The following is a 136618-nucleotide window of genomic DNA, read 5'->3' as shown; positions in this document are numbered from 1 at the left end:
ACTCCATTTATAATTTTTGTTAGGAGTTCCACACTGAGCATTAGAGTGAGGTGTGTCTTATAAAGAGGGTGTTTATATTGGATTTGATATAGTTAAGAGATTCAGCTTACATATAATAGTCTCCTCTAAGAAGAAGCATAAAATAGAATGAGTTCAGTGGGATTTGCCTATGTATAAAATATAGTATAAAAATTTAATCTTATAGACTAGTATCAAGCACAGAGGCATTCATCTCTTGCAAAATATCCACTGCATAAAAGGAAAGAAGAAAATTGGGCCAAATGTGTAGCTGTTATTTTCAGCAATAACCCTAAGGCCTCCAGCATGTCCTACATTTGCTATTCTGACTAAAGGTTACTCGTCTGAATCAAGGCAGTGGGATAGAGTCCATAGTTCAAATGAATTGGAATATGTTCCTCATCAGAAAAAAAAATGCCCACTGTATTTGTGGTGCTTTCAGTAATTCAAACAGCATTTGGATCAGGCCTGAAGTAAATTTTGAAATATTACAATACAGAAAGATTAATAATAGAAATTTCAGATACATCCTTCTGCTATACGGAAGGTGGCTAGTGCCTATCACAAAGCCTTAAGTAATAACCTTAGGTTCAGAATTTAGATGTCTTCAGTAACTATGCTGTATAAATAAACAATAGCTGGATTACAAGAAGGATCTTTGGTTTAGGACTGTGAGCAGCCCAATTTAAAAATGTCCAACAAGTCTGTTATTAAAGGAAGGCTGTCCTGGATGGTCAGCTAACTGAGAAAATTCCAGGCAAGTGGGAAAGGGTGGGGAATGAACTTTTCTGTGTCTGATATAGACAGATTTCTCTTCAGTTGCACCTTCAGTGTGGTACTGAGGTTTTAGTTTCCCCGATGCCCATAGAAAAAATAAAGCCCCTTGAACTGGGACTTTATAAATACTGCAGAAATAAGGAAAAAGAAAGCACACTAAAAAGAATTCTTAAGTAGTAAGGACCATATGATGTACCCTGAAGGCCAGTGGGGATTAAAGCAATGGTTTCATTAGCTTTGGAGTAAGAACAGTTCAGGGAGGACTGTAGAGTGGAAAAATAAATATACATCTGCACTTAAACTCTAGTCTAAAAAGAGGAACATATGGTAACCTCTGGGTGCCAGCTTTTCTTAATGAAGGTTGCAAAGCCTGTTACATTTGATATAAAGTCTGAATGAAGACATATAAATATTACACAGCTTCTTAGAACTGATGGTATCACACTCCGGGGTTGTTACTTTGAGTTCATTTGCTGCCAATAGGGCCATGATTCAAAATACCATCAAAGGCTGAAAGTTTCCAAAACTGCATCTGTATATGTAATTGTTAAGGAATCTTTAGAAGTACGTATTAGGAATGAAAGGGCTTAATGGGAGGAATAGGCAACTTTGAAAGCAGTTGACACTGCTTCTGTCAGCTTGAAAAAAAAAAGAAATACAGTCCTGCAAAGCAAATGAGTGCTGTTTAGTGGCAGATATGAGGGCATTACTAGTAGGAAAACAGGAATTAATAGAATATCACTAAAAACAGAAGCACTGAAAGGGCAAACAGTAGTATTTTTTTTCCTTTTTTTTTTTTTTTCCTGAGTATAAAGGCAATAATCTACTTAATAATAAGAAATAAGTGGCAAGTGATGTCGTCATACAGTATTCTTGTCAAATGGTCAGCATTTGGGGTTCGTGGTTTTAGAGACAGATTTATTGCCCAAGATGAGGGGAAAGTTCTACAAAATACAGTCCATAAAAAAATGTTTTTGTGCATGATCTCACTCATTATGACTTTTACTATACAGCAGAATGAGAAGTGATCATATTAGAGATACTTGAAACATGAAATGTGACCAAATGTTGCTTAAATATAATAGATAAAACATGAATTGCATTTCAGGAAAGAAAAGTAGTTACCCTGGAAATACTTTAAATGTTTGCATGTGTAATGGTTCTCCAAGACCCAGCACACTAATGATGGGCCATTGCGCTGAGCTGAAAAGGAAATCCATTCCCATACACTACCCCTATCCAAGTCCATTAAGAAATAATGGTTGTAAGATGAAAGTCTTGTTAGGGTTTCAGTGAAAATGTTTGGCACACCAGGATGAAAAGTCAACAATCTGCTTTTAACGAGAGACACTGGAAAAACTTTGGTTAACATACCACTGAAAATATTAATTCTCCTTAATGGCAGGATGCAACACAGCTTTTTATAGTTTTTGATCCGTGTCATAAATTTGGCCATGACAAAGGGATACTCCAGCTTTAGCTCACTGGCAGGAACATTAGCTGTTTCCCAACACTAAAAGGTTAGTCCCTTGGATTCTCTGTAATGCACCAAAGGGCCAAATTCTTTGCGTGGAAATAAAATGACATAGGCCAAAAAGTGAGAGGAAAAAAGAAGCATAGTCAGTGTGCAAATGTGTAGACAATGTAATTTAACAAATCAATGCAAAAAAAAAAAATTTTTATCTGTCTCATTGCTATGGGGTCTAAATACAACAGCATCAGAAACATTTATTTTAAGATGAAATGTGGAAATATAATGATGGTATAAATATAGATGTTCCATTTCTATCTCTTTCAGGTGGGAATGTCTAGTTGTGTGTGCTTTTTCTATGTGCAATTGTATATTATCATGTAGTACAGAAGAGAAAGTGATTCTTTTATCAGTTCAGTGCAATGAAATTTAGAATCCCTTCTGAATCAGAATCTCTTCTCTGAAACAATGCTCCATCTGTTCAGTGTATGAACAAAGTTACCTCTTCAGTAAAGCTGATATAAAAACTTGGTAATTTATTACTTCAATAGCAAAGGCACCTACTAGCTAATACCACCTTTGCGCCTGGTACAATACGATCTATTTCCTTTACAATAAATAAAGGTGGACAATAGAAATTACACACCAGAAAAAGAATTCTTGTTCAGGCCAGCTTGCAAATAGAGCCTTGTTCCATATACAGTAAATCTTAAAATCTTACAAGTTTGGCAAACCGTGACTGATTTATGCAGAAAATAAATTTCTCCTCTAATGGCTTTGTCTATAGTAAAAATAACTCACCTTTATGTATAATATTGACTTTGAAATCTCAAAACACTTTATAGAAATATCCTATCCTGAGCCCTATTTTATAGATAAAGAAACGTAGGCAATCTAAGTTATCTAGCAGCTAAGTGGTTAGAATTAAACTGGAGATTCCATGGATCCCTGTACAGTGCTCTAATAACTTCTCCATAGGTTTAAGTGTGAGCTAAAATGTGCTGCTTGATATATTTTTTTTTTTACTCATTTCCATATCCTTCCATATCCTTTTACTCAATTCCATATCCTTCAGTCATTCCTCATCGTCAAACAAAATGATCACCTTCATTGATAAAAGTCTTCAATCTGCTGAAAGGCAACACACATATTTCAGAAACTAAAACTCGACAGAAACTTTTTAGTAGTCAGTAGATTCTGTCCACCACAGGTCTCCAACAGGAACATTATGTAAGATTCAGTGTAGTGAGGCACTGGAACAGGTTGCCAAGAGAAATTGTGGATGCTCCATCCCTGAAGGTGTTCAAGGCCAGGATGGATGGGGCCCTGAGCAACCTGATCTAGTGGGTGGCATCCCTGGCTATGGCAGGGGGGTTGGAATTAGATGATCTTTAAGGTCCCTTCCAAACCGAGCCATTCTATGATTCTATGATTCCCGTAACTGTCAGTGGAAACCATAGGAACAATCCATGGAAAAGATTATACAGTCCTGGTATTTTCAAATCTGTGAGTAACTGCCATGAAACCAAAGGGCATGAATATTAGTGTCATTGATTTACCCATTCTTTCATTTTTTTTTTTTTTTCTAATTCTGACCTGGGGCGTGGAGCACCATCTAAGTGAGACATTTGTGAAGAGACTGTCATCTCTATGCATTAAAACTGCAGGGAATAAAACAAGCTATTGTTTTGTACTTGGTCCTGGAGTCTAATCTTTATTCTACCCACTACTTTTTAAAAAAGGCTAATTAATCATACTATGCTGGGAGGCTTCTTTGTGATTCTATCCTTAGGGTCAAAATACTCCCTTAATTCTTAAAGGAGCATTGGCTGTTAAAGAGAAAAACTCTGTAATGTACTTAAGTGAGATTAATTACATCTTAGGTCACAGAACTTGTCTGTCACTGTAGTCTTTCCTCTCCCTATTTGAACTAAGACACAAAATTTTTTGGCATTTTCTGTTCATGTTCATTTTTTCACAATTATTTTACTTACTTTCTTCTCCAGAACTAGTATAATGTTGGAAAGATGAGTGTGGAGAAAAAAAAAATCAAGATTTTTCTATTAAATAAAGGAAAAAAAAGGACTTTGGTACTATTTTAATGACTTGGTTTTATTAGATACTGTATTTTATCTTTTTTTCCTTTCAAATCCTACTTTTTGATTCAAACATGATTTTTTAAAGCAATAAATTTGGTTTGGATGGCATTCTTTAAACTTTTCTCTGTGCTTTTAAAAAAGGGGTATGATTGGGAGAGAAAGGAAGAGGGAGGAAAAATTTGAAAGACCGAGATGGAAGTGGGATCATTAAGCTACTCACTAGCTAAGGCATTTATTCATGAAAATGTTACCCTGTGCTTTGAACAGAGTGGGGAACTTAGACTTGGTAGTCTAGTGGACTCCTTCCTGACTTCCAGTTGATATTTTCTGAGAGGTCTATACTGCTGATACTAATAAGAGGAAGGGAAGTGTTCCAAGGATTGGGAACATCATGCAGTAATTGCTAAAAGAGGTTGAAAAATGAATAGAAACCTAAAGAGATACCTTTTGGCACATGCTGTTATTTATATGCATCTTTCCAGGTATCAGCACTTCCAATCTTCTGTCTTCCTGTGACTCCCTGTGATTGCTGTCAAAAAGTTATAAATTATGAGTCTCTCTCACACTTAAATTGTGACAATTTTTTTCCTTTGGCTTTTTAAACTGTTAAAGAAACAAAGGAAATTAGATGACAAAAAATGAATTAAAATAACTTCAGTATTTCCACTGTGAAATCTGTCTCTTTTTGCCAAGTAATTCACTTCATTTTGAAGAGTATTTGATTCTGCACAGGGATTACAAACCTGTATGATGCCTAACAGTAGCCTGGAAAAAAAAAAAAAGTTCCAATGGACAGAAAAAGATTTAAAGCTGGTTTATTTTATTAGTTAATCCTTACTTTCTCATAAGTCTCTAGAACAAAGATAGCTAAGGAAGCACAAGTATTTTCAGCACCTGTTTTTGTCTCAGAGTAGTGTCAGGCTCATTGGTCTGTATCCTTGGGATAGAAAGAAAGGGATACAACTGAGATTTCAGGTACTCTTTGAAGAATGAAAGCAGGTCCTGGAAAATTACAGCTGTCTAAAGGGATTTGGAAATTAGCCTCACTGGATGGAGCCTGGATGGAACTTACCTTGGCAGCTTCAGCTCCCCAGGTCTGAAGCTAATGCAGAAGTTTCACAAAGTGGCAGCTTTTTATTTTATTTTTATTTTCTTTTACTTTTAGCTTAAGCAGCTAAATGGTCTCCCACTGGGGACTGAGATCAGCTTGCATACTTTGGACCTGTCTGGGCATTGTAAACAAGGACAGAGTTGGCCGAAGAGCTGGCAGGCCATCACTGGTTTCACAATGAAAGAATTTAGACCCTACTGTTTCAATTTCCTTTCAATAACTGTTGAAATATTGCCTCCTGTTCATGGACATAGACTAGCTGATTTTGTTAACCTTTGCCATGTCCAGTTTCTCCAGCTGATGAGAAGAAAAATGGGGTCTGCCCCCTGGCTGACTTGAAGCTGGAGATGAGGTTGCACATCAGTGTGGGTTCAGAAGCTTTCTGGTTAATTGTACAGGGACTCTGTCAGAGTGTGTTTTAGAGCAAGGATGTTGTATCACCCATCCAATGGAGGGAAGCAACTTCTTTTCCCAGCCAGAATCTGTTCTTTTGGCTACTACAGAAGGGGTTAGTACTCTGTTTCTTTTCTTGGATCTCCATAAGCATCTGGCAGGGATGCCTACCTTTTCAATCCTTTCACTAAATTTTTTATTTACATAGGGCACCAAGCTGGGTCCACCCACCCACAGGCAGAGGGTCCATCCTGGCCTTGGCTCATCTGTGTCTTCAAGGAGATGTCTGATTCCCAGAGATAGGACTGCCCTGCTCCCCCCAGCCTGATTTCACCCAGCCGTAGTCCTGCCACAAGCCTTCAGGTGTGCTCTGTCTCTGTCCTAACCACCAGCCCCAGCCCTGATCATCCTTGGGGAGCCCCTGTGGGAGCTCCCAGCCTCTAGAACCCACAAGTGTGATCTGAAAGAGGATGTTAATGAGATGAAGTGGCCAGGGTCCAGAAAGATCTTTCTCTTCTGTCATAATAACCCATCCCCTGCTGTGGTCTTTTTCTGATGTGTAAGAGTAAGACGACAAAAAGAAAATGAAAAAAGAAGGAAATTATGCTGTATAAAGCAGAGAAGAAATAATTCTTCCTGATTATTATGTGAGAGACTGAAACCTTGCAGTGTTAAATGTGTAACATAACATGGAGGTGCAATATCTATGGGTGTATCTAAGGTGAGGGGACGTAGGATATATAGATCCACCCGTTCTGACATCTGAAAGAAATGCAGTTCCATTTGGCTCAGCATCCCCTCACTACTCCTTCATCCTTGTTCCAACATATTTATCTGTGGAAGAAGAGGCCAAGAGAAATTTTCTTTAAGGCTCTATGAAAGTGAAATTTTATTACAGAGATTCAGTTTCACCTTAGAAAGTTTATGTCACAGTACCTGGCTTTGCATATGTTTAGTCACTGTCCTTGACAAACATGTTCAGGGATTCAATTTCACTAAATTAGTGTCCAGAAAATATCTTGCAATGTCCTTGTCAACAGGGTTGAAAAGCTTCTTGTTATCAGAATTTCTCTGTGTGTGTGCCTGTAGTTTGTGCTCGAGCTTCTGTCTGCTAAGCTGCTCTCCTAAAGCCCTAATTGAAAAATCTTGTTTTCCAGGCCCCATAACATTTCTGTGACCCTCCTTTGAACTGCAATATTTGATATCCTCCCCAAAGCATAGACACAAGTAAGGTCGAGTACTTGTCTTATGAATACTGTGCATAACAGCAGCTGGAGATAACTTCCTTGTCATTGCTTAATATTCCTAGTTTTACACATCCAAAGAAACTTTTTTTGTTTGTTTGTCATTGTGTTGACATTAATCTCTTCAGAATCATATACCAGAAAATATGTTTTGTGGTAACAAAAATTCCCAACAATATCAATAAAGTACAAACTTCATCCTTAGTATATAAACATCAGGCAAGTCTGCAGTTTTCCAGGTTTATAGTCCCATGTTCCACCTGGGGGATGTTAGAGCTTCTGTTGCTACAGCCGATCTCATTATCTATACTTTGAAATCTATTCAAAATAGATTGAAGTGAGAAGTTCCAGAAAAGCTATTCCAGACCTTCCAAAGGTGCAGTCTGCTCATAGGAGTACATTGTGTTTCAATCACTGCCCCAGGGCTGGGAGGAAAGTGGGTCCTTCACATGCAGGGCTTCAGCAAAATGATAACACATTGGGTGATGTAAACCAGAAAGGTAACTTGATATGTTTAGAGTTTCTTTGACTTTTTTTTTTTATTATTATTATTAATTAGTTGCTTGCTTGCTTTTTTCCCTCTCCAAGGGGAAAGGAGGGATGGAACCCAGTAGATGCAAGAAAAACATAAGACTAAAAGCTAGAAAAATAATCAATATCAAGACCTGATAGTGCAAGTTTGGATGAGATGCCAGGTCAACCACTCTCATGCTTAAGCACAGAGAAAGTAGAAATGGGCATTGATTCCATCTTTGCCAAAAATCTGTTATGAGCCTGAGGAAATAGGCAATATACTCCTTACATCCTCTGTATGTAAAAGGCAGGTGATACATTGTCTGATAAATACCTGGAGAACCACCAATAGGACATTTAAAGGAACCGTTTTACACAATTTGGCTATTATATTCCAAACAGCCAAATTGTAATCCTTTATTTTCAGGACACCTTTCCAATTTATTGCAGAAAAGAATATATTTGTAATCTGGGCCTCAAGCAAGCCTTAAAAGCCCTCCAGCAATTTTATAACCTTTTAGAGCAAGACTCCTTTATGGTATCACAGCACCTATTTTGCCTTTGTTTTGATATATTATGTTTTTTTTTTTTTTTTTTTTTATTCTCACCTAATGCATTTGTGAGACTGAAAAGCACATTTTTGAATGGTGTGCTGTAGGACATAGGCGTGGAATTATTCTTCATATTCATGTAGAACTGGGCAGCTCTGCAGCTTCGACTCCAAATGTCCAGGGATGAGTAACAGCTCTTAGGAAAACTGTGCATTCACTACATTGCTTCATGTTCAGTAATAAGATGATGCAAATGTATGTACTGATACATACTGTGCATTTCAAAAAAGTGGTCTGAATCAGTCCTTGCAGTTCTAGAATTTTCTCAAAACTGTTGCATGAATCAGTTCCCTTTACTGAATATCTTGTTACTTTGCAAGACAAACTATGCTGTATAACATACATACATTTTGCACAATTTGCTGAAGTTAGAGTTCCCAGATCTTCCAATATGGGGCAGCAGTTGCCAAATCCTGGCAGAAGAGAGTTACTTATTTCCATCTGTGAAAATATAGTCATCTTTTTCTATGTAGGCAGAGAGAAGTTACTAAAACAAGCCAACAAGCCACTGGGAATGTGGAGGAGATGGACTTTGTTTTATTTTTATTTTTTTTATTTTTAATGTTTAATTTGGTGACAGAGCAGAAGTAATGTGGTCTAGGAATGTTTCCATTTCTTACATTCTTTATTATGATGCAACCTACACGTTGATCTTTCATGTGATGTAGTTTCTGGTCAGAACTGTGATTCGTCCTTTAATTACTGGAGGTGTTTTTAACTCCTATGTGTTTTTTTTTTTTTATCTAATTCAATGTTCAATACCACTTTTGAATTTCTTCCCAATAGAAATTGATGCTTTGCTCACTAGATGCCACTACTATGTTTTAAAAGACTTGTGGAATGTATAATCTTGCTTTACTCACTCATTGTAGAACTATGTTACACCCTTGGATCATATTTTGTCCCACACTTGGAGGTACAACAGATATATGTGAGGCTTCTGTGTCTGAAAATATTTTTATTCTTCAGTATAGAAGTTCAGCAGCATTTGCTCATACTTACTGACAAAGAAAACCTAATAAAATAAACAAAAATGATGATGATTTTGGCTGTTTTTCATGCTTTTGACTAGATTCTCTCACTAAGCAAATAGACTGTTAGCTCCAAATTTCTCCTGCTTCCTCCCATCCTTTGAGAGTTTTTTCACATACGCCCTTGTCTTTTTTGATTTGTTCCTTCTCTGATTTGTTTTCTGTGATCAGTTCTATCCCTCAACACTGAGTTCTACTCTATTCTGAGATACCTTGCCTCCTTTGATTTCAGGAAACGGACTCTCTTATGCTTAATATTCATACATTGTCTATCAGAATAAAACATAAATAACCATAATGATAATGATGACTGAGTATCTGCTTTTGAACAAATCATTTTAAATTTTGTTGTTGTTGTTGTTGTTGCTTTGTTTCATTTTGTTTAAATCTGCAAAACACATTGCCACTTTTTCCACATACTCATCTTCTGCACCTATCAAGCTGCAGCTGTTATGTAATCACTGTCCATTTGGTCAGCCAACAGTAGAAATGTTTTTATTGAGACCTACACTGAACTCAGCATAATAGCAAACAGGTGGTCAAATTAGAAGAAAAACAATTTTTTTTAAAATCATTGAGTGAAACAAAGGCATACATTTTTATAAAGCTAGTCAGGTGCTTAAATGTTGATCGAAGGATGATCAAGAATCAGCTTATATGGGCATGTACTTTAGGAAGAGAACTGTTGAAGTGGTCCAAATCTGGTGGGAAAAGGCTCAGTTGCTGATGAGAGTTGAAGGGAAAACTCAACAGATAATTCAGTAAATATTGTTTGGTCATTTTCTGCTTTCAATATACCAGTGGAAACAATGTGATTTTTTTTTTTTAAATGTATGCAAATGCATTTAGCTGATAAAATAAAATCCAAGCTGTGGTGAGCTGTCTGAATTTGGACACTCATATTGCATAATAATATTGCTTATTGTTGACTGGCAGAATAGCATGGTTTTGCTCCTATCTTCTGACTGGATGAGTGTCATTGCTAAATCAGAATATGAGCATGAATGATCTCACTTTCACTGGAGAATTTTAAAATACCTTTTTCATCTGGTTGAGCAAGTTTTAAACTTTTTTTTCCCTGAGTGTTCAATGTGAATGAAATAATCATTAGAAAAGAAAAGAAATGTGCGAAATAAGCATCATTATCATAAATATTATTTAAATATCACAGATAAGCACATTGAAGAAGCACATTTATGCCCATAGCATATCCAAGATCAAACATTAAGATAAAAAAGCAAAACTGAAAAGAAAATGCCAGCTCACTAATAATTTCTAATGACCATAAATAATCAAAATATATCACTATAAATGTAGAAATAATAATCAGAGATGATCATTTTGGCATACATATAAAATTATTACCACGATGATTTATTTAAATCTACTAAAATGAAAAATACTGCATCATCCTAAGGAGACAAACTGGAAGAACCCACATTTATTTAGGTATGACACAATATAAAGAAGCTGCCATAAAACCAATCCTTCACAAAGTTTCACTGATGTTTGTTTACACAAGAAACATCATGAAAAGTGCTTAAACCCAGTGCCTTGGCTGCAGCAAATGAACCTACCCTATAGTAAGGCTGCAAAATTGAGTTATTACTAACAGTTATAAATACAGTAACTATTCAAATGTTAACATTAAACATGTTTAACAAAGGCAGAGGAACCAGGAAGCTCAGTTAAAGTTGCAGATCTGTTCTGAAATCTCAGCATGGTTCCTTTTATTTTTCTCAACAGCATGGGTTCAGGATGGAGTTGTTAGGCTTACGTTAGAATTTCCTGGCTCTTTTTGGTTTGTGTTAAACCTCAGTATATTTAAACATACTTTCACAAGGAATTCCACTGGTCAATTCTTTTCCCTTTTTCCTATTTCCCCAAGGTTGTTTTATGTATATGCAGTGATTTTGCAGATGACATACAACAATTTGAAACAAACTCTTTCCAAGTTATCAATTGAAAACTGAAATAACCCAGTTTAACTAGCTCTTTTTCTATTGCTGTTCTGTTGCTTAATCCTTAAATCATACCACTTTTTGGGAAAAAAAAATACATATATTTCTTTGTTTATTTGTTTTTTAATGTTCCTAGGGAAATCCAGCTCCAGGCTCACTATTGCAGATAAGAAATGATAGCTGGCTTCCTCTCTTTTTTGCTATCTGCATATTATTGTGCCACAGTATACCTCACCTTCAGCAGCAGCATACAGCTGCTGTTTCTTTTTCCTCTTAGATCCACTATGATGAATGAAGCTAGCTGAAAAAATGTAAACAAACCTTACTATCACAGAAATTGCTTTTTAAAATTCAACTAAAATGTCTTCTTAAATATAAGAGGGTGAATATGAGAAGTCAATAATAAAATGTTAAGGTAGTAATGTTGAACTCAAACCAAAAATTTCACCCTCCTGTTTGCCAGATAAGGCAATATATTTGATTTATTTTTTTTCTTTATTTGATTTGATTCTCTTATTTATTTATTTTTGTTTTCCCCACTCAGCAGGATGAGCTGTAATGATGTTTACTGGAAGCTAGAGTTCCACACTCTCTTTGTGCCAGTCCAGACCATCCTCCCATGATGTGCTAGGGTCTTTGCTTAGGGCTGAGCTGCCTTGGAGAATTCTTGGAGTAGTTTATGAAATGAAATGCCAAAGTACAGGAGGTTGACGCTGAAGTGAGAAGTCTCAAACTTCCTATTTCCTGAATAATGTTTCTGTTTTCATTCTGATTCAGAATTAATGTCAAAATACTAGAATTGAGTTTTCCCACATATTCTCACTGAAATGAGAGTACGCTGTCCTTATATGTGTATGTATTTTCCAGGCCCTACTTTAAATTACATGCATGAAATTCTTTTCATGAAGTAGCCAACAGGTGTTGCTCTCTCCATCCTGGTGAAATACTCCTTAGGACTCCCTGTTGCTGTGAGAATCGTTGCCTTTCAAATATTTTATTTCAGGAGACCATATTTCTCTGTCTTTGCATTCTGGTTCCAGCATTTGTGCAGTTTGTTCCAATGTTTTCAGACATCTCTCCTAACTCTAAGAAAGAAAAACTTACTAAAAGAGAGAAGGCAGCTGTAGCTTTCAGGAAGATGATGACTATTTTTGAGACTACTGATAAAGTTGTAAGATTTTAAAGTGATTCCATTCCAAGGCTCTGAGAAGTCATGTTACATCTTTTACAGTGCATTGTAGACTGGAGAGACAAGAAGACTCACACAGGCAGATGACTTAGAATGTCACATGGAGCTGTATTTTGAATACCTATGGAAACATTCAATGAAAAAACAAACAAACAAACAAAAAAACAGAACAAAACAAAAAAAACTCACAGGACTGCCGAACAGGTATACATTGCCTGAACTTCCTCATCCATGTCAGATTGTCATTTGTGTTCTCTTGATGTTCAGAATTATTGTGGGAAAATGAATTATTTTCAGTGGTGAATTTAGTGACAATCTCTCTGCTTCAGTCAATGGTACAGGCTTGTAGCCACTTCCTATAAGTGGTTTTGAAAAACGTAATCTTAATTTTCTTTTCATAAACAACAGGAAAAATGAAAATTGACCTATATTTAGCTGCTTCTTCACTCTTAGGTTGTTCATTAATCCTATTTTACTGTTATATTAACCATGAAATCTAAATCTATGAATTATTTAATGTGCCAACATTGTTTAACTTGTTCTCAAGAGAAATTTAATAGTATATAATTTTAAAATTAGAAATGAGTTCACTATTTCAAGTTTCAGCACCAATTGCTATTTGAGAAGTGTAATCAAATTTGATGTTTATATTTACTTGATAAAAGATCATATTTAAAAAAACATTCCTTTGTGGAGTTCTGTCTTCTGCCATCTGTCATTCTGGTGAGTGTGTGCAACATGGGGATATGTGCTTTACAAATAGAAATTGCCCATCAGATAGATGGATAAGGTTATGCCCAATTCCTGTTAAAGGGAGCTAAAAATGCAGATCATTTAGATGTTTTCAGATATTTCAGCTGAAGTGGGTATGTGGTCTAACTTTATTGCTGTGGGAAAGCCACAGGCAACATTCTCAGTTGTGTAAACTGATCCAATAACTTCAGCTTTGCTGCTTTATGTTAACTGATGATCTGACCCAATGTTTAAGGGTTATTAAACATATATGACATACAAAAAAAGAAAAAAAGAAAAAAGAAAAAAAAAAAAGAAACGTTGATTGACTGTTTCTTACAAAGCTCAAAGAGAGACAGGGCATTTAAGACTTGTTTACTTATTCAATATTTTAAATGATATTTGAATGCAATAGAGCTACTCTAATCTACAGCAGCAAAACATCTGACACTATCATTCTAAATGCTGTTAAGACCATTTGGCTGCTTCTGTTTGCTATAAGCTATTACAAGAGCAATTGGACAGTTGGAAAATTTAAATGGCAACAAGCTTACTATAGATAAAAATAAATATTTTTCAGGGCACATAATTAACCACTGGGGGCTATCCAGAGATTAGGGTTACAAAATCACTTTGTCCACCCTAAAAATATAAAGCAGTCCTGAATTCTGTTTCATTTCCTGAGCTGACCGCAAGTTGCTGCATGCTAGGTAGATGGTTTCTTTTAGGCATAGTGTTGCTTTGTTTTCATTATGGATGAGCATGAAGGTGGCTGGAGGAAGAAGATTCTGTTTTTCTTTGAAGCATTTGACACTTTTCCCTGTTGGAGGAAATGATCCTGGCTCAAAGGACTCATCAATCTGACCAGAATTAACAATTTCCAAACTATTAAGTCAATGAAGGGATTTGCTAGGTATCAATTCCTCAGCATTTTAGGCAGTTTAAAAAGAACTCTGTTCTGGCTTCTTTCCAAATTTTATATTGTGCCTGGAATTTCAGCCTCCAGCCTTTCACTTCAGTTCACTGGAGTTTACCCAGTGATCATTTGATGTTGATGTTTTGCTTTGACACGGTGCTAACATGATGTGCTGAGGATGGAGAAAATATCAAAGAGCACAAAAAACTCTTTTGCTGTTTAAAAATATTTGAAACCAAATCTAAACTTTGCTGATAGCTGAATCCTTTCTTTTTGTGATTTTTGGATCAGATAGGCTTTTTATCCAAACTATTTATCCTAATCAGCAGTTGGAGGAGAGGAATGTTAAATAAACTATTTTATTCTGATTCTTTCTCTGGATGTTTACCAGGCTGTTGACAAAGGCCAGAGAATGTTTAATGACTCGGTGGGGAGACTTGAAACAGAAGTGGGGATCACACTAGATGCTCCTTATTTGCTTTCTTTCACAGTGCAACAAAAGGGAAATGATGACAGACCACCTCTTGATACCCAGTTTGATTAAGAAAATTTATCATGTTCCTTGTCATGAGTTCAAGTCTCCCACATTGAATAATATAAACATTCTCAAACAAAGCCAGAAATAGGCAGATAAGACTCAGATGTCTCTACCAGAGATTCTTATGCAGTCTAGAAACGTGAACATGACCTCAAAATAACTCTCATGTAGAACTGGAGACGATTTAAAACTACTTGAAATCCTTCTCTCTGTGCCTTCAACTCAGGGCTCCCTCTTTGGTGAAAGGAAAAGTGGTGTCCTCCATTTCTGAACTCTGCACATTCCTTGAGCTGACAGTAATCAGACACATAATCGGGAACTCATTATTTCCTGGAACTTTGAATTTATTTTCATTCTGTCAGTTCTCATATAGAAAATTATCCCCCAAATTAGAACAGCATTCTGGCAGTCACATTAGAGAATATTACAAAGGAGATAAAAGTGGCATACAGCAAAAATATATTTCAAGAGTGTGTCATCAGATTTATCTCACCAAAACAAGAAAATTATTTCTTGTCATACAGAACTACATATAAACAAAAAATGTACATATTTGTTATTTAAAGAATTTGTTCTGTTTGTTGTTTTGCACACTTCTGAACTGTGCTGCAGCATGGCAGAAAAAAACCAACAACATTTCTTTAGAAGCTTACTCCTGGAAATAATGCATTTTAGTAATGTATTCTGAATACGTTATGACGAGCAAGAGAAACCTTTAAGAAACAAAGCTCAGAACTTATACTTTCACACTGAATATTGAATGCCATGTTTGTAAGAATGTTTCAAGGAAGGAAATCTGAGATGATGGATAGTGTTGTTTTTTTGTGCCATCCAAACTTAGATTGCTGTAGGAACACTGTAGAATGAAGGTACTTTCTATCTTAAATAATGGCAATCTCTGCAAGTGTGACACATCCACTAAGTGGAATCCTTCCAGCTGAACCTAAAGCTTTTTAGAACTTCAGTACTACCAAAGTGTTCTTTGAATTTTGGACAACCAGGAAGCAGAGAAAGGATTAAATTCAGTAAACAATGTACTGAGGCAAATAGTTTTCCCAGGCCTAGAATCAGGGCTTAGTGCCCTAGCCCTTCATCTCTGGAGACCTGATTCTCATTCCAGGGTAGGTAATAAATAACATGTTTGTTTGGTCAAGTGGTCATCTTCTGTTTGCCAACTTTTAAGATTCTTATTTTATATTGTAGACTGGCTTTTCACAGGTTGATTATCTTCTGTTTAGAGTAAACTCCCAAGCAGAATTTTCAGCACTCTCTGGTAGCTAAATAGTCTTTATAGGTGGGTGGTAGAAAAATAACCTTTATTTTTATGCAATACATATGGTAGACATGTGGCTGAAAACAGAAAATGACAGGGGATTTAAAACACCATCAGAGAAAATCAAAGGGATAAAATCAAATGAAGCAGATGGGTTTATAATGTTAGTAAGAGTTGATATGAATCTTAAGATAGAAATTATATAAAAACTTTACTTACTAGATCTCTTCTAGTCTAGATGTAGGGTTTTTTTTACAATAAATATCTAGTCCCTGAAAATTCCAGATGCATTGAAAAAATAAAAAAAGAAAGCAATGCTTGTGTGCATAAATAAATTCTGAAGAATGTATCATAGCTTAAATCTAGGTGATATGATTTTCCCAGTAAAATGACTGGGAAAAATGTACCTTCATGCAAAAGTATGTAAGAATATTTGCAAGGGTATTTCCCTAAATAATATTGGATAGCTTTGTTTGGAAACTTAAATCTGTAACTATTCAGAACTTTGACCTAGAGGTGAGAGGTCAAACAATAAATATGGTTAAATGGGGAGTATTTCTGGTCTGTAGATATTTCACCTTGAGATACTCTTCTTGTATGGGTACCTTTGTATGTATATACTTTCAGTCCTAGTTTTTTTATTGCCTTCCTTAATTCAGTATCTGAGCACTCTCAGTAAGATGCTGAGCTATATCATGGAGTATTTGTTTTTCAAATGTTATTCCCATAGGGAAAAGTATGTTCAGATTATTTTAGTAGCACTTTTTCTGACTTGTTATTCTCTTTTGGTACATAAAGTTATACAAGGGCAGCTCAAAGAAGTGTGCTTTGATCTTGGAATAAAAGGTGATGAGATTTCTAAAGCTTGTTACTTGGCAAGTGGATCCATTCCATAGTTTTGAAAGGTCTCTGAGAAAATCTTATTGTTTGCTAAGAAAAACACCTTGTCTTTACTGTAGAGAGATTCACTGTTCCAGAGGAAGGCAGTTATTAAGTATATTCTTCTTCCCAGGCTTGAAGCAGTTTTATAGATGGTCTGAGACAATGGTATTTGAGAAGAGAAGATCTGATATTGCTGCAGTGACCAGTGATCATGAGTTTCATCATGGTGACTTCACTTTCTGTACCTGAAACTTATCATAAGCTGATGCTCCAAACAAGACAGCATTTTCATTGTGCATTTAAATTGAAGACCTATTGGTAAAAGATTGGGATATAATAGGATGTGGGATGGAATTGGACTGGATAAGTGTCATGAAAATACTAGTGAGGACAGCAAAAAGATTACCTACAGCAATTTTCAATTTTAGCCCTCCCATTTTACATTGTAATCTTCCAATATGACCTGGCTGAAGTCACCAATACCTGTACTAGGGAATTTCTTTAGCAATTCTCAGATAATTGTTAAAGGAGTGTAAAATTCAACTCTAAGATTGAACGGTATTCTCTTCTTTGAAGCGTTGTTAGGATGTTTGAAAATGAATGAATTTTTGCCTTTCTTCTGGGCCTGTCTTAGTCATCCATATTCCACTTTTTCAATCTAGGTTATCTGGGCTCTTACCACGTTACCAAGCATCAGTAAATAGACTATATTGGAAAATCTCATTCCTGAAGAAGTAGGTTGTTTTCTGGTAATAGATCTTTCATGAGACAGCAGTGGCTTCAGCTTTCATCTCTTTGCCCTTTGTAGGACAGAATATAAATGTTTGGAGTCTGTTTTCTTATTTCTGTATTTACATCTGTTGACAGCTCTTTGCAGTTTTAACTATATTATATGGAAGAGAGTACGTTATCATGATGAATTCAGTGGGAAGAGTATCCATCTTGTTTATTCAACATCATTGGAAGTGAAAACCTATTTGGCATTGCAAAAACGGGTCCAAGGAATGAGTTAAGGTGGAATTTGTATTTTTGCAAGAAGCGGAAATATAATGATACAGCAGAAGTGGAGGTAACTTTATGGTTGTCTCAGCAAATTCTCATCAAATCAAAGATAGATTTGAGGTCCTTATATACTAATACTGTAATGTTAGCTCTTGTTCCAAGAAGAATTTAGGAAGGTTTCCTTTAAATAAATATTACACACAGTTTGGAGAAAAAAACATTGAAAAGTGTTGATCTTATTGCAATATCACAGTAATTAGGCCAGAACCTGTGGAAAATCTGCAGTTATGAAAATAAGCTAGGTCTAAACTGATCAGTATGGTTAGATATAAGACATAGATTTGTATATGTTATATGAAAAATTTGGAAACATGGCAAGTGAATTGGGGGTGTGCATTGGAAATACAATACAAGGGGAACAGAAAACCAGGAAATTACATTGTAGAAGATTTTTCCAATTAAAAAATCATCAGTCCAGTGTACTGTATAGCAGTAAACAAGTATGCAAGATTTTTCACCAGGTAGCAATGCTGAATAAGAGAGAAATTACTTGTGCTGAGAAAAACATTTAAGGTTATTTCATTTAGTTATTCCACTGGAGGTATGAATTTCTGATAGCATTGATAGCATTATGATGACAGTTTGAATAAGTGTATGCTCCCAGATCCTGTTGACATGCACTGTAAAGACATAAGGCAAACATTTAAATCAGAGATGGAAGTTGTATGGGAACAATTTTCAATTGTATGACTCCTTGCAGATTTGATAGTAATGTTGCTTATTTTCCATCTGTGCATACTGCTAGAAGATCTGATACACAACTGTGGCATCAATGTGGCCTGGCACAACCAATTACTTTTGGAACTTAAGAAATGTGTGTTCATGCTGTCATTTTATCTTAATTTTGGGGGATGTATTAATGAATCTAAGAAGCATAAACATGGAGTGAAGCAAAATGGTTTTGATCAGTAACAAAAAGTCTACCTCCATCACTGAAAACGTGTGGTAGCAATCATCAGAAAACTTTGGGAACTGGGAAGCCCACTGTGGTTCTCGGTAATTGTCACACTCCTGCCAAAGTTAACAGGATTTGAATATACTTAACTTTGCACCTTGGAAAGTTTTTTGCACTACTGTCTGCTCATAGGATGCTTTATATATATATTTGTAACTGGGGACATTAGGTTCAAAGGGCATTACAGTGATATTGGCAATCACTATAAATCTCATCAGATGTTCACTGCTTATAAACACAATACACTCTTTCTATCCCTCTCTTTGATCTTATAACTAGCATAAAAAAAAGGGTGGGGGGAGGAAATGACACTTAGAAACTTTTGTTTAAGCCTTTTAATTTAGCTTTTTAATGCCCTCAGATTGCATACTGCTGTATCTATTTAGCAGATCAAGAAATTGTGGGACAGAGAGGTTAAATGACTTATCCAAGTTGCAATAAAGACTCAGTGACAGAACTGGAAATAGAAGCCAAATGTCTTATTTCTCATATCACTGTTCCAAGTCATCAGATTCAAGATTTAAAATTGGACAAAACTCAGGAGGTTGGCTGCTGAGGAAACTGGTAAGTTGAGTTGAGAGATTGTTATGCTTGCAAGTAAATTTGTTTGGAATTCAGGTGCCAAGATAAAAAAATGAGATAAAAATTATAATGCAATTCATACTTTTGCATGATTATTTTCAGTGGAAAGTGCAAAAACCAAATCAAACTTGTCAGGGAAGAATGCAAGTTTCAATGAAATTTTTCTCAGGAGAGGCTTTGCAGGTTAAACATGGAATTTCTAGTAAGAGAAACCTTAGCCAGAGACCCTGGATGTGATGGTGGCCAAATGGCTGGGGTTCTGAGGGTAACCCCAGTGTGGGCAGATGCTCAGGCTGTGATGCGTCAGATTCAGGATGGTGATTTGAGCCTAGTTGCTTTGCATAGTCCTGGGACACTTATTCTGGTGCCACTCTCTTGCTGTTTGCTTGGAAAATTATTTAAAGATTGTCTTTTCATCTGAACAATGCACAGGGAAAAGAATTATTATTATTATTTATTATTATTATTTTATTTTTTTTTCTATGAATGTGTCCTTTCTCACCCAACTTCTAATATAGATCCTGTAATAGTCTGTTAGTAAAATGTTTGAAGTTCAAAGCCAGCCGCGATCAAAATCATCATTATATAGCCTATACAAAATATCTGATCCATCAAGACCAGGTGTTTACAACATAAAAATCATTACAGTAAATACAACATGTTTCTATTAGTTTTTGACAGTTTTTCTAAAGTAGCCAAAGCTTGAATGGACTTTAAGCCTTAATATCCTGCTTGATTGCAGACATTATTTTTTCTGTTGAGGCCAGAAGTACGTTGCAGCAGAAGGCAGGGGCTAAGCACAGTTGTGATGTGTAGAGGAGAAAAGGAGTTGAGTTCTGCAAACCATATGACTGTATGTGACCCAGAGTTTGTGGTGTGCTAAATGATGCTAACTGGAGGGGAAAAGGAAAAAGGCACTATAGCCCTCCTGAATTTACACTGCAGTCCACCTCTATGAAGAAGCTTGCTTTGTGAGTTTGACAAGGACTTCTAGCCTTCAATACTCTTTATTATGTTTATTTAAATAAATGAAATTATGAAAAAATGAAATTGATTGGATACTGCGTCCATTAAACCGACTTTGCAGTTAACATATTGGGATGCTTGGACTGGAGCCAACTCTGTATTTTACTTTCTGATTTTTGGAGCATTATGTCATGATGAAACCAGAGAAAGTGTGTAATAGATCCATCCCCCTGTTATCTGTGATCTTACTAGTTCCACAGCTTGCAAATCCTCCAAATTAGGTTCACATATCAGCACTTCAGTGGTCTTCAGCAACGTCAGCTTGACACAACATAACAAGCTTTCTGATACTGAAATGAACAGTTGCCCTCTTAGCAGCAGTGGTATAAACTGCATTTCACTTTCTTTAATGGCTGAGTAACTTTTGTTCAAGTATTATAGGAATTTATTTCAAACCCTCCTCCACTCCTTTTTCCTTCTTGTGTGTGAATTAAAGTTTCTCGGTGAATGGTCTCTTTCTCTGCAGAAAGCTTGAGCCAGATGAAGTCTGATATCAAGTGCAGAAGTCCTACTGATCTGTGTATAAATGAACATTGCAAATTTAGCTCTTCAAAAGTTAGAAAACAATCATTTGTTTTTATAGATAACATCAGCTTGGGCTAGTTGTGCATGAGAACTGCAATTAGTATGTTTAATGTCGTAATTGTAGACACACTTTTAGTAGGCACACTGAGCACAGGATGAACAATCCGCTTCCTGCAGCCCTTTGCCTCATTTACTGGACACCTTCTAAGCTGTGCAGTGAGTGAGGCAAGGGACTGACAGACAATGGGCTCATTCACTGCAGAACACTGATTCATTTCTGCATCACCTTCTCTCCATGCACTGAATGAAACAGGGGGGTCTGTGGAAAAAATACTAAACATTTGTGTAATTAAAGATTGTATCTTAATGTACAAGCATAAGAGAACTGTAATACAATTGAAAAGACATACTTGATTTGCAGATTTAACTGTTGCATACTTGATTTTGAAATTGCCAGCATTAGTTTTTTATTGTATTTTTTTTGATGTTGTTAGATATGTGTACACGTTTTAAAACATCTGTTATTTACATTTATATAGAATTGACGGTAATTTTAACTTGTGAGGTGATTAAATTTGGACAGGGTTTTGCACATCAGTAAGTGTGGATTTATCAAAATACAAAATTTTAACAGGAAAGCTTTTTTTTTTTTTTTTTTTTTTTTGTGTGTGTGAAAATTCCTTAGGAGATGGAAATATTTCAGGTAAATTGGTGTTTAATTTCTGTCTCAGCCTAAGCTTAACAAAGACATATAGAAATTGTTTGGATCTTTCATGCTCTCTTCTTCCCAATAGAAAAGATGCTTTGCATCTGGACTATGTTTTCCATGCAGCCTGGCAGTCAGTCCCTAAGGATCCCTGTTAGCAGAGAGAATAGATCCTTTTATTTCAGTTTGGATTTGACAGATCAGATAAAATACATTGATTCAGGGATATTGAAATAATTCAGCTGAAAAAGATGAAAAAGAATAAAGAGAAATTTTAAACTTCTGCTGCAGTTAATTATAAAAGTAAGTATCAGAATTTCCCCTGGGATGGAAAGTTCATATTTGATCAGCTCTGTCACTTCCAGATTAGGCAAAGCAGATGGTTATATTGCAAATTCTGATTAAGACAAACCATCTTATTTTTATCATTTTCAAAAAAATATTATTATTTATTATTTATATTCTATTTCAGGCTCTGTGTGTGGTCTGGACTGGGCCTCAGTAGAGCAGAGACTTCAAGACTTGTGCCAAGCTGTGCAATGTTATGGTGGTCTGATGATATGAGTTGCTGTTATTTTCTATTTTAATAACAACTGTTCACTTTTAACATTATAAACCTGGCAGTTTTTGGTGTTTTTAATTGAACAACCCATGAAGTGTGAATGATAGGTGGAGCCAGCACAAAGGATGATCCAGAATTAATTACTAATATTAATAATAGGACTGGCATTTATTTTGCCTCCAGAAAATCTCTTCTCTGTGCTAGCCAATAGACTCAGAATTTGCACATGTATGCCTCCATCACCACCACAAGCCTTAATACTTTGTATAGTCTGTTTCCCTTTAAATGCTGCTTCAGGCTTGATTTCACATGTCTTTCCATAGCTCATACTATTTTTGTAGCAGAGCCAACAGCCTGACAGCACTTTTGAAAAAGAATGAATGGGGTTAAAGTACCCAAGTACTGATATGCTGTTTTTATGGTTGTTCCCCATAGTTTTGACTGCTGAGCAGTCAACTATTGGCAATTCATAGAGAACAAATGATTGAAATTTAGATTGTAATTTTCTTGTGAACTGTAACACAATTCTCTTAGTCTAACAGTGAAATGCTTCTTTTAAGAAAGTCCCTCCCTGTAATGGAAGTCCTCTCCATCAAGAAGGTTAGTCCAGTCTTTGCTATAGCATTCATACCTGCCCTTGATGGTGTAATTTACAGAGGTTGCACTTGTTTCAAACATATATATATAGCCCATACTTTTGTGTGCCTACTGGCACAGCAGCTGCAGCTCCCTACGTTAACATGTGTGAGAAGAGACTTGGGAACCTCGGCAAGGACAGGCCAGTGGGCTCTCATTATCCAGCCATCTGGAGCCCAGACCATCGCAGAAATGATATGTGCAGTAAAGACTGCCACACAAATAAGTGTTATGAATTCAGCTCATTTTATTTTGAATTATAGAGCTTTGAGTTCACTCTGTTCCTTCATCTACAGTAAACAAACACATGTGTACGTGTGCACATACATTACTCCCTTTGTATTCTGTACCAACCTGATGACCCACTTGCATCCTGCTGGGCGTCTATGAACTTGCTCCTGTGAATGTCCATCATTCAGCTTCCATGTGCTTCACCTTTGTGAGGTTATTATTTACACTCTAATCTCATACCAGCTCTTCTGTCTCGCTGACTGGCTTCAGTGACATTTACAATGTTCCAGGAAGATGATTTTTCTCTTTATCTCTGTGAAATGAGTGCCATGACTGTGTGTGGGGGAAGAAACCTGCCAGCTCAAGTATGGGAAGTAATTATACATCATACATCCTGTAGCTTTTATATTTATATTTTATATTAACAATTGCTGTGAAATGAGAAGCCAAGCCTTTGAACAAAGAAATAAATAACAAGCTGGGACAAGTATGGCGAGGCAAATGTTCATGTGGAACAAATATTTCTATAAACTGATTCAAGAGCACAGGAGAATTTTTAAGGGACTCATTTGCAGGACATAAATGCTGACCTTATGTAGTCTCTATGTGTAGGAATCTTCCTCATAGTTATAGTATAAAATAAAGACAAAAGTCTGGGAAATAAAGGTATATAGAAAGTTGACTCCTGAAACCTTGTCCTACCTTAGTCTCTGAACCACTAGGATGAGGGATCATCTGGGAATAGTCATGCTGTCTGACAGTGGACACTCAACTGAAGCATCCACCCTGGAAGACCTGCCCTTCCAAACTCCTTATATGTACTCAGTGGAGGATGCAGACTCGTCTAGTGATCACTAGTGATTTGCCTGAGGATTGCCTGCCCTTCTCTACTTAATGTGGAAATATCAGGGAGGAAGACAGGATCCTAAGTCAGTAGGCTAAGGTATGTAGTGTGAAACGCCTGTATGCTCCCACGCTGTCTTCTGTCAGTTCTAATTTTTTCTTTCACAAGTTTAAATTATCTGAGAAAACAAAAAACACAAAAGTGTTTTGTGCGTTATTTTTGTTTGTTTGTTTGTTTTGTTTTCTGTTTGCCTGTGTTTCTTTTTTTCTTATTTCTTTATTTTTTTTTTCAGCTTGGAAAGCACAGGCATATATGCATTGCAAGTATTTTGGATGAGTCCTTCTAGTATAATACCTGTCTGAAATTGAAGGAGTGGATGACATGAACCTATACATTTCTCTGGTCAGAATTTGTTACATGTACTTCTATGTGTCTGGGTCACCATATGAAAGCAATCCATTGCTCCAAGAATGTTGAGTTTATTTAATTATATTAATTATTTACAAGTTCATACATCATGGGACTCTGCATCTTAAAACAGTAACTGGATTTGTTACTGGATTTCTGTGCCCTGGCTTCTTGCTTTTTCTCTAAAATAAACACCTTCTGGCTTCTTGCAACAACATTTTTTTCCTTTTCAGGCTTTTTACTCACTTATAACTCCTGTTCTTTCTTAAACTGGCTCTCATACTTCCTTTTGACTTCAGCATAGTGTTTTCCCAGTTAACCACATTTCCTCAGTAGCTCTTTGGCCCCCTTTTCCAGTTAGGTTGAATATAAATAGGTACAGATTTCCATTCCAATCTTTTCTCTCTACAATCGTTGCTTCTGGTGTCACATTATATTAAGGTCAGATGCTCTTTGAACTGGTATTGTCTCCTCACTTGTTAGGTACCTGGCATGTTTTCTGACGCTAGAAAAATAATAAGGTCAGTTTGCAGAAATTCCTTTCAAACATTACTGGGTATCCTGTCTAGTAGGAGAGTTGAACCTCATTCTCTGTGTTTAGATAGCCATCCAAATCCTTTTCAGCTCGGCCCTCTTGTGCATTGTTCTGGGAATTTTCTTCCTGTGGACAGCTCAGCAGATTCACGTGGACCATCTCCAGGTCAGTCCCTAGGTCTTGCTGCTTTACAGCTCCTAGTTAACAAAGATTATGAAAAAAAGGGTCATTGTTGCCTCTGTTCCCTCTTGCTCAATTTGGAGGATGTTCTGGCAGGCAGAAAGCTTCAGTGAATCCCGGTGATCTGGCACTGGGTCTGGGCTCTGCTTACTTCCTCACTGAGGCTTATAGGCCAGGAAAATGTTGTAATGCAGTTTCTTCTATCCAGTTAGTCCTTGGAGATTCCTCCTCTTCAGATTCAACTGCAGACATTCATATATTATTTTCTCTGCTGTTTTTTAGCTCAGCAGATTTCTTGTAACTTCCTGCCTGACGGGTCCATCTCCTCCTCTTCACTCCTTATATGAGCATGAGGTCATGGTAAGGTTGTTTACTCATAAGTCTGCTTTCAGAAACCCTTGTCCTTTCAACTTGTAACCTTTTAAACCCTTGCAGGACTTTAAACATTTTCAGCTCAGTTGATTCTTTTCTTCTGAGTTTTCAGTTTATGTGATTAATCTTTATTTTTCAATGTGTGTACTTGAGTGCTACAGGATTCTTATGCAAACATGAAAGACAAGAAATAAATATATTGTACAAGAGGCAACTGAATATGAATGGGAAAAGAATAACTTCTGTTTTAGTCTAACAAAGAAAGGAAAGTAAAAAGGAGATGTGGTCAGGACAGGATTGCTTCAAAGAACAGGTATAAACCTGTTCTTCAGGAGTCTAGTTTCACAGCTAGGATTGATCGATATATCCCAAAGGACAGTGTTGTAATGTGTGTAGTGTCACACTAAATTGTGTGACACACTAAACTAATTGTGTGTAGTGTCACACTAAAATTTGACTCTTGATCTCTCTTCTCACATCTGTACATTTGTGGTCACAGTTGACTGTATAAAAAACAAACAAACAAAATAAACCCTCCTATATTCACAAATTAGATCTTGAGCTTAAAAAATTTGTTTCTCTCTCTTCTGTGTTCAAGAAGGTCTGGATTCTTAGTGTGAAATACAAAAAAACCCTGTTTTGTGACAGTAACTTAGAAAATTAATTTTGGGCATTGTTACATCAGTAGGAAAATATTCTTTTATTTTAATTGGAAAATAATATTATCTAAAAGTTTTACCAAAGGCTGAAGAGCAGAAAGATAGTACATGCAGTGACTGTCAAAATTATGGCTATTTACCTTTGGGTATTTAAGAAGTAAGTGCATGTGGATGGCTGACCCCTTTGGTACCAGGAGAGAGGAACCAGAACACTGCAACCTAGTCTATCAAGTTATGTTCCCAGATCAAAGGTAGCTAACAGCTGCTGGAAGGAAATAGGATAAGGAAAACTGCAGACCTTTGGAGTGATATAAATCAAAGCAATAAAATTAAAAAAAAAAAAATCTTGATAGGAATCCTGAAACAGCTGATATTGGAAAACCTGGGAAGTTGTCAGTTTGTGTGAATTTAAAACCTAATTACCCTAGAAGGCAATAAAGATAGGCATATGGGGGCTTGCATTCAGTGTGAAACGTAGGTGTGTTCAAAAAACATTTGAAAGTTAGGAATCAATTAATAAGGCATCCTGTCCAGGATAGAAGAAAGTTGATTTTATTATTCACACAGGAGGCTCACTGAGAGGGAGTTAGAATGATTTAAGTGAGAGATGTATGTTCTTCCTGAAACTGAGACATTATCTGAGAGTCAAGCTAATACAAATGTGTTTAGAAAAGGAAAATTGGAAGGAAATTGGCTTTGCAAAATTATTCTCAGCTACTTGTGCAAAATTAGGTGGAGAAGTTAATTTTGAGCAATAAAAGAGTAACTCACTATCTCCACCCTTTCAGTCTGCTACAGGCTTGGAGAATAGGATGCTAGGCTGATAATTATGTTGTTTTCAAAGCTGAAGTCTGTTTGAATGGAAATATGTATCAAATAGTTTCCTACACACAGAAAATGTCTCTTATTTTTAAAAATATTGAAAATTTTCAGCAAATAGTTTGAGCTTTATAGTTCCACCATCTTACTGACAAACCCATAACTAGAAAAAAAAAAAAAAAAAAGTCCCACTAAGCATCAAAAATGCTTAGGCACCATTTCAGTAATATCTTGTTAGCATTGCTACATTCCATAAAGCAGATCCTCACTGGAATTGTTCTTCTTTTCTTTTCAGATATATACTGGAGAGTGATACAGAGAAACCTGTTTTTTTCACCTGCACTCTTTTCATGAACAACATAGTAGGATTCGTGCTGTAACCCTTCCCAGCCAGAAAGTCTACTGTGTAGACTGCTCAGAAATGTAACGGTCTGTTTGGAGTGTGTGTGCATAGTACTCTTCCTTCACTTTACTTGATCTAGTCACACTACTTAATCCCTTTGCACGCTTTGGCTTGTGCAAAACAAAACAAACAAACAAAAAAGCAGAAATTATTTTGTACATTATCAGCACCTGACAGTATAGATAAGACTGAGTTCTGGAAATTTAAGCCAAAACTCCAGTTTATGGCACTGGGGCTCCAAACCATAGCCAGCACTGAACAGCACCCTCCCATCTGGTGCAATGTAAGGAAGAAAAAAGATTTTGAGTGGTAGGGATGATAATTCTTAAGAGATATAATTCTTAAATGATATGGTGTTGCAGGTAAGATTTTAGTAATGAGAGAGTTTTGCCAAGAGGGAGCTCCCTGTTTATCATCTGTTGGAGATGATATCTCACTGTTGGAGATGATAAACTCCCTTCTGAACTTAAAGAGGTAGTGACTAGGGAGAATTTCTCCACCTTTCCTTTGATGATAGTGGTTGGTGAATGTGATTTCTGAAACTTGAGAAGTCTTTTGGGGACTTATGTGGTGGAGAGGAAAAAACGAATGTTTTGTCACTGGAGGACTTTCTAAAGTTCTAGGGCTTGATCTACCTACTAATAAGAAACTAATAAGAACTTTGTATGAATTTAACAGTATTAGTTTTTATTCTCATATATAGTCAGTTAATATGCTTTTTTTTTCTTTCTTTTTATGACTTCATTGGACCACTCTTATTTCTTGTATCCTTTTAGTTTTGAACGTTCTGAATTCTTTTAGTTTTCATCATGTATTGCAAGTATGAAATGAATATCAATTAATTACATTGCACCCACACTCTATGAACTGTCATTTGTTTCTTGAGTTTTCTAAATTATATAGTTTAACACAGAACTACTGTGAAACTGCTTTTCTATTTATAGGTGAAGTTAGCAGAGGCCTGTCTACTATAATCACTGCATTTGCATTTATAGATCATGTAGATGTGAACTAGAAAAATCTACTTTACAACAAAACTGTGGCTATTGGTATAAAAGAGATAACTATATACTGCAAGCATGCTGACCACACACACGATGGTTAAAGCAGAAGAGGTTCATCTCTTCCAGAGCCTTAAACATAACTCTGCGTAGGAATTCTGACGTGACATGAATTGTTTTACTAATTCATAATAAACCTAATGTTTTACTTAACTATTATCAAATTGTGGCCTAGAATAAATGTACAAATTAAAAAATAGGAAAGGACTCTCAATTCCCATGTTTTCAGCTCTTACTTTAATCAACGAGTTTCAGGATATCAGGTCTTTCAGATTTGTTATATGGCATTCATTCTTTCCCACAGGACTCTGAATAAATACTAATTAAAATTAAGCTAAAATGTTCAGCTTTTTAAGTATTTTTTTTTCAAAGATACTTTTCTTCTGGAAAACAAATGTGAATACAGACTTATTTCCTGTCTAACTTACTTTCCCATGCCTGTGTGTTTTCTTCTTTTTTGTCCATTTTTGTATTAAGGAAAGAAATAGTTTTGTAGAAAGCTGAACCCACAAAATCCACTGGGTATTGTTCTATGCTAGAGATTGCTAAGCACAGTATTCTAACAATGGGCCAAATACTATACTAATTTCTCTGGAATAACTTTTGGAATTTGGGAATGGTGCTCATTGAAGGAGGACATCAGAATGCCCAGCATGCTTTCTTGAGCTGATTTGTCTGTCTTGATACACAAGGTTTCTCTATACCACTGGTCTTTCAACAAGCAAGATAACGTGGTAAGATCTGATGTCTTGGCACTACACAAACAAGCTAATTCCTTAGCCCCTTGTGCTAGTAACCAAATAGCTGGCCAAAATACAAAATTGTTATCCTGAAAACAAAAAATGATTTTTTTCTGATTATGCTCTATTTTGGCTCACACTTAAATCTTTAAAATGATTGCTAACATATCTCAAACACACGCTTCAGACTTTCTGCTCCTTATGTGATGTGTATTAACAGGAATTAAAGATTATTTGTAGTGAACCAAGTGCCAGAGAGTCAAAGATGGAAATATAATGGGAGGAGAAAATTTGGGACTAGTATGAGTATTTATATGACAGTAGTGTCTACAGAGCTTGTCAGTTCAGGGACTTCATTAAATGGAAAGAAGACCGAAGGGACTAGTTTCAACTGAATGACAGAGACAAAACAAATGATATGATACCATATTGTACTGTAGGGGGTAGGTCTAATTTTAAGAATGGGCTTAAACTTCTGGCTGACACTGTAACCACACCTTTGTTAAAATATAGATTCTTCTCTGCATGGCTGTGGACACAGAGAGTAATAGGGACTATGGAAAGCACTTAAGTTTCTCACAGAATACTTTTGTGTATCTCAGCATAACTTTTCCTTGAAGCCCATGCCAGAGTTCTCACTTTGCAATTTCTTGGAAAGTACTACATGGAGTCAGTTAGGGGTTATAGCATTTATAACCCTGAATGTATTTATTAGTAACAATTTCCAGTTGCTGACAAAGGCAAAGCACCACACAGTTGCTCCATAAACAAATATTTATGTATAATACATGGAAAGTGTAAACAGCTTTTACAGTGTTTCTTAAATAATTTCTCAATACGATCAAGAAGTTAACCTACAAGTGTTTCTTCCTGAACAGACTAGTACAATCTGTTGTTATTACCATGCACACTCACAGAATTACTTTTTCTTGTAACATTGACTTATAATGTAAAGAATCAGTATCGCATTTGGATTTCAGTGCTTTAACAAAAGTATATGAGGACATTCTTTCCTGAGTAACCTCCATCTCAGAATGATTTCAGTCTGTGTGGCCTGGAATACAGAGGTGCAACTTGGATTTTTTTAAAGCTGGCAAAGAAATCTGCAGTGCGTCTCAGGTCTTTCCAAAACGCTTCTCTTGTCAGCAAACAAAGGTTTGGCAGACCCTTAGAACAAGATGTATTCAGCCCTTTTTCATGGCTTGGTTGCATCAACTTGTGTGGGGGCAAATTAAAAGTCATGTATTGCCAAACCCGAGCACTCAAAGACTGTGAATTGGGCTCCAGAATTTCGGGGAACTGCCTTAAAATTCAAGAACTTTTAAAAAATATATTGAAGAGAAAAGTATTTTCATGTTCTCTCTGATGGTTGAGCATTTTGAGTCAAAATTTAAAAATTTTCTCTGCAGCCAATGCAAACCTATTTTAAAGAGGAAAGTTGCATTTAAATTCATGTGTCTCTGCAAGATTCCAGAAGCTGGGCTTTTATGAACACCCTCAAATAGCATTGGACTTGCAGTAAAATTATAATAACTGCTGACATCGAAAGTGTACAATCTGCAGCAACAGCGTTACTGATTTTGGGATGAGAGCTGACGGCAGCATCATTCTTTCTCTATCATTCATTTTATCCTCTAGCCAAGACCTCTGAGCTTCCAGTAACACGTGTTTATGACCAAAATTGAGCAGAAAGCAGCAATCCCATTTCACAGAGTATTTTGAGATTTCTGAATTTATTTTTATTCACACAAAACTAAATTTAGACATCCCCTTTGAACTAGATGTGCTGGTCTTCAATTTTACTTGAAGTCTATACTCAGAGGAAGCACTCTGAAAAATGGTGCTGGTATCATGGTGTTATCCAAACACTTACAATAGCTTTGGGCAAAGTAGTCAAAAAAGCTTCACTGCACTCGAGTTTCCAAAAAATGCAGTGTTTTCTCAAAATGGAAGCTTTCAGAGATGAATAAGATTTGCTTGGTTGTCTTTTGGTAGAACAGAAGAGAGAAAAACATTTGTGGTCTGGGTTGGGAAGGAGAGATGGTTCCAACTCAGGTTGGTTTTCTTTATTTGTTTGTTTGTTTGTTTTTCCATATGGAAGAAGAACTATTTATGTCAGAACAAGAATTGGAACCTCTGATGCCCAAGGCTTTGTAACAACCACCAAGCAAGAGACAGTTGGATTCCCCCAGCATAAATCTGCCACACTCACACAATTTTTACAAGTATTGTTTTCATTCCAGTATGGAAAAGGCTTTCATGTTTAATTAAAAATAAAATAAATAAATAAAATAAAATAAAATAAAATAAAATAAAATAAAATAAAATAAAATGAAGTTGGTCTGAAATCATTAGGAGTCTGGAAGGTCTGGAAGACTTAGGAAGCCCCATCTCCTAGGTAATTCTGACTGCCCTGAACCCTAGGGGAGAGGGAGTGAGGATCTTCCAGCTCTGTTTTTTGGCTCCCTGATTTGGCTGGTGATGCATCTGCTGGGTTGTATGTAAAAACAGTTGAACAGGAGACCAGGGCCTACTCCAGAATCTGCATGGTATCTGGCACGATATTGAGAGATGGAGAATTATAACTACATTGATATAGAGCTCTCTGTCTGTATGCATACATACATACATGTGTGTATATATATATATATATATATATATAAACTTTAACTGTTCAATTTTGACAAATCCCAACTGAAGAAAAAAAAAATCCTTCTGAAGTTTTCTCACTTTGTGGCTGACCAGTCTTCTGCCTAACTTAGTTTGAATCACAGACTGTAAGAAATGCTAAATAGCCTGCTTGCATTGGTAACTTATTCCAGAAAGACTGTAAAATGTGTATGTGTTACTAGTCTACACTCTTCTAGATGAACTATTCACTTCTGCTCTCTGCAAGCATGCAGTCATATGGTTCAAACAAAACAAGTTTTTTTCCCTCCTTTTATAGTAATAACAAAATGTTGACATTTGACACATAAGTTGTACTAGTAACAAGGAAGCTGAATGTGTGTGTTTTTGAAAAGCACCAGTTTTGCTTTTCCCTCTCTTTGGGAACCTCCCTGAAAATTTGACTTAGTTCCAATTTCTTCAACAATTGGCCAACACATAATTCCCAAATTTCCCCTTCTATTTCTCCCCACTGAGCCATATTCTACTCCCCCTGACGTGTCTTCTATCTTTTCTGGGAATCTTTATACAGACCATAATAATCTCAGTATTTTCAAGCTGAAGATCAATAGTAGCCTTTCACCTGCCAGTCTGCGATCCTCAGTTCTTTTTTTCTTTTTTTTTCTTCTTAACACCAATGTTAGTCAACCTTCCTCTTTCTCAGTCTGCAGCTGAGTTTTTATTTACATGCATCCCACACATCCAGATCCCTGTGTATTGTTTCTCTCTGCTCAGTCTTCGGCCTGCATCCCTTTTCCTTCAGGCCTCACTGCCAAGATTTAGGTTCATACTGTGCTTATCTTATATCCTAACTGTTTACCCCTCCACACCATGCCATGAAATCATTACATATAGTCCTGAGAAATCCTTCCTATACTTTTCCTGACCACTCAAGAGGAGCAGAAATCAGTATGAAGATGTGAAATTCAAGCTCTTCTTTTCCATATTCTGCATTTTTCTCATTCAGCTATCTTTCTCTTTACTGTATCCCAAAATCCCTTCTAAGCAATTTTACAGAGGTTGCCCTTTTAGATATTTCATTCACATTTTAAAGTCTTTTCATCACAAAATATCCAATTATACTGCTGTAAAGTATTTAGTGATTTTTCTGCTTATCTTATATCATTGGTCTGTTTAAACAGTGCTGCTAAATTCTTGCAGAGATAAGATTTTTATTATATTTTGGCACAGCCAATAATATGCATAGAGAGCTCTGTTTATATAGAACTCCAGTGTTTAATTCTCAGTTATCAAGCTGCATCCCTCTCTGCATCCAACAGAGACTCTCTGTAGCAAACACTTATACCAATAGCCAAAAGCCTTTCTCCGTTCTTTCTTTTTGAATACCCTGAAAGGAATATGTGAATTAGCTATATCACGCACACTTTTAAAAACTGGAATGACATTGTTCTTTAGCAATTACACTATCCGGTAAAATGACATATGAGACCATGTCATTTCAACTCCCCAAAGCAATAATGGTTTACGCCTGCTCAACTGTTATGCTTCGTGGCCTTAATTCCTAGGCAGAATTTCTGGAATCTGCTTTCTGAGATTAGCAGTGCCCTCTCCCCTGATTTAAAAAAAATAAAATAATAATTGCAAAGGCACATGTACCAGCTTCCAGTTTATAAGAGTTCATTATTTGAAATCCCCTGAGCTCCTCCAATTAGAAAACAACTTTTTGACTTAATATCCTTCAATTGTTAAAAACTTGCGTCACTGAGAGATCACAGTGAAACGTAAAGGTCCCAGCACATTGGCACTTGATTGTGAGGGGATGTGATTGTTCCACATTTAGACTGGAAAGGGTTAGGAACTCCGCTTCCCAATGTGCTTAATGAATGAAAGGAAAATTGGACCCTTGAGCCAGAGGCAATGACCTAACTGAGTGAAAAATGTTTGCAGGTTAACAAGGGCAACTGTTCCTTGCAATAATTCCCACTGGAGGTGAATGACAAAAAAGGCCAATAAACCTCAGAATTTGGATTATTTATTAACCTGTTTTCTTCCTAGAAGAAAAGACCTTACTGTAGATCTTGGGAGACAGAAGTGAAAAAACTGTCCTTTTACCGAGCACAAATTAATGACCAGTGTGCATGTGCACTGCTTAAAAAGACTAAGATGTCCAATATTTTGAATTGTGCTGTCTGTGATCAGCCAGATCTTTAAAAAAGCATCTTCACTGGGACTGAAACAAGTACAGGATAAATAAAATTCTAATTAAATTACTCTAATTTAAGCCATATTAAAACAAAATGTAACTGGAAATGACATATAAGTATTGTTGACACTGAATCAGAGAAACACATTTTATATCTTGTCTTTACAAGTATCGTTGTCTAACATGTTGACACAGTAAATCTATAGCTTTCCTACAAATACGCAGAAAGTAGGTGGGACAGTCAACTGTGCTAGTGCAGACTGTAGTGTTTCTTGTTGGAAGTCACGGAATTCACTTCTCCTCCCAAAGAGCAGACTTGGTTTCCAGTCTAAATCATTTGTCATAAAGTAATGGAAAGAATCCTGTTGTCTTCACTGAGATCAGGTCTGGAGACTAACAAAGAGGCAATGGAAAAAAAAAAAAAAAAAAAAAGGAGGGTAAACACAGAACAATTCAAGAAAGGCCTTAAGGCTAGCGATGACCAGTAGAGCAGCTGTCAAACTACCTTTACAAAAACTCTAAGTGATTACTTTTCAGGAAACAATGTAGACTAGTCAGGAGAGACTTGAAGGGTATGATCCAAAGTTGAGCTGTTTCACTGGGCTTTGTATTGTATTAGTCCCTAACAGAATATACAAATAACGTATTGCTTCCTGTATTTGAAGTGCCAAAAATGAGACAGTTGCAAGCATTCTGCAAACCATATGTCTGAGTCAGTCTGAGACTCAGCAAAAGGAAGGAATATGCATTTGCATACTGCAACTGTCTCTGCAACTTAGATATAATACGCATAATACACAGATATATTTTCAGTAGTGGGAACAGGGATTTTCACGTTAATGCAACCATGTGTTCTTCAAAATGTTCTTTCCTTACCTGTGTACCTGCAAATGAAAAGGTGAATACTGTATTTATCTCTTGCTTTTCTCTCTGAATAACAGAACATCCTTCCTGTTCAGACCTGTTCCTGAAAATGTATAATTAAATCTGTATGATCTGTATGATTGCAAATCTCATTGACTTCAAATGTCTAGACATTTCATTTTTGATTATTAATTCTTAGCAAAAGAAAGTATTTGAGAGAAGCAGAGCTCTGCTTTCTATCCCAGTGACTTTTAAATAACACAGGTCATGGTACTTTTGTAAGAAGACAGTTGAGTTCTTACCTGCTTTCTTGTATGAATACAGAGAGAAAATATATTTTAAGTATGAATTTTATTTCTATTAAATCCAATTAGTTTAAAATACATTGTGTTCCAGCACTAACAGTGCTTAAATTATTTATTTTACATATTATTTGGCCTACTTCATTATCCTTAACTTGATTTTTAAGTTGAACTTGCCTTTTGTGCAGCAGCTATCAGTGAGGAACTAGTAGTGTGTACACTGACTTTTGCTTGATTGGTATTCTGTATGCACTTTTTTGCCCCCTTAACTAAACCACTAAGCACCTAAATTCTTAATAGACTCTTAAGAATTAAAAAAGGTTGCAGAGTATTTGGTATAGACTGTGGGAGTTAAAAATGCACAATTCAAACTGTTGAAAATGGTTTTGTAAATAACTGAGCATGTAATAGGAGAGGTAAGTATGGTAGTAATAGGGAACAATGGGTGATTTAGACCTGGGCAGAAATTCATGTGTGAAAGCTCAAATTTAAGCATGTCTGTAAGACTAAGCTATAGACACACAGTGCAGTCCCTGCAAAATGTCAGATATGTTGAGTGGGTATCTGTGGCTGAGTTGAACCCAGCATGACTGATGAGTCCACGGCTCATGTTGACATCTTCTTGTAGACATCTGTTCTGTTCTGCAGGGTTTCATCTATAGGGAATGAATTGCTTGCAGGAAGGCATCATTAGTTTTGCTGTGTTTTTCTTGTCACAGAGAAGAGAAGGCAACAGTCATCGATAATCTTGGATGGCTATTCCCAAGTACTGTACAAGCATAGTATAGAAATTGTTGTTTATATTTCAGTCATCAGAAATGTCTCTGTATACTTTAGGCAGATAAGACTCGAGCTTTCACTGCTGAGTTCAACACCTGAGCTAAATTGAGAGTCTGTTCAACAGTGTAATAAGATCTGCTGACTTCAGGAGTCAGAGGCCAGCTTGAAATATAAAGAAGACATATTTGAGAGTAGCTACCTAAGAGCACCTGGCAGTGTGGCTCATGGTGATTCATGTTTCTCAGGTCCAGTCTTCACCTTAATCTCTAGCCCTACTGAACTAGTAGGGATTAAACCCTTTTCTCACAGCTTGAGGTCTGGTTCAACTATAGGAAAGTCTTCCCACCATGGAATTGTGGATACTGAATTTCTTCTTTTAAGATCTGTAGAGACATCTTTCTAATTTAGATGGCCTGAATATTGCAGTTGAGGAACCCTTATTCTATCCCCTTTGTGCAGAGCTGGTGCTCCTAAGTTGTGTACCTAAAGCTTTTATCTTGTGTATGTCTGGACAAGCCAGATGCACTTCTAATTGCAGGAGGAAATTAAGTGAAAACTTGTGCATTGTTGCTGAGCATTAGCTGTTTTGGGATAATGCCCTCAATAATGTGCTTTAACTTTTGGCTTTTGTTTGGTCCTGAAGATGTCAGGTGGTTGGGCTAGATGATCTTTGAATGTTTCTTCCAACTGATCTACTCTACTCTACTCTACTCTACTCTACTCTACTCTACTCTATTCTACCCTACTCTACTCTACTCACTCTACTCTACTCTACTCTACTCTACTCTACTCTACTCTACTCTACTCTGTTCTACAGTTCTGTTCTGTTCTGTTCTGTCCTGTTCTAGTTTTCTCTTTTATCTCTTTATTGAATATTATAGGAAACTACCAAAGTCTGCATGCTGAATACATATATATATGTATATATATTTAAAAGAGGGAAAAAACAAAATAATTACGAGAAAATAAAAAATAATAAAAAGAGAGGAGGGAAACTGGTGGGTAATATTTAGATTAATAGAAAAATACTTCTTTGGGAAAGTAACCAAATTACTAACTATAAAAGGGTGGGAAGAAAAACTTTTGGTACCATGAAAAAGTCATGAGTGAGTAGGAGGTCAGAACTACAGTGACTTGTAATTCTGCCCAGTTTGTATTAAACCTAGATATGAACTCTTGAACTTGATTTTCCACTACCTTTCTAGTTTTGGATATTAGTAAGGCAGTATTCGTCATGAAATATCACTTTCCTTCTGAGTTATATGGGATATTGGTGACTCAGCTTTATTGTTCAGAAACTTGAAAAGCTTGCTGTTCTCAGTTATCATTCATAGTTCTTTATACTTATAGACTTCTGTTTGTAATTTAGGTTCCTCTAAGACATACATATATTGTTTTGGGGTTTTAAAAATATAATTTTCTTATTAAAATCCTTTAATAGGATTAGACATTTTTCTCAAATTCTAAACAGGATAAAATTAAGCTGCAGTTAAAAAGTCAAACAATTTAATAAAGATTTTGGACACAAAATATTTGTTTAATTTCAGAGTATAAGCTCTGTTTTAGTCTTTAGCTCAGTTTCTGTAGGTAACTATGCTACTGCTTTTGGATGTTCTGCAGAAGAAAAAAAAATGGGCACACATTGTAGTTTCAAAACATAATCCATGCATAGTAATGTTTTTGTTTTTTTTTTTCCCAACAAAAAATAAATCTTATTTCTTTATTGGATACTTTTCCTAGGCAAAGAGTTTGTAACCTGAATAGTTCATGAAAGTTCACTAACACAAAATTCCATAAAGGTGTTATAATGTCTTTAAAAGTGTACTTATACACCAGTTATTTCATACAATATTTGTAAACCTAAAAAATGTTACTTTATGTTCTTGCATTCATTTCATCATTGGCTATGATCTTGTCTCATAAATAAGCAAGGTTGGGTCTTGTCAGTTCTTGGATAGGAGGTCTCCAAGGAAAACCCAGATGGTGCAGGCACTGATAATGATTCAGCGGAAAGACGACCACCTACTGTGCTAGTACTCATTTTTCTTTTGGATTGAGAGCATTGTGTTTGGAAGAATGTTGCTGGCTTTTTTTTTCTTTATTTTTCTTTTTTTTTTTTTCTGAGGTTAAAAATTAAGAACCTTACCAAGAAAAAGTATTTCAAGTACAATCACACCTTACATAAAAGTACAGAATTGTTTCAAATATTGCCATCTGAAATCAGAAAACTATTGAGTTCACTGAAAATGTATTTTTCCTTTTTTCCTCTTTTTTTTTTCTTCCACTATTTTCTCATTCTGTGCCTAATCATCCCTTGTCCCCATGAACTATTCACTGATGGCTAAAAAAAAAAAAAAAAAGAGATTTTTTATCCGGTATTTTCTCTAAACTTTTGTAAAAAATCTCTACACTAAAAAAGCACATGGTTACAACAGACACTGGGAATTCCCTCAGCTGGGAATTTGTAAATTGGTTCTTATCTAATTATTCCCTTTTACAGCATAGTATGGATAAAATGTTAAAATAAATTCTGTTATGTATTATTTCATTGAAAAATGTCATCATGTCTTCTGTCTCTATTCCTCTCTGTGGGATAGAATACCTGGTTACACATACTTCTTTGGCAGATCACAGATAGGTGCAGTCACCATGCGGTGCTACCTGAAAACGTTGGGCCAGGTGCACTGTGGCAAGTGAAGCATTATTTGCTGTCTGATCTCAGTAGTGTGTATATTCTCTTTACTGCCTCTTGAGGTGGTAAATTACTGTTACAATGAAGCATGGCATTTTTTTTCCCCTTTAAAAATTCTTTGTAAAAACAAAATCATTTGCTGATGGCCTGGTCTCAGCTGGGATAATTTTCTTCACTGTAGCTGATATGGTGACATGTTTAGGATGAAAATAATATTGATAACACACTGTTTTAGTTTTTACTGAGCAGTGCGTGCACTGAGTCAAGGACGTTTCGGCTTTTTATACTGCCCCGCCAGCATGTAGGGTGGGGATGCACAAGAAGCTGGGAGGGGACACAGCCAGGACAACTGACCCAAACTGATTAAAGGGATGTCCCATACCATATGGCGTAATGCTGAACAATAAAACCAGGGGTACTTTTCCATGGGGACTACTGTTTCCTGGGGACAGGATGGGCATTGTTTGGCTGGTGGTGAACAATTACAATGTGCATCAGAATGTGTATGCACATTTTTCTTTCTTTCATGCATTCATTCATTCATTCATTTACTTACTTACTTTTCTTTCCTATTAGACCATTCTGATCTCAACCCACTAGTTTTACTTATTTTCCGATTCCCTCCCAATTCCCAGTATCAGTGAATGGCTGTGCGGTGCTTAGCTGCATGCCAGACTAAACCACTAGAACAGAACAAAAACATTTTTCAAAAATCAAGAATTCATGAAAATCAAGAAGAATTTGAGCCCAAAGATCGGATAAAAAGCAGTTAAAGTAAACAGTTAAACAGTTCTGATACTGTTCTGTCCACATGAAACTTCTCATTAGACAAGTTCAGGGCAGCAAATACAGATAATTTTGTACAGCATGTTTGTTGAATGTTGCCTTTCACCCTAGACAGGACTGCAATTTAAGAATGAGCAAAGAGATGTGCATGCAAATAAAAATCTAGACTTCCTCGCAGCTAAATTCTGAATGATATCATTGTGAAGTTTGTATGAAGATTAGAACTACTTTCAATACCTAGAAGCTTTCAGTTTTAGAAAAAAACCTCTTTGGCATTAACAACTGACCAATTTACTCATTTTGTGACAGCATGTTCCCCCTTTGGTCTGGCCATTGTCTTGCTCAAATACTGCCTGCTATGCCTTAAGCCTTGCTCCTGAAGATAGAGCCAGTGTCCTGGCTACACTCAAAGCCTTCTTCACACAGATAGTGACCACAGTATCAGCTCAAACTGGATGCTGGAGAAACTGAGACAAACATCTTAGAAGCTGAGGACCAATGAAGCATGCACCCAAAAAAACCAACAGTATTAGTCCATCATCTTACCCCATAAACAGTGAGCAGGCCAAGAGCTCTTTCAGCTCCTCTGCATAGCAGTTGGCTGCATGACAGTATATTCCCTTGAGAAGGGATGCCTCTCAAGGTCAAGCCTGCTGCAGAGATCCCTTACTCCTTGTGACAGATTTCTTGCCACAACAGATCTTCACTAAGATCCTCGGCTTGCTAAACTTTGTAAGCTTCACTAAGATTATATATTACATTGATTGTGCACATATGATCCTCAAACCTTTAGACCTAAACCATTGACCAAGTCTGGGACTAGGACTCAGCCATACCTAGTCTTCTTACCTCTTTGGTTCAAGGAGTTTAGAAAGCAAGCGGGTCCACTCCAAACCTCGTGACTCAATGGGAAGGTCTCCCCAACACATCTGACTTACGCTGTCCTCTATGCAGTAAATAATCAAGTGTACCATGCCATCTTGAACCTTGTTAAGTTGTTGTCTTATTTACAAGTAAGCTTTGTTTGATCACTACAGTATATCAATACATATATCGCTCATATGAGTGAATTATATAATTTCACGCATGGCATCTATAAATAAAGTTTTTTGCCTTTTTTTTTCGTTTTGGTTGGTTGGTTGTTTTTTGTATTTTTTTTCGCTGGGACAGGGTTTGCCTTTTAGTCATGGACACCAGTTGCTGCCAATGTTCTGTGTCAGAGACTGTGCGCTGGAGTAAAATCTCACATACTATTTCAAATATACAATCTATAGTGGGTTCATTGAACTTGGTCTTAATTCATAAAATCATAGAATGGTTTAGGTTAGAAGGGACCTTGAAGATTTTCTATGTTCAATCTGCCTGCCATAGGCAGGGACACCTTCCACAAGTCCAGGTTTCCTAAAGCCCCATCCAACCTGGTGTTGAATGCTTACAGAGATGGGGCAGCCACAACTTCTCTGGGCAACCTGTCCCTGTGCCTCTCCACCTTCATAGTAAAGATCTTTTTCCTAACATCTAATCTAATCTACCCTCTTTCAGATTAAAGCCATTACTCCTTTTCCTATTACTACATGCCCTTGTAAAAAGTCCCTCTTCATCTTTCTTGTAGCCCCCCTTTATGTACTGGAAGGCTACAATGAGGTCTCCCTGGAGCCTTCTCTCCAGGCTGGACAACCTCAGCTCTCTCAGCCTGTCTTCATAGGAGAGGTGCTACAGGCCTCTGATCATCCTTGTGGCACTCCTATGGACTTGCTCCAACAGGTTCATGCCTTCTTATGCTGGAGTCCTCAGAGCTGAATGCAGTACTCAAGGTGGGGTCTCATGAGAGTGGAGTAGAGGGAGACAATTGCCTCCCTGATCTGTCTGGCCATGCTTCCTTTGATGCAGCCCAGGGTACAGTTGGCTGTAAGCACACACTGCTGGCTTATGTTGAGTCTCTTATCAACCAACACCCCCAAGTCCTTCTCCTCAGGGCTATTCTCAATCCATTCTCTGACCAGCCTCTATTGTGTAGGGATTGCCCTGACCTAGGTGTAAGACTTAACCTTGTTGAACCTCATGAGGTTATCTTCATAAACACAAAACAGCTTTTAATTAAAATAATATTTTAAGGAAAGTCACAAACAAATTACATGGCCTGAAGGTACAAACAAGAAATCAGGACGAAGTATGGGATAACTATGAAAAATAGTAATGTGAAAGTCTCTACTCATCTTAGGATTTCTCATAGACTGGGGGAGAGGAAAGAGGAGGAAAAGGGGAATAATTACTTTAATGACTTTTGCTCATAGTTTCTCAAAGTTAGAGGTAGAAATTCAGAAAATATATTTTCATCTTTGTGCAGGTGTTATGAAAACTTTGCTGTTTGATCTGAAGGATGGTATCATCTTTAGGTTTCCAAGAATTCATGTTCAAAACTAACGTGGGTTCACAGAAAGCAAAATCAGAAATCTTATTTATATTTCTAATGCTTCACTTTTAGTAGCAATGTTTACACAGATGTTAGGAATATTCTTGTTACACTGTTGAATAGTGTAAACAATATTTACAGCATTAGACTTGAGTAAATGTACCTCTATTTTCATTGTATGCCCTCTGAAAATGTATCAGGGAAAGTACTGGCTTAGACTTGACACAAGGCCTATTTTTGGTGGAGACAATAGAGTAGAGTGTATTTAGGAATAATACTGGGTTTCTGCTCACCATCAATAACAGTGGTCACAGCCATTGTTAAGGCTATAACAAATAAGACTACTGTTTATCTTCCACAACAACTTTTTAGGATGCCAGAGATACCTCAGAGTCAGGCAGGGAAAGGGCTAAGATGAAGGAATGGAGCATTAAGGGAAGAGGTGTTTTTTTTTTTTTTTCAGAGGATGTTTTCTTCCAGGGTCTTGAATTCCTGGTTGTCATAATTTCTTCTTCGACAGCAAATGAAACCCTAACACAAAAACTCCTCTGGCTGTTAGCTCCTCCAATAACTACCAATGTCTTGAGTCTACAAAGGATCTCAGTGTTCCAACCCTGGTGTTAATTATGTGCATATTAATCTAATATCTACTGATAGAATTTCATTTTTCTTCTGATTTTCTAGCCTGCATTTTAAAGAGAAAATCATATATACACAAGCAATTTAGGAGAATATTAATGTGGTCTTGAAATTTTTAAAATTTTGGTTATGCCAGAACTGTGTCTGCAGACAATTTATGGTAATACCTAGCAATTTCAAAGATTTCCTTTGGTAGCAGGGGAGGAAAAGGTCCTTTGATGATGATGTCTATTTTTTTTCCTTCCTTTTCAGAATACAATGCTTTGATATTTCTTGTAATCTTGTTTCTTATTTTGAAATAAATAAAATAATAAATAAAAATAATAAATAATATTAAGTACTACATTAAAAAGTACAAACAGTTGAAATCACAAAGCCAGATTAGCTTCAGAAAGCTTATTTTTTAACAGATTTGTGGGGTTTGTTCAACATTTCTTAACTGCAGAATTTCCTGTGGAGTGCACAGAGATAACCTGAATCCTTTTGGCATCTCTATGAAATGTTTTGCTTGCATTTTTATTTCCTATTTTAGCAGGAAAAAAAAATCAGCATCCAGGGTGAACTCATTAAGTGTTGAATCAGAATTTTGTAGCAATGGGAATTCTTCTCGCTTCTTGCAGAGCCCGGAGGGTGTGCTCAGGGACTGCAGAAAGTGGAAAGATGATCTTGCATGTACAGCAGCTCCGTGATGCCCTGATGATCTGGGTTCTCTTTGTACCTCTGCTTCCTGCAGGTGGTGCCAGGTGACTCTATTAAAACTGGCTTCTCAGAGGCAGTCAGAAACTTTGCATCATTTGCTTTCTGTGTGTCTGGTGGCAGAGACTATGGAGGACCAAGTTGCAGAACTACTCGACACCCAAAATTGTACCTAAACGGAATGGGGAACAGTCACTTTACATGCAATAGCGTAGTTGCTGTGATAAAATCAAAAATAATAAAAAATCATGCTGACATGACTGAAATTTGTCTGCCAGTTCTAGCTGATGTTTACAATTGTTACTTCTGAATAGGAATATGGCTTATGATTTCCCCTTAACTTGTAGGGATATTATTGTAATTTGTGCCTGACTGAAATATTAACAAATTACTGTTATTATGAATTCTGAGAGAATCAACATAGATTCCTTATTCAGAATAAACCTAAGTTGTGTTCCAAAAATGTGACATGAAGTCACACCATGAATTACATAGATAAAACCCTAAGAAAATACAGCACGGGACCACCTAGTGAAAGAGAGTATTTGTCATGTATATAATTAAGGGGACTGAATTAATATTGCTCAGGCAGCAATATTAGAAGTATGTATTTTCAATACTGTGAGACTTCAGTGTGTTTTAACTGTAAGGATGTATTCAAGTTCATGATTGCATGTGTACAGTATGTTGAATAGGATGTTTCATTAAAATATTTTTGGTTCATACAATGCTTTATTTATATCTCTTTGAAGCTGAATGCAACTGGAATAAACTTTGTGTCTTGCGCACATTTTCCCCTTTTCGATGCTAGTTTTTATATTTATCATCAAACTATGAGGGTATTTAAGGACTGTTAAAGGCAGTCTCCAAGTGAATAGTTCTTATTCCACAATCCTAATAAACTGGGAGTAATCCATACTTGCAGTCTCCTAAACTGGAATTCACTGTGCAAATTTATTACTTTAAGACATATCTAGCTCAAATACAAGCTTTTCTAAAATGCTGGGTTTTGATTCCACATTTGTCAAGGCTAATGACACTTGGGATTTTTTTTGAAATGAGACTGTCATTGCAGAGTCAGCAGAGGGGCTGGCTTATTCCAAAAACATATTGATGTAAAAGGAAATTGGGATGGATTGAAAGCTCTGATTGAAGGGAGTAAGCAGACATACTGTATATGGTGGCTCTCAGATTCTCTCTTCCTTTGTTTTGTTTTCTTGGTAATATGTCCTCACGACTCTCACCAGAAACAGGTCTATAAGATGGCCAGAATTTTCAAAATCAATTAAAGACTCTGAATATGTCAGGTTCCGAGTGTTGAGCAAGAAACCTTAAAGTTATCTAGTATGCATAAAGTGCTCAACAACTCTCTTATGAAAACCTGTTTCCTTTGAGCAAGGCCCATAATATTATTGGTCAACTTGGAACATACAGATCAGTCTCCTTCCCCAACAGGGAAAATAAATAAATAAATAAATAAACAAATAAATAAATAAACAAACAAATAAATAAATAAATCAGCTGGGTGAAATTGCTATTTCTTATCATGAACATCAGTGCTTCGTGAGTTTTTCCTGCCTTCAGTTTCTTCCACCAGTGATGCATGAGTGTGATTAAATAAGTTCTGAACTCCTTTGGAATATGGCCATGGTTTAAACTGTTCAGTGTCTACTGAGTAGGATCAGGCTGCGTGCTACCTCCAGCTCAGCCCCCTTTCTCGACCCAATGTTCCCTCCTGGACTCTGTGGTTTCCTTTCTGCAGAGAGCACCTCTCCATATTGCATTGCTTAGTTGCTTCTGAATTTGTATGCAATATGATGCGAGGTAGCAGATTCCCTGGCCCTCACTTCTCTTGTGGGTAATGTAATTTTATAACCTTAAAAGGTAAACAATAGATTTCTGTTGCTCCAAAAATAAGTATGTGGAATATTTACAGAGCAAGATCTGGACATGATCTTTCCTTGAGTTTATTATTCTGCCTGTTGCTTCCCCATGCTTCCCATACCTCTAGACAGACTCAATTTAATATCCATCCCAGATATACTGCCATCTCCAAGCTTCTGGCAATCACTGTTATCTGTCACACTAATGTACTATACAGGAATTTTTTTTTCTGGATTTTTTTGGTGAAGAAATAATAAATTATTGGCATAGGTAGTTCAGAAGACAGACCAGATTTCTTACGCAGTGAGATATTATTGTGTTCCAGAGGCATCTGAAGGGAGTCAAACCTAGTCCATGCATATGTTCAATTTCACATGGTGTGTTGAGGCCAAAATTTGGGGCCAGCTGCTCTTAAGTCTTTGTCATGTGCTTTTCTTTAACTGCATTGAACGTTGCCTGTGTGTATGTGATTTCACTGCTGTGGCCTCAGCTTCAGAGCCATATATATGGTTCTTAGCCTCTCGGTAACTTCTTTAAAAAATAAAAAAGAAAAAGAAAATAGAAAAAATGTTGTTTAGAGTTAAGTCTAGAAAAGCAGTTTTCTGACTTCTGGCTTATTAAAATGTGGTAGTACCAGAAAATATAATGTGACAACAACTGCCTGACTTTTGCGCTTATATGGGATAGACTTTATCGTTGTTTAAAAACTTAGATGATATAGGAAATGAAGCCTCCAAACGCATGTATTCTCATTGCATGTAAACTGGTACTTTTTTGTCACACATAAGGACAGACATTAAAAACAACTATATAAAGTATTTATGAGGTTTTGATTTACCACAATTATTTTCTCTGGCTTTTAGAGTCTCTGAGTAGTATCTTAATGCTAGATCATATTTTCTGACAACAGAACACCAGATACACTGTAATGATTTGGCATTCAGCCTTTTGGAATGAAGGCCAAAACTGGCTAAATAAATCATTTCCAATAGCAAGGAGCAATGATTGCATTGTAAACTCTGGATAAATCTGTGATATTACAGAAAGCAACTGTTTTGCAATAAATGGACTTGAAAAAAAAAAAATCTGTGGAAAAAATTTCCCACACTGGAAAGATGCCAGTGTGGCATTATGCTACCAAAGTCTTCTATACTGTAGCAATTGAACATTTAATAATGTGACAAAAAGTTTTTTTTTTTTTCTTGATTATTATGCTTAAGGTTGGGTGAGAATCCCAGAAGAGAGCAGTATTTAATAGAAATGTTAACTTTATTAATAACATATAAAACACATCAAGATTCCTGGTAGGCAATTCTACACATGGTTAAGAAAAGGCAGGTGGTCTGTGAAATAGCTTGGGCTCCTGCTATGCAGGGTTTCTATCATGAGAGGCAAAGCTACAAGCTGCTTTGTATTCAGCAGGAGACAGTGGAGTGAAATATTCACTGATGGGCATTTATTGCTTGTGAGACTGCAGTTCTCAGAGGCAATGCAAGAGATCAGGGCAGTGGTGCTAAACACCCTGCAAGCATATAGTGTTGGACAGGAGAAACAACGGGGCCCCATGGTGCTCCTCAGGTCAGGGCTGGGAGCGGAGGGGCAAGTGCCCTCTGTGACCCTCTGCTGTATCTCTTCTTGAGAAATTTCCCTGCGTTTTGCTTTAAAAAAGGCCAGAACCAGCTGAACAAATGTATGGCTATTTGGCGTAGCATGTCCATGACTTTCAGGTTAATAGTTCAGTTGCAGTGCAAAGTCTAAACCCATGTTCTCCTGATAGTATAGCCTCTACCTCAAAAGAAATACTACTAATGATTGTTTTTAAATGTAATTGCATTGAATTTAAAAAAAAAAAAAAAACACAACACCTTCTAGGTAAATATTATCAGTCAAAATGGAAGGACAAATCAGGATGTAGAAGGCCGTACTGGAGTGGAACAAAACCTTTCAACTAACTGCTTGTAAAGCAAGGGCAAATTTTAACTCCACATGATTTATTACACCTCTGTTCATTATAGTTTGGAGTTCAGCAGCCACAATTAAAATTAGAAGGAAATAACTCCTCGCCTTGTGCCCTTCCATTGCCACTATGTCCTACAGCCAATGCCGTTGGGAGTTGCAGCACTGCCCGGCCAGCCTGGCATGCAGTCAGCAGAGGGCTGAGTGCCAAGCCCACTTGGCCTGGGCCCAGGCCCAGGCCCTGGCCTACCAGGCTCGCCTTGTTGCAAGGGGCAAGTCACCAACCCCAGGAACGGGAGGTGGAAGGGAATCTCTCCAGGAAGGGCCACAGTCTGTAAAGCCATTCAGGAGAGTATCCAGAACAAAAATCTCACTGTCTTAATGGCTGAAGGATGACTAATGGTTGCCTTAGGCTGTGAAATGTCCGAAACGCCACTGGGGAGTGTATCAGGACAGGACTGGTGCTGTGGCACTCCAGAGACTGTGCGTAAAAACTTACAATTACAGCTTTAAGTTGGCTGCTTCCTGAGTTATCGCCTTAGATTTCAAACCTCACAACCCATCTGAAATGTAGCGATATCCCAGCATGATACACTTAGCACATCTGATTGTTTAATTACTATCCTCCCTTCCACACATGTAGGATCACAGTTTCACCTGCTCATGTGGCACCCACATGTGCTGTCCTGAACATCAGCGTGTGAGGAGCTTGGGATCACTGCCAGTCTGGTATCTTCTTCTCCTGCCTTCGTTCGTGCTCTTTGTGCAAACTGCGGCTTCTGCATGCTGCTCTGAATACCTAAATAGAAATGCAGTAACAAAATAATCATGCAATTTGTGTAATACTTAGCTGAATCTTTGTTAATTGTGTTGAAAGTGAAAAGCATCTTCTAAAGAAAAACAAGATAGCAAAATTCCTTGTGCAATAGTTGAATAATTACATGGAAAGTAAGTATAGTTTTTGAAATCTGTTTTTAAAGCTTCCCATCAGGTAAGGGCAAATGGACTTTAATTAAATGCTATCATGATGGCTGTTGAATGAATGTATATCAAGTATTGCTCAATAAAAAAAACAGTTTTGGTGTTTTCTCAGAACTATTTTAAAAATACATTTTCTTTCTGAAAAATACCCCAGAAATACTGAGTGCAGGTGAGAGAAGAAAGGGAAAATTCCTACTGGGAAACACAGACAGACTTCCAGGAATCAGGTACATGCAATATGTATTAATTAGAATAATTTGTTCTTGGTCAAAACCTACATACAATGAGCAATACAGAGAGAGGAATTGGGGTTACACTTTTGGTTCCTGTAAAGGTTCATTTCTATTGTTCAGGGACTTTGTGAAGTGTTTTTGTAGCAGGTTTCCTCCTCCAGCCTTGTTCTCTGGCAGGCTGGCAGCATGGATAGCAGCATTGCTTGCATTCTGGTAGCAAAGTGGGATTTGGCCTTTGTTTCTGATGCTGTGGCTATGGTTTCATGTTATAATTCAGAGATTCAAGGTAAGGGGGCCAGAGAGAAGTTTAGCCTCTTTCCTAGTAGATGACAACAGAGTTTGCAATGAGTACTCAAGACTACACCTGAGCAGAGGTAGAGTGATTTAATAAAGTGTGAGCTGTCTTGGGAGTTTGCATCCTTCCCTGTCTGTGCTGTTGCTCTCTTGCTGAATAATCTTTTCAGCCTAATGTCTCAGTTTCTTCAACTGTAAAATGGTCACATTAATAAAGCAATAAGTAAAGTGCTTTGTTTTCTCACGAGAAAATCTGATGTATAATAACTGGGCACCATTTATTTTTGTCTGGAATATTTTAGAAGAGAGTTCTGGTTTCTTGTGGTCCCATTGTCTCCTCTGTCATCCTTGAAATACTGTGAGGATGGTGTTTGTGTGTTTTTTATAATTTCTGCTTGGCTGTTTCAATCGCTAAAGGATAAATGAATACCCATGGTACTTTCAGGCCAATTTTGAATACTTCTCTCAAGGTGTTTAAACATGTATGTGCAGTGACATCCCTATCATGGCAGAGGAAGCTGTTTGTATTAACATTTCAATATGTTCATGTTGAATATATTAACGTATTCAACATTTCCAAGTGATGGTATGGCAAGAGCATCGCAAACATCCAACCACTATCTAATTGTGCTGACTAGTTATTTCTCATCTGATTATAAGCAGTGAATTGGTTAACAGTGTTGGTACTTAAATGTGCATGTTTATGCTTAAAGGCTGACACTCCAGTAAGATGAATGGGGGAAGTTAACTTTGCTTGATGCTATTGTTTTAGCTGGTAAGGATGAGGACTCAAGAAGATGAAAGTATGTTGGTTTACATTGTCAAGGCTATCTTCACAACCAGAAGCTAGAAACTTCCTTTATTATGAGAAAACAAACACATAAATTCTGGGAAATAGAAGAAACCCCTCCATTAATCCGCTTGAAAGCCTTAAATCATTCAGATTCATAGATTTGATACTTATGGTAATTTTTGTTTCTTCTGCATTTGGACTAAGTGTCATTATCAGGCAGCATCAATCCTTGCATCCATTGATAGGCTAAGAAATGACAGTAATAAAAACAGACACAGTGGGCCTCTATTTTCTTTGAAATGTAGCTTTTGGGAAATGGCAAAGAAGAAAAAAAAAAGTTAATAGAATGTTACCTTGTTCTATTCAAATCTGTTCAGAAAAAGAAATGAGGTTCTTGGTTCCCTTTGTCTTGTTGAACAATATAGGATATCTCATTTGATCTAATTTTACATCAGCTCCCCAACTGAGAAGCAGGAGCGAATGAGTTATGCATGCTAAACATGTTGAGAAATGCAGATGAAAAATTATTATGTAATCCCAAAGCACCAAATTATATGACCTTTATTCATATTGAAATAATGAGAAGTATTTACAGAGTAACTTACTGCTCACCAGCAGTAACGATGACAGAATCCAGGCTGGTTTTGTCTTGGCCCAAAGAACACTCCCAAACTGCTGCTTTTGTTAGGTTTTACAGTTCCATTTTCATAGGATTAAAGGAACCTAAAAATGAATGAAATTGTAGGATAGTGAATGATGCTGTGTGTTTGAAGATATCCACACTCCAACTTAATCACTGAATATATCTCAGTATATCAGTATCTCATCTGTACTATTACTGCTGGGATTTTCAGAAAAATAGCATGTAATGTCAGCTCTGTATTTAAACTGTAACCAACAAACCCTGGGGAGCTATCAAGTTATCAGTCTTTAGTACTGAAAACATAACACCGGTTTAAGTATAGCTACTCAAAATGGGTCAAGTTACAGCTGGGTTATGTTTTAGTGAACTAGAATTAATAGGGTATTTTCAGCCAAACAGGCAAATTCATAGATGTAGATATTTTTAACCAAGTTCCTGATTATATAAGCTCATTTTAACACTGTGAAAATTGGTTAGGTGTACACACATGCAAAAACACCTGTGAACTCTGAAGTTCCCAATTTTTTATTGCATGGAACCTCAAGCCAGAACTGAAATGCCAGCACTTCAGCATTCAAAGTCTGGATCAAATGTTAAGGTTTAAGATGCCTGGATTTGGAGTTTGAACCTTGTGTACTTTAGATGTAGATGTTACATACCCTCATCTAAGACAAAATTGGTCCTGTCAAAACTGAAATGATTGTGTGTCAGATATATGTTCTCAATTTCTAAAGGAAAGAGAGAGAGAGAGAGAGATCTTGACATAAGAGCTAAATCTGAGTAAATTACTTTTGAAGCTATGGAACCATAAGCATCTTTGGTGGCCTGGGTAAAACAGTTAATGCTTGTCTCATGTACACTTTAATTAAATGTGTAAAGATAAATTTGCATGTCAGATCTGCTAACATAAATTGAGAATTTGAAGATTTATGTCAGACAGTATTTCACATTCACATTCAACATTTTTCTGTGATATTCTGTAAAGATTATATCTCTATTTTCTCACCTGTTCCACTGGTGAATCTCCAAGAGACAGTGTGGTTTTGGCCCCAGGTGATTAGGGATTAGTTTTTTTTTTTTTTTTTTTTTTTTTCCAAAGCACATAAATTATTTCTGGACCATTAATTGGAAAAAAAAGAGAAACTAATGCCAGTTTACTGTTGATTCTGGAAGGAATAATGGTCTTCAGCCTATTAAGTAAGTTTGTCACATGTCTAGCTATATAAACTTTTAACACAACTCAGTCAAATTTAAGATCCAGAAAATTAGGTCTAAATTTGCTTTTTGTGACACTGAAAAATCAAAGAATACACAGATTCATAAGTGAATTACAGTGTTACTAATACAATCCTTAAAAAGTCAGTAGAATATATTAATACAGTTTTTCATAATGTTTTCAACTCTTTGTACATAAGGAAAAGAAATAAAAAATCCTTTTCGTTTTGTATTATTGGCTTTATACATGTGTATGAAATATTAATTTTGAAATTAAGAAGCTTAGAACTTCAAAGGTTGAATAGAAACATTTCTATGTTCTCCTTTCCAAACTGTACTTTCCAAAATGCAAGTAATGAAACGACCACTAGAGCCAGTTTTAGGCTGTTTCTGCACTTAGTCTTGTGATGGATACAGATCAATTTGGTTATTATTATTATTATTATTATTTTTAAATCAGAGATGCTTACATACTTTTCTCAGCATATTTTCCTGGTAATCTTATAATTTTGGGCATAAACTCATAATATCTCTCCACATCAGAAAACAGCTATTTCCATTTAGCTGGTGGGAAATTGAGGCACAAAGAGTGAGTGACCTTTTCCAGATTATGGTGGAGATCAGTCAGAGCAAGCTAAATCATTTTGCACTGAGGATTAACTTCTCAATTACTATTTATCTATCTTTATGATAGTTCAAGATGATGAATTAAACTGCTAAATGCTTAGAAAACAAAATATTACTGATATAATTTGGTGCGTAAAACCAAACCAAACAAATTAAAAGACAAATGCAGGGTATTTCCATAGTTATCCTTATTTTGATGTGTGTTTTGGGGAAAGGAAGAGGGAAATTGTTATTTTTTTCCCATCAGAAATATCTATGTAGTTTGCCAATATCTGCCTTGGCAACACTTTACTAGCAATGTATATATTGGACCTTTTATGAAAATGGTCTCCCAGGATTGAGAAAAACTGTGAGCAATACTATGTGGCAGGAAACATTTAAACAGGAAAATATGAAATACAATTCAGATTTGATAAATTCAGTGTCAAAAGACACTCTACTTTGCAGTACTTAAAAGATATCTCCAGCCTAAAAATATGCTATTGATTGAGAAGAAAAATGAAGGCAGTGGTAGAAAATCACAAATGTAAAAACAAGAATAATAGCAGTGAGTTTAAAACAGACTCTAGGGAAATATGAACAATTGATACAGGAAGCTGAAAGTATCTTTGAAAAACTCTGTAGAGGACTGAGGAAAATAAGAAACAATACGTTAAGTATATAAGGAAAAAGTGATATCCCAGTAATGGTGTAAATCCAGTATTCAGCAAGGATAGTAAAAACATGGATCATGATGTGCAAAAGGCATTTGTACTCATACACATCTGTAGAATAAGACAAGAAGATCTGTTTCTATCTTGAAGCCAGTGGTAAGTATTTTCTATCCCATCAGTAGCTAGATGCAATACTGAACAAAAATTATTGTCTTTTGTTTATATTGGAATGATCAGATAATAGCATTGATGCAAACTAAGATAGTTTATTTTAGTGTACTAATCCTTTTTTTTTTTTAAATTTACAGAATGCTAGAAAAATGGCAAAAGACTTGAAAATATTAATGCTGATATTTGCAATTAAAATTGTATTCAAAAAGTTAAAAGACTGACTAAAATGCAGGTACTAAAGAAATAAGTATAGGTGTGGAATAGTCAAGCAAGGAAATATTTCTAGTGTAGTCCTGTAAGGATCTATTCTTTGTCCAATACTATGCAGTATCTTCAGCAAAGTCTGAAAAATGTGAAAATGTTAATAGCAAAACTTATGGGTGACGATCATTTGACAAAAAATTAGTGATGATGAAAGGGGAATGAGCTAATCTGAGTGCTCATGAGGATGGATTCATTAAAACAAGATATATTTGCATATGGTTAGACCTGAGGCCAAAAGACAAAGAATTTATGTAATACTGAATCCTCTAGAGCAGGTACTCTGGAAAAGACTTGATAATTTGAAACTGAGCTACCAGAACAATGCTATGATTAAAATGTCAGATGCAGTATTTTCATGTCTGAGCAAGGGAATATGGATGGAGAGGGTGATACTCCCTCTGTGTATGTCATTAGAGAGAGCATTCCTGGAATACTCTGTCCAGTTCTGGCAGTTATACTTTGAGAAGGACATTGACAAACTGGAATGAGCTCAGAAGAAAGCTGCAAGAAAAAAACAAGGCCTGGGAAATGTGCCTTATACTAAGCCACCTAAGAAATTCAATTCATTTACTCAAGGTTGTAAGAAGACTTTATAGACTTTATCACTGTCTGTAAGAACTTTCATGGAAAGATGTTCTTGACCAGTTCCCTTTAGTTTAATAAAATATTTAAAATTAACTGCTAATTATCAATTATTTTTGTTACTTGATCACTAGCTAATTAATAATAAAGATGGAACTACCAGAAATTTAAGTTTGACAATTTTGAGCTGGAAACAGAGCACAAATATCAAGTGATAGTAATTAATGTTTGGAATAAATTCTGACATACCAATGTCCTGGATTTTGCATCTGCTGCAAATCTTAAATTGAGCTGTGACATATTTTTCAGAAAGACACCCAGTCTAGAACAGATACTATGGCTGATGCAGAAATCATTGGATCCTGTTCTCTAATTTATACAGCAGGATGAAAAGGTATCTTTTATAATCTTTTATTATATCACTAAGGAAAAAGTAACCAAGGTACACTGGAGTAAAAAAGACAGCAAATATGTACTCCAAATGCCACTATCACAATAAAAATACAGTGGAAAGGAAAATGATGTTAAATGACAGAAGAAAGGAGGACTGTCTTTAATGCATAGCCTACAAAATATCATGTTTCTGCTACTGAGTCTGCCTCTGACTTCCTTATTTTGTCCAATTCAAGTCATTTTTACTCAGTATAGTTGTGTCTAGTTTGCTTTGAAACTTTGACTGGTGTGTCTGAATAAAGTTTAAAGCATGAAAATCAAACACAGTGATGACTGCAAAAAATACTGCAATTGATGTACAGTGGTTGTATGTGCCAAGGAGGTGCAGAGTTTTTCTTTAGCTATTCTAAAAAGAGCTGGAGTGCAGATGACTGAAAAAAGTATACAAATACATCACATGTGTGTTTATGATCTTCTGTCCTTCTTAAATCAGGCCCTCCTTTGGCACTTCATTCTACTTCATTGTTCAATGGGAGTTTGCGAGTATTAGCGGCTACAATATTTTGCAGGGGCAAAAGAGGCTAAAAGCATTGAGAGTTTGGGGCTTGTTTGTTTGTTTGTTTGTTTTTCCTAAATGAAAGCATTAAGGTCTGTGATGAAAAAACTGCTATAGAGCTGCAATGGCACATGCTCGCATTTACAAAACATAAATCCTCTACTGCTATATAGCAGTCCTTGGGAAGGCCCACAGATTCAAGTGTGAATTGTATTTTGTATAGGTATGAGGTAAAATGCAATTCCATTGGCTCACAACCACATATAATGTTATCTAATGCATTTTTTTTCTTTTTTCTTTTTTTTTTTTTCACTGTAATAGGCAGATGTCTTTTTAGTCATAAATATATATATATATATAAATATGGCACTGCTTCCTTTTGGGAATTTGCCCTAGTTTATATTCCAAACCCTCTTATTAAAACACCTTCTAGGACTGGTTACCAAAATGACTTCTTAAAAGTCTTACTTACAGACGTTTTATGACTTCAGAAAAAAAGGATAGTGTTAAAATTGAATGTTTCTTCAAGTAGGCAGCCACTTCAACATTCTTTTCCAGAAAGCTTTTATCATTTACATCACTTGGTCTTTTCTCTGCTTCCTCGTACATTCTTCTGCCAATGTTTGGCATTTGTTAAGCTTTCTCCTCTATTTAGAATATTTCTTGGGCTTGGAAACTTTCCAGGAAAACAAAACAAAAACAAAAACAAACAAACAAACAAAAAGCTTAAGAGCCTTCTGCAAGATTCGATGAACTATTTTATTAACAATGAAAATTCAGTTCTAAATGTGATTGTTTTTGTTTGTTCTGATTTTACATCCTAGTACATTATTTTACATCCCAGCACAATTTTTGACCGTTTCTGAACAGATTTGGCCTCATACAGAAAGTCTTTAAGGATTTAGTCTGTATCAGTTAAAAAACACTCCGAGGGTGGGAACATCTGGAAATAAACTGCATGACCCACTTTAGCATACTTTGCACCATGAAAGCTTGTATATTATTTCAGTGGCCCCTGGAGCTGCTGTTTTGGACAGTTTTGCTCAGCCTGGACCTTGAAATGACTCATCTCTCCCCCCCAAAAAAAGTCATAACATTCAAGACATGTGAGGGAGGATTGTCAGCACATTAATGTGTAGGTCATTTTTGATTAAAGAATACTTTGCCCAGTATGGCCCGTATTCTTCCATTTTAGGCCACTGCCTCACAACATAGCCATGAAGAAATTGCTTCCCTGTCTCACCAGGAGAGTCATGATGGCAAGTACCTTGCTCTTTACTTACTGCTGTGTGCTGTGTTAAAGGCATCTGTATTGAATCATTCATTTGTGTAGCAGCTTGTGCAAAGCTTAGTGAATGAAGCAGTGAGCTAATGAATGAACATTCCTACTTAAAACAGACATATATATCTTTCAAGTTGTATTCCTTCATCGTGATGGCATACCTCAGCCCATTGGCTCAGTCCAAAGTAAATCCATAACATGTCATAGCTGGATAGACCTCTGATGAGATTCTTTTCAACAAGTTCACATACTGTTAAGTCATTATTTTCAAGGTCTCTAACACAGAAGTCCCTTGTTGAACAACTTTGCTTTATTTGGCCCACTGTGTGAAGGCACGTTTGAGTGAGATTTTTAATTCCCAGTTCATGAATATTATTCCAACACAAATGTAAATCTTTGCAAGCATTGGGCTACTACTCTGTATTCTAACAACATACGGAAGATAATACTGTGCCCTTCTTAATTACTTAATTAAAATAATCGTTGGAACAACTTTATATAGCTATATAATATCTTTATTTATTTATTTATTTATTTATTTCTGATAGATTTGTGTGGTTAGAATAAGTCATAGGGACGGAATTTTACTGACTTGTCAATGGTGGTGAGTCTTAAAGCAATAACTTTAGTAACAAAACACTATATTCATTCCCAGTTGGACAGAGTCTTGAGGAGGACAGAGACTGCTTGAGTGGAGCAGTGGTGCAAGCTGCTGGCAGGGCTTGTCCAGGGATCTTCTGGCTCCACACTGGGGAGGAAACCAAGGGGAGAGTGTTGATTGGCTCCCTGAGCCTCCTGGTTGAATCTAACCTGTCATATTTTTTAAACACCCAAGTGACTCCTGGTGTCTTTTAGGGGAGGTAATTGCTTCTAACATTTTTTTCCTATTGCTTTCTGACCATCTCAGTCCTTTCTTAAGGGGTTGCCCTTTGTAACACGGATGTGAATAGTACATAGGCTTAAAGAAAATTAACAGTGACTCAGAAAATGAGAATTATCTGGAAAAAAATGCATTCCTCTGGAATACAATATCATGAAGACTTGATTATTTCTTCTCGTGGAAGGGGCCAAGGTGTTTTATGATACCATACAGTTGTAGCTGAGATTGGCCTGTAGCCCAATCAACTAGTCATTCCTTTCTGGTGTATTTCTGTATTGGACTCATGCTGAAATGCTCACAGGAGATTTAGGTAACTCTCTACAAATGCTTTTGCAGGTAGTGAGTGTTAATATAATTTAAAAAATCTGTTGTTTTCCCACCCCTCTCCTACTCTTCACCTCTCTTTGTGAGAAAGGTAAATCATTCAGAGGTTGCTTTCAGCAAATACTGTTTTGTTGAATTTACAGGAAGGGCTGCAGTTCCTCTGTGCACATGATGCTTTCTAACACATCACAGGCATCTTAAATGAAAACCATAAAAAATGCACACAAAAACAAACAATTCTGTTTTCTTCCCAAAATATCCACACAGGAAAATGTTATGAAGCTAAGTATGCTAACTACAACTCCACTAGTAGTTTGTGTACAAAATTATGCCCACTTTATTATGGATATCCTTTTTGAAAGTGAGAGCATAAGACTCCTTCTTTCTTCTACTATCACAAGACGAAAAACAAACAAGCAAACAAACAAAAATACATATTTAGTCTTCAGCTGCCTGCAGAAATGTCACTGATGTTCAGGATGATAAATTACATCCTTTAGATGTGCCATTCTCATTTCCAAGGATCCATTCTCATTTTTTTGCCTTTAAAACTTAAAAGTCATAGCAAAGGCTTCTCACTTCATTCATCACTTCCACTTCCTCCATTTTGTGAGCATTTACGTAGCATAAAATGCAGTGCTGATGGCACTCTGCTCTTTGTCCACATCTGACTTTAGGATCAACTATGCTGATCTATCAATTAAAACTGCTATTAAAAAACTAAAATTCTTTCTCTACTGTTCTTATAATTAGCTATATGGAAATTATTTTTTCCCTCTCTTCCATATATAAAATTGCCTTGGAGGCATTGTAACATTTCTGGATTGTCAGCAATTGGATGTAAAATGAGACTGGAAAAATGAGAAGTCTAAATCAACAGCTTCCTATAATCTGGAATTAAAATGGGTGAAATATTCATAATTATTTACAAACCTGCACGATTAGGCATTGGGAATCATGTTACAGCCAAGATCAAGTGGGTAGCTGTGAAGATAGCCCAAGCCCAGCTTGACCAGCTCCCAGATAGAGTAACAAAGCTTGTGAATGAGGTGCCTCCAGCAGAGTAGCTCTGTGCACACACTGTGCGCTGCAGCTAACTGCATTGCAGCAGGGCTCATGGCATTGGGGTGCACCACCAGCCCTGCTCTATTATTTACTCTGTGCATTGTAAGAGTACACAGAAGGTGAGCCTTTAGGGGCCTTCAGTCTTACAACACTGTCATCTCCACTTCAGTGTCAGCTATACTGGATGTGAGCTAGACTCAGAAAACAATTTTTTGCTATGGCTAAAAAACACTCTCCATAACAGAACTGTGGCTCTGAGACATCTCGTTTGGTTCTGAGTTGCTCTGAGGATTCAGCATTACAGCTTCTGGATTTTAAGTGGCCACACAAGTAATATATCAGTGTTCACCTGTGATATGCCTAAGCTAATCACTCCTCTGGATCCAAATGTGCCTAACCAGTTCTGCATCCATGATAAAGACAATTATAGCTGGCAGATAACGCTGTACTCTTATGACAGTGAACGGACGCTTTGGACACATATGAGAAGTCAACTCAGGAACCTTCCACTCATAATTTTACACAGAGAAGAGGAAAAACAAACCCATCTTAACTCTATTACTCTCACTTTCAACCTTGGTGTTACATCCTCAGTTAAGCTTCCTGCACATTTTGTGTTCTGTACCAAGTGCAGCAGAGTCAGCCAGCGAGAGTAAGAAAACTCCTGATGCGCTGCCCTAGAAGCAAAGGTACTTGCTCCTGTCAGACGTTCTCCAGGCCAGTACATATCACTGAAAATGGACAATAGCAGACAGATGTTAATGGAAGAGTGAAGGAAAACCAACAAATGAACAAGCAAGTACATATTTGGTATTTCCCCAAACACTCAGGCTCCAGCAGTTGTTGGCTCAGGAACTTTTTCATCCAAAATGTTATCTCAGGTCTCACTCGTTGATTCTGTGAGTTTAGCTGGTGACTTTTTGAATCCCTGCAAACTTTTAGCATCCACAACTTCTGTTCCATGTATATGAAAAACTACCTCCCTCTAATCAGTTCGGAGCTGCTACCTACTGCATTCATTTAATTCCCACTAGTTCCTAAGTTAAAGGAACTTTGTTTAAGGAACCACCTAAGTAATTTCAATTTACTTCTCCACCACTTTTTCTGGTTGTTATAGCTTTCATTCATTTTCCTGCTACTGAATCAGTTTATTGACCTGTGCTTCCACAGATCTCTTACTCCTGGATATCTAATATCATATTTGCTACCTTCTTGTCCTCCAGTACAAAGGCATTTTTAAGAGGATACACTGCACAGGGCTAATACACATTCAACTCCTGCTTACACGATGAAAAGGGAACCAAACATACTTCTCCCTAGGCATGAATGTCAGCCCTGATTCTGAGTAAAAATAAGAGTATGAATCCTCCTTCAGTTTTGTGAATCATACACCTTGTTTCTTCTTCTTTTTTTTTTTTTTTGTATTTTTTTTTTCACATGTTCGTGACAATCATCTGTTTTTCACCAATGGAATGCTGTGTATATTGTGTCATTTTGGGCAAGAGAAAATAAAAATATGTTTTGGATTGACTAGAATCCAACACATTTTCAGGTTTCTTTTTTTCTTTCTTTATTTTTTCTCCTGGTTTAACTTGAAAAAAAAAACCAACTGTTATTTGCACATTGTAAACTATTATTCAGGAAACAAATTATATCATTTCATTCTACTCTATGTATATACTGAGTTTTGACTTTTTTTTTTTCTTTAAACTAAATATGATGTCTCAGTTCATCCATCTCTAAGATCAAAAATGCATAGTTCCAAAGCACTGCTTAGGAAATCTGTCTCAAAAAAGCCCAGGTGTCTGAGGAACAGTTTGAAAAGCAGAGAGACAGAAGAAACACAGGGAAAGGAACAATGTCAAAAAAGTGTGAAGACAAAAGGTCTGGAGGCAAGGTTCATGCTCAGTGTCATAGAGGGAATAGAAACTCCACTGGTGTCAGCTTTCTCTCTGTAATGCCTCTCTGTCTCAATTCATGCTAAATAGATTGGCACATACTGCTGACAGGCTATTATTTTACAATGCATGTGCTTTCTTACATATTTAGATAATTGTTCAGTTCAACCCCTTAGCTCGGTTATTGACAGGACATAATGACAATCCACATATTTATAGATTTGTTTCCTGGAAGTGTAACAGTGAGAGAGTCTTTTCTGGAGACTCTGGGGACAGCAGTATTGTCACAGTGGAGTGGGGAGAGCTGGCCTCTTCACGGGCTTCTCCTGCTACCAAGAGCTCTTTGGAGATTTAGTCAGCATGGGCTAGGGAACGGCTCAATCTTCTATAAAGTAAGTATTTTCAATAAGTCAGATGAGCTGTGCTTCGAAATGCCTGTTTCTTCCAACTGCAAGTTTGCTTATTGTCATCTATGCCACAAATGGCTTAAATTACGTGAGGTGAATCTCAGTTCAGGATGCCTAATCTTTTCACCACTTACCCTGTTTTTAACCTCTGTATTATTTAACCAGTGCAAGAGTATGCAAGAGTGTCTAGTTTTACTTCTGAAAACAAAAGTACTTCAAAAAAAATATCCCAAATGGGCTTTATTTACAGTTTGTCTACTTTCTGTAATAATGCTTTGGCCGATTTTTAGACAGAGAAAGTTAGCTAACTTTGTATCTGTCCCCCATAACAGCAGTTACCATGAGAAGAAGACAACAAAAGCTATCCAACTTGTCATTTGCAACATCTGACTTTCCAACACCACTTCATATGTCAATCCCAGAAGCATATGAGGAATATCTGTGTATGAGGACAAGAGTAGATGCAGGGGCTTGATTGAGCTGTGGATCGTTTATTTTGTTATATGAAGGAGATGTTACTAATAGCTTGCTTATGCATAAATATGCCATCAGAAAGGGCAGTTTGCCATCTCTAGGGTTTGCTTAGTACAATATCATGCTGTCCTACACTACCTTTATCTCTAAGTAAACAGCTTGTACTTCTACATAACTACTGCCCAACTAATGGTAGTTGCCCAGCTAAGTCTAGTGGGCAAGAACAGAGTTCTCACAGGACTGAGAACTGGACTAACCAGGGTGATAGAACCTAACTAGACTGAGAACTGGACTAACCAGGATGATAGAACCTAACTGTATAGATCAGCATAAATTTCCTTGTTTTTTAAACAGATTTATTTTAAACAAATAAAAATCCTGTTATACAATACATTGCTGCAGTTTCAGTAGCTTGTTTCATTTTAACTAATCAATGAGGGATATACTGAAATAAATTCAGTTTTAGCAAAACTCAAAGTCTATCCAAGAAACCATCTTCTGTTTGTTTTTAAATCAGTTAAATAGATATACATTTATACTTGGTGCAGATGAGCCATACCTTTTCAGTTTAGTAAAAAGATGGTAAGTTTCAGGTATTAAGGCTGTGGCAATAATCTTGAAAATATGATTTATGAGCAAAGTTTTACTAACGTATCTATATCCATCTGGTGAAAAATGCTGAAAACTTTTCCAGCTGAGGTGTTATGGATACCTTCATTCCATGGCTGCTTTTTTGTCCACACTTTTTTTCCAAGATGCAATATAATTCCACATTTTAGCCAAAGACTGCAGTCTTTTGCTATATAGACTGTCAGTTGATTCTTCTTCTTCCTGCCGTTCTGCAACATACCAACAGTACCTCTTGCTCTCCAGATTTTTTTTTTTTTTTTTTTTGGAGAGCAGTTTAATTGCATTGGAATTCCCTGGACTGTTCTGTGGAGCCAGGTAGCTGATGATTAGGAAGCCAATCATCAGACTCCAAGATTTCAGCTGGAAGCTGCTGGAACAGGTTAAACAAATAGGATCTGTTGAAAAACAGAGCAGCAACAGAGGCAGATAAAGATGAGCTGTAAGAGATTGCCTTCAAATCAGCTGGAAATCACTGTTTATCTGGGTGGAAACAGAATCTATACAAAGTTCAACTGGCTTTTCAGCTGAAACCTCACAAGGATTTTATCACCGGTTGGAGTCCTTTCTGTCTTATGCAGAACCTTCTATTAACTGTATAAGCTATATTTTTCCACACTAGCATATGTTCACAGAAATATTAGAACTGCCACATCTAATCAGACCAGTGGTCCATCTAGACTAGTATCCTGGTTCCAGATGCCTCAGAGGAAGGTGCAAGGAAATTCATAATATCATATCCCAGGGGAAGTATCTTCCTAATATCTGGCAGTTTTTGGCTAGCTATTGCCCTGAGCATGAGTGTTTATATTCTTTATACATTTTTGTCCTATCTAGGTGTCATCTATCATATATGTTCTATTGTTTGAACTATTCTCTACAGGTTTAGGCATAAAGGTCACAATAGGAGAGAGGTCATAAGTCACAGTAGATCAAAAGCCACAGCATGTCAAATGTTGTAATATAATTCATGCTCATGTATACAGCACATATATAAAGTGATAGCTCATGGTAAGGCATTGCCTCACATTGGTCTTATGGCTACAGCTCCCCTAAGAGCGTTATAATATCCTATTGACTTTCTTGTGGATTCATCATGCTGTGAATTATTTCTGGCCAGTGGAATGCATGGACTTACCTTTTGGGTATTACTTAAGCAGGCGTCTTGTGATTTTGCCAAAGATCTTTTTTGCAGGAGTCAAGGTGTGTATTGTTTCCCTAGTCCCAGTGACCCCCCAACCCCCACCAAAAAAAAAAAAAAAAGAAAAAAAAAAGGAAGAAAATAAAAAGAAGAAAAAAAAAAGAAGAAAGGGAAAGAAACTGAAGATTTACACTTTGGCTTAAAGAAATATTGGGTATATGAAAACAGCTCTTTCTTTTTCCTCCCATAAAAGAACTGATCCCATGGTCTCAGCAGGCATATGCACATGAAGCCATGTTCAATAAACCTTAGATGCCACAATTTTTCTATATTTCCTCTTAAAGCAAGCACAGACAACTGCCACATATCCTTTTGTCCCCAGCATTCAAATCTCTTTAATTTCCTACCTGGAGTTGTGGAGTTATTCACCTTTTTTTTTTTTTTTTTTTTCTTCCTCATTGTTATGTTCCTCTTGGAACAAAAAAGAGATAAGGAATAAAACAAAAAGCTCTGTAAATGATCCTTTTCCTAAGGACACTTTACTCCTAACTGTTTGACTTTTCACCCTTTGGGTGCTTAGTGGAAAAGCCATTACTTGCTTGCTGAGGAAAATGCATTTAACGAATCACAAAATCATTCAATTATTCTTAAAAACACTTCACATCACACATCCTTTTCCAAGTAAAGTGTGCATTTTTCACATTTAAATGGTGCATAACTGCCTTATACAATGTGTCCCTAGAGTTAGAGACATTTTAACAGAAAGGTTCCAGGAGTATACAGAGCATTTTGATATATCTTAGCATTAGAGACCTTGCATTAAAGATGCAGAATTTCCTCTTCTCTCTTCACTGTCTTTCAAGAATATTTATGCAAAGTTGCCTTACTGCTGTTGTGAAACGTCTAGCTTTACAGTGTGCTGTGATCTGTACGCTCTGCTTTGCTTGGAGTGCTGCAGTACCACCCAGTACAAGCGAAGTATAATGCAAAGCTTTTAGCTGATGTGAAGCTGCAAAGTGTTTAAAGTGTGTTTTTCTCTTTTTTCTTTCTTTTTTTTTTTCTTTTTTTTTTCCTTCTTTAAAAGAAAATGACAGTTAATTTCGGAAGGGAAGTAAGAAACTTCCTCACAAAAATAGATTATTTTCAAATGTTATTGAGCTTGATGCTGATCTCTCACCACTTTTTCTCTGCTTTTACAAGAGAAGTGTTTTCTGCAGACTGTAGTAGCTGTCATTTATGACAATTTTTTACTTTCTTCTTTCCTCTTTCTTTTTCTTTCCTCTTTCTTTTTCTTTTTCTTTCTTCCTTTCTTCCTTTCTTCCTTTCTTCCTTTCTTCCTTCTTCCTTTCTTCCTTCCTTCCTTCCTTCCTTCCTTCCTTCCTTTCTTTCTTTCTTTCTTTCTTTCTTTCTTTCTTTCTTTCTTTCTTTCTTTCTTTCTTTCTTTCTTTCTTTCTTTCTTTCTTTCTTTCTTTCTTTCTTTCTCTTTCTTTCTTTCTTTCTTTCTTTCTTTCTTTCTCTTTCTTTCTCTTTCTTTCTTCCTTCCTTTCTTTCTTTTTCTTTCTTTCTTTCTTTCTTTCTTTCTTTCTTTCTTTCTTTCTTTCTTTCTTTCTTTCTTTCTTTCTTTCTTTCTTTCATTTTCTTTCTTTCTTTCTTTCTTTCTTTCTTTCTTTCTTTCTTTCTTTCTTTCTTTCTTTCTTTCTTTCTTTCTTTCTTTCTTTCTTTCTTTCTTTCTTTCTTTCTTTCTTTCTTTCTCTTTCTTTTCTTTTTTTTTTCTCCTCTGAGGTTTTTCTTAATGGACTTACGTTGCAAAATGTCATTTTCTGTATTTTATGAAAATGTATTTGCTTTACCCAACAGAATCAGGTGGCTGACTTGGTTTGTAAAACCAACTCAAAGGCTGCACTTCTGCTGGGGCAAATGGGAATCAGTCTGTTTATTTGAATACCAATATATGAACTGTACCAGCTAGGACCTGGCCTTGAATTTGTAAACTTTCCTGCACTTTTATATCCTTGTAATTGAATTATTATTATTAATTATTTTTTTCCAATGCAATAATAATTGAAAAAAAAAGAAAAAAAAGAAAAAAAAGAAAAAAAAAGAAAGAAAATAGGAAAGAGTAATATTTATACAACAGCTTCAGGCTAATGTAGATATCTAACTTAGGCATAGTTTTAAAGACTAAACCTAGGTGTTTTTCCTTCCCTGCATAGCCGGCAGAGACAGACATTCTAGGGGCTGAGCTGGGGGACGGGGGGCAGCTGCAAGCCAAAGCACCTACATCAGATGTCTGAAGTAGACAGTGCAAATAACCCTCCAAACGACTGGACTTATTGGACCACATAAGAGAGAGAGGAAAAAAGTGAGGCTGGCACATGGTGAGTGTCCTACATATGGTATATTGTTTATATGTCTTTTTTTTGTCTTTTTTTTTTTTTTTCCCCCGTTAGCGTTTCTCTTTCCTTTGTTGTTCCAGCTCTCTCCTATCTAGAACAGTAATTCAGAAATGACTGTGGTTGAAGAAAAGATTTTGGACCTATACTATTCTCAAGAGCACAAAAAATAGGCAAAAGGAGTCTCCTGTACTCTACCTCACTTAAACAGAGCTGTATGTGTTTGTGCATAATTTTCCATTTCCTTTTATTTCTCTGGAGCCAATAAGGTGTGTGTATGTAGGGGGGTTTAAATCCACTTTGCCATTAAATTTACCACCTTTCACCCCTCAAGACAGTGTTTTATATTCACTGAAATATCAATAAATTTTGCAATAATTAGAAATGATGCGTGTCAATATGATAGACACAAGCTTTTCATACTGTATGAATTCTTTCACGCCGGTCAAATCTTGGTCTTATCCAATGTAGCTTCAGGGGAAGCTCCCTTGTGTGGCAAAAACAGGCTCCACCTGGTTCCGATTAACATCGCACTGGTTGGATCTGCCCAGTGGTGGCGTCAGAAAGTACGGAGCAGAGAAGCCCGCAATTGAAGCTGTCGATTCATGGCCTATAAAGCTAAGAGGCTATTATGGTCATCTGTTCAGTTTGCTCCTCTGTGTGAGGGGCACCACAACTTTCCTCAATTACTTTTTTTTTTTTTTAGAACTATAGCATAGATTTTAATGGAAGAAAAAGCATTTGATCTTGATTTAAAAACCTTCCAGTGTGTTTCTCCAAGTATATCTTCTGTTATACCTTTGTCACCGGACTGTAAAGTCTAGTGTTATCAAATTTCTCACATAGTTATTTATAAGCTGTGATCAAGTAGCCTTTTAAACTTCTCTCTGATAACCTAAATAGATCAAGCTCCTTGAGTCTTTCATTACAAGGAATGTTTTCCAATCCTTTCATCAGTCCTGTTGCTTTTCTCTGAACCTTTTCCAATTTTTCAACAATCTTTTTTCTTGAGTTGTGGATGCACTATTCCAGAACTGGTTACATCCGTGCCAAGGACAGAGGTAACACAACTATACTGTATGTTTCTCTAGTTCTGTGCCCATGGGTTGTATCAGACCCATGTCTACCTTCCTGTGCTCAGAACTCTTCCCAGCTGACTATCTGCTCTGCCGTCTTTTTCAGACTAGCTTCAGGTTGTGGGCAGAGTCCCTACCTTGTAGCAGTGACATGCAGACTTTCTTATTAGAGCAGTACCTTGTGTTTGTCTGATCTGAAATTTGCAGCTTGTTTAACTGCTACTGGCTACAGCCAGTTTCCTGAGAAATCCAGGTTCCACAGTGACTTGGCTCTCTATTTACTGGTCTTCCAATCACTTTACTGAAAACTTCCTAAATATTTTCTCTTATTATTCATACAAGACTCACAGATAGATAAAAAAATTTCACAGGGACACACACTTGTTGGTTACCATTAAAGTAAGCAGCGCTGATTATTATTCCCTACTTACTATATGAATGAGACAGATTTGAGTCAATTTAGTAGGTACAATATTGACTTTAATGTTTTTGTTTTTGTTTTTTCAAGAAAATATTATGATTAACAACTAAAAGACTTTCCAATATTCCTCTGCATATTTAATACTACTGAAGTTATGTTTATCCAACCAAATATATGCTTTTATTAAATGATATCGAGTTAGCTTTGGCATGATAACTTTCCATAAACTTCTGTTCTCACTGCTTTGATTAAAATGAGCTGATATTCCTAGAAATCCTTCCTTATTTTGCTTGAGATCAATGTGAAGTTGAAATGCCTATAGACATTTAAGTCATCACATTTATTCTTTTTAAATATTGACAAAAATTTGTGCATAGTCCTCTGAAACCTCCCTAGTTCTCCAAGAGGTACTAAAAATCCTCACTAACTGTGCAGACAGGTTCTCTGCCAAATGTATTAAAATACCTCCATGCAAATTATTCAGGTCTACTGATTTTAAAAATGTCTAGTTTTATTAGCTGTTATTTAATGTTCTCCTGCACTACTACTGAAACACAAATTCATCGCAATCATCTGATATGAATACATCATATGATATTTTTCCAAAATACAGAAAAAAAGTATTTGAGAATGCTTTTTTTTTTTTTAAAAAAAAAAGTTATTACAAAAATCCTAGTAATTTCCATTTAATAAGGGAGCAAGGCAATTGTTAGGATTTTTTGTTTATAATATAATTTCAAAATGTATTCATATTGTACTTATCCTGTTTTCTTTTTATGACCTTTGGCTTTCTTTATCAATGCTTTTTAATTCCCAGCTTCTAATTTACATTAATGGCTACATTTTCCCTTGCTTCTACATATTTTTTTCTTTAGAAGCTGCCTTCACATACTTTCTAAGTCATTTAATTATTTTCAACAAAAAAATTAGGAGGTTACTCCTTGCTTGTTACTTTTTTTTTTTTTTTTTTTTGAGATGGCCATTAAAGTATTCTTTAGGAGCCTGAAGTTGTCATTCACATTTTACCTTTGATACTTTCTCTAAATAACTGGTGCACACTCATCATCCATTTTGTAAAAGCTGACTGCCTTATATCACCAAATGCAAACATTGGATTTTAATTCTTTTGCTCATACCAAATTTAATCAAGTTCTAGTAATTAATGTATAATTCTCTGATTCTTCTTCGTCACACTGAAATCTGGTAGAAAATTTCTCTGTGTAGGATGCACTTGGGAAAATTGTCATTTTTTATTTATTTAATGTAGCTGATGTTTATTATGGACACTCTGAAGTTTCCAGCTCATGTTAAGATTATTCCATAGTCCATAAGCATTTTTTCAATGTTAAGATATTTCATGACATGAAATACAGACTTTTAAAATTATTATTTAAACATTACAGCAATGAGAATCTTTTAAATGAGACATAAAATGTGAGATATAAAATGTCAGTCTGATATAACTACATTTTGAATTATTACTTCATAACAGAGTGTAGTTTTAAAATTATTGACACAGTTACTAAGAGGTGTGAAAGATTTAGAGTACAGAAGCAGGTTTTTCTTGCTTTTTTTTTTTTTTCGTGTAAGAGTGAAGTCTGAACCTAGATTCACAGTGTCCTGTCATAGACTATTTATAACACCATATGCAGATTGCTCACTTTAATGCTTTGAGCAGAAATACATTACAGACCAAAAATGCAGCTACAATTATAACGAATTATAGAATTCTGGAAATGGGGGCTGAAATTCTAGCCTCTTTGAAGTCAGTAGCACTCAAACTGTTAGACTTCCAGCAGTTTTCTTCACAAAGCGCTGTTCCATATTATAACAATTTAACTTGCCACTAGCTTCATGGTGAAGTTTGCTAACTGGACCATAACTCCCAATTAACTCACTCTGATATAATTCTATTCTTTAAGAGAGTGAAACCTATTCAAAAGTGTTATTAAATAAGAATGCTTTCAGGGAATGCATCTCCTAATTCTTGCTACATAATTTACTAGAAACATTTTTAAAGAGGAATACGGCATTTCTGTTTGTGTAGCAAGCAAACTATTCTTAATGACAGACCTGAACTGAATGCTTATGATATATGTTTCTAATTTTAGGTATAGTTGCCTTACATTTATTTGGTTTCATTTCTTTTACAGTTTATCTTGCCTGTTTAGACAATCAGTTCTCCTGTTCCGTGCACAGCACCTGACATAGAAGGGCAAAGATCTCAACAGAGATCCTATTAAATTGTTACTAATGATTCAACTGGTCACCATGTAAAATTAATTATTAAGGTTGTAGGTATTTTATCAGCAAGAACACAATGTATTACCTGTTTCTAGCAATTCTATGCCAGTACCTTATTAAGGTGTAATACTGACGTGTATATGACAGTTCTGAAAGGAAACGTGAAACATATTTGAGGAATACAATCAGTGTTAAATGGATTAACAATAGATTTGGCTTTAATACAATAAATCCAGAGAGACTCTGAAAGCACAGGAACTAGCTACGTTTTCTAAGCAGATGTATTTCCTACTATTTAATGTATATAAAACACATGAATTGAATTTGTTATTGGTATTCTGTACCATGAAGAGAGTAACGAAAAAAATCCATACTACCATTCGTAAGCATAATGTTAAATAAAAGAAAATAGTGTCTCGTACTTGTCGGACAAGTATTCACAATAAAATCATTATTAGAGGACATTCATTCAAGCAGGAACACTTGTTTGATTTGTGACAGGCCAAGGCTGACTAGGCCCAATGACTAATATGCCCTGTCACCAGTACAAAATAGTCTTCCAGGCAATATGTTTGGGAAACTGGACTTTTTCTGCTCATGCTCTTTCTGATCAGACTTGTCTTTTTCTGGCAGCTTTTGCCAGCAATCAGATTCACTGGAAACATAAAAGAGAAAATGATTGCTGGAGTTATGCTGAACAAGCGGAGCGTTATCTTTCTTCTTGCTCTGTTTGCCCATGTGCACAATGAAAGGAAGCTGGCAGAGGTCCTGATCCAGGAAAAGGATTATGGCCTTTATCATCAGACAATAAGTTGAGCAAATTGCAGACCACAAACTACTTCTCTTCGGCATACTGCTGAAGGACTCATGGCTGAACTCGGTGCCTTAGAGGTACTAGGAGGAAGTACAGGGAGGTCGTAAAGATGAGTAGCCAGAAAATGAGGGATGCTTATGAAAGGTTTGCTGTTGAGCAGTGGGCAGAGGACAATATAGAAAAAATCTATAATTCTAAAGCTTTAATGTCTTTATTATTTTTAATTAGCTTCAAAATGTGTAATAATCCATCATACTGTTACTCCAAAGTCTTTGTTGTTCACGTAATAATCTTCCAAAGAGGAGTATTTGACACACATGTGACTAAAGATTGAGATATGTGGATTTTCAAATACATACAGTGCAGCCAGTAACTAAGAACAGGACTATTTGTTTAATAGTGGCTCCATTCATTATAAATAAATGAAAGAGGATTTTAAAAGCAGGGAGTTAGAAATAAAGACTTCCACAGCCAGGGAAATAAAATCTTTCTGCTCTTAGTCATCTTTGTTATCATACAACCCTTCCTTAAAACTGCTTCAAGGGGTACAGAAGAGAGGTTTCAGTGCTATACCCTGTAAAATTAAAGATTGTAAAGCAGAACACTGACATGGTGACTGAACCCCTTTGAGCTTTTGAGCTGGTCTTTGGAACTTTGGAAGGAGTCCAGATTTTTGCTAACTCTTTGTTTCCAATCCAAAATAATCTGGAAATAATAGCTGTAACAGGAATGATAATAATGTATACCTGTAATAAGGATCCAAACTGGCTGAAATATGTCAATTTAGTCTCTGGTACTAGTGGTATGAACTTTGCCTTAACGTGATTACTTCATATGATTTTTTTTTTCTTTTTTCAAATGCAAAATGGTTTGAGGGCTGTTTAAAGTATTTTTTTCCAGTGTAAATCAGCAGACACACACAACAAAAGGACTGAAAAAGACTGAGCAGAAATCTAACCCTCCAAAAGTCTTTATGGGTAAACTGTTTCCCTAATAATCCCTCATTATATAAACACCTAAATAAGATATCTAGAGAAAATTGTCTGAAAATCTGACAGACTCAGTATCTTTGAAGATTCTGCAAAGCTGGTCTACTAACAATGGTTAGCTGATTGAATGAGGCAACAGGGAATTATGAAGACTGCTTATTTTTCTGAATCCAGAGGTTTTATTCTTTTCCCTACCCCTAGCTTCAGAATCACTTTTTCCATACAAATTGGCATGGTGTGGTCGACTTTCCCTCTGATATTCCAAATTCCTGATACTCTCTGTGTGGGGAACTGCCGCTCACGCCAAAGGGATGCTTGGCTTGTTGTGCTCTCTTGATAGATACTTCAGCAATGCTGTTAGATTAAATAGCAAGGGACAGCAGAATTTTAGTCATGATCCATCAGGCGGATCTGAGAGGAGCCGTTTGCCCTGAGAGAGGATAGACTTTCGAGACATATGGTGCTATAATGGGGGGGGGTGGGGATTTTTCAATTCCAATCCACCCATTCCGGATGAGAGAGACTGAGCTAATACCCTCGTGTATGGTGCAGTGCATGTAGCTACGGAAGTAGCGTTAGGATGGAATTTATGGACTCTCTAAATTGTTTGCCAGGAAATGTTTACTAGCTATGCACAATAAACGACTGTGAAAGCGTATTCCTGTGTTTAATATGATATGGTTATTTCCTTATATTTGGGCCATACTATTATGATACCAATAAAGGAAACTTAAAAAAATAAGAAAACAAACAAGCAATGTATGTTCATATTTATGGGACTTAATTTGGGAAAGTCTGATGGACTACAAATTGTACAGGGTAATCTTACTGCATGCACCCCTGGATACACGCCATGCCTGCCATATTAGAATTTAAATGTATGACTTATTTTTAGAGTGAAATATTCTCATCATCAAGCCAAGGTATATGTTAAAAAAGACTTGTTACCACAGCTGCAGGGGTTCACATGTATTATGTACTTCATACATAATGAAATTAATGAACGTGTATACAGAAAGACAACCTACTTACTTTCCAAAATGGGCACACAGCTTCACAATTTGGAAATTCATTAGGCAGTATTGAATTGCAGTCTGAAATCTTGGAATTTTGCTATGGGATGTGACCTTTACATCCACACAGCTCCCTGTTATACCAGGGACTACTGTACTGTTTTATAGGGTATGTTAGATTAGATACATTCCCAAACATTTTTCTCAGCTAGGAAGTGAAATCAGAATTTTGGTAATCTGTGCAAAGAGATTTTTCTGTTCCTTCGTTTACTTTAATGTGAGGCATTCTGGTTTTGTGTAATGCATCTAAGAACTATCCCCATTATTAAAAAGAAAACAGTCACTAACCTAATTTGTTTTAATCGTACATTAAAGATTTGAGCCTGGAGGTATGTTCGCCTTTTTGCGTGGTTGAACACCCTCTTACAGTGTATGCATGTGCGTATATATACATCCACTATGCTGTTTAGCAGAGGATTTTCAAAGCTTAATAAACAAATCTTTGTAGCAAAGCAGTTTCTCAGTTTCTACTTGTATTTTCTGAAAATAAGAATAGCTGCAATAGACAGGCATACTTTCTCCTTTGATTGCTCTGAATATAACGAAGAAGATTAATTGATAGAAATGAATGAAAGAAAAGTTAAAGTTAGAGGTCTCAACTTCTATTACAGATTATCTAAAGGTTTTAGTGCAATAAAAATTTGAAAATGCATTAAGAAAACAACATTTTATCCACCAGATCTCTTTCACACTTTTGTTTTAAAATGTAATTTTCATTTTTTTTGTTTGTTTATTTTTTCCACAAGAAAGAATATTTATGTGTAGCTGCACTTTTTGAAATTGCTATTGCAGTCTAACAATGAAGCTGATCCTGTAAAGTATCTCCCGTGAGGACGATGGGGAAAAAATAAGACTCAAGGTCAAGCCTGAAGACAATTCATGTTATAAAACACTTAAAGGATGAATTGTTTCTTTATGATACTTTCAGAGACTCTACCAAGATGATCACAATATTGAAAGCATATAAAGAATACATTATTCCGTGATGGTGCTAGAGGTAAAAAGTAGTAATGAGAAAGAGGCACAAGAAAAACCTTGGTGACAGCAAAACTTGTTTCTACAAATGGGGATCAGTACATTTGGATGCACTATGAATAAATGATTCATACCGTGGGATATTAGGTTTCATTCAAACTTCATTGCTTCAAATGAAAGAGCTTTAGATGAGATTTTTATTTTATTTTATTTTATTTTTTCATATTGTAAAAATACGTTTCTCAGCATAATCCTACTGCCTACAACTAATAAGATGAAAAATCCAAAATGCTTCCAAGTCAGTTTACCTGGACATTGTCTGCTTTATTAGTTTTAATTGGTGTTGTATTGGGTATCATGAATGAAAAGGCACGGCTTTCAATATAACATATCCAAGAAGCTGACATGTCTCATACTTTTCTCTTCCATTAGAGACATGCTATGTCTCCAGATGCTGGAGTCTGGATTTAGGGGCATATACTGCTCTTGCACAAATAAGAGTTGCATATGTTACGAGTTAATTCCATTTTGTTGTGTTCTCTTGCACATGGCATTTTGAAACAGTTAAATAGAAATATATTTTTAGTTTGCCATCTTGTATTGAAATATGCTTGCATTATTAAATAAAATCTAAATCCCTAAGTGATATGGTCTATGGCTGAAATGCACAAATATGTAACGTGGACAAAATGCCTCTAAGGGAACTGTAGAAATCTAGAGAGTGTCCCCACATGCTGTATTTTGCATGTGTGTCTCAGTCAGCTGTAATATATGTCAAATAGTATACCTCTAACTTGCTATACAGCTGAGCTTTGCCAAGCCCACAGTGCTAGGCACTAGACACAGTTTTGGAAAATGGGATAAGGAATAAAGAGGTTTCACACTTTTATTATGGGCATCTATTTTAGATGAAATGCATGAGACAGGCACCAATGAAGAGAGAAAGGTGGCTCCTGAGAGTGATTCAGTGTGCCAAAGTCTGATACATATACTTAGATGGTGCAAAAGCACCTCAAAGACAGTCCCTCAGTGGAATAGTTTATTGTACCCACCCTGAGACCTATCTGTATTGCATCAAAGGCCACATAAGTGTGATGCATAATAAAGCATAATGAATACAAATATCTTGGAAAGGTTAATTGCAAGAAATAATATATTCACAACATATTTTTTTTTTAATTATATATGTATATATATATACATATATATATGTATATATATATGTGTCAGTCTCCTGAAGGTATTCTGCTTGGACCTTCTTTAAAGATACGGAAGATGCTGTCTAATTTTTTAAACATCAGTAGTGTCATTGACTCCATCAAACTTAAAATAATTTCCTGAATGTCTTCATATCTTTGAAACAAATATGATTTCATCTTTCGGTGATCCCTCTGCAAATTAAGCTCATCTTGGCATGTATTTTTAAGGGAAAGGGAAATCTATCTTTTTTTTTTTTTTGGGGGGGGGGGGGTTGGGGAGTGGGCAGTGGAGGTGTCAGACCTTTTTAAAAAATTTTTTTCCCCTACAATCTGTAATACTAGCATCTAAAAGAATCAGCATAAACTAAAATGGTCGTTTCAAACAATTTTTACTTCATATTTGATTTCTCCTATTCAGTATCTATTATTAGCGTGATCTGGCATTAGACATTGAGGAGTATGTTGCAGCTATGACTAAAAAAGTACATGCAATTTTTAGCTGTTTCCTACAACTAATATTAATTAAGATTCCAATCCTGCAAATGCATCTAGTCAAACAAATCACCATCAATACAAGCAGGACTCTGTGAAAACACAGGAGTACTCCTATGTGAAGCAAGTGGAATGAATAAAGCCTGAACTCTCTGGGGCAGTGAATATCTTTCTCTTCTCATTACTCGCTAGTTCTATGTTTCTTCTCCAAGTCTAGAGCTCATCACACTATAAATCATAAGGAAATATACCTGCAGAGTAGGTGACATCATCCCAGCAGCTATTAAAATCTAGATATTTTGTAGTTATTTATTTTTGGGGCATTCATCTATGCATATGTGTCTTTTTCTCATTCCAGAGCGGAGAAAATTAGAAATGACTAGGAATACACACACTGAGTAATATTTTCCTCATTAATGTGCAAAAGAGGTGATGAAGATTAGTGACTTATCACTCTGTTAACATCCCCTGATGGAAGCAGAATTATGAAATATGCCCCCTGCTGCTAGTCTTGTAAGGGCCTGGAAATGTCAGTCAGGGTATGGTAAGTATTTCAGGTAATGGTAGGATTTTCTTTTTCTCTGTTTTGGTCTTGGTAAAGTAATCATGCTGTATATCTACCCAGTAAACAGCTATAAGTCTTGGTGTGAAAGATTTGATACACATTTGAGTGAGCTAAATTTTTTTTATTCTGGATGATCAAGTATAATCAGCAAAATATTAACTGTACAGTGAGAAGTAAGCATTAGTAAAAATACAAAGTGCTCAAAATACACTTAGCCATTCTTCCATCTGTATCTTTATTTTTGATGAGGGCTCTAGTAAAATATCTTCTGAATAGTTATCAAAATCCACAATGCAAATTGTATCAAATAATATAATGAATAATATGCAAAAATACAAGCCCTTTTTCCTCTACGATTAGTAATTTTAATAGGAGAATTGACTGAGTATTGTGTCCAATTGTCAAGATCTGAAGAAAACAAAATGGAAAACATATTTTTTCAGGCATCATTGACTTGCCTGCACATGCACTTTGAATACATTTTTAAATACAAATGAAAGATGTATAATTAAAGTACCCTGTACCCTACAAGGATTTTGATAACTTTTTTTTTTTTTTTTTTTTAAGTTTGGAGTTCTTAAGTGGAGGTAATACTAGAAAGAATGAAACAATTGGTAAATTGCAATATAACATGCAGATTGGGAAACAAATGGTATTATGCAAGAGAGTTCAGTTTGCAAATAAATTATCTATTTAAAACATGGAAACACACACCAAGGTTTTGAAGATAACTTGTTCTGGGGCTTTTGAGTATCTAATGTGGAATGCAAGTTTCCTGTAGTTTAAACTCTAAAAGCATTCCTGAAACATCATAGTTCAGGTGTGAAGCCTCAAGTACATTAACCATTTTAATATTTCATCGGTTTATTTAAACTAAATAGAAAGCATAAGATATTTTACTGGTTCGAGTGGGTTGGCAACTGAAATAACTTTTAATGATGTAATGCAAACTTGTAAATCATTTTCAGTGAGGGCCTAGTTCAGCACAACTTTTATGTAATATACTAAATTGCTGGCATAGCTTTAAAATTTGTAATACTTGGAGATCATGAAAATTAGAACAGAATCCATATGTACACAGGAGAAGTAGCTGAAAATATGGATTCAGGCTTAAAGTTTTTATAGATACGTTGTAGTCTTTAAACCAAAAATTGTGTCTGATAAGTGTTAAACCAATGCACATGTAAACGTTAAAAAGAATGAAATGGAAGTACACCACAGAAATGCAATGTTAAAGTTATGTGGTACGCTTTGTGGTAGTGTAATTTCTCACAAAAACTGTTTTTATGGTGAAGTATAGGGAAGATACTGCCATACCATAGGTATATGAGAAGTAAATGTGATTATTGACTATTTTAACTAGGCAGGGATATTGTATTATTGACGAGCCAGTCAAAAAATTATTCATTTTCTGTGCAAGGACTTTCAGTTAAGGCATCCAAGCATCTTTGAAATGATGCTTAATCCCCTGGCTTTATTATTGCTTATATATGTAGATTTCCATCATAGCATAGGTATCAAAAGAAACGAATCATACTGTTTCCATGGGACTAAAACAGGGAAATTTTAGGGAGAAAAAAGAAAAGGTGGAAAATAAACATATATCTGTTGTGAATCTGGATTGACTCAGGTTAAATAATGATGCCTGCCTTCATCAAATTGCCATAGAAAAATATGAAATGATCATAATTGCAGTACAATAAACTTTCGTCCTCTTGCTTTGGTATGCTCTTGAGTACAATAAAATCTTTGGCTAAAATAAACTGAATTCATATTTTTAAGCTTTCTCTTTGACAGTAAGGAGAATATTCTCAAATGGTGCAAATTGGCATCACTTTGCTGACTTTAACAAAGTTAGGATAGTTTACACCACCATAACAGTGGTCCTCAAATATGACTGTCTGATTTTATTGTACTATGCATATTGCAAATATGCGAACTGCACACTAGAAAGAAATGTTCAAGAATCTTACTTACATTCTGATAAATAGTCAGGAAGATGGTGCTTTTAGCCTCCAAAGTGAAATACCGACTACAAAAGTCCTGAAGCGGAGAAATTGTGCGCTGGTTCATTCGGGTCAATTTTATATGATCTCTTTTGCCATAAATCGTAAGTTAAAAAAAAAAAAAAAAGAAGAAAAAAAAGAAGAAGAAAAAAAAACAACAAAAAACACAAAGCGAATGCAAATATTAGCCCATATATGAAAATATAAATGATGTTCCAAACTGTGTTGGCTCCAGATGTTTTTATGAGTTAAACAGTTTACTGTTTTCATATTTAAAACATTCTATTTTTTCACTTGATGTTATAAGCTTTGGGCAAACTTGCTGGCATTGATTTAAGTTACGCTTTTGTACCATATGTAGGTCAAACACACATTCTAAAAAGATACAATATGAGCAAGAATCTGATCATTTATATTGGGAGGTGATAGCTGCTTACACTTTATTCAGTAATTATTGCACTGAGAAGCTTCGCACAGAAGCTTTCTTTGACTGAAAAATCATACATTTTTACAAAGGATGATATCATGTAACCATAATTATTCGATAGCTCCATACAGAAACTTTTTGGATTATTCCAGTTAACGTCTGAAGTTTTTTATTTGCCTCAACATTAGTTGCCTATATTGTTTAAAATGAAAGCATAAAGCTCTGTCGAGATTTGTATTTCCAGTTCTTGCGTGCTTAAAAGCGCTTATTGAAGAAGTAATAAGAACACTTGATGCGGAACTTGTGTACTTATTAAGGGACTCAATAGCCAAAGGAAATACAGTTCCGAATATTCAGATCTAATTATGAAGCTGATGGCAAAGACTTAGTCATGCCATTGTAACTTCGTTATTGTGTTCTTTTTATTTTTATTTTTATTTTATTTCTTCACCTTTTGGACCCTCTCCTACCTCTCCCTAAATGTGCTATTTGGCTCTGTGTCTTATTTCTCTTGGAAACCTAATCTTTCTCCCTCCCCCTCGCACCCTCTCGCTTTCTTCATTGTGCTTCACTTATTTCACTTTTTTATCTTGCGCGAGAAATCCTGTGCGGCCATCCCCTAGAATAAAAAAAAAAAAAAAAAAAAAAAAAGAGAGAGAGAGAAAGAGAAAAAGAAAAAAAAAAAAAAAAGGCACTTTTATTCTGCCTTGGGTTGGGGACTTCCCCGGCCCCTTCGCAGCTGTGGCGGTGTCAGGGCTTCAGCGACGGCTGCCCTTGCAGGAGGAGTCCTTGCATTCCTGCCCCCCGGCCCCAGCCGGGCCCCGGCCCCGGCCCCCCCGACGGCGCCTGGCCCCCGTGTCCGGGGCGGGCGGGCCGAGAGCAGCAGGTTGGAGAGCCGCGCCGGGGCGCGCCGCGCACGCCGGTCCCCGCGGAGGGGAGCGGACAGGAGCGCAGCGGCCGCCGGGGGGGCCGCGCCCGCCGCTCCCGCGCCCACCTGGGGCCGCCCCCGCCGGCGGCTGCCCCTATGCCGCCACCGGCACGGAGACGGGCCAGGGCCAGCGGAGCCGCTGCGGGCGGCGTGCCGGTGGCCGTGCGCCGGTCGTCGCTTCGAGGTACTGCCGGCTGGCCGGGGGCACCGCCACCCCTGCGCTCGCAGCCCGGCGGGTTCGCAAAAGCAAGGGGTAGTTCAGCCATTGAGTTTTCTTTGTACTCCTTGCTTTTAATATTAGAGCACATATTGAAACGATAAACACAATGAAAAGCACAAAATATTTCATCAGTGTTGTAACTGTATATTTCCTTTATTCTGAAGAAATATCAAGTTTTGAACAGTACACAGAGGCAGCAACTTCTGCTTTGGACGCAACTCTCTTTTTAAAGACCGCGTTGTTACAGTTAAAACTAAAGACAATTCTTAAAAAGCATTAGATGTCAGAAAAGGGGGGAAAATCTTACCGTCGAAAGACTGCTGCAGGTTCCAGCTCAGTCTGAAACTGCAGGGAAAAGTGGAGCAGCTGCTGAACAAAAGTTTTAGATTTTTTTTTTTAGAAAGTCTGCAAAACTAATTTCCCACAAAATAGGACTCAATTTCCGTTTAAGAAACTAGCTCTTGCAAATCTCATACAATTCCTGATTTTTTCCAATAGCAATTCAAATTCATTTTATCTTTCGCACATGGACCCAAGAATTTAGACTTAAATTGCATGAGCGCAATGGCCTTTTTTCTTTCTTTCTTCTTCTTTCTTTTTTTCTTTCCTTTTTTTTTTTTTTTTTTTCTCCTAAGTTTGGTTTTCAGGGAGGAGGAGGAAGGTAGAGCGAGGAGGAAGGGCCAAAGACCACAGCGTTACGGCAGTGGGCACCTCTTTGGTCAGCGATCAAGAAACGCGTTATCCTAATTTAAACCAGTTTACAGCCTTCTTCGTGGCTACTGTTAATTCCAATGCAGACATATTAAGAAAAGAAAGATAAACCAAACCCAGGCTCTCTAGGTTGTCCCTCTTGAGACACTAAAGTCCGCAACGAAGCAAATGAAGACACAGCGACGGGAAGTTACGCGGGCTGCTTTTTTGGACGGGAAGGGGGCAAGAAAGGAGCCTTGTCTTTCTCCGACCACATTTGGCGGCTCGTTGAGCGCCGGCGATTTTCTTGCGGCCCCAGCCGCAGGGGGTCGGCGGCCTGCGGCCCCCATGGCCGGGTGCGGGGGGCGTGCGTGCGGCCGGGTCCGCGCTGCGGGGCCCGGGGGCAGCGCGGGGGCAGCACGGGGGCAGCGCACGGAGCCGGCCGCGCAGCGCCCAGGTGCGCCGGGCGCGCAGGTGAGGCTGCAGCCAGGCGCCCTGCCTGCACCCCCGGGGAGAAGGGGCCGTGCGAGCCCCGCACTTCGCCCCGCGGGAGGTGCCTCAATTCTTTGTCGCTCCCCTCTTCCCTGGGTGTGGGGGGGACACACGCGGTGGCACCCCGGGCGGTGACCCGGTGGCCCTTCCATCCCTCCTCGCCCTCTCCCCGCCCGTGGGGGGGCGCGGGCGGCCCCGGGACGGCCCGTGGGGGAGGCGGACGGGGGGCGTGCTCCCCGCGGGCAGGGAGGGAGAGGCGGGCTGTGCCCCCGCGGAGCCCCCATGGAGCCGGCCCCCGCCCCCCCCCCCCGCCGCTGCCGCGGGCGCCCTGGGCGCGGGTGCGCAGCGCTGCCGCCCGCTGACGGAGCGGATCGGCGCGGGGACGGCGCTGGCGTTTTGGAGGGAGTTTGCATGTGGTCAGTGCTGTGTTGCTAAGCCAGCCCCCAGCTCACATTACACACTACTGTATTTATAACCTCTCGGAGCCGTTTCCCCCTTCGAGCAGTTCTCTGGGACCACCTTCTATTGGCTTCAACCTCTCCCACTTCTTGACATCTGAGCAGCTCTGAGAAAGGCTCATCTAGGTCCGAGTGTTTATGCAGCGGAGACTGGCCGCTAGGGCTAAAGACCTGGATTATCTGAGCTCAGCTGCCTGCTGCAAAGTCTGTCGTTGCCGTTTTGGAAAAAAAAATCCCAACCCCGACCTGTTTACAGTGAAAGTTGACAAAGGGTGGTGAAGTTGGATCCTTCCTAAACTCTCCTGCCTGGAACCTGAGACTTGCATGCCATGGATCACACACTCTTTGGCTGCCTGCGCAGCCCCCATGCCACTGCGCAGAGCTTGCACCCTTTCTCCCAGTCTTCTCTTGCCCTGCATGGAAGATCTGACCACATGTCCTACCCTGATCTGTCTTCTTCTTCTTCCTCTTGCATAATAGCGGGATACCCCAATGAGGAGGGCATGTTTGCCAGCCAGCATCATAGGGGGCACCACCACCACCACCATCACCACCACCACCACCACCAGCAACAGCAGCACCAGGCTTTGCAGACGAACTGGCACATTCCTCAGATGTCGTCTCCTCCCGCCGCGGCCAGGCACAGCCTCTGCCTTCAGCCCGACTCAGGAGGACCCCCGGAGCTGGGCAGCAGCCCCCCCGTCCTGTGTTCAAACTCTTCCAGCCTGGGCACTAACACCCCCACGGGGGCAGCGTGTGCGCCAGGGGACTATGGCAGGCAGGCTCTGTCCCCGGTGGAAACAGAGAAGAGGGCCGGCAAAAGGAAAAGCGACAGCTCAGGTAACGGCTCACGCTTTCCCCTGCGGGGTGGGCGGCGGGTGTCGGGGGGAGCTGCGCTGCCGGGCCCCGGGTGTCCCGGCTCCGCTCGGCCCGGCTCGGCTCGGCACGGTCCCGGCGGTGCTCTCGCCTCCCGGTGCCACCGGACTGCTGGCTCGCTGCTTCCCTCAACCGCGCTCTCGGGATGTCCATCACGAAAGCGAGCTTTCTTAGGGCTGGGGAGGTGCGTGGGGGGGAATAAAAAGGAAAAATCCAGCACGTGATAGAGCATGAAACGAAGGTGGCGGTGGTGGTGGTGGTGGGGAGAGTTTCCTACAGTCAAGGAGAGAAGCGGTTGTAGTTTTGGTGAGGATTTGAGCATCTGGTCCCGCGCCCCCCTCCCCCTGCCCGGTACGCCACTTCTGCTGCAAACTTCGGAGCCCAGCGCTCTCCTTCCCCTCCGCCCCTTCCCCGCCGAGCTGCCGGCAGCTCCGAGGCGATTGCACAACGGTTGGGAACTCTCTGGGAAGCGGGGCTCCGTGACAAGAGTTCGTGCCTCGCTGTCCTGTAGGAGTTGGCTGTGCGCGCAATGAAGTGCTCGGCGTGGAATGGGCAAACGCTGGGGTCTGTAAAGCAAACGGGGGAGTTGGAGTTGCAGAAAGCCACTTCAAATTGGTGGTGCCGGGGGCGAAGGGAAGGAAGGAGCTGTTTGACTTTTAAATAAAACACTGCAATTCTTGCTTAAAGACGAGCTGAAGCCCTGTAGACCCTTAATAATTCCAGGGGGGGTGGAGGGTGTCTGCATCTCTAAGCGTGCAAAAACCTTTCTAAGCATGCAAAAACCTTGATATAATCCCTGCTTCTAAAACAGCGAAGCCTGTCAAAGTCCCGCTCTGACAAAAGACACTCCGCGAAGGCGATGCGATTGATGGCACTTCCGTCAGAGCACACATAAACTGAAAGGTCATCAAAAATATACCGAGACAGGCAGTAGGCACTTGAAAAAGAGAGGACTCAACATTTTGAAAACTCAAGAGCGGGCGTAGCAAACCATTTGTTATCAAGGAAGAGAAAGTGAAAAGCTGCTCCAGACAGTTACAAAGTTCACTATAGAAACTGTGACCTTTTTCACTTGAAATGTTGTGAGTTTGGTAAAGTGGTAAGCAATAAAAATTATTTTAAAAATTAACCCTGGAGGATGCTATTGCTTTGATCACTGTCCATTACATTAATAAATATTTACAGTAATTCAGGATGGGCTTAACTGGGTTTTATCTTATGTAGCTGGGCTGAAAACTTCCAAGATTAAAAGCCGTATTTTGTCGAACACTGGTGGTGAGCTCTATCATTGCATCTTCATTACATTGTATGAAATAAAATGAACTCTTGGATTTTGTGAGGCATATAAGGAATACTAAAACTTGCGTCCCCAATGCTACTGAAAAGAACTGGATGCCAGTTAGTGTAAGGATTTATTGTATTTGTCAGTGTATTTAAAGCTGAAGGAAAAAGAAGGAAATGGGTCCCTTTCACCGTCAGGGAAGTATCTGTATGGGTTTCTGTTTATTTAGTTTTGCAATGCAAACCGAAAAAACAGTGGGAAATGTCACAGACCTTACCCTGAATTGACTGGAGCCTTCCATTGGATTTAGTGGACAAGAGCTGGAGCCTCTAGTCATGATTATGCTTACATTGCACTGTACTACGAACCTCACTTTCTAAGACTTTCTGAAGCTCAAGGCAGGTAACTATTGTTTCCTCCCTTCCAATAAGAAAAAGTATATTATGTCTATTCACACAATTAGGAATCCCTTGAACTGAAAATAGGCATCTTTTGACAACAACGGGGTATCTGTAGTATCTTTGTTTTTTCTTCAGGAAAAGACTGAATTTTGGACTGAATATTTAACCCCACCCCTTTATTAATCCTGAACGCTCATGCTAGATATTTAATGTCCTCTTAATGCATGGCAGCAAGAACTAATTTTATGTCACTGCAGTTCTGTATTTGTAGTCAATAATTGCCCCTCATTTGTCATAAAATCAAACCCTTTATTTCTCACTAATCTGCTTTTTAAACAAATTACCATATTTTAAAGAATTTCATCCACTCCCTCCTCACATTTTGGAGACAGATTCATCCCACTTGCAACTACTTCAATAGGCATTTGTGTAAAATCCTTAACAGTAAATAACTAAGAAGCAAAGAGAGACTGTTTAAGTTTCAGTGCTAGCATTCTGAGACAATTATTAATGCTTCTGCTTATTTACAGATATATTTCCTCTTCTCAAGCATAATCACATAGAGCCACAGAATGTCCAGTGACTTCTTGAGCACTGAATCTCTTCCATATTTCAAAAATGAATTAACCTTAGGCTGCCCCTTTCTTGCAGTACTTTGCTTTCACTCCTGAATGTTGATCAGGAATGTTGATTCATAAAACTGAGTTTATGGGTAGTTTAAAGAAAGAGTGAAACGCGAATAATACTCGTATCATTTATATCCCAAATTAATAACTGTTGCTTAGCCATATAGATGCTGTGAATATTTATGGTAAGAGGTGCCCATTTTTGCTTTTTTGTTAGGATGGCGGAAATGTAATTTTTTTAACAATGAAAAAGATTTTGGATGATGGGCTGTGTGTTTGTTCCCGTGCTTGCTCTTTTTCCCTGAAATTCACGTATTGCAGGGAATGCGAAGATAGAGACAATGTTTGTGCTGTGCTTTGTTATACTTTTTGTTTGGGATTAAGGAAGCAAGGTGAGATGTGCTTTTGTAGTAGCTTTATATAAGCTGTCTGACTTACAGTTTTCTTTTGCTCTAACCCAGGTTTTAAGCAGTTCGGGAAGTACCCGTTGAAGATATTGAGTAGGCTGCTACAGAACAGGGTGAAATTGCCAGCTGTTCTTGTTACAAAGGACTGGGAAATGCTGCTTACTTAGCTATCAACTCCTGTACACTACAGCTGTCGGGGTCTCCGTGTTTTGTAGTCACTCTCTCATTATCTTGAGGACATTCCTTTCAACCTGCGTAGGCCCAGCAGTGGGTTAGTAAACATGCAGACGAGCTGGGGAGGGATGCACTCAGATATGTAGACGTTTGCATTTTGCAGTGAACAATGTCGTCTGCAACCTTGCCTTCCTAATTCAGCTCTCATTATGGCAAGGATGTAGGAGGAAAGAGACGATAGCAAATCTGAGGATAGGTTGCAAATACACTTATTTTAAAATGCACTAATAGTCAGGATTATCTGTGTGCTAAAGAGGTGCGGATGAAAACCATGTTGAGTGCATAAAAAACATACTTGGAGCGCATTGTTACTTTGTGGTATGCGTTGTTTTTTATGGAATATTTTGGAGTTTTTTAATTTTTCCCCTTCATATTAGTTGCCCATGACTTTTGAGGCCATTCTATTTTAATTATTTTATTATTTTATTTTATTTTGAGTAGGTTTTGATTCTCAGAAGATACAGAAAACATCAGATGCAAAATTAATACTACAATGGTCTCAGTTGGCTTACTTCAGTCCAAGTTTTAAGAAAACTCCACTCAGGAGAAAAGCCCATATAGAAATGTAATTTAAGTTTATGGAGAAATATGAAAAGAAAGTGAATGTGGTAGTCTTAAGGAAACCTAAAATGCTATGGAAATAAAAAAATAGTACTAAGCTGAAAAGATTAGGGAGTGGGTGAATACCATTAAAAGAGTTCTTTTAAGAACTACAACTATCCAAACATGTATATCGTGACAGATAAATATATGTTAAAAATAAATTTGATTCCAGTAAGTTAAAGTATAATGTAATTAAACACACCCCCACGCACAATTTTATTTATTTATTTATTTAGTCAGTTTGACATAGAAAAATATTTCTATATGGCATAGTTTTCCAATGAAAGGCTAGTAGGTAATAACATCTATTCATATTTTTGACTGTATTTACAATAATATCACGTAGAAACATTGCTGTTAAACGTACAAAAACATTTCAGGATTCCAGTGTTTCAATAGCTGTTCTGCTGTTTTTTTTTTTTTTTTCCATTGACAAATCACATGAAAAGTAAACAATACTTTTTCTCCAGTGTTTTAACATCTTTTATAACCTTCCTATTTTCAGCAAGCAAGCAGTAAAAGTTACATCTCCAGAGAATTTATTTTAAGCACATCTAAATATCATAAATCATATATAGTTGTTTGAAAGGGTCTCTGAAAAACGGGTCATTTTGATAAATGATTATAAATACTCTGAAATCATTGGTTTTGAGGACTTTTGATTGGTTTCTGAAACACATCAATAAGAAAAATGAGCTGCACACTTGTAGTCAAAAAGAACTGTGTAACTGATTCATCAATGTGTCTGTACTTTTCAGCATGGTTGTAAACGGAAGCAGGAAAAAATACATAATAAAGCACAGTTTTTCTGGAAAGAGTTAATTTGTTTGGTATCCAGTATCAAAAGTGCCACTTGCCATTATAAAACAAAACAAAACAAAACACAAAAACAACAAACCCCAAACTATAGATTTCATAAATGAAGCAAATTCCAATTTGGTGAATAGTAATCAGCTATCCTAGTGATTTTTCTAGGAGAAAATTAATAAGGCTGCTTGCTTAGCAAACATTGGGCTACAATAGTGGTGGTACTTGCTGGATCGTGTAACTGATGAAAATTTCCAATATATTCATGTTGCTCTCAAGAAATACAATCAATAATTTTTCTAGAACTGTAAAAATTTAAATCCCTATTCTACTGACATATTCACAGAAATTCTTGCCCATAGCCAAAGTAATTTTGTGTGGACAGAAATAAGTATGGCCTCTAATTATATATTTCTGTCTGTTTGTATATATTATTCAGTAGGATTTACACTCCCCCCTCACCTTTAGAAACATCTGGGTCTCAATCTAGCAGTTCACTGGAGCACAAATATTTTTTTGTGAGACATTCTATTGACTCTAGTGCAACTACTTAAGTGCTGAAGGTTTTTTAAGCCATTGGAGCTTAATGCTGCTACTCTGGTTTGAATCTTTGGCACAAAAATATAACTTCATGTTATTCTTTTATTATTTGGTATTAAGCAATGTCAAGCATCCCAGTCTTCAAAGCAAAGTCACTGAGGGCTCTGGATGAGTAAGAAATGTGGTGCTAGAACCAAATGCAGAAAGAGATATGCACGCGTGTATTAATGATCCAATTGGTATGGCAATGTTTGGAGAACTGAAAATTTCACTAAATCTTATTCAAGAAATCATGACTGTACTTACTTTTTAACACTTTTATTCTATTGTTTTATAGTAGGGAAAGTACAATGTTTTCTAATTCTTGCAAATATTTACTGATAAAATATTAGGATTGTCTGATAATTTGATCATTGCCAATTCAGCATTATATATATACATAAAATGAATTTTAATTTCATTCATTTTAGCACCCTAGGGCAAAATTTAACCTAACATGTTTAGCGTAGCTTCTCTAGTATTTTGCTTAGTAAGTAATCAAATTCTGGATTTTTTTTGTGTTGTCATTTGTTTGTTCTCAGACTGGTTTCCCTTTTCAGATGTACTAATTATTTAATAAATTGTTTTTAATTGAGACTGTTAATCTGCATACAGTTTGCCATTTGTAAACATTCATTCTTTAGTGATGTGATGACTCAACATGCTGTAGCTTTGAAGTTCTCAAGAGTTGGACTGGTTTCTGTGTCTAGAAATTTAAGGGAAGGTGGCAACATTATCTTTGCTGCTGTCCGGTAATAAACTGATATTGCTCACAGGATTATTGCTTTCTGCAAATGCGATGCTACATGACAGCATGAATGGTCACTGTAGCATGTTTCTTTCAGTAGTGAAATGTATTCTACCCAGGAAGTTTTGCTGGGCTATGAAAAGGAAGCAAACTATATCTGGTTTCATCCACTACATCCATGAAATTTAAATCCATCAGTTAAATGCAGTATTGGTGGAGTTGGGTTCAATCCTTTTCTTCTTATTATTTTTTTCCTATTCTGTCCTTGTTCTAATACGTTTAAGAATGCCACTTGAAAGGAAAGTCATATTTTAAAAATATAAATGCTTACACATGTCACTAATAAGGTTTCTAACTAAAATAGTGTGGTGTTAAAGAAGTTTGATAAATGGTGCTTGAAACTACTTCATTACATCAGTCCACAGCTGGGCACTGAACCTAGCCTTCGGACCTGTCTCGATCCTGTGCCCTATCCTTTTATGTCTATTTCCCCAGTCTATACAATGTAAATGCCAGTACTTTCCTTCCATTTGTTAAGTACTGCAAGCTTTTATTAACAAAAATACTTCTGAGTGTGTGCGCGCGCTTTTTTTAGGAGGCTTTAAAGACTTACAGGTCTGCATCATCATTTCTAAAGTACTGCTGGTGGCAGGGTACAGCTACGAGCAACACGGGGGATAGCCACCTCACAGAAAAAGCTTTCTTTCCTTTACTCAGCAGTCACTGACATCACCTTTACCAGCACAAGTTTGCTGTGGCTGCATAGGTGTGCGTAGCAAGATGTCATTTTACTTCTGGGGTCTGTATCTGGGGTCTCTGATGGCTAGACGGCTACTTTTCTGCTGTATTCTATGAATTCAAAAATAGCCTGATGGGATTATGGTGGATGTACACAGTCCATTTCTGTATGTATCTGAAGTATATGAATCAAAAAAAAAAAAAAGTTACTGAAGTAAGTTATTTATGCTAAGTGAAATTTCCCCTTGGAAGAAACTGATGACAAAACTCCCGCTGATTTTTGTAGGGCCACACTTTAAGATGTGTGTGATAAATTTAATTTAGCTTGGGTGGAGGAGGTAGACCAGTTAGTTGTGCTTGTGCTTATGCTTTTTGTGATCAACTATGTGGTATGTGCTTCCAAGAACAGAGGCAAACAGAACAAATGAATGTTAATTAAAAAAAAAAAAAGACTGTTGCCATGGGTCTTAGGTTTCTAGTGGGGTGGAAATACATTTGTTGTTCTTATTAATATATTACAAAATATGTGCTCTTTGAGAAGTTCACTTAGTCTATATCCATTTAAAATAATACTTTTATAGATAAAAAATTAAATTTAAATCAAGGTGATGTTGTTCAATCTTTACTATTAAATATATGTATATGTAACATCACTTGCAGAGAGTTACGTTGTTATATCCTAGCATTCACTGAGTGATGTAGAGAAGAAAAAAATCATTTATGTAATGAGACAAAATAGTAGACAATGTTGCCATACACGAGGAGCTGCTTCTAAATGTTCAAATAAACATCTTGGGCTGTCAAAAATCTACTAATGTTAACATAAGTGATATTAAAGGTGCAACATTCATTGTTGATTAGGGAGGATGCCCTTCATTTTGAGATCTTGTACCTATAGAAGACAGTAACATACCTCCTATTTGGAACATGGGCTTACTTTTCATACAGAATCCTGAATTTTACAAATAATTTTAGGGGACAGTTATTTGACTGGAAGTCATGCATATTACCATGCATATTAAATAAGAATGTGATTGTATATCAGAAGAAAAATCAGAAATCACATTTGGAAACTGGCTATTTAGTATTTTGTTGTTTAATGGTGAATGAAATAATCCAGTACTACAGTATCTGAAATCACTGGACCCATTTGCTAATCACCTAGAAAAAACCAACAGTCTAAACTTTGCATTGAAAATTACTTGTGTTTGAACAAACCTTGCAATGATAGAAATACGGGCCCTTAAAATGCATGAACAGAAGAAAACATACATGAAAACATAATACTTGCTTGAAAGAGAAGTTATTTTGTATTTGAACTTATGTTTCCTTTTATCTTTCTTTTCAACAAATGAAATATAATAATTGACTAAACAGCAAAAGAAACAAGTCTGAAAGGAATGAGGCAAATCTTTCATTTATAATGGAAGAGCACAGTTTTACTAAACCAATAAAATCCAGTGAATTATGAAACCTTAACTGGAAGCCAAGTAATCCTTCCTTCCTTCCTTCCTTCCTTCCTTCCTTCCTTCCTTCCTTCCTTCCTTCCTTCCTTCCTTCCTTCCTTCCTTCCTTCCTTCCTTCCTTCCTTCCTTCCTTCCTTCCTTCCTTCCTTCCTTCCTTCCTTCCTTCCTTCCTTCCTTCCTTCCTTCCTTCCTTCCTTTTTCTTTCTTCCTTCCTTCCTTTCTTTTTCTTTCTCTCTTTCTCTTTCTTTCTTTCTTTCTTTCTTTCTTTCTTTCTTTCTTTCTTTCTCTTTCTTTCTTTCTTTCTTTCTTTCTTTCTTTCTTTCTTTCTTTCTTTCTTTCTTTCTTTCTTTCTTTCTTTCTTTCTTTTTCTTTTCTTTCTCTTTCTTTCTTTCTTTCTTTCTTTCTTTCTTTCTTTCTTTCTTTCTTTCTTTCTTTCTTTCTTTCTTTCTTTCTTTCTTTCTTTTTCTTTTTCTTTCTCTCTCTCTCCTTTCCTTCCTTCCTTCCTTCCTTCCTTCCTTCCTTCCTTCCTTCCTTCCTTCCTTCCTTCCTTCCTTCCTTCCTTCCTTCCTTCCTTCTTCTTCGTTTTCTTCCTTTTCTTTCCCTTTCCTCTTTTTTATAAAACTGTTTCTTGTACTAGAGAAAAATTGGTTGATTGAACATTATTTTATAGCAAATAGGATATGAAAAACTAAAACTGAAACAGATTATGGCAAGCTTTTAAAGGTCCTTCTTCCTTCTGCATTCTCTTAGATCTATAACAACTTTATATATTTTTTTATTTTTAACAAGTGAGCCCAAACAAATGCTGCTGTACATAAATTGTGTTAGATGCATTTCAGAGTCCTTTGCCACTATTATGAATTTTAATTCTTTGACTGCAATGCCAGTATGCGTTTAATTTTGGATGTTGGGAGATGAATAAAAATCTGTGTGTACTGACATTGAAACTAACTCCTGATAGGAGCCAGGGCTTCACATCAGGTGTACTTGCATTGCATTGATACAAACACACATGAAGTTAGGTGGATGTTTACATGTTTCATTGAACTGGGGGCATTAGTCACTCAAATTTACCAAGCAGGATAAAAAAAAAAAATGGTTTCCTACTTTGGCCCTTCTAAATATAGATACTAAAAATCTGTTGGACATATGTGGACTGACAGTATAACTGTGAAGCGAGTGGAGTGAACAGTGGGGTTTTCTACCTGCCAAACAAAAAATGGCATATCCTAGAGGAGTGCAGTGTATGGTGAATGTGCACAGGGGCTTCTTTGGAAGGAAGGGGGTTCTTCAGGGTGAGTGAAGCTTGTCCGGCATGTGGGTCTCAGTTGCTTTTCAAGCCTTTAATTTTCTTCCAGCTGGTGTAGAATACTGGAATGCTGTAGGCCCCATTCCTTTGCTTTTGAAAAAGTGAAACCTACTTGTTAAAATGTGCTTTTTACTGTAAAAAGAATGATAGGGACAGTGACTAAATATCTCCCAAATTCTCAAAAATATCAACTTGTTTAACTTTTTAAGAAAAAACTGAAGTGAGATGCTTTGGTAAACTATACAATGACATATTTTTTGAGTCTTTGGTATGCTGAGCTGGTAAAAATGGTGTGAATGGAAGACTATGTGGCTGTGGATATGTTGACCGCTTGAAGAAACGATATAAAGCCTTGTGTTTACAATGCCAAACAACATTTTCTGTCAGAAGAAAACAGCAGTCTAATGTGGGTTAAGGCATATTTACTCCTTTCAAACTGATTTTTTTGAACTAGACTTTAAAATCTAATAGTCTGTGAAGTGATTAGCACTCTCACCTTGCACGGATTTAGGGAGCACTGAGAATGTTGCAAGCCGTTTGCGCTTTGGGGTTACTAACTGCATGCAATTCACTTAAGTGACATAGTAGTATAAGTTTATTTTTATTTTTTTCCTTTTTATTTTTTCCCCTATATTCTTGTTTTGGGAGTACCACAATGACCTCAAGCACCAGCTGTGTACTAAGTTCTCTGTGTTCCTAAGGACATTAGAACAATAAATACTAATGGTCTCACCCCCAGCTCCCCCCCCCCCCCCCCCCCCCCCCCCCGTCTCTCTCTGTCCCTCTCTCTCCTTTTTTGTTTTTATTTTTTAAAGATGTATGTTTCTGAAGGAGTGTGCCTGCACATCCTTTCAATCTCCATTTATGCTTGCAGAAAGAATGCTCACTTTATTGCAAAACAAAAAATGTCACCTTTTTCCAGATTTCCATTAGAAGTAATTTACAGTACATCTAATAAAATGTACTGTAAGATGCACTAATAAGATGTACTTACATCTAGTAAGATACAGTAATTTACAAACCACAGTGATCTGCTAAATAAAACTGTACTTTTAGGTAATGTTAGTTTGTTAGGCAAGGCAAGATAAGCCAGTTATGGATCAGTGGAGCAGAGTCAGATGAAAATAAGAGGCTTCGTTAGCAGCTGTCCACAAGGCAATGCAAATCTGCAGCATTATATTTTCTCGTATTATTACCACTTTTATTTACATGATTTTCTAATCAGTCCTATTATTGGGCCAATAAAGAGCGTGACTATTCTGTCCACAGTGTTTGCTTTTATGAAATAATGCATTATTATTAAAAGTAGTAAATAGAACTATTTCAATTATAAATTAAAAGAAAAAAATGATGTGAACAAACACAGGAGAAAAAGAGTGCAAATATTTTAGGTTGGTTTAAATTCTGAAGAAATATGCAGCCAAACTTTCCTGTAGGTTTGGCTTAGCTTTGTGTTTTAATTTTTTTCTTTCACTTGTTCTGACCCCGTCTCTTTTTACACTTCAATACATTGCTACAATTTTATGAGGCAAACAGCTTTATTGCTTTAATACAGAAATCTAGCAGTATTTGAACCTTGTAAAGTTATCTTTATTTCACTGTTTCCAAACTGAAATTTAGATGTGTGGAGAAGGCACCAATTGAGTTTGTAGCCTGCTGGCATGAGAAATATCATGGATTTAACATTTTTGTATTTGCAAACATATCAGGAAAGCTTTGCCAGACATGACACCCAAACAAACACTTTTTTTTGTTTTCTTTTTGGATAGAGATTTTGTGTTTTAAGTACAGAGGCTAAACGGGTCCAGCCATTTTGAAGTATGTTTTATGAACTATAACTTACAGATAGATCCAGTCCTTCAAAGTTCTTAGGAATGCCGTTTCCTTCCTCCTGCACAAGTCCCTCACTGTTTACCAGACGGAGTTCTTTATAATATATGTATATAAATGTGTAGTGATACTCTAACCCTGTCAAAGCTTATGTTACTTAGCTTACTTAACTAAGTTAATTCTGTTGGAATTAACAGTGTAATATTCAAAAACTTAAGCACAAGGCGTGTCGGTTGCTACTCTGTCATTAATTCTTTTGGCTCGATGGTGTGCAGCTAAGACATGTTTGTAGTTACACAACATATGGGTAGATACCATAAAAATATTATTTATGGAGGCTCTGGCTTGCTTTGTGTTTTTCAAGCATGTTTCCACAACTAATTGGTAGTCTTAATTCACACACATACAAACTAAAAGCTGCATCCATGTTAACCTTGAAACACATGGTTGACTTGATTATGTAGATAAATGGAAAGCTTGATGCTGCCCGTATAGTGTAGTCTGGCTGCATGTTATTGCTGGTTTATTAAGTAAAAGGACCATGTTAATACATCAGCAGTCTTACTTCAAAAGGCAGAGGTGAAATCTACACTGAACTAGAAATGTAAGAAACACTGCTCTTACGTGAGGTGTCCATGTGCACGGAACCTTACTTGTTCAGAAGTTACCAGGGACACACACAGACACACACACACACATAGTCTCTAAATACTTCTGGAATAACATTTCTGCAAGTTTAAGAAAGGCTGGGATGAAGCAGTTTCAGGGAATGTGTAGTGTATTGCACAACAAGCAGATAAAGGAGGTTTCATGAATTTGCCTTTTTACCTTCACTGTCATTTCATTTAATGTCTCCTATTTCCCTCGTCTCCTTAAAGCGTAAAAATTAGCTTTATGAAGTTAAAGCTGGTTTCTCTGTAAAAGAGGACAGTGTTTCCTTTCCCTCCAGGGCAAGAATGTACACACATATGGAAAAAATGCTCACAGCCCAGACCTGGGGGCAGTCACAAAGTACTTTTTTACAGGGACAAGACAACATTGTCCTTGGCTTCCTCAAAATGGGGTGGGGAGCCATGGGCTACTTCTTGTTCAGAACTGAGTGAGAGCTATGGTTTTGGAGATCATTTTGCCACTTGAGCTTGCAATTTGTTTTTATAAATCTCTCTCTCCAATGTGTTTTCATATTGTTTTGCAGATGACTCTTACACCATAAAGCAGAAACTGAATTCTGTTCTTCTGCCCTGATGTTCTGGACTCCTCCTTTACCCCTGCCAAAACCAAAACTGATCAAATGATCCTACATTTTAATCATGCCCTTCTGAAATTCTCTTCCTAGAATCATTCTTCTGGTGCCAGCTTGTACTATCTCAGTACAAGCAATTTCTCTGCAATGCTTTGCCTAACTCCTGCTCACAGGATACTTCTGTTCTCTAATGCTTCTGTTCTCTTATCGCATTCAAGATTGTCTTCTTAAATGTTTTCTTTTCAGTACCCTAAGTGTGTTCATCCTCTGCCCATTTACACTCTTTCTGTGGTACAGCTCACATTAATGAAAGAAACGTTCAGAAGCAATGTTGTGCCATTAACTCACTGGCCCCAAACCATCAGTTGTTTTACTGGGAACATACTTTGGTTAACTGTTGGTCAATCATAGCTTTTCTCTGCATTTATGGTGTATAAGAAAACTTTAAAAGGCTGAAATTTAAAAATAATTAAATACATAAAAAGATACTTCATGTGTTCTCTTCTCTTGAGGTTTTTACTTCATAAGTTTGCACACCATAGAGCAGATTCTGCAAATGGCGGTAGCAGAAATCAAGCATGACCCAGGCACGATGATGCCAATGGTTAATATTTTATACTAGTGATGTAGTCAGTGTCAGCAGAGCCTTATATAAAAAGGGAATACTAAGACAACTGGGTGAAAAAAATGAGTTTAACCACTTTAAAATGTCATTTTTAATTCTAAGATTGTAGTTAATAACAGATTGTGCCAGAAGGAACGTGCTTCAAAGAACATGAAGTCATTTTTTGAAGTGGCCTGTAAACTCTTTAAATGTAGTTGGCGATTTGTCTTTTCACTCTAGTTTCCTGTAAGACGAATTTTGAAAGTAGTAAAATGTATTTTTTAATTCAATTTAATTGGTATAGTAGACGTATATACATTTCTAGTGTGTGTATGCACGTGTGTGTATCAAATCTAAAATAACAGCAGATGTGGATGAGTCCTCTTGATTTGGCTGGACTAACAGTTGGTTATAGTGTACTAGTTTGTTCCTAAATGTGTTTTTAAAACACTTTGAGGAGGGTGAGAGATCTACAGGCAGGGAGAGAAAAGAGAAGGGACAGGAGTCTTGCTGATACCTTTTGAATGTTTGGGCTTGGCAATTTACAGTTATTTTCAACATCTACATGATATATATATATTATATATACATATATATTTTCAGTGTAATATCAGTGAATAGAGTGCATGGCAAAATTACAGAAGATATTATATCTGAACTCTGGAGGCATAAATTCACATGAGGATCAGATCACAAGATTGGCTGCTTTCCGGCTAGTATCCAGTGGGCTTTTTTCCCAAAAATATCGCAAAAATCACCATACAGTTTGGCGTAACCATTCAGCTCAGTGAAGAGGATTCAGTTCCAGGACTGAAGTAGCCAAAAGAACTAAATGCCAGAATTGAGGTGCATTTACAGTTTAGTACAGAGACGGTTTTACAGCTTTTGTCTCAACTTTTCTTTCCCCTTACTAGGGATAAATCTCTTTGATTTTTTTGTAAGAATTCTATCAACTATATTGAGGGGGGAGGAATAAAACAGTAACCTTAGTATTTGTGACTTTCATACAATCCTAGAAGGCTGTTGTGTCAGCAACTCACATTTCTGCAGCACACATTAGAATCTAATAGACAGTATGTGTGAATATTTCCAAAACTGGTAAACAGATACTTGTCTGATCAAAATTAGGAAAATATTAAACAAAAAAGTTGCAGAATTCTGAAGTGATGGAGTCCTGCTCCCTTCCCCCACCTCCCATCAGCAAGCTGATGTTTCCAGCAACTTCAAAAACAGAAGACTTCTCTGTAATCCTAAATGTACATAAGGAACAGATTAAAGTCCTGATTTGCGAAAAAATTTGAGCATATGCTCAGGAACCATTGACTTCAATGGAAGTTAAACATGTCCTCACACACGCTTCTTGAACTGGAGACTAATAAGGATATTAAAAAGGATCAAGAGGCTGCCCCCCTTCAGGAAATGCTGCAAAACTGTCATAGCTGAAAGCTTTTTTTTTTTTTTTTTTTTTGTCATAATCATACTGACTTTCATCACTACCTTCCTCATCTCACTTCCAGCCTTCACAGAGGGCAGAAAACAACCCTTCTCTCCCTCTCTTTCTCTCCCTTTGCCTGTGGTTCTCTATGCCAGCCTAAGCTTTCTCTGGTCCAAAAAAGAAAGGAACTTCAGATTCTGCAGTGCCCCTTAAGAATGCCCTTATTTCCAGTATAAAGAACGTGGCAGATGGTCAGATGGTACAGTGGATGGTTGCTGAACAACCCCCAGATAATTAATTTAAAGAACTTATATGTCTAGCTATGTGGACCTAAGGATGGTTGGAAGGACAGAAACCACAGTACGGGTATAAAAAGTAGAAAAAGAAGGAAATAATATCTTGCAAAAAATTGTACATAATTTACCCAGAGCAATCCTATTTGTAGGGAAAAGTGTACTCCCAGTCCCCCAAACAGAAATACATATTTATATTCCTTTATTGATGAGTGACAGATGGAGTGAGGTAGTAGAGACTAAAAGGGTTGAGTGTGGGTTGATTTCTTTCAATTCAGTATGACAAAGTGGGTCATGTATATGGTTCGTGAGTGTGGTACTAATTTATTAAATGTTCATTTGGACTTTAAAAAATAGCTTGCCTTCATTAGCAGTCTCAGGAAACAGACTCCATTGTGTAATAAATCTCACTTGCAGGAATTTTGGCCTGATAATCATCTTAAAATGCTCCAAATTTTCTTTTCCTGAGCCCTGCCTCCTGCTCTACTACAATCCTAAATATTACCCCTTGCTCTTCATCCTCCAGAACTAAGAGGCAATTCTCACACATCCTTATTCACAAGATAAGTTAGTTTTGGGGGGCAAGTCTTCATTCCTCAGGTCATTAATTCTCATCTATTTGGTTTCTTTTCTTAATGAACAGTCTTTCTACAAACAGGGGTAAGAGGGAACTTTGGCATAATGGCTGTTTGGCACAGTATCACTTATAGAAAATAACTTATGTAAGAATCAGAAAGCAGTAGAAGCATTAAACCTAAATATAGCTTGGAAAAGAGCAAGTGATGAGGAAAATGTTCATTAGGTATAGGAAAAGCTGAAAACTGACTTTATGCTTCTTTCTTTACTCCATATTTTATTAAATTAGTTCATGTAAATTAGTCAAGACGCTTTCTGCCAATTCTGTTTATGTGCTTCTTGAAGCAGCTTTCTTTCATTCTAGTCAGAAAAAAAAGACAAATTTCCATCCATGGTTTGGTGTTTTCACTGGTTGTTGTTTCCATGCTTCTATGTGTGTTGTAAAACTGAAATGAGATATCCAGTTGCTCTTTACTTTTATCCATTTGAGTCTGTCTGTTCATGAAGCTCTTTGAAAGCACTGAAGGTTTCAGTATTCAATGTGATGAGCCTGCAAAATTTGATTAGTTGGTTTTTAAATAGAGTCTTTTCCTAAAATGTTTGAATTTGCTCATGTTTGTAGAACACATTTTCTCATGGTGGGAAGGGGACTGGGAATGGCACATTCCCCTCCCAGGTTTAGTATTATCAGGTAATACTGTGCATTTCCTATATAATTTGTTTTGGTTGCAGACCCAAGTCACAGCCACTTAGTTGTATTTGCCTGTCTATCTGTTAGAGTTGCCCTCTAACATTTAAATACAAAGTTTTATGACTGCCTAGCACATCTTTCATCCACCTAGGATGTATCCAGGCACAATGATGTATCCTAAACTCTTGCAGAGAATTGCAGGTCCAGGATTAGCCACTGCACCACTATAGGATGGACACTGTTGTCCTGAGCAGTAGGAATTGTGTCACCTTAAAACTTCCCTTAGTGTTGTGTGGCACATCACCTTATGTTCTACTGCCACACGATGAAGTGATCTCCCTTTTGTTTTCTAATAATAATTAGCTGGTAATATTCTGACCATTTCTGCTACTGTATTTTGTTTTATGCTGATTTTCAGTCTGTTCTATTTTAAAATCTGTGAGCTAAACTATGACCACTTTTTGATAGCCAAATAAGATGGATTCATATTTTTTAAAACATATTAAACCAAAAATCTTGATCCAAAAGATATTGTTTTGAAAGATATACTTTTACAATGACTTTATAAAAACTTTATGTCTGATACTAATAAAAAAGAAAATATTGCAAATAGTCCCTAACTGGGCATTTTGCTAAGTTAGTGTTTTATTCATTTTATTATAGTAAGGAATTTAAAAGCTAGAAAAGCTGGCATTAAACTGAAAGGGCAATGGAAAGTTGGTAGCCTAAACATTTGTTTTGATTCATATGGAAGGAAAGAATTTGGACCAGATGCTTGAAAGAGCTCAGAACCCAGCAGCCCCCATTGTTCTTCATTTAGGTGCCTAAATGGTAACAGTCGGGTGTGCAGCTTTCTTGAAAACTGATCCTTTTGTGTTGTGGCAGCTTTTAGGCTTTAGCCTATCTCTTCCTGGCTGTAGAATTTAACTGTAAACATTTTATTTCAGAATTGTCCCTCATCTGTATCCTTCAAGCATTTGCTTATAGTTAAGAGATCTATTGTTAATATCGCAGGACTGTGACCCCTTTAGCTAGTCCCTAGTTTTAAAAATATGTCTTCACATTGTTTTTGAGCTGGGGACCTACTGCTCTGCACCTAATGCTTTGGTAATACATTTTCAAGGAGTTAAGGCAGGGTGTGTACTCTTAAAAATGCAGCACGGTCACATATTCTTGTTTGCTTTAGCATTAAAGCTGTATAAAATATAACTTTTTAAAGAAATAAGGGCAATGCACTTTCTTCTTATAAAAAGCTCCCATTCATGGAAAGTTTCTTGAGTGAGGCTAGTATATGGGATGCTTGCAAGTCATTATGCTTACACTTTAAAATTCATAATGTACAGTTTATCATAATATACTTAATTGCAAGAGTGGGTTAAATCAATATCAAACAAAGCATCTAGCGTATCTTCTTATAGTTCAAAAAAGTAATAATTTGGTCTTAATTTTACATGAGTTCTGTATGCACACATGCACACAGTAAAATTACCATTTGTTCTGTGGGTTGTATAAGATAGTGTACTTGATTCAAAAGCTCCTTTGGACTTCATTCTTGGATTATTATTATTATTATTATTAATAATTTAGAAACAGTTACTAAAATGAGGAGACCATAAGTAGGCTTCAAAGACAACTTTTTAATAAACAGTCAATCATGTTACCTTGTACCCCAAATACAGAGAAGAAAGGTTGCTTTGAAATAAGACATTGGAAAGAAATGGGAGAGCTTGAGCTTGACATTGAGCTCGAAACTCTACCATAGACTTTGTGTATGAATTTGTCATAGGCAACATTGCGTAGAAGCATCAAAGCAGTCACCATAGCTGGAAGATAGCACATATGGGTCAGCATGGTGTTCTTGTCAGGCAAACTGTCCCTAGTGAGAAGCAAATATATTATTTTGGGCAAATTACCTTGACTATACTCCTTAAAGGTGTCCCTGTGTAGCTCCACTCATTTCATTCCCTTCAGAGTAATTTCATTAGTCTTTACCCACTGCTGTAGTTACTCCACACTACAGATCTGTGGTCTGTAAAATGGGTGTAACTGCCTTAAGGTTTCTTATGTATAAGCAGAGGAAAACCATTTAGGATGCTAAGCCAGACTGAGAATCTGGCTGGTGGAATTAAAATGCAATCATAATTCCAAATACTAATTGTTGGGTGAAATATCAATCATGGTATTTTGAACAGGTAGGGAGCTCCAAAGAAAAGATAAGACTTTTTATTTTATCTTCTTAAGTAGGGGCACTTTTATCATTTTGTTGAGTTTTTGAGCCATTTATTGGCAAATGTGCTTTATCCACCCATATGTATAGAGGTGATGTACAGATATATTTCTCTGCCTCAACAAATATTCCAGCTTCTTTCCAAATGGTGTGTTTGTTTGGCTGATGCACGACCTCAGGCAGACATTTTTCTGAAATTGAATCCAGATCAAATGGAATTGCTTGCTGACTGATTGGATCTCAGTGCTTGCCTTGATTGATATTCTTCACCCTTATAGAAAATGGGTAGTTGTCAGGTTATCTGGGATTTTCAACATAGGTTCATATACACTATACATACATCTGTTTTACGCTTGACAGATGCAAATACCACATCCAGTTAACATTTAAAGACTATAGCAACATAATTTTAGCAGCATCTTGCTCTAGGACATTTTATTTATTTATTTTTCATGTTAAGACTGTGCATTTCCCTGAGTGGGTCTTCATGACTTGCAAATCTACCATCTGCTGAAAACCCTGTGCCTTCTCTTCTTGTTGGACTGAGTTTGATTAGACATATTGTACAATTTGTCTTGGCTCCCACTACAGTTTCATATCAGTTTTCATAGTATATTGCTCCAGGATAAAATTCTCCATTGTCTCATTCCATAGCACTAGGAGCTATTATGAATTGCCATATTGTGAATTGTCTCTTCAAGAACTAGGAACTTGTCTTCTACCCTGTGACTGAACTGGAAGAGATTGGACACCCAAGTTTTTTCTTGCCTGTCGCTGACTGACTCATTGCCAAGAGGTATTCAAGTCTGGCTTCTTTTGCTGTATTTTCAAGTCTAAATGTAAGCCATTAAAATACCTGGATATTTTTCTGTACAGTGGTTATTACATTTCTGCACAGAGCTCTAGGAAATTGTGTGAAGGGTGCTATATAAATGTACAGATTAGAGTGGAGTGGATTAAATAGGACTGGATTTCTGGAATGCACATCACCCCTTTACTATGAGTTCTCATAGTGTGATTAGAGCCAGCCTGTACTGCATGAAAATTTTTTTGTGATGTCCATTTAACCAATAAATCTGTCATCACTGACTGGTCTCCATTTCCTCTGAAATAAACAAATCACTATTAGGTTCTTTGAAGCAGCAGACTGCCAGGAAACACAAAAGTCACTTTTGCTTCATCCATGGAGATAAAGTAGTTAGTAAGTGGAAATGAGCTGCAACTGAAGGAGCCTCAGTGTTCTCACACCTGCTAGAAAGTACAGTAGATTTCCACACAGCAGGAATTCAAACAAACCTCAGATCACTGTTCAGTGAAAGTGAGCTTGTGTAGCCAAGAAATGAATTGCAGACCCTTGGAAACTACTTAAAGAAAGCCAGTTTCACAGGGACATAGGAAATTTGAAAAAAGAAAGAGTCCAGAAAGTCCTTCTAGGTCTGTGACATCCATGGAATCATCTGTTGTATGCCTTGTACCATGTTTCTGACCTCCACACATCTCTGACTCCCATTTTAAACCAGATACTCCTCTGGTTGCTGCTCCTGGTGTTTCATGCCACGGACTACTTCTCTGTGTATTAACTTCCTTTAACACCAAGAGTTTTCACATGTAACTTGCATTAGCTTTTTCTTTATTCTTGAGCTGGGATATATTTCATTGCATTCTTCTCTTTTACCTCTTCTTCAATGTGAAAAATTAGTCTTGATGAGCTAGGAAGTTCTTAACTCATTCTGGTTGTTCTCTGCTGAACTACTTCCACTGCTGAAAAGGTTTTTGGATATTATGCTTCTGACAGGCTAGCTTAGTGTCATGAAGGGAGAAAAAAACCTCCTTGCTAGGTTATGAGTTATTAACTAGGATAGTTTAGTTCTTCATTAAAGTGAAGGAAAATATTCATGTTAAAAATTACAGTTATTTTCAGAAAAATAACATTAAGCTTTCTTCCTTATAAAATCTGACTTTTGACTTATACAAATATCTGTGCATATGAAAAATACTAGAAACTGCTAATGACATCTGAACTCATGACAGGAACAATCAATAACAGAAGAAAAACTATTTTTTTTTTTTTTTGAAAATCTAATGATTCCTCATTGGAGATGGAACCCTGGCCCAGCCAAAACTAATAAGAATTTTTAAATGGGATAGTTTTGCAATATCATTTATAAATAGTGTGGAAAAACCTTTCATGGTTCTTTATCCATTCTATTCCTTATGTGTGTTCCTAACTCATTTGAAGCTTGTTAGGAGTTTTAATATTGATATTTTTTTCTTTGTTGGAAAACAGTGTTATTACAATTTCAGTAAAAGTTCTATCTTGGATTTGCATCCTTAGCAAGTAATATTTTTGTCTTTAGTCCTATAAATAATTTTTTTAATTTGTTCCTATCCACATCCTTTTAAGTGACTTATTTTCAGACTTGTGCTGACATTCCGCTGTATTTGTATTGGTAGCAAATTCAATATTTCACATTTTGAAGTCATGATAAGGTAGAAACTATTCTTGTAATTACTGCAAACATAAACATAGGCTTCGGTTGTATCCTTTCCAAATGGTTGTTATAACCCCTGTGTTCACATTGCTGTCTGATGTTTTGTGTATGTAATATTTTGTAAGTTAGTACGGACTTTAAAAAAAAAAAAAGCCAACATGTTTTTACCAGTAGTAACTTAAAGGGACATTCCTATATCTGTCTCTTCCCTGCAGTGGACTTGGCATTTGTACACTCCCAGCACAGTGCCATAGTGTCTCTCTCTTCCTTAGTGGGAAGGAAGGAGGGCTGGAGGGAACGACAGATTGACATTGACAGAACGACAATGCTATTTGGAGCCAGAGTAATGTGCTCCACTACATCCAGTCCTGAGCCAGAAGCTTACCAGAATATGATTTCATGTGAGGGTGAAATAGGTGAAATGTGTAAGGGTGAAATGTCCTTTATTTCTTATTCTCTGCATTTATAACTTATTGTGCTAGTGATGGTGAGGTATAAATGCTCCCATGGTGAGATGGTATAAAACTAAACCAGAAGGAGTATGGCACTTGCTGTGGTACCAGATGCCAGATCTAATTTGGAAAACTTCTGGAATAACTTGGGACTCCAGTTTACAGTATATATTTCCTGGCTTGCACTGAATCCCACATAAGTGGTGTTTCTGTCAATAACAGAATGAGGGAAAAAAAAAATCTGCCTGCCATACATATGACAGTTCAGTTCCTACAAAATACACTACTTGTTTATAAAACTGGGATTAGTTTCCAAATTACATTTGCCAAAATATCCTGAAATGAATCCATACACACTCTCAAAAAGTGCTTAGAGATGATTTTTCAAATATGATTTTGGTAGCTTCAAGCCCTTAAAAGGAACATTTGCTGAAACTACACAACTGTTTAGATCCTGATGTATCACAGATATAATCTCTCTCCTATCATTAGGAATAAATAATGAAATGGTGGGAAGAATCAGAGACTTCAGAAGAGATTATAAAGGCTGAAAACACTATATTCCAAGTCTAGCTGGTGGGAATATAAGAACTATGACATAGAAGATAGAAAATCTGGTCATGCCTTATCATTTTTTTTTTCCCAGTTGTCATCTATTTTTCTTGTTTCCCAGAGACTTATCACACATTACCAGTAAAGGATGATGGTTGTTCAGTTACATCCACATGAAAAAACATCTGTACATCTGTATCAGGTCTTATGTGGCCTTCTGCATAGATGGAAATCCTGTTTTTGCCACTTTCAGGCTGATCTGTTGAAAAAAAAAAAATAGAGGGAAAAAAGAGAAGATTAAATAAGCACAGGTACACCTTAAAGGATGTGTGAAAAAAAATCCTAAAAGTTTCTCGGGTTTTGTCCTTAGATGATTTATTTATGTAACTGCTAAAGCACCTTGTTACAGGAAGAAGGAAAATTTGAGGGCTACTAAACACTTAGCTCTGCATTACATGAACTTCAAGGAATTTCAGTTACCTGACAACTGTAAAGGACATTTTTATGTTTTAATGAGTATATATGGGATTTCTTTCCCTGTTGATTCATTTAGATGAAGATTCTGAAGTTGTAAAGAATGCAGTGAAGAATTTCTTCGAGATCAAAATTAATAGGATAACTTAGTGTTTAAATATTCAAGCTGCTTTACTTAATCTTGGAACTCAAAACATTGACACTTCTGACTTGGTAGCTAGTCTTGTAAAAGTCAAATGCTTGGGGGCTTTCTGTTTTGTTTGCTTTGTTTTCCAACAAAAAAATTGACCCCAAAAGAAATATCATGCAGACAGTATAAATCCAATCAGCAAGGTACTTCTTTTCTGAGAAGTAATCCAGTCACACGAACTCAAGTTTAGAACGATTGGACAAATTCCAGGTGAGCATCATAAAATTTCAGGGGTTGTTCAGAGCAAAGGCTACAACCGATTTTTCAAGGCTGCTTCACTATTTTCACTTACTCTGGCTGAGTACTTTTAGTGTGTGCTGAACTAAAATAGTAAACAAAATTTGTTATAATTTTTAAGTTGCCTTACAAGACCCTGAAGATGTTTTGTTCACAAATTTTCTATTATATATGTATATACATAAAAGAATTAATTTCTTTCTGTATGCACTGCACAGTTTTTTTATGTTGTGTTTATCTGAAAAATGTATTTAATCATAGTTAAGAGTGCTTAATATCGGCCACTGTAATCCATGAATGCTGGAGCCACACATTTCTTATGAGAATGGATATTCAGCCTTAGTGGGAAAAAAAGATTCTGGCTCTGCATTTGTCAACCTCTCACACTCTTAAATTTTGTAATTGTTTCAGTGGAACACGGTTGTGTTAGAAAAGTAGTATTTTGGAAAGAAAAAGCTGCCAGGTTGCTAAAGCTATTTCTGTGGAGGGCTGGAAACAGCTGCAGAGACCTTGAGGTGGACTCTTTCCTTCAAGGGGAAGCCAGTGCACGGAGCAGAGAAGGAAAGTAGTATGTCATGTGAATCTTCATGCTAAGCAGACTCCTCGTGTGTTTATGTATGAGTTCAAACTTTCTTCAGTATGCGTGACTTAATATGTGCATATGCATTACATCAGTTAGCAAATTTTGCTCATTGATGCCTGCTTTGTTTCGGGTAGGACAGGGCATAATCTTCATCATCTGGAGTGGGAGTTAAACACAGTGAGAATCAAGCCAAGCAAATACATAGAGGCTAGTCAGTGACAAGGGCATCTGCCTTCACGTCTTAACATCGGGAGTCAGTAGGGTGGGGGGTGGGGGGGTGTAGCGGAAGGCATTTAGAAAGAAGGAAGCATTTCAGACAAGTACTTTGGTCCTGTCTACAGTCAGCTATGCTTTGTCCAAGTGATGATTTGTACCGGATATAGCATTGCCATCTCCTACATTTTTCTTAATATTGATTTAGAGTAAATGAGGAGCTGAACATCATTTTTGGCATCTCAACATTATTGCCTTACTGGTTCTTAAACTACTTTTTTAGAAATATGGAATGCTTTGAGAAAAGAGTGGTATAGATATTCCAGGACATCATATTCATAATGATTCACAAGGTTCTGGATCTGAGAGGAGAGTCTGTGTGTAATGACTGCTTCAAATAGTATAGATAAATTTGATGATCAATAGCTGTACAAGCTATAGAGAAATGACTAATCCAGAAGAGCATTGTGGGTCATTGAAGATCATTTTCCTTAGAAAAATGGGTACAAAAGACAGTGGCTCTTTCTACCAATTCTTTCTTTTCACACACACACATTTCTTAGAGTTGTGAAACAACTTATTGTTCATATCCTGTATGCGTACTTGGTGGGATTGTTATTTGTAAACAGGTTTTCAGAACTGGATTTGAGCTAATGACTTTTCTGCACTCTGTGTGTTCTTTTACCAGGTTTAAAGAATTGTTTTGGTTCCCCTAAATATCTCATGTGTGCAGAGGGAGTTTCAAAACAGCTGCTTTCTAAATGTGCTTAGGAAAATGAAAGTCTAAATTCTGATAAGTGATTTTACCCCTAGGCAACTTGATGTATGAGTTGCCTAAAAATTAATGTCTATTTTTTATAGTTCTCTTACCGATAAATTGTTATGTTACATTTACAATGATGCTTCTTTAATTTCAGAAATTGCTTCCACTCTGAAACCATTTTTGTGTAATTGTTGCTTGTATGCATGCTTCACAAATATATTTCTGGGTTTTCAGGTCAGATGTCTATGTATAAGGATGTCTTAATGTGTTTAACATTTCAGTTATAAATTGAATAGCTCATAGCCACATTGCAATTCGTCATGTAGAAGATATGCTCATTTATACCCACAGAGACTCATGTTTTCAGATATTAAAGCATATGAAAATTATTCATTTGGTATCTAAAGTATTTACCATGTAAATACTGTTAACAGGTCTCAGTGGACCTGAGTATCTCTTGACAACTCTCATGAGGAGTTTGCTCACCTTCTCATGAAGGTCTACGATGTTTTTCTGAGAACTGTATATACATTTTCATGTTGCAATTGTTCTTTCCTTCTTGCTTTAGACCCTGGCATGTTTCTTATCCTTCGCCTTTTGCTGCAAAGAAGTCTGAGGACACTGTATATTTTGACCTTTTAATATGATTATTTCAATTACTGCAGCCTTTGAGATAAATCATATTTTTTTATTTTTATTACTTTGTGTAAGCATACTCTAAGGAATTTCAGAATAGCACCACTTAAGAAGACAATTTTGACTCAGAAAAACAGTCTGCATTTTCATTTCTTCTACAGTTGTATCTCAGTGAGAAGAGACCTGAACATTGTCCTAATACCATGTCTGCATAGCATTGACTATGGAGGATGCACAGGAGTGTGACTCCTCCATATCTTCATTTTTACCCAGATCTGTTTTTAAAAAGTGAAATTCCATACTATTTGTATGTAAAACAATAAGCAATCTGTGTAAATTTGGCCATTTCCTATCACACATTACTTAAATAAGGATTGAAGTCTTGTTCAAGGTAACAACTGCTGTTTACAGTTAGGTGAGTTGGGAGATTAAGTTGAAGGATGTAGCAACAATGAGGTTTTCCCACAGGTTTCCTTAAAACCTGCTCTGGTTATAGTACTCATGGTGGTGATAGCTGGCATGCAGTGAGCAGCATGTACACTTGTTTATTAATCTCACAAAGAAGGGAACCGCAGCATATTTGATATATTGTCAGCCCTTGGGAGCATGGACTTTCATTTGTTAGTATGCCATGTCTCATACACTGAGAAGGGCCCTTTAAGCAGCACTGTTACACCAATACTGAAGAATAATGTGCTTGGAAGCTTCTCTGTCATATTCTATTTATGTATACGTCTTTATTCAAGGAAAGAGCTTCTGGTCTCTCTACATTTTATGAACCAAATAATGTCCTTTTAGCTACGAAATTAGCCTACTTAGACAAGTCAGTTATTCTTCAGTAGTTGATGAAAGTTTAGCCTTTTCCAAGTAGTATTATTTAAAATTATTTATTTATTTGTTTTTTTCCTTTGAAGATTTAATAAAGTCATGCATTAGGGTCCTGATAGTGTCTCTCCTCTCAGAATTAATGATGAATAATTTAAATCAGTAGTAAACAATCAGAAATAGGCTCCTATTAACTCTCAGTGTAAGTTAAAACAAAGTAAATAAAAACAGATCAGAATTAGTTCTTATCCGATTAAAAGACATTTTTAACTTATTCAGATACACAAAAGCAAGTGTGGCTTTCTTCAGTGGCTTTTGGAGGCAGGTCCTGTTTAGGAACAGGGCACCATCCACACAAGTAATCCCATTTGTCTTGCATGTGAAGACAAACATAGAGGTGAATTAATGCTTATTAATATGTTGAAGGATGATGCATAGTCTCAGCTTCTATGTGATCACCATTGAAGCAGTCCAAGAAGGAATGACCAGTGATTTTTTGATATTCTCAGCCTTGTCTTATCAACATCTCATCTTGTCCACAAAACTAAAGGTTGGTTTGCATGAGAGTTATTGCAAGACAATTTTTATTCTTTGATGGACTTGAAGGGCTTATGTAATGAAAGTGAAGGAAGAGGGAAGGGGCTGATACTGAGATTTTTAACAGGGACTAGGTCAACTTGGAAGAGGTGATATCTGTGGAACCAGAAGTGGAAACCATCAGTCAAAAACTGGTTTGTGTATACATTTTTATTGATGTGACTTAAAATCTAAGGGAACTAAAATGACAACTTTCTGTTATAATTACATGACTTTGAGATTTTTTCTTCAGCTTTAGGTCTGGATAAGCAGCTCAGTGACAGAACACCCAATAAGCAAATTGTCTAATCCCAAAGTAGAATAATTAGGTGATGTAACCAATGAGGTCTTTTAGGATGGTGGTAGAATGGTAGACCAAAGTCTCTCTTGGAAAGAAGGTTAAAAAAAAAAAGAAAAGAAAGACAGACTTTAGAGGGAAACCACAACACTGGAAGCAATGTACTGGGATTCTCTGGTGGGTTAGGTAAAGCACATGATACAAAAATCATTAATTTTTGTTGTTGTTGTTTTACATTTTGAGGCATGAGAAGACACAGATTTCCTGCTTTCAAAAAGAAAGTGAAAATATATGAGAATAGGAAGGCACCAAATTGTGTTTAGATAAATCTTAGTGTTCAGCTAAATGCACAGATGCATAAACTAAACACTTTTTATGCCTAAACCACTGTTTATATAGTAATGAGGATTTTCCATCAGTTTCTTCAGTTAAACAGTAGCTGTCTTTTTGCTCTTTAGTGGAAACATGGCAGTCTTGCATAGAAACATCAGATATATCAGAATGTTATGTTTTTTAATCTTTTATATTAGTGCAGCATAGTCATAACCCTAAAAGACCAACATTTTAACTTCTTTCCTTTTGAGTTTTGTCTCAGATTTGTGAAATGAACTGTGTCCTATTTTGCTTAAGAAGAAAGCAGAGGTTTTGGATGATAGAGAAAGTCAATATCCAGTTTTTGTTTTTGTTTGGAAAGATAGAGAAAGCTTGTTTATGACCAGGAACACCAGCCAAATTCTGTAACAGCAGTATAAATTAACTATTTACTCAAACCCATGTTTAAATCTGCAAAAGAAGCTGTTGCTCCATGTATTCAGTGCCCTAGAGGCCTATAAATCCCCTGGAAAACATTGCAACATGTAAAACAACCCAGGGCAGTTATTCAACAAGTAGCATTTTGATAGGACTGTGCTGTAGCAGAGCATGCTCAGTCTAACATCTAAAATTCAAGCCCTAGTGACATTTATTCTACTTACAGGAGTCACTAGGGACAGGAGTAAGGAAGGGAGATGCAATACATGCTAGTTGCACATTTTAAATAACCAGGCAGCAAGCAGACAAATCCTAAAAGTAACGTGTTGCTGAAGAGTGGGTAGGGGAGGGATTAAGGTTGTTCAATGCTTACCTTTCTATCCTCCTTATGACACCTTTGTCACAGTATGGATGGCTGTGCTAAGCAAACAGTCCCTCAGCCACAGGCTTCCCCTTTGCCACAAGATCCTGAGCAGGAGCATGAGAGGCCTACATTCTGGTGGTTATCAATGGATAAAAAAGACTGGAAAAGCTTCTTTCTTGGCACTAAAGATTGTCAAAGCTGTGCAATTTTAAAATAAGATAACCTAGATTTATATATATATGTGTATATGTATATGTATATATATAATAGGCAATTATATTAATTGGGCTGAAACTTAGTGACTGGAATAGTTTAAAATTAGATTGGATGAAGGTTTATGTTGAGTAGAGTATCACCCCAGATCTCACACTGAACTGCTATAACTCATTTTGTTGGAAAGCTACAGGCCTTTATTCCACTTCTTAATATTCCCATTGAATTTTTTCCATTTCAGAGCTTCTACATACTCTTTGCCCAAGCTGCCAAACCGGAGTTCAGGAGGCATTTTTTTGAGGCTCAAAGAGGTGATTTTTCTATCTCTCCTACCTCACCCCATTAGCAGTGGCAAATAAAATGTTCAGTGTTGCACAAAGGCCACATATTGGTTTAGTGATATGGTATATATGCTGGGCTGTCAAAACCTCAGAATGTGGGGACTGATGTGGGTTATTTTACACAAGAATTAAATAACCTTTGTATTTGTTTCCAGATTTGCAACTTTTAGGACCAAGAAAAAAGTTATAGCTACCCAACCTGTATCTTCAATTGCAATACATGTTTCTTAGCTTTCATATCCCAGTAGAGATAGGTATTTCAAATGAACTCTGTTTAAAAGAGTAAAACAAACACTGTCCAGAATTGTAAAACATACACAGGATTTACTATGCTTTGACATGCACTGTCAGACTCTTTCACTAGCACATTGCCAGGAAGGCCTTTCTTCTCCAGCTTAGATGTAGTAAGTTGTATGAGATGAATGATGGAAGAGTCAGGACATACTATTTAACATTTGCGTGCCAAATGGCCTCTCTTATTTGGGAAAATAAAAGTTTCTACTTTTGTATTAGCATAGTGACCACAGAAAGACTTTCCATTACTGAAAAGTAGTTGGAAATGAAGCTGGGGACAAAATGACCTTTTGATTTGACTAATGTACTGTAGACTTGTGGTCTAATTATTGGATACCCTTGGGTTTTGGGGGATTCTTTTCTTTTCTTTTTCCTTTTTTTTTTTTTTCCCTATATATAACTGTTCTCAAAGTACTCACTTGAGACCTGATTCTGCAGAAACTTCATGTACACACTGAAAAGTTTGCAAAATCAGACCCTTATTACTGTGCTCTTTCTAAATGAAAAATTAAGACTATATAAGGAATATCAACTACTTTGGAAATGACCGTCCATTTCAGATGTTTAGCGGAATTGTAGACCTCTTAGTTACTTTAACTATGGCCTATGAGTATCATACCTTTAAAAGGGGACAGTAAAAGTACGTCCTAAAATTTGCAATCTCAAAAGTTATACTTGAACCCGTAGTCAAAGTGACCTCCCTTCTTAGATATATAGCAAATATATTCTTGCACTGTAACCTGAAAATCATAGGAAGTACTCCAGACAATTATATTGCATCTCTTGCTCACATCAAAGTTAAAGGTGTTTTTTAGTTGTTTTTTTTGCACCCTGCCAAAGCTTTCCATTGTGAGTCATAAACTTTAACTGTACATCCAGTTTGATTCTTAGTAATTAAGAACATTTATTCATCAAAACAAACAAACAAACAACAACAACAAAAAGCACCTCCCCTAGGCTGTAAAATTAATAGTAAAATAGATTTAGCAGAACCTGCTCTATTGTTAATTTTCTTTCTTTTACAGTTTTATTTCATTTACCCAATATATTCTTTAGAGAAGTTTTGTTATTGTTGTTTAGTTATGTGATTGTTTTTCCATTTTTTAACAATTATGCTAGAGTTTTAAAAAGGAAGTTGTATTAGCTTCAAACATGACAAATCCTTTTTTATTATTATTATTTTTTTAATGGATCCTGCCTTTTACGATAATCATTTGAGAAGACACAAAGAAAGGAAAACATGGCCTGCAGCTAACTAGGAGATCTTTTAAGTCAAAAACAGCTGATAGTAAGGATTTCTAAAGTAGTCATTAGGAGATTTTCTATCTAACATTAACAGATAGTAATACTTCTAAGTAAAAAACAAAAACTTTCATGGCTGTTCTGAAAGCCAATAGTATAATTAATTTGAACATCTGAAAAAATTTATTTTATAACCCCTCTTATTTTGGTTTCCCCTGAAAGATAGGTAATTCCATTTAATTGCATGTGTGAAAGTACTTTCCACTGTTTTTCCGTTTTTATATTTAGAGTTATACCTCAGCATAATGTTGTAAAGTAAACCTTGAATGGAATAGTAGAATACAGCCATAACAGTCAACCTTTTTTGGTATAAGAGTACATGTGTTTTTCTGTTTAAAAAAAAAAAAAAGAAAAAGAAAAAGAAAAAAAGAAAGTCTGAATATCTACTAAGATATGTTATGAGCACAATTGGGGCTGTTGGCTTCATTTTAATGCTTTCTCAGGGATAATAAGATTTACAAAACATGTCACTAAAACATATGCAGGCATATGTGTTTGCACAGAAATCTCTGGTATTTCTTAAAGAACCAGGCAGGGATTACATTTGTGCCTTACACTAGATGCAGTTATGCCACATGAATTGATCCATGTCCATCAACTGCAGTCAGTAAGGCAGAGAAGAACCACATGCTATTCCTTGTGAGGACTTGGACACACGTTAAGACTGAGACGGATAATGATTTATGATCCTGTGATTCTCTAAGGTGCTGCAGACTTTGCAGAGGCCAGATATGTTTTTTTCAAAAGGACAGTTTTTAAAAAGTGATAAAACACTTCAGGCAGACTGATTGAAAAATAAAAAGAAAAGAGAAAGGACATTCTAACATAGGATTAAGTAGAAATATTGGATGTTAGATTTTCTCCAGACACTGTTTCTTTCTGTCACATGCTCAACATATATAAAATTTTCACTGCATCATTAAGGAGTCCCAGAGAAATCTGTTCCATGATGAAAAAAAAAAAAAAAAGGCAAGCAAGTGTAGCACACGTGGAAGAACTGCGCTCAAAAATACCACTGTGAAATGGCTTCTTGTTTCCTGTAGCATAGGAATAACTCTTATTAGCATAGGAATAAAATAATACTTAGAAAGAGTTAAAGTAGAATTGTTGGTACCCATTTATATTTTCCTTTGTGTAACTGTATCCTGAAGACCTGCTTTGGAAAGATGGGTAAGTAAGGTAATACAGAGCTCTAAAGAAACTCCAACTGTATTAAAGTTTTGTAAGTGTTTCAACTTTTATTGCTAAGTATGGAAAACTAAAAGCCTGGATTCTCTGGCTTAGGTACAAACTTTTTTTTTTTTTTTTTAAAAGCAAACTTAGAAGTCAGCAAGATTTCAACTCTGAGTTCTACATATATATTTTGGGAATATATATACATAGGAGCCTAAGAAAATACCTTTCTTTAATCAGCTCAAAACCTATCATGATCACACACAAAGTAAACTGGGATGTATAATGGGATCAAAATCAGCTCTGACACTCTGGTAATGGAGAAGTGATTCCACTGGTATTTTTGAGTTTGCACCAGTCTTGATCCATTGTAATTTGGGGAAGAATGTGGCCTAGACTTAGAAATTGGCCCAGATGGCACGCTCATTTCTAGGCCATTTGCTCCATTGTGCCACAACTTGTAACATGGTCTGTTACAAGACCTACCAATATTACTATAGATATTGCCTTATTTTTCTTTAATGTCTTGTATATGAGGAGTGTGGGCAATGGTATTATCTATATATAACACCTATATAGCTAAGGAGGAAAGAGCAACAGACTTTACACTCGCTGAAGTCTGGAAAATGCAACTTGATTTCAGCAAATCTTGGATAAGGTTACTATAGTCACTGCATGTTAAAAAAAAAAAATGTCTAATTGCCTATGGATGAAATACAACAATGAATTTTTAATTAGAATGGTACTTGGAAATTCACAGTGAATGGCTGACTGCCATTCGGGAAGCAGACATTCCTAGTCTTGCAGTGGAATGTAGTGCTGCTTTAAATGCAAGGGACTTTCAAGTTAGATTTGAAAATATATAAAACTAATGGACATTTATATAACGAAGATAATTTAGAATCAAGGTCTCTAAAATGCATTGCTCAACATATGTTCTCTTCCAAACTGCACTTTGGATTCTTAATAATAAGACTGTCAGTCTAACTTTGCAGAGAAAACAAACAAACACACACAAACAAACAAAACAAACAAACAAAAAAGAAAACAAAAAAAAAGCACAACTATTTTCATGATATTTAAATTCCAGATAGCACATACAAGATACATACTACTATAATATTTGTGTATATTTCTTAGCAGCAGATCACTGCAACATAATTTTCCACTCTCTAGCCTCACCTAGACTGTTGCTGCTGACAGTATCTTAAGCTAAATATTTGGTATTTTATGACAATGAAATTAATTCTATGTGGCACAACCTCAGCTATATTTTAACTGTGACAAAGAGACAGATGTACACCTACTTGTTAGAAAGAATCTGTGCCAAAAGTTTACTGGTCAGAATGATTAAAACATTCAGAGTGCATTATTTATTTTATTTTATTTTATTTTATTTTATTTTATTTATTTTATTTTATTTTATTTTATTTTATTTTATTTTATTTTATTTTATTATTTTATTTTATTTTATTTTATTTTATTTTATTTTATTTTATTTTATTTTATTTTATTTTATTATTTTGTTTCATACAGGAATTAAAAATGGCCTTTTTTAAACCTGAGTTTCAAAATTCTGGTAGCTGCTCCAGGATTTTTGGCAACATAGTGTTTTCCCTGCTTCACAAAGCTAAAATGAAAACAGCAACTCAGTGTTTTAGGGAGATAAGACTTGTTGAGAGGTGATTATATGAATAAGTTCTGTGTGTTATATGCTCTTTTCTTAAGTAGACACTTCTCTAAAGTTTGTAGTGCTTTAGATATTTCATGTACCATTTTCACAGGAAAAATCTGTTTTCCTAAGTATTTTTTATACAATAAAGTAGGGCCCAGAGGAGTATTTTAATGCCTCCTTTAGAAAAGGTACAGCTGCTGCCAAGGGAGGGGCTTTCAACAGACCAGTGCTGATGACTGAGGCACACACAGTGTTTGGGGGATGGGGAGGAGGGGTGATTGCTCTTCATTTTTATTTTTCTTCCTTTGGATAGGAAAGAGCCTCTTTGGGAGATGTCTAGTAGGTGAGACACAAGGGAAAGAAGATTACATGAGCTCCTATCTCAAATACCGTTTTCTCCACTTAGTCGTCTTTCTTAGAGGATTCTCTGTGGAAAATTTCTTGTTTTATATCTGTAAGCTACTCTTTCTCAGGAGGACTCACTGCTCAGTGGGTAAATGTTGGTGGTGGCTTCCACCTTCATTTAATGAAACTCTTCAGCATGGAAGCTAATTAAAAAAAATGATCCTGAAAATAGGCAAACAATCTTCTTGTGTATCCAATGCTGCATGTAAGAGATGTGTCTCCAGAACTCCAAATGGGAGTTGGAAGTCCCACTGGAAAAAGTCCTTTTGAAATGCAACCTGTAAGGTTTCTGTAAGGGAAATGCTGTATTGACTTTTTAGACAAATTTTTAAAATATCTTTCAAGTCTCTTTTACTAATCTAAGTAAATCTAAGCTGTAATTATAAAACTTTTGGTATTGAGCGTTTTCCACATGAAGATCTACTAAGGTGTAGCAGTATGGGAGAATTCATATTTTGGCTTCCATATTTGCAAGGTTGAAATAATAAATAACATGTATATAGTTAAATGGATCATATGACCTGTCATAAGTACATCATTTCCACCATAGGTATCTTCAAGAATCTATAGCATTAGCTATCATAGTGTCGTGAATCAGTGTTTCCAGTACTGTAGCATAATTCCTGGAATTGTAGTTTCAGGAAGCAATAACAAGAGAGGTTGGCAGCAACAACTCGTAGGTAATGTTTTAGAACGGTATATAGAGTGTTTTAGAATACCGACAGGTTTTGCTATGCCAGTTCGTATTTTTGGGGGGAGTGAATATAAGGCTGTTTTAAGTTGTGAATTGTCACAGACTGGGTTAAGAAAGCATTAATTCAATAAGCAAACAAAAGTTTGCTTTCATTAGAATGGAAAGAAAGCTTCATGTAATTTTGACATCATACTTGTGCTACTGTGCCATTTGCACATGCAGGGTTGTGAATTATGGAAATGAAGATGGTGTTCATACCAGTTTTCAGAAGAGATTCTCTAAATATGTTTAGTGAGTTTCACCTCCAGAAATTCTCAAGAGACACTCTAATTGACTATGTTCAGCAATTTGGAACTGCACTTTTAACTGCGTAAAACCTTCCAAGGATGCTGGAAAGCAGTGGGCAGTGTTTTAAACACAGAGTAAGTTTACGTATTAAGTCTGAGCAACTTTGAACAGAAAATTTAGAAAAAAAATGTAATGGAAAAACTGCTTAGCATTATCTATTAAATGTCAAAAATGTTTGAAACTGACCACTTCTGGGTAAATCTTGTTCTCACATGTAGTTGTGGGCAAAATAATAAGAACCATATGGGGACCTTTATGCCAACTCCTTGCTTGTATCTCACTGAACTATTTCATTTTGTCAGAAAGTATAGTTGACTATAAAGTATCAGAAACAATCAGATCAGGTAATTCAGCTGTATATAAGTACTTTCCTACCATTAAAAAGTATTTTTTTCCTCTCTTTAATATCCCTTTGCAAATGTAGCAACACAAAGTTGCTTATTTTGTTCATAAGTGTATTTCAAATTAATGATATTTTGCTAGATTATTGCCCAGATACTAAAGTAGTTTTTCCCTAAGTTCATATTGCAAATATGTTAAAGGAAAAAAAAAAAAAAAAGCCTTTGGCATTTAGTCACATACCACTGTTGTGTCTTACTGATGTTTAGAAGCTCTTTGTTTACATGTCAGTGATTTAAACAAATGTAGAGGAATTAAGTTTGAAAGAAATGCACTCAGACGTACTAAGATACTCAGAAGCAGAAGCTTTTCACCTTGATTTCTTTGAATAAATTCCTTCATTTTAAAGTAAAGAAATAAAAAAAATAAAGTAAATAAATTAAATTTTGCAGTAGTTGTTTACGCAAACACTTGAGCATTGTTTATAGGAAGCTACGCATTTAAGAACATCTAATTTATCCATTTTTGCTATAACTTTATAGTGATATAAATGTAGAAATAGGTAGTTCATGTTATTGACTTTCTGAGAATAAGTGTTGGAAAATGTGAATGAAAGTTGGGAGACTGGATATTGAATAACAGTTCTAGGGGTGAAATTCTGATGGCCTTTTTGTCACAAATTATTAGTGTTTGCTGTCACCGCTCACTCTCAGTACAAATATCAGGATCTGGAAACCGTCAGCAACAGCTAATGGAACCCTAGCAATCTTATTCTTTGAATTTTATTTTTTTTTGTCTGGAATCTTACATTACACGTATTAACTGAGAGAATTTCTGTCTGAGAAATGAAGGTATGTCAACTGTTGAACTGATAAAGGAAAAAAAATAGCAGGTGCTTCTTGCAAATTCTACACCTGATTCTGACCCTACTCAGTTAGCAGAGGTTCTTTGTATCACTGATGTTCTAATCAGTATTTTTCCTTATTCTGTGAGCCGGCCTTTCTTCCCATAGGCATGTATCAAAAGCGAAAATGCCAAAAGGTCCACTTTTTCTGTTCCACACTCAGATGCTATGCTTGCTTGGTATGCTTCATCTCTCAGTGATGTAGAATGAAGGAAATGGGAACTCTGATAGGACAATACAAATGTTGGGATAAACAGCAATCTGTTCCTTTGAGTAAAGGAGAAGTAACTTTTGAGAGTGTGGACTAGCACAATTAGTAACGATATGCATACATATATATAGATATTTGTAATAATTTTTGAGCTGCTGCTAAGCTTAGTAAAAAATCTAAGCTTCCAAAATCATTATGTCTTTTATACAGTCATTTTAAAGTTTGAATGACTTTCTAAATGGTACCTTCTATACCAGTTATCAACAGGCATTTTTGTCCAACAGGGGATATTAAAGAGTTTTTGAAAACTAATAAGAACAGCTATGAGAAAGTGGTATGACCTGCATACCTCAAAGCCATGTTTAACTGCCTACATTACTTGACATCCAAAGAACAAAGGTTTGCAAAAAGAGACTGATAAGGTACTAATACCTGCATGTAAGCTATGTCTTGTGAGAGTGTGCCAGAATTCATCTGGGATAAAGCAGAAGACAGATAATATAGATTGCTGTATTTTTCATCAAGTGGTTTGTACCATCTGTATATATTTTATGTGTGCCTTTTGAGAGGCAAGGAGTGTAACTTAGATCCCTACAGGCTTTGTTCTTTGCCTCTACACCTACCATTTGGCATAAGATGTAGCCAGTAGAAGAAAATGAAGGTTTCTGGGGCGTTTTTCTTTCCCTAGTTGCAGCAGCTGCAAAACAGATGTGAGCTGACATTAGTTCTGCCAAAAATCTCTTCCAAGTCTCCCACCCATTTTCTACTGAAGAGAAACTAGTCAGGTGATGTGAACAGAGACCGAAGGTCAGAAAGAGATGGGAGCTCCCAGTCCTAGTTCTACAGAGACTATTAAAAAGAAGCAAACAAAATAACTCAATTTACTGGTTTGAAAGTTAAAACAACCAAAATTTAGGGCAGTAACATTTCTAGAAATTACTGGGTAGCATGTTGTCAATGGGAAATAAAAGGAAATCTGCACATGAACCACAGTAACACTGCAACAGAGAAAATCAGATGACAGCAAGAGTTCCTAACTGGCATTCACCTAACTGAAAACAATCTAAGTGTCTTTTTAGATACATTTTCAATATCTCAAGTGCATTAAGCAAAATACCATTGTCTTGCTGGCCAGGCCTTTTTTGAAACAGATTGCCAAGGATTCCATTCATTCTGTTGTGTGAACCTCAGTACTGTGAGGGAGAGTCATCGTTGCTTCAGGTTTCTGTTTACCTCTCCAATGTTGCTTTCACCTATTTTTGAGTATAACGTTTTTTTCAGAGTATCTTGACAATTACAAGATTTCAAGTATGTATGCTTATAGAAATGAAAATAATCACAGTTTAACATTTTTTATTGTGCTTGCATATATTTCTTACAAAAATCTGATTCGTTAAAGATATTATTAACAATGTGGTTGAAGAGACTTTGATTTCTAACTTTGTTACAGCCAAATTATAAAAACATCCTAAATTCTCAGCATTTATAGTGACTCAAAGAGAGTAAAAATCAACACTGAATGATGAAAAAAAAAATCAATTCATGACTGAGCTCTTCCATATATTGTATGATGACTCAGTGTGACTACAGCAATGAGCTTTAAGAACTAAACTTGCAGTTCCATCACCTAAAAACAATGGTGTGGGCACACTAAGTCACGAAGGCTATCAGTAGCTGTAGTGGCCCTGGCACTGAATTTGTCTGAATTCAACGCTACTGCAGACCAAACACATCTAAAGTAGTATAAATATGAATATTTTGCTGTTTGGAGAGGTGAGCAAGTGTAGGCTCTTGTCAAGTTCCCCATAATATGTTGTTTAACCTGCTCTATGATGAAGGAAATGTGAAGCAGGCCTTGACAGCCCAGACAGGTATGTGTGACAAAGGGAAAAATCATTTAGGGATTTGTGTGCAGTCACAGACATTCAGCACACTGGCTGGGATCTGCCTCAGCAGGCATATGTCTGCAAACAGCAAGCAGTGTGGCAAATGCATTCAATGTCATGCACCAAAAAACAAAACAAAACAAAACAAACAAACAATCAATAAAACACCCCCACACAAAAATCCTGAAACTTTGCCACTGTGTCAGTCTGGTGATGAAATCATACTGCTGACAGAACTGTGGCTGCCAGGCATTAACAATCTGACATTTTCTTAAAGGTAGCATGCAGCAATGGCAGGAATGTCTTAATAACCAGTTGTTCAAGCGTGCTTATATTCACACAGAATCTGTGTGGGCTAACACTTCTAGCAGTGCTGAATCCTCTGTGCTGGCAAACATGAAGAACAATTGCTACTCTAGCAGTTACATTTCTTTCTCCTTATATTAGTAGCCCAGGAACCTGGAATTTAAATTCTGATGGCATTTATAAGTTGGGAACTCAGAACCTTTTGGACATTAGCCTGAAAGATGACATGGCTCATTATAGCTTTACTGGCTGTACAGTCATCTGCCTTCAGAAAAAGTGATTGCATTACAAGTCTCAGACACTTATAGAAATTGAGATTCTCCTGAGAGATGTCTGGATGGGTACTCCCAAAGTTTTTGCCTTTGACTATTCACTACAGCATTGGCTACCAAGCTTTTAAACACCTAACCCCACTTTCTGTTTCATTTCCTGATTTATGTCTTTATTTGTAATATTGAAATTTCTTTATGGTGTCAGTGTCATCTGTAAGTGCATTACTTTTATTTAAGGTCACAGCCTCCAGCATGGAAAACTGTCATGGATCTTTCTTGCAATTATGGATATGGGAAGACTGCTTGCCTCATGGCCTCACACTGGCCCAGGTTTATCAAGGGTGCAAAGAGGTCTTCAGCAATGACTTGCATGAAATACATTTTTGTGTTGTACAGTAGGTAAGCAACATGCACACCCACCTGCTTTCAAACATGTATGAAACACATCTCTGGTGGTATAAGGAACAGTAAATCAGGATGCTAAAAAAATGGTTTAGGTATCTCTTTTCAGTGATTCATTGGAAAGCTGAAATAGAGGCATAAGAATTTAAGTTTGGGTCATCTATATAGTATTTGGACCTGCACAGGCATATGACAAGGTTGTAGAATGGGAAATTTTGGGGAAGAAAAGGTACGTGTATCTTCCTGCAACTGAAAAATGCAGGCAGAAGTTACAGTGTCTAGTTTGCCAACTAGTATAAAAGAACTAGGTTTAAGGTGATTTTGATCTATCAAATTCTCTATGTCGAGTATAGATAACAGACCTTGTCTCCACACTGCTGATGTGTGTGCTGTCTAATGGGGTTCTTCCAACAGAAGTCTGACTGTGGCTGGGGCCAAACACATCCCCTACCCATACAGCCACTTTTGTGGATGTCCTCAGTATACACACCAGCATTACATCACACGTACAAAGCAGAGTTCTGTGTCATGTCAGCAGAAGTTAAGAGTCTTGGTGATTTGAATCCATGAGCTTTAAAATGTCATAAATTAGTGACTTTAGCACTGAGTCAAGCATCAGCAATTCTCCTGACCAAAAGAAAAAAAAAGTTCCCATCCGCACTACAAAGTAACTGATAAAAAGGATAAAAAGTGAAAACATTTTTTATACTTTTATAAAATGTAGATAATTGACCGTAATTTTGAAACTAGGTTCACTGGCCAGTTGGACAGTCTCAGGCATGTTGATGATTCATCTGACACAGAGTCCCAGGGAGTGATTTCTTATGGGCCTGTTCTTTTGGATGTTGATGCAGGTTTCTATTTAAGTCAGCAGCTGAAGTGTGAATTTATATGAGACATTTTTAAGATGGTTCTTGAAGCCAGAATTTGACTAATGATACTCCTACTGATCTCCTGTTAATTTTGGATTTATAGGTGTTGTATCATTCCCAAACTTATAAATGTCCAATTCTGCTCCAATTCTCTCTCTCCCTCCCTCTCCCTCCCTCTTCTTCTCTCTCTCCCTCCCCCCCCATTTCTCCCTCTCTTTTCCTTTTCTTTCTTTCTTTCTTTCTTTCTTTCTTTCTTTCTTTCTTTCTTTCTTTCTTTCTTTCTTTCTTTCTTTCTTTCTTTCTTTCTTTCTTTCTTTTTCTTTCTTTTTCTTTCTTTTTCTTTTTCTTTCTTTCTTTCTTTTTTTCTTTCTTTCTTTCTCTTTCTTTCTTTCTTTCTTTCTTTCTTTCTTTCTTTCTTTCTTTCTCTTTCTTTTCTTTCTTCTTTCTTTCTTCTTTCTTTCTTCTTTCTTTCTTCTTTCTTTCTTCTTTCTTTCTTCTTTCTTTCTTCTTTCTTCTTTCCCTTCCTTTCTTCTTTCCCTTCCTTCCTTCCTTCCTTCCTTCCTTCCTTCCTTCCTTCCTTCCTTCCTTCCTTCCTTCCTTCCTTCCTTCCTTCCTTCCTTCCTTCCTTCCTTCCTTCCTTCTTTCCTTTTCCTTCCTTCCTTCCTTCCTTCCTTCCTTCCTTCCTTCCTTCCTTCCTTCCTTCCTTCCTTCCTTCCTTCCTTCCTTCCTCTCTTTCTCTCTTCCTCTCTTTCTCTCTTTCTCTCTTTCTCTCTTTCTCTCTTTCTCTCTTTCTCTCTCTCTCTTTCTCTTTCTTTCGCTTTCTTTCTCTCTCTCTCTTCTTTCTTTCTTTTTCTTTCTTCCTTCCTTCCTTCCTTCCTTCCTTCCTTCCTTCCTTCCTTCCTTCCTTCCTTCCTTCCTTCCTTCCTTCCTTCCTTCCTTCCTTCCTTCCTTCCTTCCTTCCTTCCTTTCTTCTTTCTTCCTTCCTTTCTTTCTCTTTCTTTCTCTTTCTTTTTCTTTCTTTCTCTCTCTCTCTTCTTTCTTTCTTTTTCTTCCTTTCTCTTTCTTTCTTTCTTTCTTTCTTTCTCTCTCTCTCTCTCTTCTTTCTCTTCTTTCTCTTCTTTCTCTTCTTTCTCTTCTTTCTCTTCTTTCTCTTCTTTCTCTTCTTTCTCTTCTTTCTCTCCCTCCCTCTCTTTCTTCACAGTTTGATCTGTTTTATTTAAACAGACTTCATTGACAGCCACTGAATGACTGTCACTGAGTTCAGTACCTTGGCTCAGGACTGAATGCACCTCTTTCTGAGGAACCAGGAGGATGGTTATGAAAATTTGAGAAAAGCTCCTTTGATTGTGGCCAAAAGTATTTTTTGGTCATCAGCTGTAACAGTAAGAAATTTCTTATACTGACATTGGCTATGGTATAACCTCCTTACCTGCACCTTGGCATGGATAAGATGGGCCCCCATTACCACATGGGATGTACTCACTGTTTTCTTTTTGATGCTTGTCAAATTTCCTATGGTTTGTCTGTTTTCTTTCACTGAAGGCATGATAGGACTAAACCTTAAAGTGTATTCTTTAAAATAGAGCTTTGTCTTAAGGTATCAGTGAAATGATAGAAGTTAGCAATTCTTAAAGTATTACTCATTAAAACAATACTCAAAAGACACACATCCTGCAATGGTTGGATGCACTGAGAGTTGCCAGAAATGGGAAAGAGTTGAAGCTTTGCAGAACTTCTACAGAGAACCATTACGGAAATGAAACACTGCAAGGTTTTAGAGCTAATGTTTGATGTGCATGAATGGAAGCAGCAGTTCATGTCTGTCACAATTACTGAAGCTTTCCTGATTTACAGGGAAGCATCCATAGGTATAAAGGCAAAGGTGTGTTTCTGAGAAGAAAGTTTGAAGAATTTAACTTATGTGGAAGACAGGCATGTTAACTTTGAGGTTGTTTCTTATTTAGCTATACACTTCTCAATATTTCAATATGTCATTTTTTTTTTTCCAGATTCCCAAGAAGGAAACTACAAGTCAGAGGTCAACAGTAAACCCAGGAAGGAAAGGACAGCTTTCACCAAGGAACAAATCAGAGAGCTAGAAGCAGAATTTGCTCATCATAACTATTTGACCAGGCTGAGGCGGTATGAGATAGCAGTAAACCTTGACCTCACTGAAAGACAGGTACTGATGCAAAATAATGAACTTCAAATACTTGATCAATATTTATTATATTTAGTGGTTAGTAGCTTTTCAAAGCAGAGCTCTTATGTTAATTATAAATATATCAATATATCAGATTGAATGTTTATACCAAAAAGATACACGTCTATTATATTTTATGCAAGTGTTTTCTATTTTTACATTTACCAGCTACAGACTTGATTCATCTTGGAGAAAGAGATGGAAGACAAAGGCACAAATAATATATCTGTTAAACTGGTGCACATCTTTTCTAGTCTGTCCACACTAATGTGGCTGAAAAAGTGGTAGGACCAAGTACAGCATGTGCAAGCAGTCATTTTGCCTGCATGCAACAAATATGAGCATCTTGTTTTAGTCTATTAAATATATGCAGTTGCCATTTGTCCAGAGTTTCTGAACATCCTGTTTCCAGATGGCAGCAAGAATGGGAACACCAGCAAAACTGGAATACAAGCATTTTTAACCACTTTATCTTACCCTGTGCTGTGAAAGCAGAGGAGATGATGGAATTTCTTATCACTGTTATTGGTTTCCTGCTCACCAAACCCTAGTCCGGGAAACACTTCTGCACATGCTCAAGTTTCATCATGCATGTTGTCACATTGATTTCTAATGGAAATATTCATGTTAAGTATGTACCGGAGTGTTTCAGAACCTCATCCCAACACACTAAATGGGTAGTCAAGTCACATCTCAAATAGTAATTACACCAATATAAGCATTTTAAAAATGTTTTTTTTTTTTTTAAAAGCATTTAGAATACTGGACCCAAGCACATCAAGTCTGATGAAATGTTACGTACTGTTTTATCACTGAAGTTGAAAGACCTTTGCCCATAGATAGATGGTCCTCCTGTCTTCAAGAATCCATGATAGATTGAGGAATTGCTTAAGATAGTGAGTAAGTTGATGATGTATTCAAGGGAAAGTGTTAAGATGACATTGAGTAGAGATGTCAATGTATATATGTGTGCATAATCATCAGATCACCCTATTGTGATAATAATATTTGGTGAATATCTGGAGAAGAACTATATATGCAGATACTTATGCTGACCATGTTTGATGATAACACCATGATTTGTGAACTCTAGATATAAGAAGTTTTTAAATCAATTGCCTTGAGCTTCATTAGCATCTTATATAAATAGACATCTCAGTTAGAATCCATCCTTTTCTATACATGAACATTCATTCAGTCACACAAGTGAATGAAACAACAGTTTCTCTGAAGGTTTCTATAGAAATCCTTTCCCTTCCAACTCATCAAGCAGAAACCAGCAGTTTCTTGTTTGACGTGAAAATGTTACCAGGTTCCACTGGGTCATTTTAATCTACTTAGATATATTTATGTTTATAAAGCACATGATTTTTTATCAACTGATCAAATTTTGCCTTTTTCTTTTTCGTTCCACCTGAGTAAGGTTAGCCTAGACAATTAGATTAACTTCCACACCTCATTTTGACAGCTAAGGGGAGGAGGAATTAATTTTAATCTCAGTGAAAAGGGTAAAGGCTTTGTAGAACTGAGAAACAACAAAATTAAAAATATCTGCTGTGCAATTTTATGCCAATCAGTCAGCTGACTTCAGAAAACATACCCCCATTTTTAGCAGTGGTGAATTTGGCCTGGAATTTAATTATTCTCCCTGATAAATTCTTTATTTTTTCTTTGGTCAGGTTGAGTAGTGTAACTAAATGAAGAGACTATTTTAAAGGAAGCAGATAAATTAAAAGCATTTGAATATTGTCTCTGGGGGAGAAAAGGCAGCCTATGCAACACAAGTGTGGAGAATTCATTTAAGTTATGGGAGCACATGCTGTTTTCTGGCTGTCACGTAATGTCAGTTCTATGCATTATGTTGACAGTTGTGATAATTTCTATGGAATTATAATTAGTATATCTAATTATCTAATCTAATTCTTTGCTGCTTTCCCAGATTATCTGAATGACAACTGAGCTGCTAGAGATAACTCCCTTCCTTCCTGCTTTTTTGTCTTCCTTCCTGTCTTCCTGCTTAAAGTCACCCTTACTTATGAAAGGCAAAATATTTATCCAGTTCCATATCTTGCCACAATAAAATTTCTGAGAGAAAAAAAAAAAAAAGGATAACATAAAAACTATATTGTTAATCCAAAACAAAAAGAAAATTGAGAGAAAAATCTGGGCATAGTTTTCGGTTTCTGAATCACACTGAGCCAAGTCATGTTGTCACTTCCAATGTTGTCAGTTTGAAATGTCTCTTTTTGAAATCAAATACTTTGCTTTGATGGGAAAATAGTGTGAATAGGCATGGAACTGGGCATGGGTTTGCATGGTATATGGCAGTCTTCAAAAGCTTAATGCAGTAAATCAAAAGGCTTGAATCTTTTTGCATACTTGTTTTATAGAAATGCTTCAGTGACTTATAAAATAACCAAACCAAAACACCCCTCCAGTATAAACCAGCTGTCAGACTAATATTTCTTTATTTTTCAGCAAACCTGAACTCATATGCAGGACCTGTCTTTTTCATCATTAGCAGAATGAATGATTATTCTTGAATGGAATAACTGTACCTATTTGTTTACATACTACTGTTATTACTTTCTTTTACTAGCTGTTCCAGCTGAGGAGATCAGATTTGATACCAATCTTATATATATACAAGAAAACAGTCTGTTCTCTAAAAATAATTATGACTAAATTAAAATATGTTGATGGGGTTTCCCAAATCACTCTCTTCAGTGACATAGCCTTTTAAGAGAATTACTATTTCTGAAATAGTTTCCCTAGCCTATTTTTACCTCAAAGGCTGCTTTGCAAAAAATGGTAACTGGTAGACAGTAGTTCTTTTCTTCAAAAATTTTGAACTTGTGAGTAGTTATAATATCTGTCTCATCACAGGCTGTTATACCTATTTATGCTGCAAGCTTTCTTGATTTCTCATGAAACACCGAGTTTGCACAAAGAGAACTGAAACTTGTGACAGATCATACAATGATATAAAATAGCAGTAATCATCATCAAACTAGTATATCCCCTCAGAAATTAGGTTTGAGACCAAAATGCATATTCTAGCATATTCAGGAGTTGGACTCAATGATCTTTATGGGTCCCTTCCAACTCAGGATATTCTATGATTCTCTGATTTTTTTTTTAACTGTTTTCATTATTGTTTTATTCTTATTTTAATTCTTATTTAATGACAACCATCATATTATTAAGAGGGCAGAGGAACAAAAATGAATCAAAGGAAAGTATTGTTGGGTCATCCTAAAGTTACAACTTTCAGTTATTTCCCAAGATGAGAGAGAAATCATGGAGCCTATTATCTCAAAAAAGCTCTATCTTCTTCTTGACTGTAGTGCTAATTTCAACCATATGTTGCAGTTTAAAAGAGGCACCGACCAACTAACACTTCATAATTACCTTTCTGGCATTTAAACAAGCTGTAGAAAAAACATATGTTTGACCATATTAAAAGCTATATAAGGGTATTAAAGTTTTCTATAGTCATCAAAGTAAGGCTCCATTTGACTCTTGAAACAACTTACAAGATCAATTCAAACATAAATGACCCATAGAAGGCCATCTCACAAAAATAATAATTAAAAAACAAAACAAAACAAAAACAAAAACACACACACAGCATATGGATCAAGAAAAGGAATTAATCCTATCACTCCCTAAAAAGGAAACCTGAGTTACAAGACAGGAGAATGAAATGAAGTAAGTGCCTCAAATGCCTAGATATAGAGTGCACTTTGAGAGCATTATAAGCACATCTGGTGGTAGGATGGCTCTATTAAGGTACTGTAAGAATTCCAGCAGTACAGGTACTTATAATTCCTGCTCCATCTCCTATAGAGTGCACTCACAATCCCTGCTCAACCGGCAGTTAATTTTCAGCTAGCAGACCTCTATTATATTTTCAAAAGCCAGTTAGACTAAAAACTACGCTAGCTCCCTAGATATTTGTAACCTTGACAAGTGCATTCTTGGCTTTTTTGTACATCCAGATAAACTTGGAGAAGGTTCCATCCAAACTTTTTAATATCTCGCTGTGGGATGAAGAGAGGAAGCAGCTGCAGTGGGGTATCAGAGGCGTGGCAAAATAGACTTTTTTATGGAGTTGATCCTGCCAAATATAGAAAGAGTAGGAGATCTTTCCACCTCACAAGATCTTTTTGCATGGAGCTAATCAAAAGAGCTATGTTGCAGTTCTGCAGGCTAGCTCAGGTTACCGGAATAAACAGTCCAAATACGTAATGCTTCTGTTTGCCAACATAAACGGAAAATCCCACCTAGTCAGATTAAATTTTGCTGATGGCAATGCGAAGGTTTGTTTCTTCTTAACTTTAACTTCCAGTATCCACCCAGAAGCCACCAATAATTTATAAAATGCCTGAAACCTTTGATTTTGCATTGACAAGGAACACATTTGGTCAAAATGAAGAGTGCTTTTGCATCTGTTTTTGGTTTCCACATATGTCATAACAACATGGATAGAGTGACAAAAGAAGAATCTTTTAATGTCCCTTTCTATGAGAACAAGAAGCAGGTATCATTATTATTTAAATGCTTTTAGACAATGTTGATAGATTACCTAGGGCAGTGGAACCATAAGACACATTGGAATACTAAATAGTTACAATTATAAACATAAGAGAAATTTTCCATTAGAAAGGTTTTTCCCATACAAAGGTTATCTTGGATCACAAGTGACTTGATTAAAATCCATTTCAGCATTGCAGAGCTCAGATGAGGTCAGTCAAAGCATTTTTTAGGCGCTGAACTTGAGTGATAAAATAATAGTTACTGGGGTGAGAAAGGCTCCACCAGAGAGTTCAATGCCTCTCAATTGGCCATTTGTTCTGAACCACCTCTGGAGGAGTCCATGTCTCTCTATGAACATCTCTCCATGGCATGCCTAACTTCCCAGTTTAGGAAGTTGGATTTCTAAGGTTAGGTGGTGAAATTATTCCCTGTGTATTTTCAAACAAAATGAAAGTGTAGGTTGATATAACATAGTTGACCATATCTGTCTGATTGATTTTGCTGTCAAATCCTCTCTGAAAGGCAGCTGCTCATTCCAAGCTTCCACTTGTTAAGCACTCTCTATATGCACTATACTAATGAGCCTGAGTAGCTTGAAATCCTTTGGATTGTTTGTTTAAACAAAGAGTAACACTCTTTGTTAAGAGTAACACTTAATAAAATAAAACTCAGTAATACCTTTGTATTTGTCTTGAGCAATATAAAAACCAGCAGTAAAAGTTACTGTGCTAACTCAGTTTGTTCTTTGTTAGGAAAGAATGCTACTCGCAAACATAATTATATCTTGTGCATAATTTTGATTTGTATGGTAATTCTTAAAAAAAAAAAAAAGTACATGGCAAAACTTCAAACAGCATACTTACTGTTGCAGTATTGATTGAATTCAAACAGGCAATTCCATGTGCAAAGATCCAAGTGCCTCAAGCTGTTACTTGTGAATGGACCCTACACCTGCAGAGAAACCGCATGAGGTTCTGAGTGGGGAGAAACCTCTGTTTCTGCCAAGCAATGTATGTGATATAGACAGAAATATCAGCAGCTCATATGGCTACTTTTACAAAGAAAGACTGCTGTCCCCTAACCCAACCCTTTCTTAAACACAAGTCTAAGGAAAATGTGGCTTGTTTTTTCACCCATTCAAGATGGAGATAGGTTTGTCATTTATGGTCACTTAAAAAAAAAAAAAAAAAAAGTCAGGAGTTTTTTTTTTGTTTCTTTTTGGGTTTGTTTTGGTTTTGATGCTTTTATTTGTTTTTTTTTTTTTGTTTGTTTTTATTCATTTTTTATTTTTTATGCAGGAAATTGAAAAACTGTAGAATCTCTTTCTGGTTTCACTAGTTCCTTCCCCTCAGGGATGCCCTGCTGAAAATAGCTGCAGCTTCTTGAGGTTTAATAGCTTTAAAACTGGATGTTGACTTTGGTCTAGTTTATCATCAAAAGACTCAGGATTGGGTTGTTTTGGAAAGCAAAACAAACAAACAAACAAACAAACAAAAAAACAACCTCCAGAATTCAAGTAATGAACTGTGCTTAAACGAATACAAGTGAGGCTGCTTCTCTCTTGGGCAGGGAGATGGTTTCCAAAGTCAGAGAGTCACGAAGAACTGTCATGGGCTAGTAGATTGTTTTCTGCTGAGTCAGCTTCTTAACTTTCCTTTTCATTTAACTTTCTTCATCCTAAAGTGGTAGCAGAGAAAAACATCAGCATACTCAGCTAAAAGCCAGTCTTGATTACACACTACCTTGTAACTTTCACACTCTGTTTACTTGTGCAAAATGGGTGCAGAATAATGCAAGTTAGATTTTTTTTATCTCATGAAATAAAATGCTCTGCATGAGGGTAATTCATGCAAGTGGGTGTCTATGCAAAGAAAAGGCAAACTAGCTCAAGATGATGTTCCCCACAAATTAGATTTCTACCATGTGTTTCCTTTGTAGATTTAAATATATATTCAAAGAATTGGATGAAGGTAGGCCCCCAAAAGATGTGTTATAGGAGAATAAGGCACAGGGAGTTCTAGCAGTAGCCCCACAGATAGTCTCTTTGCCTCTGGACAAAGCAGAGAGACTAATTTTGTCAAAAATACTCCCTTAGATTATGTACAACAAGTCAGTAGAACAAAGCAACCTTAAAAGTGTATTAACCCTGAAACCTAGTGCAGAGAGGTTTTGAATAAGGAAGGTTAGCTGTTAGCTCTGATCATGAAATGAATTTTGAAGATCAGTGGTAGAGAAGCCGATACTTCTTTGAATGGAGTTGAGGGAAACAACTGTGCTGTCAAAGACTTCTGAAAATAGAATGAAATACTTTTATCACTGCCGTCCTCTGAAATATAATGTCTATTCCATCCCTGTCTAAATGTGGGAGGTAAAAAGGAGAATGTATCACCTAAGCAGTACCCAAACCTCAACTGACTTCTATGTAACAAAAAACCAGAACTCCCTCCTACACCTTCCTGGGTGCCAAAAGTTCCAGCTGTCCTTTGTGCACCTGCCAAAACTCCCCTTTTTCTCAGCAGCTGCTGCAAAGCACTTGTGTGCATTCAGTGCAAAGTCCTGTAACATAACATGGAGCAGTGAGAAGGTGACTAAATCAATTTTAATCAGAAGGTTCTGGTGCCACTCAGTAATTTAGAAAGGTTAATTTTTTCCAATTTATATGTTTTGTACTATTTTATAATAGCTAATTTTATAATTAACTATTTTGTACTATTTTATAATAACCAGGAAGACATTTAATACTCAGACATATATTTAAACTGGTTTGAAATTTAAAATATATTTAAGGTTTTTAAGACTAACTACCTTAACTTACTCTCCCATGTGTCAAACTATTTAAAATCTCATGTTATCTTTAGTTATTAAACTGATAACTCCTGCTACTGTTTCTATAAATATTTTAAATGAATAACTTAAATTTTAAAAATAATTTTAAATTAATAGATTTGGTAATTGCAACTGACCTAGTGGAAGGTATCCCTTCAAACACAAACCATTCTGTCATTCTATGATGCTCTTATTTTTATTCATAGACTAAATAGGGAAAAGAAACCTGCTCTTTTTTTTTTTTTTTCTATTCCTACTTGTTTTTATAAGTGTTTTGAATAAATTGTTATGAAAATGCTGTCTCTCTATATACGAAGATGGTAAGTTTCAGCTGTATAACACCAGTGATTTCTGTAAAGTTCAGGAATTTCACTTTCTTTAAAACTTGGCAGCATAAATGTACTATCTAAAAATAACAGGAACATTTTCAAAGCCAAAGAAAGTCCAGAAGTAAACTTTTCATTTATTAAAAATCAGAATTATTTGTGTTATGTTTACCTGTATTAGAGGAAAGTCAATTGATAGATTAAAAAAATAACAATAAAAGAAAAAGGACAATGGCTGACGTGGGGCAGGAGACTTAAAAGACTTAGTGATTTGGTCTTCTTGACACATCATTTAGTTGTAATAAAACACATGGAATTTGGAATACTGACTTCAAAGGCTCATGCTTAGAAATATGTATCCCTTATAGCAAAATAACAGTCTTGAATGGTGCAGCCCTCTTGTTTCTAACTTTTCAGGTTTGTGAGGTATCAATGCCTTATACCTTGTTTGGGACTCATACCACTAAAATCTGGAATAGAAAACTTAATTTTAGATAAGATTTTAGAAAAGAGCATTTTGAAAGAGAAATTTATATTTATTGAAAGAAAAAAGAAAACATTGCAACTGCAGTAGTTATGTTGTTTGAATGCAGTCATTCTTTCATTTGTCGGACAAGAATGTCTTTATTAAGAAATAACCATTAATGGTAGAAAATATCTGTTTAGCTTTTCTCTATAAGTGTAGAATGCTAAAATCCCACATCAAGAGGAAATGTTCTACAGAGCATGGCAACTATTCTTAATTTTAATGTGACTGAAGGGCTCCACTAAAGAAGGAGTATTAAATCAGACGTTGAGGTGATATGCTCATTTGGAACCAAAATGATACACTGATGTCCATCCACGTCATGAAGTTATATTGAAGATACATGGGCAAGACAGCATATAGTGTGGCTCTTAAGCCTATTAATTACCTGTATATCCTAAGTATATATTGATAACTTAGTAATGTAGACATCAACAATGTCAGCACTCTTCTTCTGAATCTTGTCCCATGATTCCTTCAGGCTACTCCTTAAAAAAATTGTTCACAGCAAAAACATTTCTTTTGTAAATCAGGAGACCTGTAACGTGAAATCTTACTTGTATCTTAAGTAACAGTCTAATCATCAGATGTGGAGATGCAGATGCTAAACAACTTGTTGACTAAGGGAAAAGATGCTATGCTTTCGTGCCAGTAAGCAGATGTGCTCAATAGACTGGCTCATAAGTGCTGATTTAGAAACAGCTGTTAATGCTACCATCATCTTTAATATTATTCATTTCCCTTCACTTCCTTTGTTTTCCATCTATACATATGCTTGCTCTATATAGTTAAGCCGTGCTAGTCAGAGGGTGGAGAAGAGGGAGTGCATTTTAATAAATAATAGGCACTCAGATCCTGATTCTGGGAGGTGGTGAGCACCCTTGGCTCCTGCTGGAGCTAACTAAAACAGAATAAAACAGCTCCTACAGTGTCAAGTTTGTCACTGTAGATATATAAATTGCTTTAAAAGGACTTTTTTTTTTTTTTCCAGAAGTTGTACATAGGAAAAACTATTTTTTTCAATGGAAAAATGTTCAAGAATTTTTGAAGTTCACTTCATTATCCACTTTCCCTCTCTCGCTCATATATGAATTTCATTATTTTTCTTTCATTCACATTCTCCACACACACACACACCTCTCTTTCTCTCTCTCCCTTCCTTCCCTGCCCCTTCCCCCCCTCCCCCCCCGCTCCCCTCCCCCCCCCCCCGCAACCTTTCTGAGTTTTTTTTGTTCTGATGCATGTTTTGTGCAACACCTGTAAGTTTCAAACGATCTGGGCAATTGAAAAACACAGTTTTCCATTACTTCAAATAAATTATCACTTCATTCACACAGTTTGCTTCACTTCCTTTCCATTACAAAAATATAGATGGATCACATATCAGTAACTACTCTGCCCACCATAATTGACTCTTCAGCTCCAAAGGAAGTTCAGAATTCCTATATCTGAATTTGATCTTCAGAGGAAATAACAAGTGAAGGACTTGTCTCATATTATTAGCACTTGGGCATTAAGGGCCTCATCTAGAGTTCGTTGAACTCAGTGGGAAAACTCCCACTAACATTAATGTACTTTGGATCTGGTCAAAAGTGGATTTCAGTATTTTAAAATGGAGGACATAAAGAATATATATATATAAAGAATACCTAAAGTATTCCCTTAAATTACATAAAAATAAACTCACAACATTTTTAATAATAAACTTAACTATAATTAATTCTATCCTTTGAAAATAATCTTTGGCATACCAAATAATGATTGTTTTTGTTTGTTTGATATTCTTTAAGTAAACCAGTTGTAAATTATTTGAAGTTATTAACAACAAAAAAGAAATAAAGCTTTCTTTCTTTCTTTCTCTCTTTCTTTCTTTCTTTCTTTTTTCTTTTCTTTTCTTTTCTTTTCTTTTCTTTTCTTTTCTTTTCTTTTCTTTTCTTTTCTTTTCTTTTCTTTTCTTTTCTTTTCTTTTCTTTTCTTTTCTTTTCTTTTCTTTTCTTTTCTTTTCTTTTCTTTTCTTTTCTTTTCTTTTCTTTTCTTTTCTTTTCTTTTCTTTTCTTTTCTTTTCTTTTCTTTTCTTTTCTTTTCTTTTCTTTTCTTTTCTTTTCTTTTCTTTTAATTTTCACCAGTGATAAGAGGTACTCCCCTGACTGTCTCATTGCCTGGAAGCTCATTGCCTGGAAGCTGGTGCCACTCAGTTCTCCTGATTTTAATGTTGAAGGAGAGAGACTTGTCTGTGCTGCAATTTTGTAAAGTGGTTCACATTATAAATATATATATATATATATAAGGAAAAAAAAAGAATAATTTATTAAAATTATAAGCTTCAGTTTCTTAAGTAGCCAAAAAAGAAATGGATGCATATGGGTGGTGACATGCCCAGGTCTCTCTTATTTATAGTGGATATTGCAGTTAAAATTAAAATAGGTGGAATTCACGTTATGCATTGAAACATTTTTTTTTTTTTATATGATACATTCCTGGTATGTATCATCATTTTGTTTTTGTTTAAGGGCATAGAAACATTCTGAGAATTGCTTAGATCATTAAAACATCTCTCCAATCCTGTAATTTCTTTTTATTGAATACAAGTTTATAGGCCCTTTTGTCAGAAGAAGAGTGATAATATTCTGTGGTACCAGACTGAATTCAAAGTCTATTGATTTTTGGTGTTTGGATTGTGCCTGCAGTTGCATTTACTACATTTTCTGGCAACAGTGTAGTTTTGGCTTTTACAAGGGAAACTTCATTGTCTTAAATAAATAAATAAACAAACTGTCATCTTAAGTTCTCCCAGAGAGCTGCCAATTCTGTACCAGTGTTGCACCCTTTTGAAAACAGTTTCAACGGACATCTCTGATACGTGACCCGAGTGTGATAATTCCCAACATCACAGCAGCCAGTACCAAATACCTTCCCCTTTACACTCATTTCACTGTACAAACCAGATGCTTTGGTTCTATTGAGATGACTAAAGGAAAGGATGTGCTAGGCTTTAAGGCTCTTAACTAACCTGGAATCATTTTGCTGTGTTCCCAAGTGATTGGCTTTAACAGCCCACATTGGCTTTAACAGGAACATAGACTATAAAAAACAAAACAAAACAAAACAAAAAAAACACACCACAAATACACCTTTCTTCCTTCCCACATGTGTACATATAAATAGTGAAGTCAACTATCAATTCAATTGTAATAAAGTTTTAATGTAAAATTCAAAGTGATGTTAAAGGTTAAACACTGGGATGTTTCCTGGATGTATAAGACAGATTCAGAAAAACAGCATTTTTGTGGCTCTATTACTCATGTTGTACAATATGTCCTGCTGTGACTGATCCTTGCTGTTTCTTTTAAAACTCTGAAACACATTCTGCTATACACAGCAAAGGATACACTGACATTGCAAGCTTACTTGCTTTCTTTCCAAGGGAAAAGTTGCAGATATTATTTTTTTTTTCCTGTGGAACCTTCCTATTAAGAGTTGCAGACATACATGTATGATTTTTTTTAACAACATTAACTCTAAATGGATCAACCCCCAAAATCTTCTCCTCATTCACAAATAGTACTTTCAGTGACAGCATTTTAAGCTGATTTGAAATCAGCGTCTAATCTGATCTAATATTGTCTAATATATTTGACAGATGCAATGCACATCCTTTTTTTTTTTTTCCTTTTGACTATTGAAAAAAGTCCTTGTGGTTTGCAGTGCTGGTACTTTTGGTTCTTTGGAACTGTGCAAATAATTTAGGTTTACTTTTTTTTTCCATATATTTCTATACAGAGAAGGAAAGGAGGGGAAATGAGTTTCATCTGGAGTAAAATCTCAGGGTTAAATGTGACTTCAAATGTGAAGATATATTTTTAATCTTTCATGCCCTGAATTTCTTCTCCATTCTCATCTGAATTTATTCCACATCTCTACCTGCAGAATTAATGCATTCTCCAAGAGCATGTTAACTCTCCAATGTTTTCTAAAGGGTTCTGAGGTCTTTCTGTGGAGTGCACAACAGCAGTGATGCATACTGCAGCTGGTCCTGCAGCCTTATTGATGTAGTAACCCTTTTCCATCCTCTGTGGTCATTACCCTCACATCCCTAGCACTCACATCACATCCCAAACTTGATCCCTCACTCCTCAGAGAGCTCTTGCTGTGCTTTTTACCAAACAGACAGTGTTGTACTTATCTAGGAAGATCATTACCAACCAGTGACCCCATTTCTATTTTCTTGTTTTGTTTTTCTTCCACAAAGGTAAAAGTTTGGTTCCAGAACAGACGGATGAAGTGGAAGCGGGTAAAAGGGGGCCAGCAAGGGGCAGCAGCCCGGGAAAAGGAACTGGTGAATGTGAAAAAGGGCACACTGCTCCCCTCCGAGCTCTCTGGCATTGGGGCAGCTGGTCTCCAGCACACAGGGGACTCACTAGCGAACGACGACAGCCATGACAGTGATCACAGCTCTGAGCATGCACACTTATGATATACAGAGAGTGTCCCAGCTCCGTTCTCAGGAAAGATGCTTTGCTGGCAAGCCTTACACAGGCATCGTTTACGTATGCAAGTGACTCTGGCAGTGATTTTTAGAGTTGTTATGGAAGATTCAGGCTTATTGTGTCTGCTTTTCTTGATTTCTAGATGGTTTACAGTAAGTGCCATGTCTTAAAGGTGCCTCAAGTGTGGAGAAGTGGAAGAAGAACTTACTTTGAACATTCCAGATTTGTTTGTCTTGTTCATGACAGCGGGCAGGTATTTTTGCTTTAGCTTGCACTGAAAATTACATTGCTCTCAACAGACGTTATATTCTGAAAACCACAGTGCCACAAAATCACTATCTAGTGGATAAGAAATGTATTTTAACTCTGTATATATTTACCTTACAGCATTTTCCTGTCTTCACTAATTTTAGCAATGCATTCATATTAGCTGATGGCAATAGTCACTCATGACAATAAATGGCTTTTTGTCTCTTTATTTTTGTTTTGTTTCTCCAAAGACATACAATACATGCAGATACTTTTTGTTCAAGTAGAGAACAATACAATAGTGTCTGCTAGGACACGTCCTTGTATGACAGACAAAACAAATGTTATGTTGCATTTACTATCAACTGCTGCTAATAGGGTATTATTAAACTTACCTAGCTCCTCAATTCTTCTTATCTTATAACTGCAAAAATGACTTTTAGGATCATAAGGATAGTCCAGTAACCTGCCAGAAAATTTTCAAGTTCCACTCATGCTCAGTGGAACCACCCCTAAAAGATTATTCATTTCTACTTTGTCATCACTGAGTACGTTGATAAATACCGACACTCTGCAGAAATGTTGTTGCTTCATCTTCAGTTTAAAAAACAGCAAATAAAATGAAAGTTGTTATCAACTGCTTATGTTGGTAGGAATCAAAATATGAAAGTAACTCAGTATTGTGTCCCACATGTTAAATCAAGACATATTTTCTGTTATAAGCTTTTGTGTACATACAGGCAAACACCAAAACCCAAAATTTAATGCAAACCATTGATTGTACTTTGTAAAGAAAAATGTTTAATAAATAATCCTTTTTAAATAATTCTTGTCTCTCTACAATGATTTCATAGGAAACTTAAAACATTTTTTGCAAAAGTCCTATGTAGTTCTGCCTTTCTTGGGTCTTTTGGAGCTTCACCTGTGGACAACACAAAGTTACATTTTCAGATTTAAGTTTTTAATCTTGTATAAACCTTCTACCTTGATCCATTTGTAAAATTCTTTCCTTTAGCAGGAAAAAGGCATCTAGCAGCTAATGGTATCTTCAGCCAAAACCAACAAGACTCTGTTCAAACATTTTTCCAGATCTAAAACAAATATAGAGGGTTAACTTTTTGGATCTTGTTGAAATTGATTAAAAATGAATAAATATAAGGAAACTCACACACTTACATGATCACGCCTTTGTTTAATAAAGTTGTTCAGAAGAAAAAAACAAAAATACCTCTAAAAAATTGGGAGATGAATTGGACTGGGTTCTGTGGTAGAAGGAGCAGGGTGAAAAAAAGAGCAAGAAACTAATGTGTATGTCCTTGTGAGCATTCACTGGAGATCTGCTATGAGGAGCAGCAGGACATCATAAAAGTTAAACATGATCAAGAGCTCTGAGTCTGTTCTCCAAATCCTTTCCACTGTAGGCTTGATCTTTCTTGCACATTAACTGTTGTCATGATCATTTTAGTTTAAAATATCCAAGCAATGGGTAATTCATTTCTTTGAAGACTTCAGAGCATTTTATTGATTCCAGCAGTTACGGAGTTTTGCTTTTGTTTTTCAGTTCTTTTTCAA

At 36.5% G+C, this 136618-nt stretch overlaps 1 protein-coding gene and 2 long non-coding RNA genes across 10 annotated transcripts; 2 read left to right on the top strand and 1 right to left on the bottom strand.

Annotated features, from left to right (window-relative positions):
- Window positions 1-23752: 23752 nt before the first annotated feature.
- Window positions 23753-28978, top strand: LOC308191237. 5 transcript variants are annotated; one of them, XR_013947833.1, is made up of 5 exons: window positions 23753-23987; window positions 24181-24290; window positions 24921-24996; window positions 25294-25371; window positions 27157-28978. It is a non-coding gene; the product is annotated as an uncharacterized lncRNA (long non-coding RNA). The 5 variants fall into 5 exon arrangements; XR_013947832.1 differs by lacking the exon at window positions 24921-24996; XR_013947834.1 differs by having other exon boundaries at window positions 24181-24996.
- A 5336-nt stretch (window positions 28979-34314) lies between these two features.
- On the bottom strand, window positions 34315-79671 carry LOC308190202. 4 transcript variants are annotated; one of them, XR_013947003.1, is made up of 5 exons: window positions 78541-79671; window positions 76630-76747; window positions 49815-49932; window positions 47566-47707; window positions 34315-43240 (listed from the first exon to the last, which is right to left on the bottom strand). It is a non-coding gene; the product is annotated as an uncharacterized lncRNA (long non-coding RNA). The 4 variants fall into 4 exon arrangements; XR_013947004.1 differs by having other exon boundaries at window positions 47585-47707; XR_013947005.1 differs by having other exon boundaries at window positions 49822-49932.
- Window positions 79672-79930: 259 nt separating this feature from the next.
- MEOX2 (mesenchyme homeobox 2) lies at window positions 79931-135872 on the top strand. The gene is made up of 3 exons (XM_080581230.1): window positions 79931-80713; window positions 121900-122072; window positions 134560-135872. Exons 1-3 carry the CDS (start codon window positions 80203-80205, stop codon window positions 134782-134784), a joined length of 909 nt encoding a protein of 302 aa, XP_080437356.1. The 5' UTR covers window positions 79931-80202; the 3' UTR covers window positions 134785-135872.
- Window positions 135873-136618: the final 746 nt, after the last annotated feature.

The sequence above is a fragment of the Anser brachyrhynchus genome (assembly GCF_964034855.1).
Source record: "Anser brachyrhynchus genome assembly, chromosome: 2".
Lineage (NCBI taxonomy): Eukaryota > Metazoa > Chordata > Aves > Anseriformes > Anatidae > Anser > Anser brachyrhynchus.
The sequence above is the reverse complement of the archived record's forward strand: the minus strand, read 5'-3'. Positions and strand labels throughout refer to the sequence as shown.

What these genes read in the sequence shown, in the direction of transcription:
- MEOX2 (XM_080581230.1), top strand. Translation starts at nt 80,203, where the DNA reads ATGGATCACACACTCTTTGGCTGCCTGCGCAGCCCCCATGCCACTGCG. An exon ending in AAGGAAAAGCGACAGCTCAG is followed by an intron (nt 80,714 to 121,899) that starts GTAACGGCTCAC and finishes TTTTTTTTCCAG; the next exon opens with ATTCCCAAGAAGGAAACTAC. An exon ending in TTGACCTCACTGAAAGACAG is followed by an intron (nt 122,073 to 134,559) that starts GTACTGATGCAA and finishes TCTTCCACAAAG; the next exon opens with GTAAAAGTTTGGTTCCAGAA.